At 41.0% G+C, this 144,179-nt stretch overlaps 4 protein-coding genes and 1 long non-coding RNA gene across 16 annotated transcripts; 4 read left to right on the forward strand and 1 right to left on the reverse strand.

Annotated features, from left to right (window-relative positions):
- The first annotated feature begins 11,319 nt into the window (after positions 1 to 11,319).
- On the forward strand, positions 11,320 to 33,016 carry PDCD4 (programmed cell death 4). Of its 4 annotated transcripts, XM_036438981.2 has the most exons (13): positions 11,364 to 11,495; positions 13,865 to 13,955; positions 15,692 to 15,797; positions 16,537 to 16,839; positions 19,178 to 19,272; positions 21,100 to 21,213; positions 22,161 to 22,382; positions 24,056 to 24,153; positions 25,395 to 25,509; positions 28,705 to 28,812; positions 29,307 to 29,417; positions 30,156 to 30,295; positions 32,293 to 33,016. In XM_036438981.2, exons 3-13 carry the CDS (start codon positions 15,755 to 15,757, stop codon positions 32,351 to 32,353), a joined length of 1,410 nt encoding a protein of 469 aa, XP_036294874.1. In that variant the 5' UTR covers positions 11,364 to 11,495; positions 13,865 to 13,955; positions 15,692 to 15,754; the 3' UTR covers positions 32,354 to 33,016. The 4 variants fall into 4 exon arrangements, with proteins under 4 accessions (XP_036294873.1, XP_045438033.1, XP_036294874.1 ...); XM_036438980.2 differs by lacking the exon at positions 13,865 to 13,955 and having other exon boundaries at positions 11,320 to 11,495; XM_045582076.1 differs by lacking the exon at positions 13,865 to 13,955 and having other exon boundaries at positions 11,426 to 11,449.
- On the reverse strand, positions 32,491 to 47,234 carry BBIP1 (BBSome interacting protein 1). Of its 6 annotated transcripts, none has more exons than XM_036438992.2 (4): positions 47,056 to 47,234; positions 46,009 to 46,087; positions 35,880 to 35,951; positions 32,491 to 34,606 (listed from the first exon to the last, which is right to left on the reverse strand). In XM_036438992.2, exons 3-4 carry the CDS (start codon positions 35,923 to 35,925, stop codon positions 34,440 to 34,442), a joined length of 213 nt encoding a protein of 70 aa, XP_036294885.1. In that variant the 5' UTR covers positions 35,926 to 35,951; positions 46,009 to 46,087; positions 47,056 to 47,234; the 3' UTR covers positions 32,491 to 34,439. The 6 variants fall into 6 exon arrangements, with proteins under 6 accessions (XP_036294885.1, XP_036294883.1, XP_045438036.1 ...); XM_036438990.2 differs by having other exon boundaries at positions 46,009 to 46,099; XM_045582080.1 differs by having other exon boundaries at positions 47,008 to 47,234.
- Positions 46,681 to 93,633, forward strand: SHOC2 (SHOC2 leucine rich repeat scaffold protein). Of its 3 annotated transcripts, none has more exons than XM_036438975.2 (9): positions 46,685 to 46,900; positions 68,858 to 69,792; positions 75,314 to 75,451; positions 77,618 to 77,748; positions 82,512 to 82,700; positions 86,700 to 86,822; positions 88,727 to 88,864; positions 89,732 to 89,849; positions 91,554 to 93,633. In XM_036438975.2, the coding sequence occupies exons 2-9, from the start codon at positions 69,090 to 69,092 to the stop codon at positions 91,760 to 91,762; spliced, it is 1,749 nt and encodes a 582-aa protein (XP_036294868.1). In that variant the 5' UTR covers positions 46,685 to 46,900; positions 68,858 to 69,089; the 3' UTR covers positions 91,763 to 93,633. The 3 variants fall into 3 exon arrangements, with proteins under 3 accessions (XP_045438031.1, XP_036294868.1, XP_036294867.1); XM_036438974.1 differs by lacking the exon at positions 46,685 to 46,900 and adding an exon at positions 47,561 to 47,669; XM_045582075.1 differs by lacking the exon at positions 86,700 to 86,822 and having other exon boundaries at positions 46,681 to 46,900.
- Positions 93,634 to 106,627: 12,994 nt separating this feature from the next.
- Positions 106,628 to 110,376, forward strand: ADRA2A (adrenoceptor alpha 2A). 2 transcript variants are annotated; one of them, XM_045582081.1, is made up of 2 exons: positions 106,628 to 107,031; positions 107,116 to 110,376. In XM_045582081.1, exon 2 carries the CDS (start codon positions 107,492 to 107,494, stop codon positions 108,923 to 108,925), a length of 1,434 nt encoding a protein of 477 aa, XP_045438037.1. In that variant the 5' UTR covers positions 106,628 to 107,031; positions 107,116 to 107,491; the 3' UTR covers positions 108,926 to 110,376. The 2 variants fall into 2 exon arrangements, with proteins under 2 accessions (XP_045438037.1, XP_036294872.1); XM_036438979.2 differs by having other exon boundaries at positions 107,171 to 110,376.
- Positions 110,377 to 138,911: 28,535 nt separating this feature from the next.
- On the forward strand, positions 138,912 to 143,020 carry LOC123652394. The gene is made up of 3 exons (XR_006741721.1): positions 138,912 to 140,357; positions 141,189 to 141,308; positions 142,207 to 143,020. It is a non-coding gene; the product is annotated as an uncharacterized LOC123652394 (long non-coding RNA).
- Positions 143,021 to 144,179: the final 1,159 nt, after the last annotated feature.

Consider the following 144,179-nt stretch of genomic DNA (forward strand, 5'->3'; position numbering starts at 1 on the left):
GCTTAAGTGTATGCTTTTTTGTGTAAGTCTCCCAAAGGCTCCCAGACAAGGAAAAATAAGGCTCAGAGAGGTCCGTTATCTACGCTTAACCATCTGGTTAATTTCAGAGGCCAACTCTAGACCCCCATCTGCCCTGACAGCAGAAGGTATTGTTGACTTGACTCTGAAAGAAGAAACCCCCAAATGCAAATAGGGTCCTGTTGTGGGGCTGACAGGCAGGCAGCCTGTCTTTGGTGTGGTGTGTCAGCCAGATACCTGTGCTCTGTTCTGGCTCCCAGACCTGCAACTTCCTGTGTGGCACCTCACCACTCTGGTTTTATTTTTGTCAGCTCTTCCTCCCAGCCAGCCCTGCCCCTAGGGGAGCAGGCTCTGTGAGAGCACAAATAGCTCAGGGGCTGTTGGGTCTGGCCCCTGAGCTGAGGCAGAAATATCAACCCTGCCTCCACAGGCGTGGCCGGAGTGTTCCTGAGGCAGCTGCAGTGTTATTCTGCCCGGGGTCTGGCACTGCTGTGGTCCTTGGAGAGCTCCCGCTTCCTGCCCTTCCGGAGGCCCCTGAACATGGCCACAGTCCCCCTTTTTGGTTCTTTCTCTGCAAAACCAGGCTTCAGCTGCAAGCACTGAAGCCCGCTTGTGGCGGATTATGCTCCTGTGCAACTCCCTGCAGACGCAGAAACTGACAGACAGGCAACTGCTGGGCTAAACCAGGAAGTGAAATCCCACTGACGCCCCAGACAAACGCCTGTACTGAAAATCAAAATAGTATCTGGTCCTTTATTCTTTCTCCAACTATTAGTGACAAGCGCCTACTGTGTGCCTCCTGCAGGGGTTGGATAGCTTTTTTTCTTTCCGGAGCCTATAATCCAGTGGGGAGCCAACATGAAAACAAAAAGCTGAGCCTGGGAGACCAGCATAAGCCCAGACAGGCCTATCATACTCTGCCCTGGATCAGGGAAAACATCTCACAGGAGGTGTTGTTTTATCCAAATCTGAAGGATCACAGAATCCAATAAGGAAAAAGAATACCAATAGCAACTGAAGTATTTTGATTAATTGGGTACTTATGTCAGACATTCTGCCTAGTACTTTACAGATCCAGGTGGTGGGACAAGTGAGGAAAATGAGGGTCAGAGAGGATGAAGTAAATTTGCTCAAAACTAGGAAACAGAAGAGCCAGTATTCAAACCCAGTCTTGCTGATTCCCAAGCCCAGTCTGTTATACGTTTGAGTAAATTAAAAATTACAATAACATAAACAGGTGTGTGCTGAGAAGTCCTTCCCCTCCTGGCCCCTGTATAGCCTGTGTCTCCACTGCCCTTATAGTTGTAAAAGTTACATTGGTTTCTTGTATACCCTTTCAATGTTTCTTTATGTAAATATAAACAAGCCTGAATAAATATTCTTTAAAAAATATTTTATTGATTTTTTACAGAGAGGAAGGGAGAGGGATAGAGAGCCAGAAACATCAATGAGAGAGAAACCTCAATCAGCTGCCCTCTGCACCCTCCCTCCACACTGGGGATATGCCTGCCACCAAGGTACATGACCTTGACCAGAATTGAAGGTGGGACCCCTCAGTCTGAAGGCCGACGCTCTATCCACTGAGCCAAATCGGTCAGGGCATAAATATACTTATATCTCCCCATTTCTTATAACACAAGATGACATATATTAATACTGACTTGTAGTTAATGTAGTCTTAGAGAATTTTCCATTGGAGTACATAAAGATTGTCCCTTTTCTTTTACCTAGCTGTATACCTCTCCATTTTTTTTTTAATATATTTTTATTGATTTCAGAAAGGAAGGGAGAGGGAGAGAAATAGAGAAATATCAATGATGAGAGAGAATCATTGATTAACTGTCTCCTGCATGTGCTCCACTGGGGACAGAACTGGCAACCCAGGTAGTGCCCTGACCGGGGATTGAACTGTGACCTCCTGGTTCATAGGTCGATGCTCATCCACCGAGCCACACCAGCCAGGCTCACCCTCCATTTGTTGATCTCCGCCTTTCAAACACAAGGCAGTTTGTCCTAGCTGGGGAGATGTGGGTATGCCTTACTAAACTGTTTACATTTCACAGGGCACCCAGGAGCAAAGGGGTGATGAAATAGCTTTACTAGCATTTTGGAAAGGTTGGAGAGGAAAGAAGCTGCACTCAGCATAGCTTGCCTCAACATGTGGCCACACCTGGATTCAAGGACACATATACTCCTACAGCGGTGGCTGGGGTAAGCCCTTCCGTGGAACAAGTCCCAACATATCTCTGGCCTTGCTGCCTGCAGTTCTGGGCCCCTGCTTTTTACGACACCTTCCTTACGTTATGCCTGCAAAATGTTTATAGCGCTTCCTCTGCCTTGGATGCAGAAAGTGCGTGTAATCTTCATGCGTCACCTTGGGCTACTTCCCCGCCGGTTGTGCAAGAGTTAAGACCTTCGCAGGGGGTACTTAAGGAGTTCCCAGGCCTCTGGTGTGCCCTGGGAAAGCTTGCTAGCCGGGCTGTTAGTGACTCAAACACCTTTGAAAGTGAGCTCGAGTCAGCACTTCTTTTCTCTGAGATACGGGGTTCTCCCAGAGGATAATAATGCCGGGGGGGATAATTTTGGTCTTTTAAAAAGAGGCATCTGCTCTTACAATATGTGATCATGCTTGATAAAACCTTGCTGCTTCAAAGGGGTTGTGCCATTTCCAAGAAACCAGGCCCATCAAGTGTGCATGGCCGCAGTCAAACTGTCTCTGTATGGACTCAGGTGTACGGCTTTGGGACGATCATATGTGAGCTCATCAGTAAACCACTGCCTAGATTCATTGCCCTGGAGAAGAACTTTCTAAAAACAAACGCACACATGCATGCACACATGTACAACACACAATATGGTGGTAAGACTTTACCCCCTCAGGAGCTATTCTCTTCTTTCTTTCGAATTCCTGGTTTCTTGGGGGGCACTTTGTTGCCTGCTAGTTCCTGTTTCGACGCTGGCTTTGTCAACTGTGTTGAAGCGCTGCCAATCATCTCGTTTTAAATGCAGAATTTGGGAAGTTGCTGGAGCTGCTTTAAAATGTCAGCCCCAGTGTGCTTTTTGTTTGTTTATTTTCTGGAGGCATCCCTATTTGGAGAGAGAGAGAGAGAGAGAGAGAGAGAGAGAGAGAGAGAGAGAGAGAGAGAGAGAGAGAGAGAGAGAGAAAGGAGGAGGAGGAGGAGGAGGAGGAGGAGGAGGAGAAAGAAAGAAAGAAAGAAAGAAAGAAAGAAAGAAAGAAAGAAAGAAGGAAAGGAGGAAAGGAAGAGAGAGACAGATGGGTGAGGGGAAGAAAGGGGCTGCAGGACAAGATGTGTTCAGAAAACCATATGGGAAAAGGAAGGCAGCTCTGCATAGTGGGCAGAAGTACAATAGTTGTCTGTAATTTGGCTGGAGCCAGGCCTCCTCCCCTCTCTGGACCTCAGTTTTTCATCTGAATTCCGAGCAACTTGGCCTCGCTCGGCCATGTCCTGGGACCTTCTTCAATCTCTGACCTTTCACAGGGCTAACTTCATTTTTATTATAAATATTTTATAATGAAAAACAGTATCTTTCTTGGCTTGCCCCTGTTTTCTCCTTATTTTCTACTACTTTTATTCCTTTTTACCCAAAATAAAGAGGTTTGATGAGTTCCCTTTATTAACTTCCTTTTCTTCCCTCTGCCCAGCTTTGACTTCTTGAGCCTGCCCTCCACCCCTGGTTGTGCTTCTTTGTAGCTCAGGCTCTTGAGCACGTGATCATTCGTTCCTCTTATTTTCCAGCTTGAAGGGTCCCTCATTTCCACACCGAGCTTCTTGGGCTCTACAACCTCGTTTTGGAGGCAAGCAGAAATTGCATCTTACGCAAGAGGAAGACACAGTGGCACCTTATGTTCATTCAGGGCTCATTGGAGAAAAGAGAATGAGCTCCGAGAAGCGTGTTGCCTAGCTGAGGACCCGGTGTTCCAGGAGAACGCAAATAAATCCTCCAGAGACACAATTGGAGGAGCTTTTCTCTAGCCTGGCTCCATACAATGATATAGACACAGGGTGTGGCGGAGTTAGTAAGCCCTGGAAAGCATCAGGGTCATTGAAAAATTTGGAGGAGCTGGAGTTTTTACAGGATTAAAATTCAGGCCAGGTGCAGGAAATGAGTTAAAATTTCTGGGCTTTGCAGGGAAAGATGATCTACTGGAGTTCCTCAATCCTAATTGAGCTTGTTTCTGAATCCTAAGAGATTTGGTGGAGGGGAAAACAGAAAGACGTACACAAGGAAAACCCTCAAAACTTGAATTGGGGAAGTAAAACCTTATTGGCCTTCCTTGGTGTGTACTATTTTAAAACACCACATTTCCTTCTTTGTGCTGGCCTCACTCTATGCTCTTTATTCTAGAAAAAGACATTCTTGAAAATGTCCCCATCAACAGCTTCTAAACATCATCTAACCCCCCTCCCTCCCCAACTCCCTCTTCTTCCTCACATCCAGGACCTTACAATGGACTCATCTGCTAGCCAGAGGCTCTGGAGACCAGGAATGAGCTCAGAAACATTTTTTTTTTTTTTTTTTTTTTTTTTTTTTTTTTTTTTTTTAATAAGCAAAAGACTTAAGGTTGAGTGGCAGAAAGAATAGAGTCCTGGTCTGGGTGTCAAGAAGTCTGGACTTCCACTATCAACATGGTCCCTACCATGTGCAATGCTGGGACACTGAAATCTCATTTGTATTCTGCCTCCACTTACTAACTAGTTGTGTGGCTTTGAGCAACTCAACCTCTCTGAGTCAGTGCTCCATTTGTAAAATGAAGGGTTTGGACCAGGGATTCCACATTTTCTTTTAGCCTAAAAGCCTTATGAACACCAATGACTTGCTCAAGCCTCATTTTCCTCCTCTTTGACTCAGAGAGTGATATCTGCTGCTCTTCTTCATAGGGAGCGGGTAAAGGGCTCAATAAGCCTTAAAACACAACACAACTGTCAGCTACCACCATGATTATTAGGATTCTTTATGCAGCTCTCTTTCTTCCGGACATGTTTCTTGTCTTTCACCATTTGGAAGATCAATTCAGAGCCCTACAGGAATTCCTACAATTCAGTCCTTGGTTTGATGAAATAGGAGGCAGGATGTCAGCTCAGATAGATGAAGTTGCTGCAAATGGCAGTAGCAGTTGAAAATTTTTTCAGCAGGAAGTGGGCTAAGGCCTCCCTTGGTATCGAGAGATGGCCTCTTCTTAACCTTTTTCAAGGGGCATGAACAGTGCTTACTAAGAAACTCATGTGCTTAAGTACAACTTAGCCTAAAGAATTGACAAGCTCTTGGCGATCTAATAGTAATTTAAGGTGTTTATCTTTTGCTGAGCACCTGTGGGTTTCCAAGTAATTTACCCATGTTACCTCATTAGCACTCCCAACCCTGCACCAGCCTTCACTCTTGCCTTTGGTATAGACTCTGCCATAGAGGGAGGTGATATTATCTGAGCTTCACATTCAGAGAAAGCCCCTGGATTGGGAGTAACAGTCACTTGGTCCACATCTGGTGGAATTCTTTCCTGCCACCAGTGGCAAGCTCGCTCATCTCTTGCCCCCCACCAAAGAACTCCAGGGGTGCTATCTTAGTGCCTTGCCCAGCATCACTGGGTGTCAGAACACGAATGGCTCCTTAAGGACTTCTTGCTGAGGCAAATCCTTCTACAGTGTAAGAAACTGAAGCGTTCAGTCAACCCAGAAGTGAAACGCCCAAAGCAGCACAACTAGCTAGGGACACAGTGAATAACTTAAGAGGCAAAAACTAGAAACTATCCTCACCTTCACCAAAATACTCCCTAACAACTAAACATTCTTGTGTCCCTCTAGGCATCTCAATAGAACTTGATTCTAAGGAGTATGGGGTACAGGGAAGTCATTATGTATTTAGGTCTAGTAATAATTAATGTCGTTTTCTAATACTTTTTAAAATCGAATTTATTTAAACAATACAACAAAATTTAATGAACAATATAGTTGCCGTTGTTTTCTACTACTTGTGCCCAACGCTCAGGAAGCATTTTAATCCCTCTGTTGTAAAATTCTTGTGATTTTGATGCAAAAAATTCGGTCAATGCATTTTTGAGGCATTCTTCATTATTAAATTTTTTTCCAAGAAGAAAGTTTTGCAAAGAACGAAACAAATGGTAATCGGAAGGGGCAATATCAGGAGAATATGCAGGTTGAGGGAGAACTTCCCATTCCAACTGGCGCAGTTTTTCAGCAGTGATTCTTGCAGTATGCGGTTGTGCGTTATCGTGGTGAAGAATTACGCCCTTCCGATTAATCAGTGCGGGTTCTTTTTCTCTTAAAGCTTGGGCTAACCTTTCCAATTGGGCACTATACACTGCACTTGTAATGGTTTGGTTAGATGGTAAAAGTTCATAATGAAGAATTCCTTTAAAATTCCACCAAACACACAACATCACTTTTTTCGCATGCAAGTCAGGTTTTGGCGTGGGCTGCGCAGCCTCATTTTTGTCCAACCATTGAGGCCGCCTTTTCAAATTAACATACAGCACCCATTTTTCATCTCCGGTAACAATTTGCTCTAAAAATGGCAAACGGTTTTGACGAGAGAGGAGCAAACTGCAAATTGTGACTCTTTGATTACGGTTGTTGTCAGTCAACTCATGAGGAACCCATTTTCCAAACTTTTGGACTTTGCCAAGTGCACGCAATTGATTGGAAATTGTTTTTTGTGAACAATTTAAAGTTGTCGCAAGCTCTTGTTGGGTAATTTGAGGATTTTGCACCAAAAGAGGTTGAAGAGCTTCTTGATCAAAATTGGACACACGGCCTGGACCACTCTTGTCATCTAACGAAAAATTTCCCTCACGAAATTTCTCAAACCAACGCTGGCATTTTCTGGCGCTAACTGCATCTTGACCAAGAGCACTACAGATGTTTTTTGCAGCCTCACTTGCTTTTCTTCCTAATTGGAACTCGTAAAGCATGCAGTGCCGAATATGCTCTTCATCCACCATCTTCTTAGCCCTAGTTTTGCAACAAAAACCAAACCAAACACAGACTTTTCAAGCAAAACTTGTTAATTGCACTTCACATGTTCTGTAGATACCACGTGTTTGAAGGTTATGTCAATACAAGTCAACACCAAGGAAGATTTTAAACGAATGTTTAAAAACGACATTAATTATTACTAGTCCCCTACGTCTATCTGATCACCCAGCTTCCATTGCTGCCTCAGAACAGTTGTCTTATCCAAGACAATGTCATGGCTCTGCCTTTCCAAAACCCAAAATGGGTCATTCTTAAGGGAAATGAAAATTATAATTCCATCATTCTGGGTAGAATGAGTTAAGGGAAAGAGCTCTCTCACTCAACAGCTAAATTAATACAAACCCCCAGGCACAGGCTTTAGGAAACTGAAAGTTAGTAAGCAGTTACAATGTGAAATGAAAGTGTACACTGTGGTCCAGAAGCCTGGGCAGTTTCATTTCAGTATTACCTACCCTAAGGTAGAATATAAATCCTTTGCTGAAAACACAGCTGGTCCACGTCCATCTTTTCCCAGAATAGGCACATAACAAATATTTGTGGATTGATTAGGTGGGCAAACATTCTTTGCACTTTTCCATTTTCCATCTTATTCTTTTTAATTTTTTGTTCTTGAATGTTTAGCAAAGGTGCAGGTGGTTAGTGTTCAGCACAGCTGGAAGGGATGTTGGTGATAATGGCTGTCATCTGTATTTCCCAAACTGATTTTTAAGTACCAATGTTTCTGGATATTTTGAAAGAAGAAGAAGAAAAAAAAGGTTCTGTGTTTAAATAAATTGGGGGAACATTATTTAACTTCCTACTCTGGTTCCCCAAGATTCTCAAGGCACATTAAATAGGCTGAGAAGAGTTTTGGGGGAAATAGGCCGTTCTAACTTAATTAAAATTATTTCTTTCCAAGTTGATTTGATTATGGAACATTTCCCTTCCCATCTTTTTTTTTGTCATATCTGTTAAAGTTCCACATATTTATGGTGTCTGGAAAATACCTTGGGAATCACTACTTGAACCCAATTTCTAAATTTTACTGGCAAAAAAACAGAGGTTCTAAAAGGGGTTGAACTTCTTATAGGTAGTTAGTAGGGGAGCTAGGACTAGAGCCCTATTTCTTGACTGCCTGGTTCAAACTGGTCAACCACACCCAACTAGGGGGCATTTCTTAAGGCGGGTTCTGGGATGCCAGGCATTATATGTAGCCCTTAAGATGGGTAAAAAGGATGAGAACATCTATTTCATAATGGGTTCTTCTGGGATACTTTATTAGAAGATAGAGGTTGTTTTAGGTGCTTTTAAAAATGGGTAATTGTGCCGAAACCAGTTTGGCTCAGTGGATAGAATGTCGGCCTGCAGACTGAAAGGTCCCAGGTTTGATTCCCATCAAAGGGCATGTACCTTGGTTGTGGGCACATCCCCAGTAGGGGGTATGCAGGAGGCAGTGGGTTGATGTTTCTTTCTCATTGACATTTCTATCCCTCTCCCTTCCTCTCTGTGGAAAATCAATACAATATGTATTTTTTAAAATGGGTAATTGTATCCCATTCTTTTGTGACTCCACAGTTCTTGAGGTGCCTTTATTGCAGCCTGGATATACCACTTATTTAATAAATGTTAAAGAACCTAGTAGGGTCAGAGGAGGTTGGTGGCAGGGAGGAAGAAGGAAAGGGTTGGAGCCTGAAAAGGAGAGAGAAAAGGGAAAAAGTGAATAAAGAGAGGCATAGATGAAAAATAGGAGCCAGCAGGCACTGATCAGTGGACAATAGTTGAGCCCTGGCAGAGGAAGGAAAGGAGACAATTGTAGGTGACTGAAAAACAAAACAAAACCGAGTGAACAGGAAGCTTTGCTTTTGAAAAGTAAAAGTGACTCATGAGGCGAATTTGGATTCTGGCCATGCCAGGAGGGCCCTGCCAGGAGATTGGGTTGAGCACCAACTGCCGAGAACCTTAGTGAACTCAGACCAAGGTGTGTTTATTGAATGAATACAATAAAAGTGCAAGGTGTCTTCTTAAGCACCACAATAACACGTGAGTAAGACACAGGCCTTACCCTCAGGGAAGTGACAGTCTAACAGGAGAAAAGCTAGGTCAGGGACTTGGGTAAGATATAGAAAGGTAGAATGTGATCAGTGCCCCTAGAGGTACAAGAAGCCAATTCTGCGAGGAATCAGGTGATAGGAGGATCATATCAAGGCTCTGAAAGGCCTATGTGGGAGGGCCATGAGGCATAGATAGGATTGCATCAGGCAATAGTGGGAGATAAGAGGAGAGGCATTGCAAGGCAGTATGATAAAGAATCTTCAGGAGGTAGGAAAGCATATGGATCAGTGAGAGTTTGCAGCCAAGTGGGTTGCTGCCAAGGGGGTATTTGGACTGGGAGGGGTGTAGAGAGAAAGTCTTAAAGTCACACTGGGGGGGTTTGAATGGCTCAGGTACTGATGTTCCAGGTAGTCAATGGGTATCTAGTGAAGTGTGTGTGTGTGTGTGTGTGTGTGTGTGTGTGTGTGTAGAGGAATAATAACATTAGAGATGATTCTCAGGCTGGGTGGGTTGACTGCACAGAAGGGGTAAGTCAGGGAAGGGACTCACCTAGTGAGGGAGGATGCACTTCAGTTTTGGAGACACCAAGGATCAATCCGAAAATCCAGCTAGAGATAGTGCCTGGGTCCTCTGACCACAGAGACACAGAAGGTTCTGGTCATTACCTCAGGGGTTAGGGAACAAGAAAGAATGAGAAGAAAAGAGCCAGGAGGAAAAGACACGAAGAACAGCCACAAGAGGTGGACATGTCTTTCTTTCTTTTTTAAATCGAATTTATTGGGATGACGTTAGTTAATAAAATTCTATAGGTTTCAAGTGCACAGTGCGTCCCTAACAATCATCTGTATATTGTATGGGGTGTTTACCACCCAAAGTCTCTTTCCATCACCATTTAATCCCTCTTTACCCTCTTTTACCCCCCAACTCCCCTCTTGTAATTACTATACTGTTGTGTCTAAGAGGGTTTTTAAAATTTTAATTCTTTTACCTTTTTCACCCAGCCTCCCGACTCCCTCCACTCTGACAGTCTGTTCTCTGTATCTATAAGTCTGTTTCTATTTTGTTTTTTAGTTTATTTTGTTCATTAGATTCTACATTTGAGATCATATGATACTTGTCTTTCTCTTTCTCTGGCTTATTTCATTTGGCATTCTTCAGATCCATCCATGCTGTTGCAAAGGTAAGATTTCCCCCCCGCCCCCCAGCCCAGCAGTATTCCATTCCATTGTGTAAATGTACCATGTCTTTTTTATCCACTCATCTACTGATGGGCACTTGGGCTGCTTCCAAATCTTGGCTATTGTAAATAACACTGCAGTGATCATAGGGATGCATACATTCTTTTGAATTAGTGCTTCAGTTTCTTCTGATATGTTTCCAGAAATGGAATCGCTGGGTCATAAATATTGAGATAGCAAGGAGTTTCCTCAAATTTTTTTAAAAAATAATTCCCCCCCCCCCCCAAAGAGGTGGAAGTTTCAATAAAGAAATTATAGCCTGAGCTTTGAAACCCACCTTGGAACTGAGAGCAGTGTGTTTCAATGCCAGTGGCCTGACTACTCATGAATAGCAAAGGGACTTCAAGGAGTTTCAATTTATTTTAATTCATTCTAGCCTAAGGATATGCTTTACTGATTTTAGAGAGAGGGGAAAGGAGGGAGGTGGGGAGGGGAGAGAGAAACATAGATGTAGGAGAGGCACACTGGTTGGTTGCCTCTCATAGGTGCTCCCACCAGGGACTGAATCGGGAATCCCATGGGCAACCTCTCCGTGTTTGGAAGAGTGTTTGAGTTTGTTTCCTCATTAATGGGAGTGATTTACATCTCAAAGGCTGAGAGCATTCACTGAGATAAATTCCTTAGCAAAGGGGTTTGCACACCTAGGGGTCTAGGGGGGCAGCTAGAGAAGGACCTGGAAAGATTAAGGGTATTCCCCTGAGGGCAATGAGGGCAGGGACCCTCAGGAAGCCCAAAACCTTTGCTTCAGCCGAATTTGTTGGCTGCCCTGTGACGGGGATGGGTGACCGGGCCAGGCAGCCTTAGCCTAGTGGTCCCCACTCCAAGGCCCTGCCCTGTCACCCAGGCTTCCATCTCGCTGCACCCCCTCCCCCATCCCCCTCCAGCAAGTTCTGGAAGGCAGACGCGCATGCGCCCTCCTGCGCCCCTGCCCAGCTTTCCACGTTTCACTTCCCTCCCTTTCCCTCCTCGGCGCCTGCTCCGCCGCTACGATTGGCCAGACGGCCTCCTCGCGTCGTCCAATGAACGCCGGCCTCTCGCCCCCGTGTTACTGGGTAGAACAAAACAAAAACAGAGCTGGAGCGGCCGGAGACGCTCCGAGGCAGCGGCAGAGGTGGAGGCGCGGGGGTCGGGGCAGCGGAGCGGGGACAGGTCAGCGGCCCGGGGACCTGGGCGAGCAGCGCCAGCGGCCCGAGGGGTCAGTACCGGCGCGGCTCGCACGCCCGGGGCAGGGTGGAGGGGAGAGGGGCGGGGGGCGCTGCGCCCTCTCCACAGCCCCGGTGTCCCCTCAGGTGCAGCCGCACGTTGGGAGGGGGAGGGGGCGTGGAGGCGGCCCCGGTCCGGGTCCGCGTCCGGGTCGGCGGGGTCGGGGTGTCCGGCCGCCTCTTCCGATCCCCGCCGGCCCCGCCGCGCCCGCCCCAACGCCCCGGGCAGCGGGGAGCCCCCCCGGCCCCCTCCTCCGGGCCGGAGCGCGGCGGCGCGGGCCCGCCCCTCCCGGACCTCAGCCCCGCCGGGCCGGGCGCGCGGGGCGCTCGCCGCCGGGGGGCTCCTTGGGGAGGCCGCGGCTTTGTTTTTATGGGGGTGAAGGGGGACGTGGGGGGGCGTTTCTGGCTGGACGGGAATCCTGAGGGAATCTGGCGTCCTCCTCGCCCCCCTGGCCTCCGGGGGAGCCGTCGGAAGAGGCGCCCCTCCGTGGCCCGGCCTCTCCAGGCCCGGCCCTGCGCCCCTCGCCCCGGCTCCGGGCGGGACCGGCGGCCGCGGGGGTCCGGGCCCGGCCGCCACCGAGGGGGCCGCGGGGAGCGCACACGTGCCCGCCGCCGGCCCTGGCTGCGCCTCCTGAGGCACGGGGTCGTGTTTGTTTATTATTATTATTTTTTTGGGGGGGGAGGAGGGGCGGTTATGTTTTTACCTTAAATGAGATCTGCCAGAGAAGACAGACAAAGGCAGGAAGGAGGCCCCCTTTCTGAGACAGGCGAGCTGTGCTGGTTGCACTGGCCGGTTCGGGGCTGCAGCGAGGGGAGTGCTCGTTGCGGGAGCTTCCGAGACCGTTTGCTGAGTGAGGTCCATGCCGCCCGGCTCCCGCGTCCTTGTGAGCCCCGCCTGCCTTGCCAGCGACGGAGCAGCATCTACAGATAAAACCTCTTAAAAATGCTGCTTCGTGTGGAAAAGGCAGCCACCGCCTGTGTTTACTTAGGTTTTACTGTTGAATGTTAGAGCTCTTGGCATTCTTGCTATTGTAAGGCTTTAAAAAAAAAAGGGGGGGGTGGGGTAGGGGGTGGACAGCACTGCCCGATGGGTTGCAAATTTAATTGTTGGTATCTATGCCCTTACCCTTCCTTCACTATGGGTTTGTTCAATTCCCTGATACCTCAGCAGGCGACTTCGTATTATATGACCATTGGGTTTCTTGTTGTAATAATAAGAAAAATAGTTGCTAGGAGTGCAAAAAGAAGTGACACTTGGATATTTTTCTGTGTGCTCACTTTTGCAGCATTGTGGCTAAATGCTTTAGCTGATTTTCTTTTAACTTGCTCATTAAGCAGTAATTGTAGCCCTGGAATGAATACAAATAAATTTCTAGCTTACCTATGGTCTGAGTTGAAAAAATGGTAGGATGGATTATCAGGTATATAGATTATCAGGAAACGGGTATTTTTGTGGGTGGTGGGTGGAGTCAGAAATGGAGGCTCTTATTTTTTTTAAAAATGTCTTGCTGGTTGAAGACTTATGAGTGGACTAGAGGTCTAATGCATGGAATTCATGCATGAGTAGTGTTCCTAGGCCTGGCCAGAGATCGGGGCCAATTTGGGGGGCGACTGGCAGGGTGAAGGGGGATAGGGGGGACCCCCACTGGCACCGGCCTTGGCTGCCTTGGGGCCTGTGGTGCTCCCTGGTGGTCAGTGCATGTCATAGAGACCGGTTGTTTCCTCCCCCTTTGGTCGATTTGCATACTAGGCTTTTATTATATAGGATATTTCTGTGAAACATTATAGAAATGAAAACAGTGTTTAATTACAGCCTTAGTTTTGTTTAACATGTATAGTTTTCTTGTTGAAGCTTAAATTTGTAGTTTAGTATGAAGGCTGTGGGTTTAAATTTATTGATTTACATTTTCTTAATTTTGGGGGCAAAAATGTTAAGTAAAGTGGGGGGAGGAGCCCACTGCTGTGAAGACAGTAAAAGCGGAACATATCTTTATCCTCCAAATGTCTGTGTGGCTATCAAGTATGACAGTGTTATGATTGCATTATCATTGCCTGAAGAAATAGGGCTGTTTTTTATGTTTACTTAATAAAAACAAACTTGGTACTATATAGATATCATTAATAATTTTCTTTGCCCAACTGAATGTGTTCTGTATACTAGTTTAAAATAAATATATTTATTGTTTGGAGAGCAGTATTTTAAAATTCGATATAACAGAAGTCTATGTTTTATTAAACTTCTCTCTCTTAACCCTAAAAAATAATCTTCCTGTAGTATATACTAAGATTTGGTATTGAACGTGTGCAGACAGTGCTGGATTTAGAAGATCTAGGTTTTAACTCTGGTTCTTTCACTATGCAGCCTTCTCTTTCTGTGGACAGATCACCAGCCTTCTTAGAATCTGTTTAATTATGTGCAAAGTGGAGTACCTATCTCAGGATTTTTCTGAGAGGTACATGAAATAATGCATGTAAAATAATTTTGAATTATAAAGGGCTTTTAAATACCAGTTATAATGGTTTCATTTCCTTTATTGGCTATATATATGTTCTGTAGAAAGTACTTTCTTAGATTATACTTGCATCAAATATGAAAAAGACTTTAATGTAACACTCGTGTAAAAATCTCATACATACCTCATATGACATTTTCACTTCACTGTGACATATTTATACACAGAAATGAAACAGGTCTTTTTCAGCCATGAAGGACACTAAGTGTTGAAATTTGCAAACTATTTTGTTCACATATTTTTATGTATCTCTTGTACATGTTTTTAAGGTTATTTTTACTCCTAAATCCAGAGTTTGTGGGAATTATGATATTAAAAGGTATTTATGTGAAATCATGTTTTTAAATTCAGAATGTAATTGGAATGATGTCATCATTTTGTTAATTTCTGAAGCAACATGATAGCATCTTAGTAGCCTAAGGATTATGTCATATTAAGAATTTATGATTTTAACAAAAGATATTTACTTCTGTTTTATAAACTAATACCCTTTTCTGGAGAAAAGGCTTTTAAACTTGAAAGATGTTAAAATAGCATATATATTGAAAAATTGAAAAATCAGATTCACCTTTAAGTCCAGGAGGCATCTATATATTTCTAAAATGACATATATTGTTGGTTAAGTTATATGAGAAAAATAGGCTTTTCTGTAGTTCATTAGTCATTTTCATTAATTTTATTAAATACCTTTCCTTTGAAATTCCATTTTATGTCTTAAAGGAAGAGCACACTGCTGGTGAAATTATTGTAAATGACTGGAAAGACTTATATGTAAACTATACTTAAGAATTATAAACCACTATTTGATAAATATTTACAGAGAGATATATTCTGAAATCATATTTGGTTACACCTGGCAATAGTTCTCATGACAATGTATTTTTTTTCTTTTTTTATGACATTGTATCTTGATAGTCTTTCATATAACATTGAATTTATATCACTAAATTAAATTGTCTAAATAAAAGATAACTTATTAAAACCTCCAGCATTAGTATTTTTAAGCCATTTTGAAATTAATAATGAGATACTAATGTAATTCTATTAATTACTTTTTTAAATAGATAAAATCCTTTTTTTCTAAAGTATTTTTCAGATTATAAGAATAATACCATTGTTATGGAAAACAATTTAAAAAATTTCTCCCAATCTTATAGTTGTATAGCAGTAATTATATATAGATACCTAGGTGATGAAATGGCAGATATATCTGCCTTTAGATATGTTTTAGAGTGAAAAATAAAACAGGCATATGTTATTAACCAAAATACTGTTGTTTGCATTTGTAGTAGTGCTCATAATTTATTGGTAGCATACTATCCAGTATTCATTTACATCAGATTAACTATGAGGCTTGTTTTCTTAAAATATTGTAAGTTTGTGTGTACTCCTTTAACTTGAAGTAAACATGTATAGCAATATCTTTTAATGCCAAGTTATAGGGGTAATTTGGCACACCCAGAAATATGGACTTTTTTTTGGTCACAGATATGTCAAGAATTGAAACCAATTATTATTTAGGGTAAACTATCTTTAAAAGTAAACAAAGCACATAGAAGTGTGTGTGTGTGTGTGTGTGTGTGTGTGTGTGTGTGTACAGTGTTAAGTACGTAAGTTGAATTTACCTTGATTATATCAGTTTGGAAGATATTGAAACATTTTTTTTCTTTTTAAAGAAATAGATCCCAAAGGAAGACTTCATTTGGTAATTTAATCAGTGCAAGTGAAATTAAGGAATAATGGATGTAGAAAATGAGCAGATACTGAATGTAAATTCTACAGGTAAGTATTCATATTTTGAACCTTGATTGTATTCTGAGCAAGTTTCAGGCCATACCAGATTTTATGAATACATGATATTAAAACTGTCCTTACTTTAAAAACCATCTTATTCATGCTCCAAGAAAATAGGTCATGTTATTTTTTAAATCAATTTGTGATTCTTATTTTCATAGAAATTAATCACATGTCCTTATTTTTCTGCCTATCCTTCCCATTCCATACTCTTATCCTATGCTATCCTATATAATAAAACCCTAATATGCAAATCAACCGAACGGTGGAACGACCAGTCCCTATTTGGTGTCTGTATTAAGATAGATGGTATAACATGAGATAGCATGCTTTTAGTAAACTTTGTTCATTTATATTCAATGCCTTACTTTACTTTTCTTGATAATGTAAAAAAGTAATCCTGTTTAGTTGTCATTTAGATTGAACCATAAGAAATTGCCAAGATTGACCTACAAAGGTAGTAATTTCATGTGATTCAACCTAACATAAGTTTTGACTATATTAATAAAAGTGTAATATGCTAATTAGACTGGATGCCCTTCTGGATTATTTTCCAGATGAAGCTGGGCTGTGAGGGAAGCCCAGGTCTCAGGTGCCAGAGGTAAGCCGGTGCCAGCAACCGGAGGAAGGAAGGCCTATCTTGCACGAATTTCAAGCATCGGCCGCTAGTAATTAGTATAACAGTAGATGGTTAAAATACTTACCTTTGTTCACTTTCCTCTTTAAGATCCTGGTAACTTAAGTGACTCCCTGTTTTCTGGAGATGAAGAAAATGCTGGGACCGAGGATGTAAAGAATGAGATAAATGGAAATTGGATTTCAGCAACCTCCATTAATGAAGCTAAAATTAATGCCAAGGCAAAAAGGCGCCTACGGAAAAACTCATCCCGGGACTCTGGCCGAGGCGATTCAGTTAGTGATAATGGAAGCGAAGCCATTAGAAGTGGAGTAACTGTACCAACCAGTCCAAAGGGAAGGTTGCTAGATAGGCGATCCAGATCTGGGAAAGGACGGGGACTACCAAAGAAAGGTTGGTATATACCACATCCAAAGACACAAGTGGAAAAAAATACTGCCCGGTTTTTGTACTACCATTTCCTTGTTCTAGAAATGAGAGAGATTTAAACAATGATAATATAAGATTTGGGTTTGTATATATTTCTTACATAGTACTAAACTGAGAGTCATACCACTTTTTAAGTTGAGGCATTTTCATTTTTCATGTTTGAATACATTTAGGTGTTTGTTTGTTTTTATCAGAACTTTATTATTTCCAGCAAATTACCCACTGACTTTTTCACAGTTATGAATTATGCATGTTCTCTCTAACTTTGCTTGAAAGTCAGGAATTCATCATACCTATTGTCTAAGGCAGATTGGGGAACCCTTTTTCTGCTAAGGGCCATTTGGATATTTACAAATTATCTACTTAAAAATTAGCCTGCTGTATTTGGTCAAACATTTAATTAACTCACCCCTAATGCTTTGGCAGGGCCAGACCAAATTATACAGCCTGAGGGCCGAGCATTCCCCACCCCTGGTCTAATGAATCAAATTATGGTCATTGTGAAGAATTGTCATTTGACCTGCACAGACATTTGAGAGCTAATACATATAAATTTGATTGATAATATTATTCACAGAATTTTAATGATTTCATTGATCTAGTTCCAAGTTCTCTTTAGCTCTATTTATCTTGGATACTGGAGTAGAATTATCTGTTTTTCTGCTGTATCTCTAGTGCTTGGAATAGTGACTAGCTACATAGATACTGTACTTAAATATTTGATTTGGGGGGAGGGTCTGTCATCTTTTGTCTATGGTAGGATTTTGATACAGTTTGGTGCTTTTACTAACTTCTGAATGGTGGGAACTTGAACTTAAAGCCTACGGTTCTTGCAAAATGTTTTTGTCATTTGTCCAAAATAGTTAATTTTGTTGAATGGCTCTATAACCATTGGTTGGATCAAAATAGAAACTAATTCTCAGATTCTGTTTTGCTCTGGTGACAAGGATTATAGTCTGGATATAAAATAAAAACCTCTAAAATATTGGTGATACTGTAAACTTTTTTAAAATTAATATATTGAGCCTTATAAAAACATTTCAGTAAGTTTATGTAGAAAAGCAACATTGAAAGTTGCATTTGTTAAATTTCTACTGATCTGCTTGTAAATAAAAGTAGAGAGAAATAATGACCAGTGCTCTGAATGCTTAAAAAGCAATTATTTGTAACATTACTAGTGCAACGTATAGTTTCATATGTACTTTTAATATATTTTTTATTGATTTTTTTTCTTAGAGGAAAGGAGAGGGATAGAGAGTTAGAAACATTGATGAGAGAGAATCATCGATCAGCTGCCTCTTGCACACCTCCTACTGGAGATGTGCCCGCAACCCAGGCACATGTCCTTGACCAGAATCGAACCTGGGACCGTTCAGTCCACAGGCTGACGCTCTATCCACTGAGCCAAACCGGTTTTGGTGTCATATATACTTTTATATCTAAAGAGTATTTGACTTTAAAACATGATGGCGGTCATGGTGTTTCTTCGTTAATTATTTTCTTCCTTATTGAGTTTTCTGTGCCACATTGTACTGGCTTAACATAATTTCTTTTTGTGTTGATCTCAAGAAATGCCAAATAAAATTTAGAGCTAAATTGAAATATCACCTTCTTTGAGGTCCCCAGTATAGCTATTTTTTTATAATCTTTTTATTTGTTTTGCTTTTATTTTAAAGCAGCTGCCTTTTTAGTTTTAACTTTATAAACTATTTCAACTTAATGTTTCTAAGTAGATTATAAAATATCTAATCTTTACTGACGAAGCTGGCCAACCTCCTGAGGTCCCTCCCCCAGCTGGCCGCTCCGATCTGCCCTGATCGCCTGCAAGGCTGAGGGACCCCACTCGTGCTTGAATTTGTATACCTGGCTTCTAGTGTATATATAATTTTCTTTTGGTTTCTGACGTGAATCAAAAATAGATCTTCACAAAGAATAAAAAGAGGTGTAAAGTATAAGTCTCAACTGGAAAAAAATAAATTAAAATAGTCTTTTTAGCTGTTACTTATTTATTTTAAAATATGTTTTATTTTATTTTTTTTAAGATAGAGAAAGGGAGTAGGGAGAGAGAGAGATAGAAACATCAACTAGTTGCCTCCTGCATGCCCTATACTGGGGATCGAGTCCCAACCTCGATGGTAATTGAACTAGCCCTGACTGGTAATTGAACTAGTGACCTCTTGGTGCATGGGTCAGTGTTCAACCACTGAGCACACTGGCCAGGCAGGTATTATTTTAAATTAACATCTGAACATCTAGAGTTCTTTCAAATTTCTCTTTGCTTCTTCAATTCAAAACTTTTCAGGTGGTGCAGGAGGCAAAGGTGTTTGGGGTACACCCGGGCAGGTATATGATGTGGAGGAAGTGGATGTGAAAGATCCTAACTATGATGATGACCAGGTATCTTTGTTTTTGCTTTTTTAATATATGTTTAAATCCTTATATACTTTTTGATCTCGTTTGTTGTATACTCATACGTTTGTCAAGTCATATGTTCTATGTCTGTGTTTATAATCTATAACTGTCAAGTCATATGTATATGATTATACTAATGTGTGTATGTGTAACTTATGACCATATATGTATATAGACACATTAATATATGCATGTAAGTCATTTATTTACTCAGTAACTTCAGACTGTTAGATTAATTTTGCATTAGGAAAAAAACAAAACAACTGATAGTAATACATATATATGCCTAAGTGACGGGTATGACCAGTTGACCGAATGACTGGTCATCCGGTTGCTATGATGACACACTGGCCACCAGAGGGCAGATGTTCAATGCAGGAGCTGCCTCTTGGTAGTCAGTGCACTCCTGCAGCTGGCCAACCTCCTGAGGTCCCTCCTCCAGCTGGCCACTCCAATCTGCCCTGATTGCCGGGTAGGCTGAGGGACCTCACTCGTGAATTTGTGTACCCGTCTTCTAATGTATACATAATTTTCTTTTGGTTTCTGACGTGAATCAAAAATATATCTTCACAAATTTACTTAAGATTATCAAATTGTTTTTCATAAATTCTTTTGACTTAATTTAGTTTCTTTAGTAATGAGAATTGAGAATAACTTAATTTTTTTAATATTAGCAAAAACATAAATATTAAGTGGCTTTTATATATTGCTGTTTGAGATGTCAAGTTTGATAATTTTGAAACATGGATCTTTTTTCTAGAGATAGTGCTGAGAATATAAAATTTTCTAGTGAATTTACATATATTTATCTTTTTGCTGGAAAGTTTCTAACTTATTCCATAGTAGAATAGTATAATGAACCTACTTGTACTCATCTCCTAGCTTTACTAACTTTAATAATAACTCATGGCCAATCTTTTTTCATCATCTACCTCCATTTACTCTTCCTTCTGTGTCTGTTCCTTCTCCCCAAACCCCTAGAGCTCTGGATGAAGATAAAATGTATAAGATAAGATGTGATGAAAATTTTAGACAGGAATTTATCAGGGTATATGTTAGATTGTTTTTGCTGTGTATTATTTACTAGTACATGTATGTACTTAACTATTTTAACTAACGGATGTAGAAATATTTCTAAGAGAACATGAAAAAAAATATTTTAAAACCAGTACAATTCAAATACTATAGAAACTTTGCTAAATATTCTAGGATTAATATGTTATCTTTCAAGTTTATATTGTTAGGTGGAAGCCAGTCACAAATTACATATAAACATTTCAGGGATTATTTTGCATAGCAGAAAGGGGCTACTTCTTTGTGCAATTTCAGTTTAATAGTGTTTTTCCCTTAGAAAATTTTTTGTCACTAAAACATAGATTTTTGTTATTAGGAACATTTATTGTGATAATACTAATCATGAAGGCTTTGGCTTCATTTTTTTAAAAAGTGAAGTTATAATGAAAATACTAGATAAGATAGGAAGCCATCTTAAAACTTTTTGGTCACCGAAGGATTGGTTTTGTGAGATATAAAGAGTTAACAGAAAATAATGGGGGTGAGGGAAAGGTTGGAAGCAAGTCATATTTGCTGTGGTTAATGCTTCTAATCTCTGTCTTGGTTATTATATTTAGATTTTGTAAAAGAACAGATTAACATTTTATGTAAGTGATAAATGATCAAAGTATATACCATGTCTTCTCTCCCAGAATTGGGATTACTAATCAGTTGAAATACAAAATTAGCAAACAATTTCAGTTTATCTGAATATTTTGTTCTTTAACTTATTCTTCTTTCTTCCCCTTCCCTTCCCAGGAAAACTGTGTTTATGAAACTGTAGTTTTGCCTTTGGATGAAGCAGCATTTGAGAAGACTTTAACACCAATCATACAGGAATATTTTGAGCATGGAGATACTAATGAAGTTGCGGTAGGCTTAAAGTTACAATTACAATTTATTTCATTTAGGAGAGAAAACACTATTAAAAGCAAAACATAACTAGAATAATCTTAGATCACAGAATAAATTTAAGAATTTTGAATAAATGGATTTTTGAGAAATAGAGTAAAATTTCATGAATTTAGATTAATTCTTAACCTATTTTGGATCTGATGAAAGCTATGTGCCATTTCCTTCCCTGAAAAATGACACAACACGATGTTTTTATAATTATAAAATATTGTTTAAATTGATAGTTTATAAAATATAATTTTAACTTTATTCCAACATTTAAAACAATAATCCCACTTAAAAACAATCCTTTAAGATCTCATCTTAAACTTTATATGATAGTATAAAGTAAATTTTTGTGCAAAAAGAAAACTTTGAAGAAAATTAGAGTATAAACAGTTTATTATGATAATGTGAAATTAATTTCTCCATAAATGCTTATAAAACAATATTCCTAGAAATAATGTTAATACAAGGGAGAGGATTAGTTAATTCCTAACACCAAACTTAGTAATATTATGTGGTTTAATAAACTATTTTAGATTTAATTCACTTTTTTTTATTTTATTGATTTTGAGTGAGAGAAAGGGAGAGAGAAAAACAACAATTTTTTGTTCTACTTAAGCACTCATTTGTTGGTTCTTGTATGTGCCCTGACCCAGGATAGAACCTGAAACCTTGGCATATCAGAATGAAGCTCTAACCTACTAACTACCTGGCCAGGCCTGTAATTCACATTCATGAGTTCATTGATGTTTAAATAGTTAAAGCTTGACAAAGTGGGTCAATATGTAATTTATATGCAGAATAATATATATGCATTCTGCTCTTCAAAATTTGACTGCCTCTGATTATTTCCACATGGGGAGAGGTAAGGATATATAAAGTCTTGATTTTTCAAATTTAAAATATTTTTTTTTTAATAGGAAATGCTAAGAGATTTAAATCTTGGTGAAATGAAAAGTGGAGTACCAGTGTTGGCAGTATCCTTGGCATTGGAGGGAAAGGCTAGTCATAGAGAAATGACATCTAAGCTTCTTTCTGACCTTTGTGGAACAGTAATGAGCACAAATGATGTAGAAAAATCATTTGATAAATTGTTGAAAGATCTACCTGAATTAGCATTGGATACTCCTAGAGCACCACAGGTTTGTATCATTTTTGTTGTTTATTCTCTTCCTCTACTATCCTTCCAGCTATAGAAATAATGCACACTGCTAGGAAATTTATTAGATGAAAGAGGAAAACGAAAATATGGCCCACATTTCCTGTCCACAAATAGCCCTTTAACATTTTAGTGTATTTTCTCTGAGCTATTCCCCGCCTCTCCCCTAACCCCCGTTTTCATCATACTATAATTTTATATCTTATTTTCCACGTAGTGCTCTGTGTTTTTAGTTCATACTTTTTTTTTCTTATCTGTAAATTCTCTATTATACGTAGTTAAGATGTGAGCTGGGATATTTCAAAGATGTAGATTATTATTAAGGATCAAATTTGGTTAACTAATGTTTATTATAAAATAATCATAAGGAAGATTGTCTCCTTTTGTAGCATTGTGGGAAATAATTAGAAAATACATGGTTTATGCTTCTGTTTATGTTTCTTTTCTCAAAGCCTTATACTTTTTAAAATATATTTTTATTGATTTCAGAGAAGAAGGGAGAGGGTAGATAGAAACATCAATAGTGAGAATCATTGATCGGTTGCCTCCTGCATGCCCCCTACTGGGGATCGAGCCTGCAACCCATGCATGTGCCCTGGACTCGTATATAACATGTATGTTTTAAGATATCAGTACTCATCCCTGGTTGGTTTGGCTCAGTGGATAGCATAGGCCTGTGGACTGAAGGGTCCCTGGTTCAGTTCTGGTCAAGGGCAAATGCCTGGGTTGTGGCTTAATCCCTTGTAGAGGGCATGCAGGAGGCAGCTGGTCAATGATTCTCTCTCATCATTGATGTTTCTCTCTTTCTCCTCCTCCCTTCCTGTCAAATAAAAATATTAAAAAAAATAAAGTATCACTACTCATACTTGGGAAAAATGATTATGTAAGTTCATATTCATTATGAAATTTAAAAAAAATAAAAAGCCAAAATGAAGAAAAATAATCACTGTTTATATTTTGATGCTAAATGTTCCATTTTACTTTCTGTGGGTATAAGTGTATGTATGTATTTTGTATATCCTTATATTTTTTTGTTTTAATAAAAAATGGAATCGTACATCATATGCTATTTATAAACTTGATTTCCTTTATAGCATAAAATATAAATATATTTCCATGTGGCCACATAGTGTATCATCATATATATATAACATATAAACATACCTTAATTTTTTGGACACTAAAGTTTCCAATTTTTATAAGAAATAATGCTATTAATTTCAAACAAATATTTTTACACAACTTTTCACCATAAGATAAATTCCTTTCTGAGACAGGTTTTTGAGAAAACCTAGTCCCATTTATTTTCCCATAAGAGAGGTTTCTCTTGACTTTAAGTCATTGACTTAACAAGTATTTTTAATCACACACTTTGTCTTAGGCATTGTGCAAGGTAAGGTGTTGGGGTAGTCAGTGATCAAAACAGATATGCTTCCCCCCCCCCCCATGTCATTTAACTTTAAGGTTAAGTTGTGTGCCAGACATAACTAGTTAAGTGCTGAATGAATGTGTGTTGTCTTTTTAACACTCTAAACAATACAATATAGGATTGTTGTTATTGACTGTAGTTCAAACAGTCTTTATCATTTATGTATTTAGAAATTGTAAAGGTTTATTTTAGATTTTTTAATATAGCTTTTTTTCCCCTTATTATAGTTGGTGGGCCAATTTATTGCAAGAGCTGTTGGAGATGGAATTTTATGTAATACCTATATTGATAGTTACAGAGGAACTGTAGATTGTGTACAGGCTAGGTAAGTAAATTAATTTTTCTATTTAGAATTTCAAATGAGTTTAAAGTTCCACAGGATTCTACTGAAATGATAGATGAATTAATCAGACATTGTAGACATCTATCATTTGTATTCTCCACTGTTAAAACAAAATTGAGAGATTGTTGGCCTAATATAATAGGAAGAGGACATTTCTCTAATGCAGAATTTCTGGGTTTTATTAAAAAAATGATTTCAGAGAGGGAGAAAGAAAGAGGGATGGAAACATCTATATAATAAAAGCATAATATGCTAATGAGATTGGACATCCTTCTGGACGTCTTTCCTTCCTGACAAAGCTGGGGCAGGCAGGAACTAAGGCAGAGGCAGCAGAGGCCCCCTGTTCCTGGCAGGTGGGGACCAAGGCATGAATTTTGTGCATCGGGCCTCTTGTCAATGATAAGAGAAAATCATTGATCAGCTGCCTCCTGTATGTCCCCTGTTGGGATTTGAGCCTGAAACTGAGGCATGTGCCCTGACCAGGAATCTAACAATGACCTCCTGGTTCATGGGTCAATGCTCAACCACTGAACCACACAAGCTAGGAGAAGTTCTGGGTTTTAAACCATTAGCTATCTTCATGTCAAGCCATTCTTCTCTGGACCTCAATTTCCTTATTTATAAAATGTAAGGATTGGACTTAGAGTTTTCTTTAAGGTCCCTTTAGGTTTAAACATTCTGTAATTAATACTAGAGGCCTGATGCATGAAATTTGTTCAAGGGGCTCTGCTGTAGCAGCAGCCCCAGCTGCCTTGTGGCCCTGCCCCCCGCCCACTGGTCTTTTCGGGATTCTGGAAGGTCGTTCTGCCATCTGGTCTCATTAGCATATTAGCTCTTTATTATATAGGATTCTAGTAAGATGAACAATATTAACCAAGGAACCCTATTTCAATTTTATTTTATATTTTTATCTGTCATAGAAATCTTAAGAAGTAACATTTTTCACTCTTATTTTTTGGTATAATTAATTATAAGCTAAATGTGATATTTGGGAGTTAGGATATATGATTTTTAAAAACTAGGTGGAAACTTATATTTGGATTTAGTTATGTCTTAGCTTTGCTTATGTGTAGATGTTAATTTTTGAGGATTACTACAGGTCATGGTGAATGGTCTCTCTGGTGGGAAAGAAGGCTTGAATTCTATCTTCCCGTCCCCCCCAACTTTACCATGATTTGGACCTGCTGAAGCATGTTCAAATGTCAAAAAAATTTTTTTTGTAGAGCTGCTCTGAACAAGGCTACTGTGCTCCTGAGTATGTCTAAAGGCGGAAAGCGCAAAGATAGCGTGTGGGGCTCTGGCGGTGGGCAGAAGCCTGTTAATCACCTTGTTAAAGAGGTAATATTGGTTTATTATCTTTAACTTAATTTATACATATTCTAGGAAAATAAACTATGCCCTCTAGTTGATATTTTTGTGGAGAAAAATTAATTTCAGTCTTATAGCTGCAAATGGAAAATTAAATAATCTTTGTATATTTGGCTTCATGTGGTTTTGCTATAAGTTGTCCAATAATTATATAATTGTTATTAAATTTGTATGGTTTCCTTGACTTAAAAATTAGACTGTGTTAAGTTAAAAGGGCTTTTATGATTAAGAAAGCTGTGGATGAACCTTAAAAGAATGCAAAAAATCTTTTTCTTATATCGGTATTTAAATTTTTTCAAATATTATTGCAATTTTGTAGTTATCCAAAAAAAATACCTTTTTTTATGTGAGCATTTTGAAACTGGATAGTCTCAGATTATAAGTTATGAATTATGACTAGATTAGATTAGAGTGGTACATTTTTGTAAGAAGATTCACTATCTTTGTTCATGCTTTAAACTATGTAACTAATTTACTACATTAAAATGCCAGATTTAGTCTCTGGATAATTTTTCCCTGGCAGTATGTCAAGAAACTAACAAAATTAATCTTATTTGTAGATTTTTAAGAAAATAGAATATTTAAAGTTTCATGTGCTTCTAAATTAGATTATAATCTTTATATGTGACTATAGTTTTGAAAATAAATTTTTCAGTGACATGTATACTTACTTGAGTGTTAAGGACCTTAAAATGTAGTTAGAGCTTTGACCAGTTTGCTTTCATGTGTGTTAAGATAGATGGGTTGGTGTTTGTATCATGTAATATCATAATTTCAATATCTTTTTTTAAATTAAAAAGTTATTAGAGCAATTGAGGTATAAAAACAGTTATGATACTAGGGCAGTTTGGAAAGAAAATGAAATAAAAGGCATCTTAGATTGTAAAGGAAGTATAAAGAAAACCAAATGAACCCACAAAAATACAAAAGCAAAGAGCCAAACTATTAATAAATGAATTCAGCAAGGTTGCGTTATGTAAGATAAATATAAAAAATTCAGTTTTCTGCACACTGAGTGATCTAAAATGAAGTTAAGAAAACAATTATATTTTCAGTAGCATAAAAAAAGATGAAAATAGAAATACACTTATCAGCCGAAACCGGTTTGTCTCAGTGGTAGAGCGTCGGTCTGCGGACTGAAAGGTCCCGGGTTCGATTCCAGTCAAGGGCATGTATGTTTGCTGTGGGCACATCCCCGGTACGGTTTGTGCAGGAGGCGGCTGGTCGATGTTTCTCTCTCATCGACGTTTCTGGCTCTCTATCCCTCTCCCCTCCTCTCTGTAAAAAATCAATAAAATATATTTTAAAAAAAGAAAAAAAAAGAAATACACTTATCAAAAGAAGCATCTTGTGCAGTGAAAACTGCAAAACATTGTTGAAAGAAATGAAAGAAGACCAAAGTAAATAGAAAGCTATCCCATGTTTATGTATTAGAAGACAATATTGATAAGATGGTAATACAGATGATTTGACTTGATGAATTTTTGACTTTGTGATGATGGGAAAGCTATATGCATTCAGTAGAAACTATACTTTGAATTTTTATCTTTTCCTGGGTTAGCGATATGCAGTATGATTCTTACTGGTGATGCTGGGCAGTGGAAGCAACATGATTTTGCCTAATTATAGGCTAGTGTAAGTTGTTCTGAGCATGTTTAAGATAGGGTAGGCTAACCTATGATGTTTGGTAGGTTATGCGTATCTAATGCATTTTTGACATGATATTTTCAATTTACGTGTTTATTAGAACATAATCCCATCATAAGTCAAGAACTATCTGTATTCTCCCACAAATTAATATTTTGAGAAACTCCCAAACTATTTTATGGTATGTGAATTACCTCAACAAAAAATGGTTAAAATAAAAATTAAAATAAAACTATGCAGTATTTTAGTTTAACATTATTTGGATGTTCATTTCCTTTTACATGGAAAGATGAGTTGGACAAAGAGGACTTTTTGAAATGTATACATGTATTCATAATTTATCATTCTCAAAAATTCATGGAACCTGATGGAAAACATGTAAACCTTCAGTTGCATAACAAAGTTTAAAAACTAAGTAACATTTAAATAATAAATTTATTATGGAGTGAAAATGTTACTCAAATGACATATAAATATTTACTTTCCTAAAGCATAATAGGAATTATCAGTATGTATTTTGTTAAATTGTATTTTACGTTTTATGAAATACGTTGTAGAAGTGTGAAATATGAAGCAGAGACACTGAATTACTTTATTCATTTAACCAGCATCAAGCATCTTCTAGGTGCAAAGGTGACTTTAACATGTACAGGAAAAAACATTTTTTTTTTCTTTTTAAAAATATTTTATTACAGAGAGGAAGAGAGAAGGATAGAGAGTTAGAAACATCGATCGATGTGAGAGAAACATCGATCAGCTGCCTCTTGCACACCCCCTACTGGAGATGTGCCCGCAACCAAGGTACATGCCCTTGACCGGAATCGAACCTGGGACCTTTCAGTCAGGCCGACGCTCTACCCACTGAGCCAAACCGGTTTCAGCGGAAAAAACATTCTTAATTGACATTCTCTTGTTCAGAAACTTTTCCTCATTTTCTTTAGGGCCATAGATGCTACTTGCCTCTTTAGCTATATATTATTGGAAGCTGAATTACTGATGAACCTTTTAGATAATGGTTTTCAAATCCTCATAGAAAAGTAAATGGAAATCTTTACCCTGTCTAGTAAAGCCCTAATATTTTGTTTTTTTTGGCTCCCAGTACAATATCAAGGTCATCTGATGAAAGGGAGAATTTGTGCCTCTTTAAAAGTTCATTTTGAGACTTTCAGTTAGTGCCCTCTAGTGGTATTTAAGATCCCTTGTTTTATAGGGAGCATTGAAGAATTATGGTCACAACTCAGGCTGTGAAAGTCTTAAGTCTATTCATAAATCTCAGTGATTATTAAGATACTCTGAATCACTTCATTTTCTTCATAATTAACCATTTAAAATTGAAGATTTACTTTTTAAGCATGAAAAAATTTTAATGATTGTGCCATGTCAAGTTTATATGTTCTTAGCTGTTTGTAACCTATTTCATCATGTAATATATTGAGATGAGGGTAAATAAATCATTTAGACAAAGCACAATTATTTAAAAAATAAATTCTGACACATCTCAATTTTTAAATTTAATAGATTGTTATGCTGCTGAAAGAGTATTTACTTTCTGGAGACATATCTGAAGCTGAACATTGCCTTAAGGAACTGGAAGTACCTCATTTTCACCACGAGCTTGTATATGAAGTAAGATTACTTTGATATCCCAAAGAGAATTATCGTGTTTCTTTTTTAAAAATTGATTGTAGAGAAGGAAGGGAAAGAGAAACATCAATGTGAGAGAGATACATTGATCAGTTGCTTCCTGTAGATGCCTTGACCGAGGATCAAACCTGCAACCTAGGTGTGTGCCCTGACCAGTAACTGAACCTGAGACATTCTGGTGCACATGGGACAACGCTCCAATGAACTGAGCCACACCAGCTAGGGCTATTGTGTTCCTTTTTTTGTACTACAGTGACATAGTACTTCTTTAATAATATACATCGGGTTTTTTTTAAGATCAATGAGAAACATTCTTGGGTGAATATTAAAAAGCAAGTTAATGTTAATGAAGAAAATTGTTTTTAAATTTTTATAAGAATTATAGTTACAGATTAAAGGAATCTATTACATTTAAGAGATGTTTCTTATATGAATTAATGACCAAAAATACATTCATGCATTCATTCAATTTTAAGGCCATTGTAATGGTTTTGGAGTCAACTGGAGAAAGTACATTTAAGATGATTTTGGATTTGTTAAAATCCCTTTGGAAATCTTCTACGATTACCGTAGACCAAATGAAAAGAGTAAGTATAACATTATTTTGAACATTTTGTAGGCTTATACCTTAAATATATGATTGAATAAAGATAATGAAATTTTCCTTTAGATATGGTTAGCAGTAGAATGTGTATAGTTCTTTGTTTTTAAATAGTAGTGTTTATGTTTGAATCTCTTGCAGTCATTTTTTGGAAAGTAACACTTCAATAGGTTTTTTTTAACCTGCATTTAAAAAAATGTGATTGTTTGTTCTTCGTCAAGAGTTCTATTTCTAAGATATAATTTCTATTTTATATTTAAGTAGAAACAAACATTTAGCAAATTATACTTTAAAGTAATTTATTTCTATTTAAAATTGTATGCATTGCTATTAAAGTTTTGGTGAGGTTCTTGCCCTTTTTTTTTTAAATGTAAATGTACAGGGGTGGGCAAAAGTAGGTTTACAGTTATACAAGAAACAGTTTATTCTTGTACTATTTATTAATTATTGTATTATTTGTACTACAACTGGAAATCTACTTTTGCCCATCCCTGTATATGGGAAAAAATGTGTCCTATATCACAGTCTGCCTCAAGATCATTTGAGAGAACAGTTTTAAATAAAACATCCTATAACAAATGTACCTGTTTCAAGGTTCAGACCTGACTTTAGTCTTATTATATAAACATTTGGCCTTAAATATAGCTTTATGACAGTGAAGAATTGTATGGCATTATGTATTTTGTATGGGCTAACAATTCTGTATACAATTTCATTGTTTTAGGGTTATGAGAGAATTTATAATGAAATTCCGGACATTAATCTGGATGTCCCATATTCATACTCCGTGCTTGAGAAATTTGTAGAAGAATGTTTTCAGGCTGGAATAATTTCCAAACAACTCAGAGATCTTTGTCCTTCAAGGTACTTTATTACTTTTTCAGCTTAAAATACTGAGGTGCTTGGAAGGCTAAGCTAATTTTCCATCATTCCAGTTCTGTCAGAAAAATAATACTATTAATAAATGGAGCTACTCAAGATTGAAAAATCATCTATTTTGTGTTTATGGAGAAACAAGGGTGAAGCTTATTTTGCCCCCTTGTGAATTTAAACTCATAAAACCACTGGCAGTCAAATTTTGTGGAGCAGTTCTGTTCTAAGTAGTATAAACACTATTTTAGTGTCAGTGTTAATCATCAATGAGAAAATTGAGTCTTAAGGAGGTATAATATACATTTTCTAAGGTCACAAATGGTAGAGGCCAAGGATTAATCCAGACTTTTTCTGGTTTCAAAGGTATTAGGATCATTCCTATACTCTTAAGTTGCTTGCTTTCTTTCTTTTTTTTTTTTTTTTTTTTTTTTTTTTTAATTTATTGATTCTTTACAGAGAGGAAGGGAGAGAGATAGAGAGCCAGAAACGTCAATGAGAGAGAAACATCGACCAGCTGCCTCCTGCACACCCCCTACTGGGGATGTGCCCGCAGCCAATGTACATGCCCTTGACCGGAATCGAACCTGGGACCTTTCAGAGCCCAGACCGACGCTCTACCATTGAGCCAAACCGGCTTCGGCTTAAGTTGCTTTCTTTTTGCTCCTTCATAGAATGGAGAATTGGAGCTAATTGGATGTTACTTTATATTTGTGCTATGTGGATCTAACTCTTTATAATACTCTTTGTGAGTCGATTTTACGTACATTTTAAGTTTTTATAATTTTCTTCAAAAAATTTTCAAAGTTTGGGTATTTTTATTTAAGGATATTATGAGTTGAATCTCAGAGAAATAATTTCTGGCAGTGTCCCTTGTTGTAGAAAATAGAAGCCATTAAGAGAGAAGGAAAAGATAACAGTGGAAGATATAATTTAGTGGCTTTGATAAAAATATTTGAAAATGTAGATCTCTACTTGGTGATGGCATTCTTTATGTACTGATGTGTCAAGTGGTATACATCAGTTAAACTGTCAACTTCGGCAAGACTGCTTCCAACTAACTGTTTTGTTCCGCACCTTGGCCTCCTAATATTACAGCCTTTGAAAATATAGCTAGTTTACAGTTAGACTTAGTGTGAAAAAGGGTCAACACCTTGGCACTGGCTTTTTAAAAGTTTCCGTCTCTGTTCAAAGGTCTAACCGGTTACTTCTGTTATGACCTTACTATCAAGTGTCATTTGAAGAGATACCTAAACTTTTGAGTATTTATCCTCTCTCCTTTTGCTTAGTTTGTGAAGTGCACATTTGTGTGTGGTCTCAAGTGCCAGTGCGTGTTGTTGTAGGGTCAGAGAATAAGGGCTAATTCTGCCCAAGCTCTGTTTTCTGCTTATTGCTTTAGGCTGCTGGTCACCTATTTCTCCTGGGCTATTGCTACCACAGATAGCTAGAATGTGGTTACAGTACAGAGCAAGGTTACTTGAAATAACATGAATCCCCAAAAGGGGCATGGACTGGAATTAATTTGATTTCTTTTTCCATATTCAGGTTATGGCTTTTCTACATCTGAAAAAAAATTTTTAAAGATATTTTAAACATGAATATTTTGATAGGTTGTATAGCTCTATTTTGCATAATTCCAGATTATATTGTTGTTTTCTATTTGGCTGTTTAGCTTTCAAATAATAACACAGTAGAATAAGTATTAAATTTCTAAGTAACAAATGTTTGTCCTATATTTTAACATTTTTTAACATGACTCTCTTTGAACAATGAATTTATTTTAATAAACTTTTATTCAATAGGATATTGAATTCTAGGAAAAATATAGCAGGAACAGGGTTTTACAAAAGCTTTAGAGCCATACTGACTTTTTAAAAAAAACAATAAAACCTTTTAAAAGTTAATAACCAGGAAATATCAAGTTTTAAGTTGTTTAAATTGACTGTAGTCAGAATTTGTTTGTCTTCATGTTTATGTTCTTTGCATTACAGGGGCAGAAAACGTTTTGTAAGTGAAGGAGATGGAGGTCGTCTTAAACCAGAGAGCTACTGAATATAAGAACTCTTGCAGTCTTAGATGTTATAAAATATATATATCTGAATTGTAAGAGTTGTTAGCACAGTTTTTTTTTTTTTTTTTTTTTTTAAACACTTGTTTTGGGTACAAGGCATTTCTGAAATTTTATAGACAAATTTAAGGGGAATTGTTAAAGGAAGTATTTCCTTTTTTTTTTTTTTTTTTTTTTTTTTTATGGTGTAAAGGAGGGACAGAAAAGTAACCACTTCTTAAGTGGAATGTTCTCATAAGCTACCTTTTGTAAGTGCCATGTTTATGACCTAATCATTCCAAGTTTTGCATTGATGTCAGATTGCTATTCCTTTTTTCCAAGGACAGTGTTTTTGTAGTAAAATCACTGGTTTATACAAAGCTTTATTTAGGGGGTAAAGTTAAGCTGCTAAAACCCCATTTTGGCTGCTGCTGTTGAAATACTGTGCTTTGGGAGTAAAAAAAAAAGTTATTTCTTTGTCTTAAAGAATTTAAAAAAAATGAGTTAGTCAGGGGACTTATTCATCTTTCCAGGGAACATATTGATTGGTCTTAAAGACTAGACAGTTAAGTAAATGGTGGCTGGAACATTTATTTTTCTACAAAACTGGAAAAATGAACCCGGTTCTAGAAGAATGTATGACAAAATAAAACATGTGAAACAGTGTTGATTTTTTATTGGGAGTACATTTATTTTAGGTTTTAAAAAATACTTTTATTCACTTAGCAAATAAAATCATATAAGGAGTGCATTTGAACCCAGTGAATTTAAACTTTCTTACAAACTTTTATATCAGAAGTACAATAGTAATAATTACTTAGGAAATGCATATTTCCTATTTGGCTGTTTAGCTTTCACACTTTTAAAAAGATTTTATCTTTAGCCTAATGAAATTTCTAAAATATATATTACCTTTCATCATTCTCTCTCTCTCCTTTTTTTTTTTTAATCTTCACCCAAGGATATTCTTTCCATTTATTTATTTATATATTTTTGAGGGAGTGGAAGGGATTAGGATTAGCAAAAGAGAGAAGAGAAACATCAATTGGTTGCCTCCCAAACACATCCCGACCTACTAGGTCTGGGGATTGAATTTGCAATCCCTTGACTGGGAATTGAACCTGAGACCTTCAGAGCCAAACCAGCCAGGGCTTTTAATTAAGTTCTATTACCAAATAATGTCTCAAAATATTATTCTTCAAGAGACTCAAAGTTTTGCATTTATTCCATGTCTGAGAAAATAATAGCTACAATAAATAATTATCTGAAGAATGATTACATTTCTAACTTCTTTTGCAGAGCCTTAATTTTATGTAGGAAGGTTTACGGTCTGCTAATTTAAATGGTCTATTATTGATTGCAGCCAACCAACCAAGAATTATATTCAGAATTTACAAAGGTATTTTTGGGAATATGTTACATTACAGGTTTCAGTACACTCTTTTAGGACTAACACTACAGATTGAATTTCATGTTTATCTCATGAGCTCTTTTAAATCCATGTTATTTTCCATTTCTAGGGTTTTGATATCTGGATGATAAAAATAGCCATTATTTCATTAAGTCCTTGAAATTAGTATTATTAAAAGCTCAGGTGAGGGCTTCTTAAGTTTATTTTAAGAAATAGAGTTTTGTCATGACTTGTAGGATCTGTTTAAGGCAAAATAGCCTTAAACATGATAGGTCACACCAAATTCATAACAAGTTTTAAAAATTAGGTAATATAAAAGCCCATCATGAGTACTTAATGCAAGATTAGAATATATCTCTAAATTCAGTTTTTAATAGACATTAAAAATTCTCTGAATATATAAGTTGTATTTAGTCACTTGTACCTAAGAATGTTATCAGCCGTGTAGTAGTAATGGTGAACACTAACTTAATTGGTATTTCTAAAAACTTGGGTAAAAAAACACACAAGATTTGGGTTAGTTTTAATGGCTTACATTCATTACAAACCATACACGTTTCATTAGTCTTGGGTATTTTATATTACCTATATGAATATAAGTTTTATTAACACATACTACTTTCAGCATACAGGTGGATTATTTTCTAGCTACTGTTAATAGCTAGAAAGTGCTAAGTTATTCAGCGAGTCATTTGCTTTTGGTCCTTTTCTGCCATTTCCTGTTGGCGAATTGTTTCTTGTGCTGCTTGCTGCATTTTCTCCAGTTTTTCCATAGTCAGAGATTTTAAGGGTAAAAGTTTGGGTTTACACAGCACCATTGTGGTTATATCTTCCACAGACAACTGCCCTAAGTTTAAAAATAAATAAGAATTTGATTGAGATAATCCAGTTGTTTGGCAGTTTGGATTTGCAGTTAGAATGAAGTTCTAAAAACTTAGAGATTCCATTATTAATGAAAATCTCTTATTCTCATAGTCTACCCCTATAACATTTCTAAATTTTATAAACATAAAAGCATTTAATGCTAGGGAGTTCATGAAGAAGACAAGTTTCAAACTTTATAGCTAAGGTTCTAAATTATATAAGACACAACTCATGTCAAATATTTAGTTGAAAAAAGTTGGGAGAAATGTATAGTGCCTAAAAATACATAGTTAAGTATGGTATTGATTTAACACCGATATTCAAATTTCTGAGTGTTTCACTGAAAACTTCAGCATTTCTTATTATTTAGGTTTTGTTTTTTGTTTTTTACCCAGATTCAGACCTTATTTAATACTAGAGGCCCAGTGCACAAATTTGTGCACAAAGGTGTGGGGGATAGATCGCGGGAGTTTGGCCCCTGGCTCTGAGGAGGGAGCCAGCCCTCGGCCCCCCTGGGAGAGGGGCCACATCTACCACAACCCATCCCCGGTTCCTTGTCCCAGCCTGGGGCCCAAAGGCCCCGGGTGGGGCCGGGAGAGGAGGCGACAGTTACCGGGCCAGGTGCGGGATACCACTGTCAGCACCCCGCCTTCCCACCTCTTTCCCTCCTCGCCTCTGCCATGGCAGGCAGGTGGTCCCTGGGGGAGGGAGAGGACGGGGAGTGAGACAAATTCTTGTGTCGAGGGCTGACTTCCAATAAATCGAGGAAGCTACTCTGCTACCTATGAAACCCTGACCCAGAAGAACGTCTCTAGGAATGGTTTAGCACCAGGGGTAGATGGGAGCCAGCCAGGCAGGGGGAGGGGCTGTGGGAAGTTGGCTGTTGGGAGTGCACTGTCCACCATGTGGCAGCTCCTGCATTGAGCGTCTGCCTCCTGGTGGTCAGTGTGTGTCATAGCGACTGGTCGACGGGTTCAAATCATTTGGTAGTAAGGGTTGCTTGGGCTTTTATAGATATAGATTATGGTACATTACAGTACTCTTAAGAATTTTGGTTGTAATCTGCAATCTTGAATATAGCAGGCTTTTCTAGGTTGTCATTTTACTGGGAAAAATAAAGCAATTGATGGACAGTAAAGGTGGGATACAGAACACAGTAGTTTCAGATTCTTAGCTATTGAGCCTACTATGTGATACTGCCTATTACTTTTTATGTTCCTATTATGTTCTGTCACTTAAGTAATTGTGTTAAATACCTTGTTTTGGAAGAACTTCCCGGAACATGGACTTCACTTCTGCCATATCTGAATTGCTGGATATAGTTTTTCCTTCAAGAAGAAATCAATTATTAGTATTATTCAAGAATGAATTCCCAACATATTGTTTGAGACATATCCAATGTAATGTAAGAAGTAAAATCAAATTCCTATAAATAAACTATCCTCGTATAATTTTCCCCATAATTTCCGGTGGATATTGTAAATGAAACAAGGTTGAACTATTTCATATAAGCATCTAGATCTTGTCAACTTTCACTGGTCAGTAGTGTTAATTGGAAGACTGCATATTCTAAACTTACCCCCTCCTAGTGAAAAATTGGCAGAAAAATTTGCGCTCGTTTAGACAAAGATAATTATCTAGTAGATGTCAGCTAGGAAAACAATGGCTTTTGTGTGTAGCCATCTTGGTTTACTGATAGCATCTTCCCTGAATGATGGGTGACGGTAAATAACATGACCATTTGGAAGGAGGTAAGAGGTAATTAGGGAAAGGATGAGGTAGGAGGTAGACATTTCTTAACATTCTCACTTCTCTCAATAGCTGGTTTCTACTTTAATCCTTTTGCTATAATGGTAAAAGGCATCCTAAGGATCAGTTACTGGCTACACACTTTCAAGTTGTAAGAAAGTAGCAAACAGGTGAAATCGGCTCTTGAAGAACAGAAATGAGGTATGCTTTTAGTTTATTATTTTCCTCAGTACAGAAATACTATATGCTAAATACCAGTGAATACACTTCTATGAGTATTTTGTTAATATCCTAGCATATATGCCGTCTCTGGCTGATGACTGTTGTTCCCCCTGTTACATCCCAGATTATTATGCTACATATTTAAGGTGTTCTGGACTTAATTTGTAGCCTAATCCCTTTCCAAACAGGTGATTCTCCAGACAGACCCACCCTTTTTGTGCTATTTCGCCATACCAATGCTGATGCAACCTTAGCCATGTGTCTTTCACAACATCAACACCACAGAGGATTTATTATTTATAAAGTGGTGATGCTGGCCTGCTGCCTGCCTTAACCGCCCACTGCAAATGAGTTGTAATCAAATGAAGCTGCTTAGTTATTCCCTCTCCACTACTACTTTGACATTCCTGATAAAAGCTTCCTACTCTTCATTCACCAAGCCTCTTCCCCTCATTCAAATTCCTATTCTAGAACATCTAAGCAGCAATCTTACCATTATGCTGCTCTTTCTGGGAGAGAAGATGAAATAGGGGATGGACTAAAGCAGTGTTTCCCAAAGTGTGGTACGCGTACCCCCAGGGGTACAGGAAGAGTTTGGTGGGGATATGCACTGCACCGTGCTTAGCTGCGCCTAATTCTACATTCTCACGAGTACGAGGAATATTCAGCGTTACGAAAATTATAGAAGGGGTACACATATGTCAAAAGTATGGGAAACACTGGACTAGAGAATAAAGCAAGCAACTTATCACTAACTGGAATCTGAGATAACTGCATATGCAATTTTCTTAGAATGCACAGCTCCTCCTGCCACATTCTTTCCTCCTCGCACTTCAGCCTGCCAGTGGTAGATGCCTAGTAATCATCCTTACTCTCTCCTCCCTGCCCCTGTGGGTTATGTTGAAGGCTAGTAACACTAGATACTTGATTAGCCTGAATATAACTAAAACATAGCGTCTCCGTTACAGATATCAATGAAAATATTCACTATGCCCTTTTTGGGCCTAATCTGACACATACTACTGAAAGGGAGAATATACTCTATAGAATTGATAAATGTGAAGGAAATACATAACAGCTAAACATTTTTTTGTCACCAAACTTTTATCAAAATGCTAAACTGGTTGGTGAACAATACTAAACTCTTATTAGCTGTTTTATAGATTAGCAATGCCAGCCACCCAAAATTCAATCACTGGCCTTTGCTTTCTTTGGTAAATTTCCTCCAAATTCTGGCTGGAGGAAAACAGTGAAACTTGGTGCTCCACCAAACCTTAGTTCTCAGCTTGACTAAGTGCCAATGTTATGGGAAAGGGTGTGGGACCAAAGGCCTGGTGTGGGGCAGATGGGTGCCATCCCTTACCCGGGTGGAATGCTTTACTAGGGCTGGTGGTTGTTCCTATGTCCCCTCAGGCATTGGCAGGAGAGAAACAGGAAGGGAAGGGCTAAAATAAGCGTGGTGGTGGCTGGATGGCCACATCGGCAAAGCTACACTGTCTTGATAGTCAACTGCCTGGGGAGTCAGAGCAGGAAGGAGCATTAATTTCCTCCAGATGGCCTGCTAATAGCCAAACCTGGGTGTTGTGTAGGTATAACATGGCCTGAGAAGCTGTGGCTGCTCTAAGGGTACTTTCTCATTGGGAAGATGTGTGTAACATCAGAGACAGATGGGCCAAAGAAGAAACATGCCAGCTATGGCTGAAATTCATGTTTATCATAAAATTGCCACGTCATTTAATTCTGTCTACCATGTGCCAGGCACTAGTAATTAGTGAACAAAAGAGAGAAAAAACAAAAACTTAGCCTTTTTGGAGTTTGCAGACTAGAATAAGGGGAGAGAAATAATACAATGCTAGGAAAATGGTACATGATACAGAAAAAATAATTTAAAGGGAATTGGGAATGCTGGGGGTCATGCATTGCAATTTAAATAGGAAAATCACTACAGCAGCATGAAGATAAAAATCATTCTCATTTTGGTGTGTATGTTAAGTCTTTTGCAAAAAAAGTCAAAAGCCTGATAGTATCTACAGTTAGATAAGAGAAATGGGTGCGCTCTGTTGTTTGGTGGGTTTGTTGGTAGGTTTCGTTTGGATATTTTATAGAAACTATCAATATTTTGTAGTATTTACAAAAACTTAATATGTGCATTTTCTTTGACCCAAACATTCTAAAAGTAATGAGTCCTAAGAAACAAAGCAGGGGTGGATAAAGATGTCAGAATAACAATGTTCATTAAAGCACTGCATTGATAAAATATTGAGCAATGGATAAATGTTCACCAATAAGTTAAAGGTTACACTATGGAATAGCCATACAATGGAATTATGGAATAAAATACCAGACTTTAACCCTTTGTATGCCATAAGCGTCTTTGGACGCCAGCCACATGCCACGCACATCTATAGCTGCAAACCTCGCATATCAACTCTGGTCACCCAATTTTAAAATCAGACTTGTTAGTGACATCTCTGGGTTTGTAAAGAAAATTATGGTAACTTAAATGCATAAATATTCCAGCACACATGGAAGAAATTCCAATATCATCCCATTTTGGACATGTAGTAGTTAACTGGTTAAAACTGATACAGATTGTCAAGGCATTTTAAAACAAAAAACTCTTATGCTAATAGAACCTAAATTTTTACTGCTTAGAGAGAATGCAGAGTCAATTATTTTTTGAAGCTCTTGGTCTGGATAATTAGAAAATGATCTGCTTCCTTTACCCCCATTGTTCTTTTAGTTTGTAATTTCTCCTAGAGAATGGGTAAGTTAAAAAATCTCTAGGGTGATTTAGTTTGGTGATCAAACTAAACTACAGGTGAGGGACTAGACAAGAGTACTAAAGCATGCTTCTGAAGCTTGAGACTATATATCAGTGGCCTTCAAGTTTTATGATTCCATAACCCCCACAGATTTTGAAAAACTAGTAGATAAATTACTCTTTTACATACTTCTAAATTGATATAAATTTGTTATAAGTTTAGCTCTAAAGGATATAATTTCCAGCATACTTAAAAATAACTTTTATATTAGTCTTTGAAAAGTATACCCAGTACAGTATAATATAAGTATTAGAGTAGTTTGATAGCTATCATCATCCATTAATTAAAAAAGGAAGAATTTATTCTCTAGTTAGATATTTTACATTGTTTTTTCCCTAGACCTCTATTTCCATTCCACTTAATTTTAAAATATTTTCACCCTTGAACATATTTTAATTATCATCCTATCATACTTCTACAAAAATGTTTATAAATGTAAATGAAAAACTTAAAAAATATTCTGGGTTGAGTTGTTACAATCAGTGAAAATTTGATCAAAACAAATTACTCATTAACAAAATAATTACTGAACATAAAAAAATAAAGTTAATGGCTTTATTATGAATTATGACTAAATCAGACTAATGTATGGCTCTAATGGACATGTGGTCTTTCCTTCTCACACACTCTCATTAATTTGAGGAGTCAGCTGTCCTGTTTGATACCACTCTAAAAGAAATTTAGCAGGAAAAAATACGACTTTTTATTTGTGGGCTTTGCTTATAACATTAGCATTATTTTTAAAAGATGCTACTGGAACTTTAAAATCGCAACCCTAATTAGAAATATGCACTTTCAAAGTTACAAATTTTATACTTTTCTCACAGACATATGAACATATGATAAGCCCAAAATCATGGGTTAAAGAGCTGGACATGACTATTAGCTTTAGATTGTAACCTAGTTTTACCTAGGCATCTGGAAAATGTAGGCTATAGTCATCTAGGGGGCAGACAGAGAAAGAGAATAGATTACTAAAATCCAAATTCAATTCTTGGTAACTCAAAGCATCATATACTGTGGATCAGAAATACCAAAATTAAAACATACTGTAGGTGACAAAGCCAAGTCCTGGTTTCTAAAAATTCTCAGGACAGAACATAAACTGTGCACCTATGGATGAGGAAAATGGGGGGTGGGGAAAGGGCAGAGGGTGGGGTGGGAACCTGGTGGAGGGGGGAAGAAATGAGGAACCTTCGAATTATATGAAAAATAAAGATTTATTTAAAAATAAATAAATAAATAAAAATTCTCAGGACAGTATTTAGATGTTTTTAAAACTGTCCTAAGTCACACTAGTCTCAATCCATTTTTAACCTTTATGAGGGGCCTCAAGGAGCCATTCTGTAGGTCAATGTAGTTATCCTCCATATGTGTCTACCAGTCCATCATAATTCTTCTCCATCCATTAATTTATCTAAAACCAGCTTATCCTAATTGTACAGAACCACATTTTAAATGTTTGAAGTTAAATGGTTCAGAGTTATCTAGGGTTCCAAGTACGTATTTTAAATAAACTACGATAGTAAATCCAATTTATCATTTAAAACAAGTTTGTACTGGAGATTGTTTCCTTTGTTTTCTAATCACATTTATACCTTAAATAGTGTACAGGATTGTATTCTGAATGCTCTAGTGCTGTGTGACCTTGAATACATTGTGTAACCAATTGGAGGTCTGATTTTCTCATAAAAAACATGTTTAGTATATGTCCTGGGTTTAAAAGTTTAAGTGAAAAGTGGATATAAAAGTGCTTAGAAATACTGTTTGACCCTTATTATTCCAGATCTAATTTTCATATTGCTATAAGAAAGTATTTGCTCTAGATTTCCAGTTAAGTATTTTTCAACACTTAACATTCTGATTCCTCATCAAGACCATGGTAACTATAAGACAATGTGAAGGTGTTTTCTGTTTAAAATCAGTTTTACTTATTTACTTTTCAAAAGCATGTGCTACCAAATGTGTTTTTAAATATACTTTTTGATATATATATTTTATTAGTTTGTACTAATATATTCTCATATTACAAAGGCAATTTAGTACAAGAATCTTTTTGATATTTGAATCTTAAATATATTCTTAAAAATATAATAAAGCAAACATTTCATAATATAATGCAAGGTAGAAAAAATATGGACAAGTTTTTAAGTTGGCGGCACAAGCTGAGTTGAAACCCTTTAAAACTATCATTACGGGAATAGAAGCTTGGTATATGTAAGAACCTATCTTGAATTTCTGATGAAGGTGACAAGTCACTGTTGCCTAACTAGGTAAGTAAATGCACCTGAAATATGACAAAAAGAAAACATTGCTTAAGTATTCTGAGATTCTCAACCAAAGTACCAATCATGTTTTCATGTGAGAGACACAGAGGTAACAAACTGGCAGCCCTTGATTCTATTTGTTCAACGTTTTGCTTGCTTGCTAAATGTTTAAAAATTATTTGAACCAATGTTTAAAAAGCAGGATATTTTACCTAAAGTCCAAATTTCCGCTCCTCGTGACACACATGGCAACATGAGGCCCATATTCCCACATGGCAAAAGGGCTGGGAAGTGATGCCCCATTTAGATGGGGAATTCTCTAGTTGTCACTATAGTGTATTTACCTCTTTATCTTAACTGCTAGCAGCTACAGGCATGTGACTTTGCAACTTCAGTAAAATACAGAGCCACTGCAACATATATGCCAAACTGTCCTGTTTTATAATTAATGTGTATTAAGAAGCAAAAAATAAAATCTGGGAACTGAGGGAGACATCAGAAGCAATCCTGTTTATGTAAAGGACAGGACATTTTTCTTTTGTGAATATTTAATGTTAGTTCCCTTTAAGTCGGGGGTGGGGAATCTTTTTTTCTGCCAAGAGCCATTTGGATATTCATAACATCATTCACTTAATATAATTCACTCACCATATATTTATGTTGCTATGAAAAAAGCTCCTAGATTTAATGAATTTGGAGTCCTGCCTGTGGTTGCCTTCACAGGGCCAGACTGAATGATTTCACAGGCCTTATTCAGCCCCACTCCTGCTTTAAGTAAATTCAATCTGGCTAGTCCAGGTTGTGGATGGGGGTAGCAGGACTGGTAGAAAAAAAGAGCAAAAATGCTTATCTTTTGTCTTACCCAAGACTTGTGGTTGACGTAATAGAAGGATTTTCAAAAGCGTATTTCTGAATGTGAACTAACATGAGAAAAAAATAAAAGGAGCCCCAAAAGGTGTTTTTCAGCAGACACAATGTAGTTATGCTCACTCTCACTGAATGGCTGCCCGCATGCTAGCTGGGTGCCTAATTTGGTTTGATAATGCTCATCTGGAGATGCCAAATAACCTCATATGTCATGCAGTTGGAAGCCATAGTAGATTCTAGTCTGTTCTGCTATCTGGCATCTGCTGGTAGAAAAATGTTGCAACATGTTTCAATTTGGCTAATGACTCCAGACTCATGGGAATAAAATGTGTGGTGTCTGGCTTCTGGAATGTGCCTAGGCCTAAGAACAGGAACTGCTCTTCTTGGGTGAACTTGGATGATGGTGTTGGTTCTGGTATACTCCAGTAGCAGACACTACTATTAAGTTGGTAGAAAATGACGCAACATCCTACTCATGCAAAATGTCTTTTTTCCTCATAATTTTTGCCATTTTAAAATTCAGGACTAGAAAGTGGCCCTAAAAATATTAATAACCTTTTAAAAAGGTAAAATATGCACACAGATAATAATTTAATAAAAAATGTAAAATAAATAAAGAAAAAATAAAGAAAAAGGTATTTGAAGAACTTTTTAGCCCTAACCAGTTTTACTCAGTAGATAGAGCATTGGCCTGCGGACTGAAGGGTCCCAGGTTCAATTCTGATCAAGGGAACATTCCCAGTAGGGGGTGTGGAGGAGGCAGTTGATCGATGTTTCTCTCACATTGATGTTTCTGACTTATCCCTCTCCCTTCCTCTCTGTAAAAAAAATCAATAAAGTATATTTTTTTAAAAACCAAACTTTTTACATTCCCAGATCTGAGATATCCAGCTATTTCAACAGTATGCAAGGAGAAAAATTGATAATTTTTTCAGTGTTTCTCAAAATCTGATCCTCAGATCACCTGCATCAAAATCCCCTAGATAATTATTAAAAATAGTTTTTTCTGGAGGTTTCCCCAAACTCTCTGAATCAGAATCTTTGCTTATTTTATTAAGAGCCCCACATTAAACTTGGAGAATCACTGTCTTAGATTATTAATATTTCATGCCCATATACCCAAATTAGACTGCTTTAGAAGTTATTAACTGCCACACATACAACATACCATGTTCTACACACTACGTAAAGCATTATTAGTTGAGTCATTCTGTTCAACAATCCTAAGGGGTTTTATAGCTACATTTAATAGGTGATTAATAGAATGAGTAAACTGTCCAAAGTCACTAGCTAGTGAATGGCCCTGTTCCAGACACCCAGATCTGATTCTAAAATCTGTGGTCTTAACTAGTATATTCTTTTACCTAACTTGAATATGAAGTCAACTTAAAAGTTATTTCACAATGCCACATGAGCAGAATTCCTTCTACACAAAAGAAGTGACTGATGGAGTACATTACTTAACTTTCAATTTCTGCCCGCCCAGAGCATTTCCTTCTGCTCCCGTAAGTGCATTTTCTTCCTTGCACTTATCTCTCATGATCAAAAATACGTCTAGGATATGAAAACTACTGAGCTTGGCACTTTTGGGAGTTTTTCTTATGATTATGAAGCAAATTCTGGAAGTACATCTCCATCCATTGGGCTAAGAATTTTTCTAATGTACTATTAAGTATAATCTTGATTTTGCAAATTTTAATAGGCTTCGATGAATGTTACCAAAACTCTATCATATCACAGAACACCAGGACCAATGAGGTCTTGCAAGAGAATTTCAGGGGGAGGGGGAAAAAATAACATTGTCTAAATTGAAATTTGGCTAAATGGCCAGCAGCTGCCTTGATATCTGCTTTAATAACATCTGTAGGTAAATTGCAGGGCCCACACATCTTTCATTAACAGTTCTTAGAGATGAAACTCAAAAACTATGCTGATATCAATAGATTTTCCTGCAGATTACATTGCATCAGCTCCAAGTGTAGGAAAAATAGGAACATTTAATAAAGGTAATTAGTCCAGGGCACTAATGCAAACCAGGCGTCCTCAAACTTTTTAAAGTGGGGGCCAGATCACGGTCCCTCAGAGAGCTGGAGGGCCGGACTATATGAACTACTAATTCCTACTGTAACACCTCGGCTGCGCTCACTGCCCAAAAAACCTGGCGGGCCAGATCAGACTCCTCTGCGGGCTGCATGTGGCCCGCGGGCCGTAGTTTGAAGACCCCTGCTCCACACATACAGGAGCATTAAATGCTAAACTGTAAGACACCACAGAAAGATGCATGTGCTGAGAAGTGGAATGAATTCAACTCATGGCACAGGTAGATGTAGCTGCAATTGAGAAGGCTTAATCATGATTGGAAAAGTATGAATATTATAAAGTATGCTAGAAAAAATGTTTAGTAGAATCTAATCAAATATGTAGACCAACTTCTGATTTATAAGAGACAAAGACCCTGGCCTGAACTCTTCAAAATGCCATTGTAACAAAGAAAAAATAAATAAAAAAGAATGAGGGAACTATTCTACATTAAGGCTAAAGAGTTACAATATCCAAGTACTATATAGGAACCTTGACTGGACCCTAATTCTTTCTTTGCCAGGGGAGTGGAGGAAAAGATATTCTTGGGCCAAATGGGAAAATTTACATAATAGATTTTAAATATCTATAGTACAGAATTATTGATTTCCTTAGTTGTGATAATGATACTGTGTTTTGCAGGAGAACTTTATAATTCTTGGGAAATACATACTGCAAATTTTAGGGCATCTAACTTAACATTAGGTGTCTGCAATCAATTCCCAAATGATTCAATGACAATGAAAATGTGTGTGAGAAGGGATGAAATAAATATGGCAAAATGTTAACAACTGTTTGGGTATAAGTGAAGGGTATATGAATGTTTATTATATTTTTTCAACTTTTTAAATTTTTGAATATTTATTTTAATAAAAAATTGGGTGAGTAAACTCATGTTGGCGAGTCTTCAGAGGGGGGAAGCCTACGAAAGGTTGAGTAGTACAGACTATGTTGAATTTCTGGTAAACTGAAGTTCTAAAACTCTTGGGCATCCAGGAGACATCTCAAAATTCAATCTTTCAGTAAATACTTACCAAAATACCACGTGCAGGATAAAACGACAAACCATTTTATTTAGGCATAGTAAAACTAAACATAAGCAAGTCACATATAAAATAGAGGTCACATAAGAGGTACTAAAAGTGCTAAGTAATCTCAGAGAAAATTACTTCCTGCTGGGGAGAATCTGGAAACACCTCCAACGATAACCAGTATGTTTATGCAGAATCACAAAAGGTAGGTGCTTCAGAGATTAATATAGGAAGAAACGAGTAGTTCATTTTGTCTGAGATATGAGTACTAAGGAAGTAGAAATTAAGAAGGTAGGTTTGCACCCTTGTTGTTGACTGGCTGGGTAAAACCGATTTTTAATTTACCTGAAAGTTCTGATCTTTTTCCTTTGCAGTTTTAGGCATCCAACCCGGTATCATCAAAATGACAATTCTTTATTCAAGCCTAGAGAAGGAACTACATGATAGTGAGTGACAACTCTTGAAAACGTCACATATACTAATACTGTAGTTATATATTCACAAGCATTAAATTCTTTAATAAACTGCAGACATGCAGAATTCAAATGCAAACCTTCATCCAGAACTGCAGTCAGTGCTTACAGATCCTCAAGAGAGGAGAGAAAAAAAAAGGGAGAAAATTCAAAATATTTGGGAGGCAGGGAAATAAGACTTAGAAGTGTTGCTGCCATGATGGGGACCATCCTTTTCCTTTTTAGCTGGGAATGGAAAACGATTTCGTCAAGCTCCCTAATTCTTCGTCCTCCTAAGGTCAGGAGGTGAAAGTACTCAATAGGAACTTTGCGGAGGCGTGGTCAGGAGCTCGGAGCGGGAGTGGAGGGCTCCGCCCTGAGGCCCGCGCCCTGGCCCCTCCGGAGCGGGCTGACCGGCCGCAGCGGGGCGAGGGGGCCGGCGGAGCGGCCTCGCCCCACGGAGAGGCGGAGGGAGGGAGTGAGGGAGAGAGGGCCGCCGCCGGGCCAGCCCGGAAAGAAAAGCGGCTTCCAGCGGAAGCAACTCAAGGCCCCGCTCGCCTCCGCGGCGCTTGGTCTCCCAGGGACCGTCGGGCCCAGGCCTGCATCTCAGGGGGAGGCCCAGGGACACCCACATCACTTGGCGACTCCAGTCGGAATGGGCACTCTCGGGGCCCCGGGGGCGCACGCGATTCCCACTCTTCCGCCTTGACCCCCATTCAGAAGTGCCAAACGCAACTTCCGGGCAGGACAGGGTTTCTCGGAGCCCCAAACTCTGGTCCACATAGGTAAGTGACCAGACGTCCCGCAGACCAAGGGCCAGGACCCCTGCTCCCTCCTCGCCCCCGCCCCCGCCCCAGGCAGCTAGTCCGGAATATTAAATTAACTTGCCTACCATGGGCTGTCTGGTCACCTTTGGTTCCATTTTGGGTCTACTACTTACAGACGACTCTCTTCCCAGACCGCTTATCTGTTGCCAGGGCAACGGAGGGAGACGAAGGGAAAACTACGTCATACAGGAGAAGGGAGGTCCGTCGACTCCCGTTGCCAGTATCAGTGATGGCTGCTTTGGCTTCAACGGTACCTTCCTATTGGGTGTTGTCTCTACCCCGCGGGAGGCTCACTTACTCTGTGCCCCGGCGAGCCCGCGGCGCCCCGCGGGCGGGAGAGGGCGTGGCGGAGCCGCGGAGAGGGAGAGGGCGGGGCGAGGGAAGCCGAAGCCGACGGCAGCTTCTCATTGGGCAGCGTCGCTGGCGCTAGTGCCTCGTTCTGATTGGGCAGCGTCGTTTTCCCTTGCCCCGCCTTACTTTCTTCCCCAGCCAGTGAGCGGCCGGCGCCGGAGGGGCGGGGCGGGACGGGGTGGTAGAAGCGAAAGTGTGGCGGGGCGAGCGGGGCGAACGGGGCGGGGCGAGTGGGGGAGGGGCGGGGCGGGGCGAGTGGGGGAGGGGCGGGCGGGGGGCGGCGGTTGGGCAGCGTCTCTTCTTAGGAGGAGGAGGAGGAGGAGGAAGGAGGGCGAGCGAGCGAGCGAGGAGGATGGCGGAGTCGGGGCTCCTGACGGTAACCTGGGGCGGCTGAGGCGGGAGGGTGTCCGTAGGTCGGGTCTTCCTGCCTCCCTTTCCTGCCCGTCGGGCGGCCGGGCTGTCGGGCTGTCGGTAGGGGGAGGCCCCGCGCGCCCTGACTGGCGCGAGCCGGCGGGGCCGGGGCGAGGCCCCAGGGGCCGGGGCCCTGGGAGGCGCCGCCGCCCGCCGCCGCCGCGGCTCTCCTGGGTGCTGTCGCCGGGAGGGCCGGGCCCTGGGACCGGGCTCTCCGTGCAGGGACCGCGGCCGGGCGCCGAGAGCGAGCCGGCGGGCTCTGACAGCGACCGGGGCCAGGCCTGCGGCGGCGGCGGCGGGCGGCCGGGACAGCGCCCGGCGAGGGCGAGGGCGAGGGCGAGGGCGAGGGCGCGGGCCGGGGGCGCCGGGAGAGCGAGCGGGCCGGGCCGGCTCCCCTCGGCTCCCGGAGCCGCCGGGTCGGGGCTGTAGGGACACTGTGGGCGCCCGGGAGGGCGTGTAACGCTTGGCGGGGTCCCCGGCGCGGCGGCGGCGGGACGGGGTGGGGGGGCTCCCCTCGCGCCCTCCTCGCCGCCTCTCCCTTCGGTGGGGCGCGGGGAGCAGGCTCTGGGTGCGCTGCCAGGTGAAGCGAGTTGTAGGCATTGAAGACTGCCCTGTCGGACATGCCTGATGGCAGGCAGTCTCTTGCACCGGAGCTTTTAGAGACGGAGGAAAAGTACTCCTCTTCCCCTCCCTCCCCCCTTTCCCCAACTCAACACTGGAGGTTTCAGGACCAAACGACCCCCCCCCCCCCACCCTCAGTATCCATTGTTTTGTATCGTCCTCCTCCCCCGCCCCACGTTTAGGTAGAAGAAGAAAAGACTCCAAACCATTAATTGACCCCCCCCCACCACCACCACCCCGCCATCAGCAGCGGGTTTGTGTGATTGTGTGAGTGTGGATTTACAAACAGGTGGAATGCATACGGATTCGGGAGCTGGAAAGGTTTTGAAGCTTTTCAGCCCCTTACCATTGCTGATTGGATTTTGTTGTGTGTTGTTGCTTTGTATCGTAATGGGGGTGATGAGAATAAAAGAGGAAGCAATGTTTTGCAACCTACCCCAAAGAAATGTTTTCTAAGTCTCTCTGGGGATGCTGAAGCCAAAGTGGGTTGCAGATGTGGACTGTATAGCATTTGCCTTCATCATAGCTGCCAGCGGTCTATAAGCTTATTTAGACTTGGGCAGTTCTGTACATTTCTTAAGTGTCAGCAGTTTCTAGTATCTACTCAGAGGGATCATTGTATCTAAAACTTACTTTTGTTATGTTTTTTCAGAGTCCCAGGGTACACTTGTGTAACCAGATATTTTTGTATCTAAATGAAGCATCAGTCCTGAAATGTTGTCTTTATTTTGAAGACCTCAGTTTATTAGTGTACTAATCTCTATACTTCCTTGCCATAATCCTTATAACTGTTACGCTGTATTTGAAGAAATTTAGCTATTGGGTACAATTTGTAACATTCACAAAGCTTACGTTTGTAGTTTGAATTTATCGTGTTAAGGTTTTTCTATGTGACAAGTGACAAGAATTTTGAGGAATTGAAGTATGTTAATGACCATTCCTACCTATGGAACTTAGATTGAATATAAATAAGCCTTTTAAATACTTGTTTGGACATAAGGTATACTGTACTTTTAATTCATTATGATCATACATTTGAAAAGTAGATCATAGGCAATGAAGGCTTTGTCTAAGGTTTGTAACTTTCAAATGGCTTAAATGTAATATAAAGCTAACATGTAAAAGTATAATAATAATTTTTTCAAATTTTATTGAGAAGTAATTGCCATACATCACTGTATAAGCTTAAAGCATATCACGTGCTGGTTTGGTTTGTATATATTGTGAGATGATTACCATAACAGGTTTGGGTAACATCCATCTCCTATAGATATAACAAAAAGAAAAGGGAATATTTCTCCTTGTGATGAGAACTCTGAGGGTTTGCTCTCCGCTTTCCTGTATATCATACATCGGTGTTAGCTACAGTCAGCATGTTGTACATTACATCCCCTAGTACTTACTTATTGTGTAACTGGAGGTTTGTACCTTTTGACTACCTTCCTCCTGTTCCCCTCCCCCCACCCTCCTCTGGTAACCACAAGTCTGATCTCTTTTTTTATGTTTTTGCTAGTATGTTTTGTGTTGTGTTTTTTGTTGTTTTTAGATTCCATATCTAAGATCATACAGTATTTGTCTTTCTCTGACTTGTTTGCCTTCAAGGTCAATTCATGTTGTCCCAAATAGTAGGAATTCCTCATAAAACTATATTCTTGAAATGCCAGTTTTGAGGTATGGACCTTGCCTGTATCTAAGGTTCCTTCCTTTCCCCCCAAGATGTTTGTTCAGTTTTTGAAGAAACAACTACACGTTGGTTGGCATTTGTTTTCTGATGTCATTGTTAATATAGTTTTCGAGTGTTTAAAATTTTCTTATTTTTTATAAATTGTTTTGCATTAAAGAGGGAAATTAAGGGCTACATTAATATCTTGTAGCTGGATAATTCTTTAGTTTTTAAACTACGATATTCAGAAATTTTATCAAAGCTGTGTTTTGATAATTGTAGCAAGTAAGAGTTATATTAATAACTTGTGATCTACAACCCAGTCAGAAATTTGAAACATTTCACTTTTCAAAAGAAACAGCAAAATTAACAATTCTTTTGTTAGACTTGCTGGAATTACGCTTTTTAAACAATACTATTTCTTCAGTGTCTTGGGTCAAGGCTTGTTCCACGTTCAAAGAACCATAAACTGGAATTCTCTGTAAATACTCCCAAAGACGGTTTCTGAATAGCTGCTGGTACATTATTTTGCCTTGGCTTACCAGTATGAATTATGGGGGAAGGGTGGATAAAATTGGAATTCTTTGTTATTTGGGCAATTAATTATGGTCATATTTGTTTTGAAAATATGCTAATTTAACAATATCTATAATGAAATTTAATATTTCTGTAGGACTTGTTCTTTAAACAATTTAAATTTTTAGATTTTTTTCCTAGTAAAAAGATATTTGAAATATGTAAAAATAACCTGTTGTGTTTTTTGACTAAAAAATATACTCTAACCTGTATTTGCAGATATGAGGATTGATATATTTTGGAGGTTGAAGATTAAATAAAAGAATATATCTTTGTAATTCAATTTACTATGTCATTCGTGTACGAAAAAGCATAAAATCAATACTTAGAACAACAAAACAAAGTCAAGACCAACACACATGCCCCTCCAAACAATAAAAAACAACCAAACAAGTTGACCCCCAAATCCTTTAGTTAGTCAAGTTTTTATAGCTTGGCCTTGGTGGAAGTATTTTTGAACTAGTTTATATTAGGAGAGGAAATTTAGATATAAAATAAGCACTTGGATATTTCCTAGTAAGACTAGGAGGAAATTGGAAAATATTTTGTGAGTAAATGAATTAGATAGAAATTGGCTATAGTTTAGCAGCAGAGTGATACATTAAGTATTTTATGTGATACTTGAGCAGTATTACAGGCATGAAATTGTTATTTTTTGTTTATTGTTAGGCTTACATTTATGCATTATATTATGCATGGGCATGTTATAATTTAAGGCTAAATCTTTCATATATATGTGTATGTATATTCTGTTATCTCTGCCTTCTGAATTTTGTTTACTTGTTACACTGCATCAAATTTATGCCCTAAAGATCTTATTTTCTCTGTTAATATAGTAGTTAAAATTTTGTATTTTTCCACCTGTCTACACTTTTAAAATCTGAAAAAAACGTGTGTTACAAGGTGACCTCTGGTGTGCTTGAACTTGATATAGAGTGTTCTGCAATATAATTGTCATCGGTGTAGGTTGAGAAGAACACGCATAAGTCTGAGAAACTGATTTATGTTCTAAAACATGTAGTTGAATTATTTTAGGGTAAACTAGTGTTTATTATACCTTTGTTGGGTATTTTCCCCTGGTTTGCAACTTTTTAGCAAATCAAAATTTCTTACACGTGAAAAGCATATTCTAATTACAAAGGGCTCTTCAGCTTTTCAGGTGTTGGCAACATATGTGCTTTTTGAGAAAATAAGAAGTTCCCATTATCAAGATTTAAAAGAACTAATTAGATTTCACACTATATATCTCATTGCAATTTCTCTATAAAGATCAGCACTGGTTGCAAAAAGTAGTGAATGCTGTTAAAAGGCAAAGGCTCTTTTGTCAGAAAGAATGAACATATTGCTTGAAGCTAAAACATTGCAAGAGACCTTTAAAAGGTATAATTGGTCCCTACCTGAAATGAACCTGAAAACCTTTTATGAAATATTTGGCATGTCTATCTTCTAATATTTACAGCACTGTGAACACTCACAATTTAAGCACTTTATTTGTCCTCAAATACTACTTGTAAATTCTACAATTTTAATTTAGTAATTTTACAGTTGACAAAGATAGATCTTTTTTTTTTTTTTTTTTTTTTTTTTTTAGTTTTTCTAATGCCTTGGAGGTAAAGTGGAAATGGATTGTTCTGACCTTGATAATGTCTTAGAATTTGGAGTGAATTTCATCAGTTAAATTTGAGCTTTCTCAGTTTTATGTTATACAGTACTTTTTTCTGCTTTTAAGACTTTCACAGTTTTGCATATAGTCTTTATGTTAACTTTCAAATTTTGTCCTATAAATATTTCTTACTAACTACAGTTTCATATTCACTAATGTCATAGACCTTCTGAGTGCCATGTATGGTTCACATTCTGAAGATGCAGAAATAAATATACTATGTTTCCTACGTTCAGCAAGTTCAGTTTGTTACCTGAGATGGAGAAATCAGTAGTTTAGAGTGACAAGTACTTTGATAGCACTATACACTGAAGATTTTAGATAAGTTAAGACTCAGACTACAAGTATAACTGGCACTGCTTACTGGAGGATTGGGCCTGAACTAAGTCTTGAGGAGTAAGTAGGATAAATAGAGGTTAAAAAAAGCATAGAAGTTAGAGACAATGTCCATTTGGAGAATTGCAGGTGAATAGCAATTTGGATTTCATGTATGACCTAATATTTTACGTGATACAGTAGGCTTTCATGAAAGCTCACATTTTGAGAGACTGTTATTTTTTGTGTGCCTAATATAATTTGGGCCTTGAACTGTAGATCTGCATTAATGTTGGGGAGCTGCTCAAAATTATTACTTAAAACTTAATAAAGTGTATATTTTATTAACATTTTAATTAAATACAAGAGAAGGTATTAGCCTGATAGGAAATAATTCCCAGGCTTAAAACTATGTTTCAAAATCAAAATTAAGTATCTTTTTCTCAGTATTTATGCATCATGTTACAAGTAACAAGAATTTTTTTAGAGCTCATGGTAGGTTTTTATTATACATTTAAAATTTGCTATTCTGAGAATTAAAAACAACTTCTTTGCAAACTTATTTAAAAACTAGTGGCCTGGTGCATGGATTTGTGCACATTGAAAGGAAATTAATTAGAAGAAAGCTTCCTGTGGTAATTACATTACTGCAAAAAAAATTGTATATATGACAGTATTGTAAAGTTAAAGAACAAAATATTTCAATATTGCTATTTGCCCTTTATAATAGAAGTGCCAGAGATGAAAGAAAATTAATAAAATGTATATGAAAATAATAAATTGATTAATAAACAATAACAGTAAGATATAACAACAATGAAGGCATGATATAAAAATAGCAAACATATAAAAGCAACATTGATTAAAAACAATGATTGATAAATTGATTAATAAGTAAACAACAACAACAACATGACATAACAACAAAGTGCCAATAGTTGATCTTAAGATACATTCAGGCATCGTGTGTGATTGGTGCCAGTGAGAGTTTTATATGTATTGTGCATATGCGAGTCAATGTTTATTTTTAAAATTGCTAGTGTGTGTCAATATGTACTGGCCAGTCAGTCGGTCGGACTATTGGATGGACTTGTAGTTGGTCATTTAGCCTTATATATATAGATGCCACTTTTTCAGGTAAGTAGTTATATCCTGCTAGAAGTTTTTTTAATGGTCTTACGTGATTTAGAAGTTTTCTGAACTTGAATATTAAATAATATTTCACATAGTACTTTTTCAAGGGTACAGTGAGGCCTTCTTTGCCATCCCAAACTCCATTTTCCACAAAGTGCAATACTGCCATAGTTTCCCATTTTAAAACATTTTCATATTGCTTTTCTTTTGGTTTTGATACTTTCATTTTCATTACAGAAATTTGAGAAATTTCTTTTTAAAATTCTCATATTTTACAGTTTCCTTATAAATGTTATAACATCTCCTTTATCTTAAGGCTATTTAATAGGAAACTGAAACTTTCTGCTACCTTCTTGAATAAAGCCAAATGTAATGTCCACCTGGCTAAGCTAAGCACTCTTCAGCCCTCAGTATTTCATCCTGGGGAAGACCTTCTTTGAGCCCTAGTTAGATTTTTCTGTTAAAGGTCCCTTAGCACCTGCACTTTTTTTTATTCCACTCATTGTTTTTGTAATGATGTGTTTAATGTCTGTCTTTTTTGCTATTCTTTTATTTTTTATTTTATTGATTTTTTACAGAGAGTAAGAGAGAGGGACAGAGAGTTAGAAACATCGATGAGAGAGAAACAGCGATCAGCTGCCTCCTGCACACCTCCTCCTGGAGATGTGCCCGCAACCAAGGTGCATGCCCTTTACCAGAATTGAACCTGGGACCTTTCAGTCTGCAGGCTGATACTCTATCCACTGAGCCAAACGGGTTTTGGCTCTTTTTGCTGTTTTGTAAGCGTTGTGATGAGCAGAGTCCCCCAAACAAACAGGCCACTTAAAAGGATAAAGAAGTGTCATTGCTCTTAAGCACATTTCTTGCTTTTAGAATCCCTCAGTACTCAATTCAGGGATATTTTGCGCTCTCATGATATACAATTTTGAGAAGTTTGGTAACCAAATGTAAAAAGACCTGGGGCACTCCTAGAGCCCATAAGAGAGTTGAAAATAAGAACAGAAGGAAAACAGTAAAAAGGAAATATAAAACTTGAAAAAATTTATCAGTTTAAGGCACCTTAATATTGTTATAAACACACTTAGAATCTCTCAAGACACTGTTTTATATGTAGCTATGTTTTGTATTTCAGAAAGGTTTCCATCTAAAGTGATACAATAAAAAAACATTTAATCCTCACAGGAGGAGGTGGTTTTTAAAAATTGATTTTAAAGAGAGAGAAAAACCACGTCGATGTGAAAGAGAAACATCTGCCTCCCGAGGGATCGAACCTACAACTTGGGCATGTTCTAGGAACAAAATCCAAGGTGCTCCAACCAACTGATCCTTACTGGTCAGGGGCCAGGGCTACAACTACAATTTTTTAATGTTACACTTTCGTTATTGAAAAGATGTGCTTAATGAGGTGAAATACAGTAGGCACTATAATAAGTATTTGAGTAAAATTAAGTAGAAGTAAATAATTACCTGATAATACAAAAATCAATGCAGTTTAATATTATGACCTTAAAATTTGCATGTGTTCTTTATTTACATATGTAAATATTTAGCTGTTTAATACGTACAGTTGAATAACATTTTTTAAATCAGTTTTGAATGAAAACATACCTGTTACAACGATATGACAAAATGATATATTTCTGCAACCTCTATTCTGTTAAAGAGAGTAAACTTAATCTCTTGGCATTTCCTAGCAACCTGGACTGGAAAAATTAGATTGGAGGTCATATAATAGCAGTATATGCAGGTAACAGATTGGGTGACCTGAAATAGATTATATTTAGTTTTGTTTTATATATCTTATAGTATAAAATTCACTTTAGTTCTGGTTCAGATAAAATGCATTTTATCTTAATATTCTAATTCTATAACTAAGGATAAGTACGTAGACGATTTAATTATTTTGTTGCTAAAATAAATACTGGTTTACCATGTGTTAATTACAGTTTTAAACTTATAGAAATAGGATACTTATATACTAGGCAGCTTAAATTAGTAAGGTTTTATGATTTAATCTTGAAGACATTTATTTCTGTACTTTGGAAGTAGTGATTTGGAATTCTTAATACTAGAAATATGTCCTAGTTTCAGAACACCCACTAAGCAACTGTGGGAACTCAGCATGCTAAATGGCTTGTAGTGCTGCAGTATTTTTTAATTTTTCCCACCTTCTGTTATGTAATAGCTTATTGTAGTACACACTGAAGATGAGTATTTGGGCCAAGAACAAAATTTATTGAAGCCCCCAAATATGTGAGACTATGGCAGGCTTTGTGTTGGGCTCTGATGATCTACAGATGGTCCTATATAATAAGTTAATATGCAAACCGACTGAACAGCAGAACTAACGGTCGCTATGATGTGCATTGACCACCAGGGGCAGACGCTCAATGCAAGAGCTGCCACCTGGTGGTCATTGCGCTCCCACAGGAGGAGTGCTCCTCAGCCAGAAGTCCTGAGCCTTCCTCACTGCTGGTGAGCGCAGTGGCAGTGGCAGAGCCTCTCCTGCCTCTGCCTCAGCGCTAAGGAAGTCTACTGCTGGCTTAGGAGTGACATCTCCCGAAGGCTCCCAGATTGTGAGAGGGCGCAGATCAGGCTGAGGTCCTCCATCTTTCCAAGTGCAGAATTTCATGCACCGGGCCTCTAGTCAAATGTGATGGCCAGTGAGTGAATGGTATAAATTAGGTGGTAATATTTTGGATTACAAATAAGGCTTAAAAAGCACTGTTTTGGGACTTAAGAGAAATAAGTGGAATAAAAATAATGAAGTCTGCTAGTTTACAGGCATTGTAATATGTAAAACTATGTTTGTAAAGGCATTTGATAAAACAAACTTCTCTCAGTTTATTTGGTTAATGAAAAAAGGGACTGTGCTGATCCACACTAATTGTAATACCTGCAAATGGATATTACAGTTAAATGTTTCGGTTTAAGGGTTTTCATGATATGAAAAAGGAAGGACTTAGCTTTGAAAATCAGCTATGTAATTCTTGTAGAGTTAGCTCTGAGAGTAATGCCTTAATTCAAGATTAATTATTCACATACAAAAATATAAAAAACAACAACTTATGGCCTTTTCTCAACTGGAACTCAATTATACCTGATAGTTTCATATATATGGATGTACTAGTATATATGTAATAGTTGATAGAATAATAAGGGTCCTGTGGTAAGATCTTGGAAGATTATTGTTTCATCAAAGATAGTTGAAATTAAATTTCTTATAATTGAAGTTTTGCTATATTATACTCAAATTCTTTGAAAATTGATAATCCACAATAGTAGGTTCATGTCCTAAAAATAAAAACAACTTGTTAATTAGTCTATCTCTTTCCTGACTATACTATTATCCAGTTTTTATAAACTAACAATATGATAATATTTAAATTGCTTCCTAGATGAATTAAAATTAAGTATTGCCAAATAATTTTTTTTTTTCTTTCTGGCATGGTTTAAGTGATTAATATATTAGTTGCTACCTTCAAATTAGTATGATTTATATCTTTGTATATAAGAATTTGTTTTTACATCAAAGCTTCTATAAACTATGTGGGAATCATATTTTGAGATTATAGTAATAAGATAGTAGATATTACTTACCAGTTGGGAACTGATTTGGTTTAATGTGTTAAATTATAAAAATAATAAAATGTCCTTTTATGTATATTAAAAAATATAAGGCCTGCCTTTCTTTATTTTCAAAGGAGAAATACTTTATTGATCTTGGTTAAATTGGGCCTGGCTGCTTAATGTATTTCTTTTGACCTTATATGAGAAAGGTTTTTTGCTATGGGATATTTAAAGAAATTAATACAGAGATAAATGAGAGATATTTTTAAAGCCCCAAATGTATTATGTAAATCTTATTTTAACAACTATAAAGGATAAGTAGATAAATAAAATAATTATTTGACCATATAGTCTTCATCTAAATAGTTTCAAGACGTGAAAAAGACTGTTTTATAGTAATGGGAACTTATTAAATACTGATTCTTAAATGTACAATACCTACCTTGAGACCACACACTCCTTTAATCTTATTACATATAGTACATTTATTTTTGTTTATATTTTTCTGACAGTTTCTGATAAATAGTTTATAGAGTAAGTAATGGAAAGGATTTATAATCAGATAAGACCTAGTAAAGGAATGTAAGGTTTATACTAACAAATGAAACAGTTAAATGTAATCTATTTAATTTTTAGTATAAAAGCACTGAAAATCATTTGTTTTTTTTAATTGAAAATACTTTATTGAGCATTACAGTCATCTTAATGTTAATAACCTAAAATAGCAATTACATTTTTTCTCTTTTGCTTTACACTGATAATTAAGTAACCAACTTACTGTAAGGTTTATTGCTAGTTTGCCCCCGATAAATGAAGAGTAAAGTATATTTTAGGAATACTTAGGGTCGTGTTTGACATGTTTTGAATTCCTTGGCAAGAAAGGCAATTTAAGCAATATTCAGAGGTAAATCTTTTGGGGAGTGTTTGTGTGGCATAAGTTTTTCAGACAATGTTTGGTCAAGGATATTTGATGTTTACTCTCATATCTTAAGTTATATTGAGACATTTAAATCTCCCTATACAACCTCTGCCTTTTATTTTGATACTTTTTTGGAGAATCTTGCAATTTATATATAAGTGAGTTGAAGTGCTGTACAAGAGAGCCGTAATCCCATTATGGTTTATGTTGTGGGTTGGATAAACAAGAATTTTCAGTTCTTTGCTCTAAACTTTTGTTTGCCCAAAATCAAAATTATGTAAGTTTTATTTTTTCTCATAAGGAGCACAGATTTCTTGAAAAACTCATCTATTTACTATTGTATAAAATAAATTAACCTTGTCCTCTCCATGTCCATTCAAACTCATCTTGCCTCCTTGCAAAGGGAAAAATAAGTTGAATGAATTTGAAGGTGCTATGACTTGTTCACAGACAGCTATTTATTTAGCCTTCATGAAAACTACTCTTACCTCAGGTTCACTCATACTGCTTAAGAATGTGGTTTTTGTTTTTCTTTTTAATTTCTCTATGATCAATAATGTTCCCATGAGCACATTAACTTGGGGTGCTTTTTTAATCTTAGGTCTTCCAGTTTTGAGGATTCCTTTTTTAACTCCTGAACAACAAAAATATATAGTTTTATGTGATTTGGAGGGAAAACAGTTTATTTTGTTCCTTTAAGCTACTTAATAAGTAGTGTTTCAGATCTTATAAAATAGGAAAGTACAAATGAAGTCTTGCCATTTTTAGGTATTCGTATCAAAATCAGAATAATTTCTAGTTAATTTTAAGTGGAATATAGGAAAACTATGAATGAAGCAACGTGTGTGTGTGTGTGTGTGTGTGTGTGTGTGTTTTGTTAATCCTCACTCAAGGATAGGTTCCCATTGGTTTTTAGAGAGAGAGTGGAAGAGTGGGGAAGAGAGAGAAACAACCAGTTGGTTGCTTCCTGCACGCATGCTTCCTGATCAGAGCCCTTGACCTGAATTGAACCCAGGACTCTTCAGTCTGAGGCTAATGCTCTAACCACTGAGCCAAAGAGCTAGGACGAGAAAACATTTTTATCTGTTTATTGTTCAATTATCTTCATTCAGTGTTTATTGAGTACTCACTGTGTGCTTAATAAAAATTCATAATATCTTTTAATTTGTAGAGCACTTTATAGAATAAAAATTGTTTCTTTATGTAAGGAGCCTGTCATCTATCTAGTAGGACAGATAAAACCGAGTTAACATTTATTTATAATCCTTTAATAAATATAACTGCTATTATGTGTTAGGCCTTATTTCTAAGTACTAGGATACAACTGTGAAAAAGAAGGATCCCTATTTTCCATTACTTTAAATGATGGAGTCAGACAACTAACCTAGTAAGTATAATCCAGTGTGGTGCATGTTCTGATGGGTAGTTTTAAGTGGAGAAAGGGCTATTCAGAAATGTTTCTGAGTAATAAAGAAAGGCTTCCCAGACCTCTGAGCTGAGATCTGAAGAAGACAAGAATTCGAACAGTGAAGAATTGTAAACCAATATTTCTGGCAGAAGAGAATATTTTGTATAAAGTCCCTGGGGGCAGAGATAGCAGGACCTGCTGTGACTAGAGTGCAAAGTGGGAAATACCAGAGTTGTGGCAGGAGAAGTAGGGGGGGGGGGGGGGGGGGGGGGGCACAGATCTTGAAAGACTTGGTAATTACTGCTAAGAAATTTGGATTTTATCCTGAGGGCTGTGTTTATGGAGGCCACCCACTCTTCCCTCGAGTGTTTTAAATTGTATATAGTAACCCGATTAGATGTGAGTATTTGAATGATCATTCTAATTACAGTGTAGTGATTAGGTTAGGAACAGGATGGGGGAGTGGTTGTGGTATGACCAGTTACAAAGCTATTGGAAGAAATTTGGTATTGCCTAGAGCAGGGTAGTGGCAGTGAGAATGAAGAGAAGTTGAAGTCAGGAGAAATTTGGGGAAAAGAATGGATAGGATTTGGTGATGGTTAAGATGTCAGAACTGAAGGAGAGGTAGGAGTCAGGATGACTCCAGGAATCTTGACCTCCCCTCCAACCCTTTTTAGTTGCTTTCTTTTAGCTGTTGTCTTTTTTAAATGATTTTTAAAAAAATGTAGAGGAAGAAAGAAAAACATTGGCTTCTTGTTCACTCATTTATGGATTCATTGGATGATTCTTGTATGTATCCTGACCGGGGATTGAACCCTCAGCCTTGGGGTATCTGCACAGTGCTTTAACCAACTGAGCTACCTGTTAAGAAGACTTTACTGATTCCCCGAATGTCCAAGACTGTTGAGGGTCTTTGTGCTGCAAAGATAAAGGCCCAGTGCAATCTTTACCACACAGTTCTTTGCCTTATCCACTTGTTTGTAAACTTACAGACAATAACTGTGACTTATTGTATACTTAGCATCTTGAACAATGCATGACACTTACTAGTATATATTATATTAAATAAAATGTTGACTGAATGAAAATAGAACTTTTATACTTAAATTTAAATATTTGTAATTAGAGAAAAGCTTTTTTCTGAACTGCCAGGGTCCAAAAATTGGTTTATAACTTCAGTGGATCAGATCACTCCATGAACTTTTGAGTATCTCTTGTACTATAATTCAGATCTGAAGTGCTGGATATATTTAGTTGTTCATGGGCCATCATGGACTAATTTAAATGGGCTTTGATATTATGTTGACCTCCTATATTATACATTTAGATTTTCTTTATAAATAAAATTTAATTACCTTTATCCTTTCTCAGTTTAAAAGTCAACGTAACCAAACTAGCACTGTTAGAATTTTTTCTTTTTCAAAATGAAAATAGATTTTTTTTTCTTCATCCTTGATTATGAAAAGAGTGAAGCTTATTATATACATTTAAAAAGTGATATATAGAAATAGAAAACCATCCTAATACATTACCATCCTAATACATTACCATCATTTGATGGATGTTTTTCTAGATTTTTAAGATTTTATATGTATTTATGAATGCCATAATTAAGTTAGAAGAAAAACTATCAACAGAAAGGAAACATATGACACCTATATTAATAGTCTCATTAATAGGCAAAAAATATTACTATCTTTCATATGAAGAATACTGATAACTAGTGTCTATAGATTGGGAAGTCACATATTCACAAAGTATACTATTAAAAGCACTGGTAATTTCTGCTGTAAAAACAGAGTTTAATTATGTTTGAAATACATCTTATCCTATACCTATTTGACCATGGAACAAAATGTTGTAGAAATAGATTTTGGGAAATTTGGAGAATGTATTACTAAACATTTTCAGGTTAGCATGTTGTTAGGTATTCCGAAACATGTGTTTGCATGACGGAATTATCTATAGCCATGGGGAGCTAATAAGGTTTTTAATATGGATAAACTAGAGGCCCGATGCACGAAACTTGTGCATGGATAGGGTCCGTAGGCTTGGCCAGCAATCAGGGCCGATCTGTGGGGCAACCAGAAGGGTGGTCAGGGGACCGCCTGCTGACACTCACCTTGGCTGGCTTGGGGCCTGTGGGCTGGAGCAGCTTCTGTGTTGAGCATCTGCCCCCTGGTGGTCAGTGCACATCATAGCAACGGGTCATTCCACTGTTTGGTTGATTTGCATATCTCTGTCATGGACTGCTCATAAGATTCCAGATGAAGAATCTTTGGCAGATTCCGAACTCTTTTAGCATTTGCTCTCAACCTCCATTTCTTTACCTTATTCTCGCCATTTCCTCTGCCAGTCTCTCATCACTGATAGCTCCCTGTCTTTTCAGAGAGAAGGGTAAGCACTTAAAAGTTTAAGGACACATTTTTTTATTTCTTCTGTGCTCTTACACAAATGTGTAACTCTAACATACATTTTAAACAAACAAATAAAAATACCTCAATTAATCATATTGTGAAGAAGCCACATCAAAAAGGATTTTCTGGATTGTATGCCCACCAGCAAACTGATTGTCCATTTCTCTGTATCCTCACCAGCCCTATTCTTTTTTTATGCTTTCATTGGTAGATATAACATTGTTTCTTATATTTTAAAATCAATATTATTCTCGTGAGTAGTGAAGATACCTTGCTAGGTCTTTCAAAATGCCAGGGGAGGGACCCAGAGTTCATTTGACCATTTACTTCAGAATGGAAACATAACTTTGGACTTTGTGATTCAACTCACTAAAGATTGGTTTGATATACTACCATACCTTGTTTTTTACCCTTAGCTAGAAATCATTATCCTAAATTTGATTAGATAGTATTTATCGAGTACTTACTACATGCCAGGCACTGTGTAAGTGCTTTCAGCTGCTTTCTTTGCATCTAATGCTTTTATTCTCAATGCTTTATTTGCATCTAATCTTTATATATATAAAGTACTCACAAACAATACACACACACACACAAACGTTTTAAAACTTTATACAAATAAGTTATTCTTTTTTTAAAAAAACAACAACTGTGGATCTTATTGGAGTGGCATTGGTTAGTAAAACTGTATAAGTTTCAGGTATGCAGTTCTAAAATACATTATTTGTATATTGTGTGTTCACCACCCCAAGTCAAGCCTCCCTCCATTACCATTTATCCCTCCTTTACTTTCTTTTACCTTCCCCTACCCCTCTTTCTAATAATCACCATAGTTGTTATCTGTGTTTATGAGGTTATTTTTGTTTTTATTTAATCCCTTCACCTTTTTGTCTCCTAACCCCCTCTCTCTCTTTTTTTTTATTTTTTATTTATTTATTGATTTTGTACAGAGAGGGAGAGAGAGAGAGAGAGTTAGAAACATCGATGAGAGAGAGTCATCGATCAGCTGCCTCTTGCACACCCCCTACTGGGGATATGCCCGCAACCAAGGTACATGCCCTTGACCAGAATCGAACCCGGGACCCTTCAGTCCCCAAGCCGACGCTCTATCCATTGAGCCAAACCGGTTTCGGCCTAACCCACTCTCTTTTGACAGCTGTCAGTCTGTTCTCTATGTCGATGAGTCTGTTTCTGTTTTGTAAGTTTATTTTGTTCATTAGATTCCACGTATAAGTGAAATCATATGGTACTTAACCTTTCTCTGACTGGCTTATTTCACTGAGCATAATATTGTCCAGGTCCATCCATGCTGTTGCAAAAGGTAAGATTTACTTTTTTATGGCCCAGTAATATTTCAATGTATATACCGTGTTTCCCCGAAAATAAGATATCCTCTGAAAATAAGACCTAGCGCAACTTTGGGAGAAAAAATTAATATAAGACACTGTCTTATTTTCGTGGAAACGGGGTATGTACCATGGTTTTTTTTATCCACTTATCTACTGATGGGCACCTTGGCTATTGTAAATAATACTGCAGTGAATATAGGGGTGCATACGTTTTTTCGAATCAGTGTTTTGGGTTTCTTCTGATACATTCCCAGTGGAATCTGTGGGTCATTTTTGAGGAAACTTCATACTGCTTTCCACAGTGGCTGCACCAGTCTGCATTCCCATCAACTGCGTGAGCATTCCCTTTTTTCCACATCCTTACCTACACTTATTTGTTGACTTATTGATGATAGCCATTCTGACAGGTGTGAGGTGATATCTCATAATCGTTTTTTTAAATTATTATTTTTTTTAAATTTTATTGGGGTGATATTAGTCTACATGAACATATAGGTTACATGTGTGGATTATTAATTTACAAAATCTGTATATAGGACTTTGTGCTCACCATCCAAAGCCAAATCTTCTCCTGTCACCTCATATTAGGACCCCTTTCTTCCCCCACCCTTCTCCCTCTGGCAACTACCACACTGCTGTTTGTGTTCATAAGTTTCAGTTTTTATATTCCACATGAGTTAAATCATATAGTCCTTAGCTTTCTCTGTTTGACTTATTCCACTTAGCATAATCTTCTTAAGGTCCATCCATGTTATAAATTGCGCTATTTCATCCTTTCTTATAGCTGTGTACAGTAGTATTCCATTGTGTACATAGACCACATTTTCTTTATCCAGTCCTCTATCGTATGGGACTTTGGCTGTTTCCAACTGTTGGCCACTGTGAATAATGCTAGAAAGAGCATGGAGGTGCATATGTCTTTGTGTATAAATTATTTCTAATTTTTCGGGTATATACCCAGGAGTGGGATTGTTGGGTCGTATGGTAGCTCTATTTTTAATTTTTTGAGGAATTGCCAGACTGCTTTTTATAGTGGTTGTACCAGTCTACATTCCCACCAGCATTCAATGAGGGGTCCCTTTTACCACAACCTCTCCAACACTTGTTGCTTGTCTTGTTGATAATGGCGACTCTAACTGGTGTAAGGTGCTATCTCATTGTATTATAGTTTTAATTTGCATTTCCCTGATTGCCAGTGAGGTTGAACATCTTTTCATATATCTATTGGCTGTTTGTATGTCTTCTTGGGAGAGGTGTATTTTCAGGTCTTCTGCCCACTGTTTGATTGGATTGTTTGTTTGTTTGGTGTTGAGTTTTATGAGTTCTTTATATATTTTGGAAGTTAAACCTTTGTCGGAGCTACTGTTTGGAAATATCATCTCCCATCTGGTTGGCTGCCTGTTTGTTTTGTTGTCCATTTCTTTTGCTGTGCAGAAGCTCTTCAGTTTGACATATTCCCATTTATTTATTTTTGCCTTTACCTCCCTTGCCTTTGGGGTCAAGTCCACAAAATGTTCTCTACCACGTAGATCCATAAGTTTGGCACCTATATTTTTTTCTATGTGACTTATAGTCTAGGGTAGGGGTGTCGAACTCAATCAGAGAAGGGGCCAAAATCTAAAATCCAGCCTAAATCGCGGGCCGAATGGTTTACTGAACAGTCATAAACTGTCATTGTGATGGAAACGCAGCGGAGTGCAGTGATGACAGCGCAGTGCGGGCCACATTGCAAGGCCTGGCGGGACGGATTTGGCCCGCGGGCCTTGTGTTTGACACATGTGGCTAGGGTCTTATGTCTAAGTCTTTGATCCATTTTGAATTAATTTTTGTACATGGGGATAAAATGCAATCTAGTTTCATTCATTTGCAGTGATATTGAGCATCTTTTTATGTCTCTTGGCCATCTGTATGTTTTCTTTGGAAAAGTGTCTATTCAGGTCCTTTGCCCATTTTAAAATTTGATTGTGTTTTTGGTTTTGAGTTCTTTATAAATTTTGGATATTAAATCCTGTATCGGATGTGCCATTGACGAATATGTTCACCCACAGAACCATTCTTTATATATTATTCTGCAATTTAATATGTTTCTGTTTTTGGAGGTGTTTACTCTTGTTTCTGAGATTTATCTGAGTTTCTATAGGTATACGTAGTGGTTTTTAACATGGTGAAGAGTGACTTTGCCATAGAGGCTCCATATGCAAGCGTGTAGAAGTTTTCATACTGTAAATCCTAGGAATAGAATTGATCGATCTAATGGGTAGATGTGGCATTTTCAAATTCATCAGGTTTTTACTAAATTGTTCACCAAAATTGTTTTAACAACGATATTTTACTAGCACAGAGTGGGTTTTTCAGCTCCATATTCTCTTAACAGTTGGTTTTATCAGACTTTTTACTTGCTAACCTGATGGCAGTAATATCTCTTAATAGTTGTCAAATTACTAGTGATATTGAGTAGTTTTGAAACAGTATTTATTGGTCATTTAAGTATTATTCTGTGAATTGCCTGCCCATTTTTTAGTGCTGTATTTATATAGAGGAGGCCCTCTTCACCTTGCTTGTATTCTTAACTCCCCATGCATGCACTTATCCCTTAACCACTCAGCTCTTCATGTAGACATCTTCCTTACTTACCCCTGTTATACTTCAGTGTCACACTCTGCTCCATCACTACCTGTGTACAGTTTTTCACTCCATTCGGTCTTCATGCTGAGCCACCCCCCTGTAAGGACACACATTCCCACATCCCTTGGCCTCTGACACCTCTTGTGAATTGCCAACATATGCTGATGTTCACTTTGTCTTGTTTGGGTTCTGATATTCCCCAAACTGAACTGCCGCCTTGTGGGATTGTCTTTCTCCTCTCACCTGGGCTCTGAAATCCAAGATGGGGGTAGGCTTTCAGTACTCTACCCTCTTTAGTTTTCTGCTGACATTATGCTATGGGACTTTTTGATTTTTCATTTTCTCCCATCACTGGAGTGGATGCCCACCTTGCTCTGCAAAACTGAGTTGCTTTAAGTTCTGACTTGACCAGGTTGGGGAATGGGTGTGTTTGACACTCAAAAATGTTGTTATAGTTTTATTAAAGAAATAAGAAAAATACAGATAGAAATTATTATATATGAAGGACAGATATTATATTGCTGTTGTGAAAGTTAACAAGAACTTGAAATGTGAAAAGATTTACGTAGGGACTAGAAATAAAACCAATAATTTTAAAAAAACTTACATAGTAATGGACATTCATGAGAGTCTCTTGGGAGGTACCTCCTGAGAACAGTGCAGGAAAGACTTTCTGGAAAAAGTGACCTCTAGAAGTCTTAAAAGATGTTTATGGGTTCATCTGGAAAAGGAAGAGGTATAAGGGATATAGTGGGGAAAGTATACAGGCAAAGGAGGAAACAAGAATATACGCATGGGTGGAGGAGACAGTACGGTATGTTCAAGGAACAGAGAATTGATGAGGGTAGTGTATGAATGGTGTCACAGGGGGACAAGGGAGTGGAGGTGAAGAGGAGGAAAGGATCATCCTAGCAGAGGGAACAAGCTGAATAAAGATAAGGTAGTGCAGAAAAAGCAATTTAAGCAAACTGTGTCAATAGTATTTAAGATAGGAATGGAGATTATATTGGTACAAATTGTAAACCTGAAAAAGATTGGAGCCTGACTAGAAAACCATGCACACACACACACACACACACACACACACACACAAGTATGTGTGTACTTTTAGTATGGGAGTGATTTCAAACCACTGATTTCTTAAAAGTGTTATATAGTATATTCCACTTATCTGAAGACTTAATAATATACTATATTTTCAATTAGGTGTCATATGTGAGTGTTTTGGCTGTTTAAACTGTAGCCTTGTTTGTATAAGGTAGAGCACACACCCTCTAATGCTAAAATTTTTAGCATAATCCTGTGCATTTAGACCAGTGATTTTTAACTGGTGTGCCAGGAGAATTTTTAAAACATGCAGTACCTGAATATTTTACTGACCTCATTTCTCTTAGTTTGTCAAATTAAAAAAAAAAAAAAAATGACAACAGCCAACACAACAATAGCCATCCAGTCTGAATGAATCAAAATTACACCTATTTTGGGTTTAGATTAGCAAAAAATATATTTTCTGATGTGCTGCAGAATTTCAGTAATTAGTTTATTATGTGTGCCATGAGATGAAAAAGGTTGAAAACAGCCCTGGCTGGGTGGCTCAGTTGGTTGGAGCATTATCCATCCTGTACACCAAAAGGTTGTGAGTTCGATCCCCAGTTGGGGCACATATGGGAGGCAATCGATTCATATTTCTCTCTTACATGGATGTTTTGTGTGCTCTTTCTCCCTCCTTACCCCCTCTCAAACCTCTGAAATCAATTTTTAAAAATCCTTGGGTGAGATTAAAAAAATATATATATTGAAATTTGCTGACTTAGACTATTATACTTTTTGTAGTTTAATAAAACTTTATTAACATCTTTTAATATCTTATGCTAATCAGGTAAGATGTTATAGTTTTAGCTTTAATCTTTAAGCCCTAGTACCAAATAAAGGCCAGTTAGTTAGAAAATTAATGCTAGAGCTACAAAACAAAAATTATATTTTACATTTTGAATTCTTTAGGGAGGACTAACTCCTTCAGAAAAATATTACTCATTTTTTAGCATTTGTGGATCCTTTTGATCATTTTACTAGTGAACTTTTTCTTCTTTTAAGAATAATTAAGAGTCCTAACTTTTCCAGTTCCTAGCATATAGATATCATTGGAGACTGTTTCAGAAAGATATCCCCCAGATCTACCTGCATCAGAGACATCTAGAGTGCTTGCTTGAGTGCAGATTCTTAATGCCCTTTTCCTGAACTATTTGGTGTTCTCTATACATTTCACTTTGCTTATTTTGTTCTTTTACCAGACTGCTCTCTGTTTTGTCATCATCACTTTTGAAATCATCGCTGTTACGTAGAGCTATCTGATACTAGTTGCAGATAGAGCAGTTTTAGTGTAGTGGTTAGGAACATAGGCTGTGGATACAAACTATCTTTGTTGGAATCTCATCTTTATCATTTTTCCAAGTTTAAAAGCTAGTTAAAAATATTTCTGTGCCTCATTGACTCTGTTAATGAAATAGGGATAACAAACTTATCTCATAGGACTGTTAAATATATTAAATTAATTAATATTTGTAAATTCCTTACAATAATGCTTGTACATGGAAAGCACTCAGACATTAGCTGCTTTGTGACTTCTCTTTTTCATCCCTTAACAGTTTTGTTCTATAGTAACTGGTATACTTATCTTACCTCTTCCTGTTCAGACTATAAATTATTTGAGGATAAGGTCTACCTTATTAATTTTCATAGTTTTTCTAAGGATTTTGCATAAGTGTTTGATAAATATTTACTGCATAAAATCGTAAGAAAATGCCAAAATTGTCAGTATAAATGTTTTTCAGAGCCTATTTGCTTAGAATAAATTATAATCTAAAATATTAATGTTATCTGTGTTTTATTTCAGGAATTCTAATGAATCATTGCTTGACCAGCACCATTTTACCAGTTGGAATGAGTTATCAGAAATGAGAATAGATCCAACATGTAATAGATGGCTGTTACTCCGTGTTGATTACTTCTTCAAGCCAGTACCTTTTTGATTCCATAGGATCTTTGTCTCTTCATCTTTGAATTCCAATTCCTATTGTTGGCAAATAAAAAGAGTTCATGTAGTTTTTGCTGAAGCTTGAGTCACCATGAGTAGTAGTTTAGGAAAAGAAAAAGACTCTAAAGAGAAAGATCCCAAAGTACCATCAGCCAAGGAAAGAGAAAAAGAGGCAAAAGCCTCTGGAGGTTTTGGGAAAGAGAGCAAAGAAAAAGAACCTAAGACCAAAGGGAAAGATGCCAAAGATGGAAAGAAGGACTCCAGTGCTGCCCAACCAGGGGTGGCTTTTTCAGTTGACAATACGATCAAACGGCCAAATCCAGCACCTGGGACTAGAAAAAAATCCAGCAATGCAGAGGTAATTAAAGAGCTCAACAAATGTCGGGAAGAGAACTCAATGCGTTTGGACTTATCCAAGAGATCTATACACATATTGCCATCATCAATCAAAGAGTTGACTCAATTAACAGAACTTTATTTATATAGCAACAAATTACAGTCCCTCCCAGCAGAAGTGGGCTGTCTAGTAAATCTCATGACACTGGCTCTAAGTGAAAACTCACTAACCAGTTTGCCTGACTCTCTTGATAACTTGAAGAAGCTGCGGATGCTTGATTTACGGCATAATAAACTGCGAGAAATTCCTTCAGTGGTGTATAGGCTAGATTCTCTCACCACTCTTTACCTTCGCTTTAATCGTATAACTACTGTGGAAAAGGACATAAAAAACCTGTCAAAACTCAGCATGCTTAGTATTCGAGAGAACAAAATCAAACAATTACCTGCTGAAATTGGTAAGAGCCTTGGTTTACTATTATTGTATGTAGCAATAATTGGAGTACTTTTCCATACCAGTAAATATTTGATACTTGCTTAAAAGAATATGGTTTCTAAATTCTATCTTATTTATGGTTTACTTTAATTACTTAGGTTTAGCAATATTAATAGTGCATGGTTTGAGATATTGTATAGACTCAAGAAAATGAATTTGAAAATAGATGCAATTAGGCCTTTTCCCCACAAACCCAATCTGCTTTCATTTTCTTTGAAGAAAAAGTGAATTTGAAGCAGAAAAAGATGCTTGCCTGATTTTTAAGTTGTTGCCCCTTATTTTTAAAGTATTTATATATGTAATTTTACTAGATTCATTAAGGCTACATTTTCCCATTTTCTGACTTTCCCTTCTTTACCTGAAAAGTGTTTGTTTAAATTCACATCCCTTTTCTACCTAAGTTACTACAAAAGATTGGCATATCAGGGCAGTGTCTGATGAAAATTGAGGAATTTTAAAAGTACTCACATGTTCATTAAAAACAATTCAAGAATACAGAAAAGTAGAAAAATGACATACTAAATGAAACACTGTTAGCAATTTGGTAGATTTCATTCCAGTTTTTTATATAAAGCTAAATTTTACTGAAACAAATGTTTTTAAAAGAATGGTAGTCTAAAAATAGGAAATATACATGTATAAACGAATCAGTAAAAAAATTTGTCTTGATAGTCTTAATTATGGAAAAAATTTTTAGAAACGTTTGAAATATAATAAACCTTTGACTTAATTTTGGGAAATTGATAAAGGTATTATCTTTGTGGACCCTTTTTATAAATTTTTAAAAATTGACGTAATTGATTATGCAACTTTTAAAGGAAAGTTTTCTTTTGTATGAAAGTCTAGTTTATTCTTAAAAAAAAGGTTGGATTAAATATTTTGTTGGTTTGAGCATTGGTCTTATAGTGAGCAATAAAGGAAATTTCCTCCTCTTAGGTTCTGCAGCTTCTAGAGATGAAATACTCTGTATTTTAAAATTTTTATCTAGTTTTGAAAAGGTGCAATGTAAATTTTAGTTATGGTGTAACTACATTTGACTCTAACCAGATATTTAAAATCATAATTTAATTTTGGTTTAATTAAATGTACTTAGAAAAACCCATGGAGTACTTTTCCATACCAGTAGTTACAAGATGTGGCTCACTTAATGAGATATTAAAGTATTCTCAGGCATTCTAAAGGAAATATTCCTTTCCATGTGTTCCGATGAGAATGTAGTTGTTGAACGACTTCTGATTTTATACCAGATTCAGTCAAAATTTGAGCTGTATATATGGTTCATAGTGGAATAGAAATTATAGGCTTTTGGAGAAAGAAATGGTTACTTTTTAATATGGGAAAAATGTTTTTGCTTATCTTTGTTCTTGTTGTTTTGCGTATGTTTTATTCTTCATTCTAAAACTTTGGCTTTAATTCATATGAAGTCTCTCTTTAAGGATTTTTTTTTTTCCAATAGAGAAATTATGAGATTACCTGGGAATTAAGAACACATTTTAAAAAATAATCGTTTTGGTTGATTTAGACCGAGAGAAAGGGGGAGAGAGAGGGAGAAAGAGAGAGAGCGAGCGCACGCGTGGAAGAGAAAGAAACATCGATATGTGTGAGGAAAATCGATGGGCCGCCTCCTGCACACCTCCTACCAGGGATCAAGCCTGAAACTGAGATGTGCCCTGACCAGGAATCAAACCATGACCTCTTTGTGCATAATATTTATTATGAGGAATTAGGATGTATAAGACTTAACTTAGATGCATGGATTTGGGGCTGTTCAGTACTTTACATATATTATTTCATTAAATTGTATAACCCAAGGAAATAGGTATTTCTCCTCTTATTGTGCCGAAGGAAGAACTGAAAATGTAGAGAGATTAGATAATTTACTCAATATCATGCAACTAGGAAGTTAGAATATAAACCTAGATCTTACACTACTGCCCCTTCTAGTCTAAAATAGTGGGTCCCACTCTCATAGATTATGATTTAGTGGTCTGGCCAGTCCATGGCATCTGTACTTTTAAAGAATAAGCTGGGTTATTCTATGTGTAGCTGCAGTTGAAAGCCATTGCATTAGATTTTTCTTTTTCTTTTTTGAAGTGGGGAGAATATCAGCAGCTTAAGATGTAATTCATATACATACAATTCACAAATTTAAAGTATATAATTTATTGTTTTTTAGCATGTTCACAGAACTGTGCAACCATCACAAACAATTTTTAGAACCTTTTCATCACACCAAAAGAAACCGTACCCTTTAGCATTCACCACTCCTATTTTCTCCCAACCCCTTAGCCCTAAGGTAAACATCGATCTACTTTCTGTTTCTATAGATTTTCTTGTTCTGTACATTTCATATAAATGCAATCATACAAAATATGGTCTTGATGATAGGCTTCTTTCACTTAGCATCTTGTTTTCTGCATTCATCCATGTTACAGTGTATATTAGTTCTTCATATTCCATAGCATGAATATATTCCATAGCATGAATATACCACATTTTATTTACCATTCATTACTTATGTTGAACATTTGGGTTGTTTCTACTTTCTAGATACTATGAATACAATTACTATAAACATTTTTGTACACATTTATGTTTGAACGTTGTTTTCATTTTTCTTAACATATGTACATAGAAATGGAATTACTGAGTCATATGGTAATTTTATGTTTAATTTGAGGAACTACTAGATTGTTTTCCTAAGTGAATGCACCATTTTACATTACCAAGAGCAATGTGTGAGGGTTCCAGTTTTTCTACATTTTCAATATGCTTGTTATTTTCTTTTTTATTATAGCCATTTATTATAAAGGAAAGATAGAAATAGACCATCCTTTATTGCTTGCTAAATAAAATCAGCTCTTTTAAGAATGTTTGCAAGATAAGGCCCAGGCACAAAGATGAAGTAAAATGAAAATTTGATATTTTTAAAAGTGTTATACTCGTTTTCATATTATTTGCCAAAACCCATAAGAGAATTTAGAACCCAGAATTTCTGCAAATTATCATTTTGTTAAACTTCCATTTATAAATACTAGCTTATTGATACATATTGGATTTATAGTATGCATATTAATGAATTTTCATTCTCTTGTTTAATTAAGTATACCACTTTCAATTATGCCATCCAGTTTGCATTCAGCCGTATATTTGAGGAATGTGAAGAATTAGAAGTTTTAGAAATATAGTGACATTTAGTCTAAATCATGTATTTGAAACTTAGCCATTATTTAAGGTTGTATTGTGCTACTGCCTTATAGGGAAATTATATTAAAACTAGAGGCCAGGTGCACGGATTCGTGCACTGGTGAGACCCCTTGGCCTGGCCTGCAGGGATTAAGCCAAAACCTGCTCTCCAACTTCCCTTGAGGGGTCCCAGATTGGAGAGGGCTCCAGGGCTTGTCCAGCCCATTTTGCCCAGTCCCAATCAGCTGGACCCTAGCAGCAAACTAACCTACCAGTTGGAACATCTGCCCCCTGGTGGTCAGTGCACGTCATAGCGAAGGTCTAACGGACGGTTGGACACTCAGCATATTAGGCTTTTATTCTATAGCAGTTGTTCTCAACCTTTCTAATGCTGCATTAGAAAGGTTGAGAACCACTGTTCTATAGGATCAGAATATTTAAGTATTAATAACATCTTTACTAATGCCCTGTGATTTGATACCAGGGATAAATATTTACATGGGTGAACATTGGCAGTAAACAGTAAAAGGATACTGAACAGACAGTACATGTAAGCATATGAAGAGCAGAGGTAATAGAGAGTAGCCAAGAAAACTCTGCATTTGGTAATGTTCATTTTTCTTTTGTGTAAGGCATATCTTTTTGTGTTAGATACATGGAAACCTTCGTTGTTGCTTTTTTTTTTGTAGATGAGTATTCCATTCTGCCTGTTACACCTCCTTTCACCATTTGCTACTTTGAAAGAGACTTCATGTACACCAAGAGAGTCAAGAAATCCTGTTTTCAGAGAGAAAACAGTATATAACCATTCCTTACTGTCCGCTCCTGCCCCAACTGGTTCCTTTGAGTTTCGTGTTAGATGATTTAGTAAAAAAAAAAAAAAAAAAAAAATTATTTTTTGGCCTGGATGGATTAGAATGAGGGCCATCAGATAGTTAGTTTTACTAATTCATCAGTTTAATTCAGGAGATTCTGGACAAGGAAGTTTTATAGAATTTTATTCTTCTAGGGAGGAAAGGTTACTTTTGAAACCAGAAATAAACCCCATCTTTGTCTCTTACTAAATATTCCTACAATTTATTGTCCTTCATTGAATTATGACTTAGTTTAAGATTTCTCCTCTTATTAAATACATTATTCTTTATAAGAGAGGAGAATGATCTGATATGTTAAAGCATACGCTTTTTGAGAACTGAGATTATTGTCTCTCATTTAAAAAATAACTCTCACAGCATTCAGATATATGAGAAAGTAGAATAAGCAATTTTTTTTGTACACACTTGACTCAGTAACATTTATTGAAATAAAAATAAATTTTCCACTATACTACAGTGTTACATTTTATAAGTCAAGTTAGATATACAATTAATATATAATAAATGCATATATAATTAATATCTGCAAAAATGCAAACAGAATGAGCAGTTCTTTTAAAAGTTGAAGGATCACAGAGATTTTAATTCCCAATTATGTAATTTTCTATGAACTATTATAGATAATAAATGTTAAGTTTTCAATAAATGTGGTTTGAAGTGAATTTAATGAAACCTAGTGTTACTAGTCATTTTTTAATATTAACTCAAATTGTAACCCTTAGTCCCTAAAATTTTAAAACTTTTCCCAGGACTTTCAGGGGTTATACAGTTGCTTTCATGGTCCAGGTAACATTATTTAATTATTTCATTTGAGTATTTTGTACCAGTGTTAATGACTAACTTAGTTTGGCATGAAAAATAAAACAGAAAAGGGAATTCAGAGTTGTTAATAAATAACTCCTTTTGACCAGGATTCAGTATGAAACCTTAGAGACTTAGAAATGAATTGTTGACTTAGTTTATTGTTATCAAATTGTTGGGTCTTTCACTGAACACCAAAAATCTGGAGAAGTTATTATTGATAATGGAGGTAGGAGGAGAACAGGGAAATGAGCACTTGTGCTGAGGAAAGATTTGATAGGCTATCATTGACTTCTGGTACTGCTGATGTGACAGCACGCTACACATTCAAAGCAATGTAGACACTGCTACCCATGTTGCTAAGTTGTAGGAGCAGTTAACTGAAAGACTAAGTCATTTTCTTTTTTAGGTATGTTTGAGATACAGCATATTAGTTTCAGGTCTACAATATAATGATTTAGTATTTGTAAGATGCCATTTTCAAATAACAGTTTTAGATTTTGTGTTTGACATTTTTTCTGAAAGAGTTTAATTATGATAATAGAAAATGAAGTTTTCCTTTAAATATTATTTAATATATTTAATAATTCTTATTAAATTTTTATGTTGACCTGTTTACAGGTGAATTATGTAACCTCATTACGCTGGATGTAGCTCACAATCAACTTGAACATCTTCCAAAGGAGATTGGAAACTGCACACAGATAACCAACCTTGACTTGCAGCACAATGAACTGCTAGACCTCCCAGATACTATAGGTATGGTATGAGAGGTGAAAGAAGATATTGATAGTTACTTATAGCAACTTGGACATTAAAATACTGTTTTTGATAATAAATATTAAAATATTAGAATTCAACATTGTTAGAGTAGTAAAACTTCTAAAAGATAGTATTTAAAAATCACTATTTCCATTTCCTGGCAGAAAATAATTATATTTTGAGAAATTAGCTCAACTGGATTATAAAGAAAATAGAATATTAAATCATATGTACTTCAATATATATTCTATAGCTCTGTGCTTAAATTGCAGAATGGGTGCATTTTCTGTTCTTGCTGATTTTACAGTCCATTGTATAGAGTATTGTTCCCTTTTCACTAAAGTAGACCCCCTGAAAAATAAAACCATTGCTGTTTAGTTTTTAAAACATGGTCAGTATAGTTTAAAGTGTGTTCATCTGTAATATTGAGGGACAAAGAAGAAATGAGCACCTAAAAGCTAAATGCCTGTGATTGGCAGTGAACAGCCTACATTAGGGGTGTCGAACTCAATCAGAGAAGGGGCCAAAATCTAAAATCCAGCCTAAATCGCGGGCCGAATGGTTTACTGAACAGTCATAAACTGTCATTGTGATGGAAACGCAGCGGAGTGCAGTGATGACAGCGCAGTGCGGGCCACATTGCAAGGCCTGGCGGGACAGATTTGGCCCGCGGGCCTTGTGTTTGACACATGTGGCCTACATTTATACACAGAATGTGTTCAGCAACATTGACTTTGTTGCAATGGCTCAACACTAAAGCAAGCTATGGCTTGATTTCTAGGTTGCAGTTTAGTTTGTGGTTTACTGCTCATTAAAAGAGGTTAGAGGTTGAAACCACTATAGGGGGTGAATCACACAGTAAGTGCCAGACTTCTGATGTCAGTTTTTTTCTGGTATAAAAGAGTTTTGATATATCATCCTTAGTTTTTTTTCCACCTCTTTTATTTTTCTGAGAGGAATAGATTTTGGCAAAACGTGGATGATTCTTTGAACATGCCACTTTCTCAAGAAAGTGATAACGCCTTTGCAAATGTGAATTCATCAGAATAGCATATTCTCATACATCACATTTTTAAAAGTTCAGGTTCTTCTACCATACATAATAGTGGAAAAATGTTTAGGAAAATTGAAGGTACTATTTTTGTTTAAATAACCACAAATTTTGGTATTATGTAATGTTATATGGCAATTTCACCATTTTCATTTTGTAATTTTTAAATTCTAGAAATCTATTCTGATTTTGAAAGTGAGAAACTTGTTATTTTGCCTTTGGAAGAGAAGTTTTAGGAATCTGGTTCTGTTTATTGGACTTTTGAGTTGTTAAGCATTTACTTTTAGGTTTCAATGACACTTAAAATGGTTAAAATTTTGTATTTGTCTACTATTTTACTGTAAACAGTGATTGAGACATAGCAGTTATTAGAACAGAATTGTGGGGACTTTTTACTATTAATAAGTCCTTTCCTTGTCTGGCAGATTTTAGAAACCCCTTAATGAATGCTCCAGCCATCTATAATAATGAAAGCATAATATGCTAATTAGACTGGGCAGCCCAATGGCCTTCCAGACGAAGCCGGGGCTGTGAGGTGCAGAGGGAAGCTGGTACCAGCAGCTAGGGGAAGGAAGGACCTACTCTTGCATGAATTTCGTGCATTAGGCCTCTAGTTATATTATAGTGGAACAGTTTTCTTCCATAGGAAAAGCATTGTTTATTTTATATAATACCATTAGAAATTTGAAAATTTTTTCTTCAAAATTAAATGTTCATTTTTACATATAATCACTTGTTCCATGTTGGATCATCATCACATAGATACAAAAGGGGTAACTATTATGAATTTCAAATGCATACTGCTTATGTTATACAATTAGGCCTTAGCTGAAGGTTAATTTATTATTAAAGTATGGCAATACTTTCTAATAATTTATTTTTATAATTGACTTATAGTGTATGTCATTATTTCTCTAAGACAAGTGGATACAAAAGTGCCTTCACCATTATCCTAATTGGTATAGTGTAGTGTGTTGTTCCTTGGTACTTAAAGTTAAGGATCTTGCTGAAATAATGCTTTATAGTAATTCATAAATATCTGGTTGATAGCCTAGGACAGTGAGAGGCTCATCATATATTTTCTTAAGTTCTCTTCTTGTGTATATTCATAGGAAACCTATCCAGTTTAAGTCGTCTTGGTCTGAGATATAACAGACTGTCAGCAATACCCAGATCACTGGCAAAATGCAGTGCACTTGAAGAATTAAATTTAGAGAACAATAACATTTCTACTTTACCAGAGGTAAGTAGAAACAACCTGCTAGATAATAAAGAAGAAACTAGTAAGCTTTTACAGCTGGGTAAATAATTTGATGATTGAGCTTGCCTAAAAAGTAGTATGCTATGAATATATAGCCACCACTAAGATAATAATTCCAAAAAAGAAAGAATAGGTATGATTGAAGGAACATATTATTGTAAAAAAAAATATTTTTTTGATGTGCAGAAAAGAGTAACCAAAGTGGTAAGTTAGTGTGCTACATTCCCCTTTAGCACCACGTAAATCTTTTTCATGTCATTTGAAACTAGCAATAAAAGCTATAACAAAGGAAAAGTCATATGGCTGGTTTTAAAACTCACTACCCCACGTAGTTCAGTTTTTTAAAAAGTTAATGAAGAAAGATGATAAAACAATGAACTGTATAGAACATACTATTTATTATTAAGATAAAATGGCTGCAACATCCCCATGACCCAAGTTATTACCTGCTTGTGCAATATTATTAAAGCCTATTTTGCATCTGGCAGTCACTAAAATGTGTTGTTGTTTTTTTTAACATATTAATTTTAATTTGGGTTTGGTTGATTGTATTAGAAAAATATTTTTACTTATTTTACTCAAATTAATTGGAAAAGATACTTTAAAAAATCCTTTTCAACTTGATAATATTTTTACTCTTGCCTTTCCTTCTTTTGCTACATACTATTTTAGCATACCCAGCAATTTGTATGTTTGCTTATGGTTATTCAGCATAAATTATAGTATTCTAACATAGAAAAGAATGGAATAGTGGACTAATTGATTGAGTAAGCTTTTGCAAAGTATTTTTTCTCAACAATTAAAAATATAAGTGGCCCTATTTTTCGACGATAGCTAGTTTTTCTGTGATGTTTGTGTATGTATATTTGAATTAAGAATAAAGATGCTTGGGTGAATATGTTTCAGATTTATGCTTTGATTTTGAAAGAAGAGTTTAGATGAAGCTATAGGTTTATAGCAGTTAGTTTACATAATAAATATATTAAATTTATTTGTTTCTTAGGGATATAGAAATAAAATAGCACCTATTAATTTAGCTCATTAATCTGGGTATTTGAGATTTCAGAAAGTGGCTTGGTCAGAGTACAGAAATGAGTTTCCCAGAATTGTTGTTTCTACTGTAGTGGGCCAGTGACCACTAAAACTATTATGATATCTCACCTGTGGCAAAGATTATCATTGTTAGCAGCAGTTAAAGTGGGATAAGGAATAGAATCCACAGATTGTAGATAGAGCTCTGACAACTAGACTGTCTGGACTTTTGTGTTTCTGATATATGGTAATTTAAAATGATCATAATGAGTGAGATTCTCCTGTTTAATGTCATCATCCCCTTTTCTAAAAGTGATTCATATCCATAATAAGACAAATAATTAGCACATTAATTAGACCTTGTTGGGATGCTTTTTGGGTGTGATTTATGAGTTTAAGTAAGATTGACTGCTTTTACAACTTCACTGTGCCTAAATATAAAGACTAGGTATATATCAAATTTCACAGTGAGAAATTAAAACATTTATTTATATATTTAGTCTTACTGTCAGTGAAGGGAAACTAATAATTATTGGGTTCCTCTTAGGATACAGAGATTGTGAAAAGTACTTTCATAAATAATATTTTGTGAGTGAAAAAAGCAATGATTTATTTTTGATAGAATTACAAAGAGAACAGCTCTCTTCTGTTGGGCTATGGAAGAAGGGCTGGCCTATTTTCAGGTGGAGAAGCTATGAGAGTTTTGATTGACGTCCAAATACGGGAAAGCATTGAATCTTATTTAAATACAGTACATGTGCTTTGTAAGAGCATATTTCTAATGCAAATATCTAATTAGTTGTGTTTATCATACATACAAAAAGGAAGACAAAATCTAGACATTTAAGCTGGGATAGGCAAGAAAATCAGGAAAGTGCTTTCTCATTGGGGGCTTTCATATTGCTGAAAGTAGAACTGACAAAATGATTATATATTTTGCTATTTGAAGACTGAAAATGGGCTAGTTTTAATGTGGACATAAGGAAGAGTAGTGTAATGCTTAAGGAATAAGGCTAGGTGCTCTATATGTATTAATGCATTTAAATCTATTATAATCTGAATTTTGGGGGTATTCTTATAAAATAGGTGGGGAAATAAGACAAGAGAAGTTATGTTTCTGGACAGATTTGTTACATATTTTTTTGGGAATATGGTGAGATATATATTGATTATTTAATTAACTTACCAAAGGTCACAAAACTGGTGATTATCTAAGATGGGAACTTAGATGTGTCAGACTCTAAAGCAATGATAACCCAAAAGCTTCACCATGTGATCTAAGAATGAAAGATTTGAGAGCTGCCTTCTTGCTGCCCCTTTTCAAATATTCTCAGATTTGAACATTTTAAAATAGAAGAATGCCAATTCAATAAAGTAATTAGCCTAACAAGAATAACATTTTTGCCATGGGACTCAATAAAACTCCTTTATTTTAAAAAAAGTATGATATAGACATTTTTCCTGAATGGACTGCTATACAAAACTCCCTCACCACTCTTATCTGTACTTTTCCTTTTATCTGTGTACACCAGTAGACAAATGTTGAGTAGCTTCTCAACGTTCAGTATAAAGAACAAGTTTCAGTTCACTATATAATTATACCCTTAATTATATAGTTATTTCATTCCTTCAGCTGGCCATGCAAAAAAACTCCCACCTCAAGTGCTGAGTCTTCAGTTTCCTCGTGGTGGACAGCTAACATTTGAGCATTATTTAAAGCACACATACCCATGCACATTTCACACTGCTTGTTTTATCCCTGCTTGGGCTTTTATTTCAGTGTTTTACTTCTCTAAATATTTAAATTTTTTTTCTTCCTATAAAATTTATGTCACTCTTAGTCTCCTTACTGATTTTCCAGTATTTCTCATCTTTTCTTTCAGTTTAAGTAGAGAAGGGACTTAAAATTTAAGTACTTACTACATGCTAGATGTTGTAAAATTACATATGTATTTTATTTCTTTAAAAAATCTTTACTACAACCTATAAAATAAGGCACCATCATTTGCAAATGACTAAAACTAAGGTTCAGAGTAATAACTTGTCCAAATCACAAGCTCCTAAAGGATAGAGTAGGATTCAAAAGTGTTTTATAGCCTATACCGGTGTTTCTCAGCATTAATGAACATACAGATCACCTGAGAATCTTAGGATTTATGATTCTGCAAGGGTGGGCTATAAGACTCTGCATTTTTAACAAGCTCCCAGGGGATGCTGATTTTCTTTTCCTTGAACCAGAATTTGAATAGCAAGAGCCTATCTATCTATCTATCTATGAGCCTAATGTGCTAATTGTCCGACCATTTGACGGGTTGCTATGACATGCACTGACCATTGGGGGCAGACCCTCTGGGGACTGGGGACCGAACATAACAGTCCCTCCCCAACCCCAATTATGTACCAGAAGGCTCCCTTAGCCTGGCCTTCACCCTCTCGCAATTTGGGACCCCTCGGGGGATGTCAGAGCCAGTTTGGTCCAATCTCAGCAGACCAGGCCAAGGAACCCCACCGGTGCATGAATCCATGCACTGGGCCTCTAGTTCTCAATGTGTTATTATATAGGGTTAGGGTTAGAGTGTGATTTATTTCTCTAAAAATGTCTCTAATTTATTTATTTCATTCTTAATAGCAGAAATTCTTTTGTAATACTTAAACATCTAACACTGGTTACATGGTAGAAGGCTGAAGTAAGGAGATAAGGGGATAGTGGGATTATGTGCTTAATAAATACATACTTGATAGGTGCATATTCCCTCAGAAATTTTACCATGTGGAGAAGCAATCTATACTAATAAAAGGGTAATATGCTAATTAGACCAAGAGTCCTTCTGGGAAAACTTCTGGACAAAGCATGGTGGTGGGGCTGAGGCAGAGGCAGTTGGGACGATCAGGCTGGCACAGGGAGGGGGTCAGTTGGGGGTGAGCAGGGCAGTGGGGGGGGGCAGTTGGGGGCAGGCCAGCCAGCAGGGGTTGGGGGGGGCAGTTGGGGGCATTTAGGGGTGATCAGGCCAGCAGGCAGAGTGTTTAGAGTGATCAGGCAGATAGGCCTGTGAATGGTTAGGTGCCAGCAGTCCTGGGTAGTGAGAAGGATGTCCCCCAAGGGAAGACATATTGGAGAGGGTGCAGGCTGGGCTGAGGGACACCCCCCTCCTTCCCCCATGCATGAATTTTGTGCACCACTAGTGTATTATATAATACCAGGAAGTATATTCATCTTCTGAATTTAATATTCCTAAAAGGAACCATTAAATTACTAAATAACTGGTTAGTCTATGCCAGGCATTATCTTAATAATATAGAGATAGGTACTTAACAAAGACCTGGAAAGGATTGATCTCAAGCAAATGGCAGGACTGGGACTGACTGATACCAAAGTTTCTGTTCTCTAGAGGTCTCAAACTGGCCACTCATGAAGCACCTCTACCCCACATAGGTATTTTCTTTATAGAGAAATTTAAATACATTGAGCCAAAGAATAAAAAACAGAAGATTTCCTATAAGTAAATGAATTTGCTGTTTCTTGCAAAATCTGAAAACCTGACTATATTCATTCCATATTTCTTCAAGGAACAGTTAGCTAAAATTGAGTAGTGACTGTCACTCTCCATGAGGCATCACAGAACAGACCAACTAGTCTCTATCATTTCTTTCCTGCAAGCCCTTTAATCTTTTTACAGTTCTAATTCTTATATTTTATTTTATTTTTTTTACAGAGTCTTTTATCAAGTCTTGTGAAACTGAATAGTTTGACCTTAGCTAGAAATTGCTTCCAGTTATATCCAGTAGGTGGTCCATCTCAGTTTTCCACCATTTATTCTCTCAACATGGAACACAATCGGATCAATAAAATTCCATTTGGAATTTTCTCCAGAGCAAAAGTATTAAGTAAGCTGAATATGAAGGTAAGCTTCTGTTTGTAATAGGGAAAAAAAGCTATGTGACTAGCACTTCTACTAATATTTGTTTTCTCTATCAGTGTAGAAATGGGTATTTGCTTCTTGCCATGGGGGCTAAACTGATAATAAGGATATTTCAGGGCAATTTGTATTAGATAACAAATATCTTAGAACCATGCATACCCTTAGCAGTTTGTCCTAAAGAAGATCCTATCAAGTGTTCATAAAAGTGTAACTGTAGGGATATTTATTGCAGAACTTTCTATTTAATTGGTAGCAACTTATAATATTATAGAGATTTCATTTTTTAAAAGTACTGTAGGCATATTTTATTTTATTGTACTTTGCTTCATTATACTTTTCAGATACTGTGTTTTTTGACAAATTGAAAGTTGTAGCAACCTTGCATTAAGCAAGTCTGTCCATGCCATTTTTCCAACATTATTTGCTTACTTCATGTCTCTGTATAAAATTTTGGAAATTCTTGCAATATTTCAAACTTTTAAATGATATTTGATATAGTAATCTGTGATGAGTAACCTTTGTTGTTACTGTTGTAGTTGTTTTGGGGTGCCACACATCACACTCATATAAAACGGCAAACTTAATTGATAAATGCTGTGTGTGTGTTCTGACTGCTTCACTGTCCTTCGTTCCCTCATCTCTTTCCCACTCCCTATTTCCTAAGAGACAACAATATTGAAATTAAGCCATTTAATAACCTTATAGTGGCCTCTAAGTGTTCAGGTAAAATGAGTTTCATGTTTCTCACTTTAAAATTAAACGCTGGAAAGGAATAAACCTAGTGAGGAAGGCATGTTGAAAGCTGAGATAAGCTGGAAGTTAGGCTCCTTGTGCCAGTTGAGTGTAACTAAAAATGAAAAGTTCTTGAAGGAAATTAAAAGTGCTACTCCAGTGAAAACATGAATGTTAAGAAAACAAAACAGCCTTATTGCTGATACAGAGAAAGTTTCAGTGGTCTGGATAGATCCAACCACCCACAACATTCCCTAGTAATAAACCAAAGCCAAACTCAGAGCAAGACCCTAACTCTTCAACTGTGAAGGCTGAGAGAGGTCGTAGGGAGGCTGCAGAAATTTATGTAATCAGTAAAAGCCTAAGCGACCCTTATGGTGGACCTGTCGCAATGATGCACACTGACCACCAGGGGGAGCCGCTCAACGCAGGAGCTGCCTCCTGGTGGTCAGTTTGCTCCCATAGGAGAGCGCAGCAGTGTTGGTGGGAGCCTCTCCTGCCTCCGTGCCAGTGCTAAGGAGCAGCGAGCATAAGGAGCGGCTAGCAGGCGGACTGTGAGAGGGCGCAGGCCGGGCTGAAACCCCTCCACCCTTGCCTCACGAATTTTGTGCCCGGGTTTCTAGTCCTTTATGAAAGGAAGAGTTCATTGATGTGGCAAACTTCATTGCTCTTATTTTAAGATATTGCCACAGCCACACCAAGCTTCAGCAGCCATCACCCTTACAGTGAACATTTAGGTAAGACCCTCTACCAGCAAAAAGACTATATCACTTGCTGAAGACCCAAATTATGCTTAGCATTTTTAATAGTAAAGTATTTTTAAATTAAGGTATGTACATTGTTTTTTAGACATAGTGCTATTACACACTTAATAGACTACAGTGTAGTGCAAACAATTTTGTGCACTGGGAAACAAAAAAAAAATACATGTAACTTATTAAAGCATTACTTGCTTTATTGTGGTAGTCTGGAACCAAACCTTCAATATCTCTCAGGTATGTCTCTGTATCTTCAATAGAATACTATGAAGCTATTAAAAAATAATACTTTGGTTTAATAGTAATTACCAGTTGAAGCATTCTCAATTTATTAAGTACAAAAAGTTAAAGCATACAGGACTTTCCATACATATATTTTTAAAAACTGTTTTTAATGTGCTTAATTATATATGAAATATCTATAGTTTTATATACATGTATAAGTTAGTGTAGATAACAAATATAGTGTTTATCTTTGAATATCAGAATTATTTTTGGGCATCTTTAGTTTCTTTTTGCTTATCCATATTCTACAGTGAATGAGTTTTACATTTGTAATAAGGAAAAAAGTTTATTATAAAAGGAGGAAAGAAATGAAAAATTAATTGTTTGGTGATTTAATTTGTAGTGAACAAACTTTAGGGCCAGAGGAGATAGATAAATTGGCCACATAACTAAATCATGGCTGAGGTGGGAATTCAGGAAACCTATATTTCAAGCTTAAGTAATAGTGTTCTTTCTTTTGTGTCATAATACATCCTTTTGTCTTTGATGAACCATTTCAACATAATTATGGTTTTTTCAACTGCAGTCTCAATTCTGTCTATGCTTTTTCATAAATATACTTATTCTTTATGATAATTCTTTGGAAGTATATAATAAATGAACTAGTGGAAATTCAAAATAATCTTACAGTCTTAAGCAGGTATAAAAGTTACTGTTATCCAGTCTGGTTATATGCGGTAATGGCTTTAATCTGATGTTCAGTTTGTAATAAGAGGTTTAGAACACAGTCTACGTAGGTGTTCATTAGTTTTTGCATTTGATTATACTTTTTATGGATATGATGTTAATATAATATGTTAGCTTGAAAAAGCCTGTGTGTATTTTTTTTTTTTCAGTAAAATTTTGCTTAGAGCTTTGTCTTAATTTTTCTTCAAAATTATAATGGTTAGCAAAAGTTTTTCTTGAAAGAAGGCAAATAAAGCCTGACATTTTCCTGTTCATATTAGCACAGTAATAGTTTTTAAAATGAAAATGTTTTTAGCATTCTATTAACTATCAGTAGTTTGGGTATCAATAGGTCATAAGTTTAAATGTTAAAATTAATAGGTAATGGTTATAATGTAATAAAAGAAAAACTTGGTTTTCAAATGAATGTTTGCTACTTGGGATTTCTCTTATAAATAGTTTTGTGTAAAATAATCATTGTATATTGCAAAAAAAGTTTTTAAATACAGATGAACAAAAAGGACATAAAATGATCCACTAATGAGAGGTAGGATCACTGGTAACATATTGGCATATATCATTGATACCCACCTGGGACTGATGGTCCGCTCTCAATACCAATACCCCCAACATAACGACAGTGTGGTAAGAGTTGTCATTGATGAAAATGTGTTCTATAAATGAATATGAGGAAGCAGAAAAAAATAATGAATCATTGGCATATATTTCACTTATCTTCTGTGTATAGCTATATCTAATTTTTAAAATTAGAATCACACTATTTCATCAGTTGTTTTCAGTGATAAATATTTTTTTGTCATCTTTTGGACTTTTAAAGTAAAATTGTGGATACTTAATATTTAATGGTTTAATTTGCTGCCTTATTAAGACTTTTTCCCTCTCGTACTTTATTGCTCAGCATTTCTAGAATTGCTGTGGTTATCTAGTTTCCTTATAGGCCCTTATTAGATGTTTATTCTTTCACTGTGTTCATGAGCATCCACCTTTTATTCAGTGATTTCTATACATTATTGTAAAATGGGGAAAACATCCACTGGGACCTTTGAAATCTCTTGTTGGTTTATTCAGGCGTCTTCAAACTACGCCCCGCGGGCCACATGCGGCCCGCAGAGGAGTCTGATCCGGCCCGCTAGGTTTTTTGGGCAGTGAGTGCAGCCGAGGTGTTACAGTAGGAATTAGTAGTTCATATAGTCCGGCCCTCCAGCTCTCTGAGGGACCGTGATCTGGCCCCCACTTTAAAAAGTTTGAGGACCCCTATATACCATACTATGGTATATTTTTTTCTATAGCCAATACAGATAATCACATAGAGAACAAACTTCCAGTTTTACCTCAAAACAAAAACCTAACTATTGTATGAAAAACTTTGAAGGTTTAGACTTTTTATTGCTTTTTGTTCTTTATTTGTTATCAAGAAAAGGGAATAAGTTTTCTGTTTCAGAATTCTCTTTCCATTGGATAGTATATGGAACTTTGTTTTTATGGTTATACTTTAGATGCTTCTTTTTGTCTTTGTTAGGACAATCAGTTGACATCACTTCCCTTGGATTTTGGAACTTGGACCAGTATGGTAGAATTGAATTTAGCCACTAATCAGCTCACAAAGATCCCTGAGGATGTGTCTGGTCTTGTTTCTCTTGAGGTGTGTATAAAAGAGCATTTAGAACTCCTTCAATCCTTCTGCATTACCTCACTTACAAAGTTTCCAATTAAAATAAGCAATTTCTATTTGAGTGAAGATCATAATTAGAAATGTTAGGGCTCTCTTAAACATACAAACCCATTAGGATGATGAAATGTTGACTTAGTCTGGTCAGTGCTACTGAATTACTCTTGCCCATTAAAAGTTGGTAGGTTTGAGTGCTGTAAAAGTTTTCTAAGACTTAGCATTTTTTAAAAAAAAAATAGCATTTTTTAGAATATATTTTCCCCCTTAATTGTATAAGAACTCTGCATCATTGTGTATCAAAATAATTATGGATTCCTCAGATTGGCATTTAGAACCTTTTATGCAATTCTGGCCTACTTTTCCATCCTAATTATCTACCTACTCTTTTATTTACTACTTACAATAGATTATTTTCTTTTTTGGATACACATGCATATTTCTAGCTCTGTATGTTTAGTCTTATTCTTCTCAATATCGAGGATGCCCTCTCCTTATTACCTTCTTTTTCCTTTTAAAATTCTTTTCTGGAATTAAAGGTCCATCTTATTGTCACCTCCTTAGTCAAGCATGATTTCACCTGCCTCTGAGACCCTATTATTTTCATTCTTTTCATGAGAAAGTTTACTAATAGTAAATACATATTTTAAAATTGTTTTTTTAATATCCTGGTTTTCTAAAAACATGATTTTTTCTTTTCATCATTATGATTATTTCTAAATATATTTTTATTGATTTCAGAGATAAAGGGCGAGGGAGAGAGGGATAGAAACATCAATGATGAGAGAGAATCATTGATTGGCTGCCTCTTGCATGCACCCTACTGGAGATTGAGCCCACAACCTAGGCACGTGTCCTTGACCAGAATTGAACTTGGGACTTTCAGTTTATAGGTCAGTGTTCTATCCACTGAGCCAAATTGGTTAGGGCTTATTTTATTTTATTTTTTTTTATTTAGTCAGGTGAAAGTATGATATAATGGTTAAAAGAATGAGCTTTTAAGCCAAACAGATCTGAGTACAATTTCACTTTTATTTCTATTTATGGATTTAAACTTCCCAAGTATCATTTTCCTCACCTGTGAAATGGAGATAATATGTAGTATTTTTCTTGTAAGGTTATAGTTGATACATTCAGTATAGTGCCCTGCAATTAGTAAACTCAGTAAATGATAACTGCTATTATTATTTTCTTGGTCTAATTGTATATGGTTATATTATTGTGGATAGTATAACTTTGAAGGAAATACATTTGCATAAAAAATTAACCAGAACCTTATGTAGATTTTTCCTATTAGTTTCCTTTTCACTATCCCCATACCCAGTGTTGTTTCTCTACATCTATTGTAATATCTCTGAGAACAAGGACTATCTTCTTCAACCTTTTTCCCCTCTTCAGTATATTGTTGGATATCTTGCAATGTAAATAAATATACCACAAATAATAACTGGTGGGTAAATGTAGGCAGTTTAAGAAGTCAGTTGTTACCTTCCTTAAATGATAGCTTGTAAGGGGTTTGAATAAATAACTGGTTTCCTAGTAGACATTTGTAACTATCAGAATACCATTAACTATATGAATCTTGCTATAAGTAGTTAGTAATTGTATGTATTTTTAAGTTAATAATTATATACATTTTCAATTGAAAGAAATTGTTTTGCTTACTTTAGTTTCGACTTAAATAAAATCCATTTTTCCAATAACTATGGTGATTTTTCTTTTTTAGAATAGTAAGTTATTTTTTGTATATTTATTTGAACATTAGTCTTACTACTCAGTGTTTAAAAAATTAGCATTGCTTAATAAATTTTAAGCCACATAGTGGTAATGTATGATTCCATTTTATGAGTTGCCAAATACTATCAATAATTTCTTCCTAGGTTCTGATATTATCAAACAATCTTCTAAAGAAGCTTCCCCATGGTCTTGGAAACCTTAGGAAGTTAAGAGAGCTGGATCTAGAGGAGAACAAATTGGAATCCTTGCCAAATGAAATTGCTTATCTTAAGGATTTACAGGTAAAACATTATCCTAATGATTTTATAGTTATACTAGAGGCCTGGTGCACAAAATTTGTGCATGGGGTGGTTTGGGGGGGCAGTGACCCTCAGTCCAGCCTGCACCTTCTCCAATCTGGGACATCCCTTCTCACAATCCAGAACTGCTGGCTCCCAAGTGCTCACCTGCCTGCCTTCCTGATTGCCACAAACCGGTTCTGCCTGTGAAGTCCTGGTCACCCCTTACTGCCCTCCCCTGTAGGCATGGTCATCCCTAACTGCTCTCCCCTGCAGGGCTGGTCCCCCCAACTGCTATCCCCTGCAGGCCTGCCGCGCCCCCCCCCCCCCCCAACTGCCCTTCCCTGCTGGCCCAGTTGCCCCCAACTTCTCTCCTCTGCTGGCTTGGCCTGGTCACCCCTAACTGCCCTCCCTTGCAGGCTTGTTTGCCCCCAACTGCCCTCCCTTGCAGGCCTGGTCCCTCCCAACTGCCCTCCCCTGCTGGCAATCTGTGGTGGCCATCTTGTGTCCACATGGAGTCAGCCACCTTGTGTGTGGGAGTGACAGTCAATTTGCATATTACACTTTTATTAGATAGGATAATTAAAGCTTTTAGATGCATTCCAAATTGCTCATTTTTCTTAAAAATTTGATCTTGGACCAGATAGATTTTCCTATTATAGCTTTAGAGCTGTGTTTTATGTTCATTTAATATGTTTTCTTTTGTCTTCCTAACAAATGATATTTTTTGAAAGAAAAACTTATTCTTATCCTGTCCACTCTAATTTCTCTGTTTGCTTATGCTATTGGTTTAGTAGATATTTAGTTCTAAATTTACATCAGTTGTTGGAAATATACATGTAACCATCTTTTCTTAAATTGATCTTTCAGAAATTAGTCTTGACAAACAACCAGTTGACCACTCTTCCCAGGGGCATTGGTCACCTTACCAATCTCACACATCTAGGCCTTGGAGAGAACCTGCTTACTCATCTTCCTGAGGAAATTGGTATGAAACCTTTGGATGCTTGATTCTGTACTAATAATTTGCTCCTTCAAGAAGTAGTTCAGATAATTATGTCAAATCTGTTTTTGTCAACCTCAAGCAGACTTAAGGTGTTTTTGTTTTTAGTTTGTGTTTTTTAATAAAGCGCTAGTAGTTAGTGGGTTGGTTGGTTTTGGTTAGGTTTCTTCATAGGGGGAATATTGTGTTTGAGAAAGTTTTAGCATACTTATGTTCTAATAGGTATAACCTTAATTTCAAAGAGTTATTTCATGTTTCTTCTAAATTTAAAAATTACACAGGCTTGCTTTAAACTAATAATATCTTATGCCCAAAGGACATTTCCTTATGAGGTTTTAGAATTAATAATAGTATTTTATTAATATTGATATTTGAGAATACTTTAGAATTTTCTAAGTTTTCTTTAAATATCTATTAACATAACCACCTTGAGTTTGAGGCAGTGCAAGTTGTATTCCCATTTTATGAAAAGAGTTGATTGAAGTCACAAAATAATTTTTAAATTAGTAATTTTATGTATTATGTCTTCCATCTATATCATGCTGTTCCATTGGCACTATAGATTAGTGGTGAAGAATGGTTTTGAAGTAAAATAGACAACTTGAAATTTGGCTTTATGGCTTTAAATAAAGCCATAAAGCCAAATTTCAGGTTTCCTGTCGTAAAATAAAGATAATAATAGTAACTTCTCATAGCATTCTCTGAATATTAAATAAACTATTAAGTGTAAACAGATCTATTACTCAGTAGCCATTATTTTTATTCTTCTACATACCACTATCAAATATCACAAATTTTGAAGTTGAAAAATTGGCAAAACATGAGGCAACTTTACACTTTTATTTCTAGTGTATTTATGCAGCTGGCCTCATGCAGTTGCTGGAAACATTTGCCTAGAAAGTATGAGTATCCTACGTCTAAGAAAAAAATTAAAAATACTGTATAAATTGATTTTTGGCTGGCTTTTAAATATGTGATGCCTGATTCTTGTGGTTCAGTGGTTGAGCATCAACCTATGAACCAGGAGATCAGTTTCATGCCCCTGGCACTGCCTCGGTTGCTGGCTCAGTCCCTAGGAGGGAGTGTGTAGGAGGCAGCCCATCAGTGATTCTCCCTAATCATTGATATATATATATATATATATATATATATATATATATATATATATCAATATATATATCCAATCACTCCCTCCTTCCTCCCTCCCTCCCTCCCCCTCTGAAATTAATAAAAATATTTAAAAAATAAATATGTGATGCCTTAGTGAAAGATTTATACCAACTAACAAAAACCTTTCCACATGAGAAATTGATACGAGAGATTGTCACATTGTTTACAACAGAAAAATGATTACAGGCACTGACTGTACAATAAACTTATCTCTGGAGTTAAGAAACACACACAAAAACCTCTCCAACCTTGAAAACCAGCCAAAAAGGAAGATTCTAATTTAACTGATGTGGAGTGTGACCTGGATATTGGCATTTTCCACATTTCTTCAGTTGATTTGAATATGCAATAAAGATTGAGACTCGCAGTTATAGAGTTTTAAAGTGAGGAGAAAAAAATAAGAGAAAATTGGTATTTCAGTACATACAATGCTCAGGACAGCATCATGCCATTGCATTTATTTTAGTAGTAACTAATTTTTTAAAAATAGTAATTTTTTTTGTTTTTTTTTTTAAACAGGTACACTGGAGAACCTAGAGGAACTGTATTTGAATGACAACCCCAACCTGCATAGCCTTCCCTTTGAGCTGGCTCTTTGCAGCAAGCTTTCAATCATGAGTATTGAGAACTGTCCACTCAGTCACCTTCCACCTCAGATTGTTGCTGGGGGTCCTTCTTTCATCATTCAGTTCTTAAAGATGCAGGGTCCATATCGTGCCATGGTCTGATACAAATCTGCTGGTCCCACACACTGTTCACAAATAGACTGCCATTAATGTTTCATATCTATACCTGTGTCTATTTATGTAGATATTGATATATTTGGCAGATTTATAAAGTCTGCATTACGTGTTTCTGCTAATAGAGGAATCATAGCCATTTAGATTTTTTTAAAAATTCTGTACAAAAGGCTTATATAAGTTTTCTTTGCTGAACTTGATGGATGTTTTCCTGTTGTGTAATATGCCAGTTTGCTCAAGACATTTGTATTGAATTTATTAAATTTAAGGGGCAGAGGTAGTACAGTTAGATATACTTTCTCTTAGCAAAAATTATGGGCAAATGATTTTGTTGCAACTTTTCATACACATTTTCCCCTTACCAGTTGTCAGATCTTTATAGTGTTATAGGCCCTGAAGGTAGAATTTTTCTTTAACTTATTTTGAAATTTGAGATTTAAATTTTATATATTGTTTACAGTCAGAGTAAATCACTGGATTTTTTGTTGTTATTGTTTTGATTTGCTCTGTTTTAATCAGTCAAATCTAGAGTTTATATTCTCTGCAAAGAATTTGCGTCAGCTGGTTTAAATATAAAAGATATTTGCTTTTTTGAAACAACTGGCAAAGTGAAAAGATAGTCAAAATTCTAGAATTCCTGTAATTGTGATTCTCTGATCAATTGTGAAGCAAAGTATTTGAATTGAGTCTTTTGGTTGGGGGGGAGGAGGGTATTGAGACCTTTTCTAGTATAAATATCTTTTCTTAAGTTTGGGGGAGCAGAAACTTGTACTGCAAAGGAGTTTTCATTCCTAAAAGTTGCAGGTCCACAAAAATAATAAAAATTTGGCAAAAAAAATATACACACACATTCTATATATGTATATACAATGCTATATAGATATGTATTTATTATATCATAAACTACAGTAGGTTTCTTTAAGGATTTCTCCCTAGCCTTGTACAATGAAAATGAATGTTTTTCTTTGAACACTGCAATATATGTTTCAAGGTTATTTAACAGTGTACTATGGTTTTATATCTTGACTTGCCTTGTACATCTTTCACTTCTGGAATATCTGCGTCTAAGCACAATATCTTCACACTGTGCTATATTGCTGCTGAACTAAATGCACTTTTCCCCACATGTGGGGCACTGGCTTCAAACAATTCAGTTCAGTACCATTGATTTTAATCTCATCTTTCTTGGTAGTTGTTAATATAGTTATGGAAAAGAGGCATATTGCATAGAAGCCATTGGTAGTTCAGTGGGAGTTCTGTAAGATGTGCCTGTGCTCTTTTTTTTTTTTTTTTTTTTTTTTTTTTTTTTTGCTTTACTGCTTTTAGTCTGGCAGTGTTGTAAATGCGTGCCCCTTATACAGTACTTTTACTTTTGATAGTGTCACTCTAAGTTGGTTTAATTTTTGAAGAGAGTCACAGAGCAAGTGCATTCTAGATGTCATTCTAAAAAACACATCCCATGTAATGAGTAACTATTATGTGTAATTACATATTGCTGCTTGGATTTCTTTTTTTATTTCCATTTAAATGGGCATTGTGTTTTAAAGAAAACCATTTTTGAATTAAGGCCATGATATTAAGATAGAAATTTGGGGCGTTGTTTTGCTTTCCCTGGTGCTCAAAATCAGGACTAAGTTTGAGGTGGAACCTATATTTGTAATTGGCAAATTTTTAAGGAGCAACTAAGAAATGGAAGGCAGGTGAAGATATAAAACCCTAGAATGCTTAAATGTGCTGTAAAATTATTGTAGATGTCACTGGATTTTACCAAGTAATATCCTTCTTTTCTCCCCAATCTACTGTGGCTTTTCAGTTAAAATTTTGTTTATAAAAGAAATTTGTTTATTACAGCTCTACCTGGAGCTTGTGTGTATGTGTGGTTTTTAAAAATGTTATATCCGGGGTGCTTATGTATTATGGTGGTGGAACTTGAACTTTAAAGGGAGTAATAACCTAATGTCTTTTTTGGGGGGGAGAGGGGAAGGGAGTATTGTTTCTTTACAATGAAAATAGATACTATTTTTTAAGCATTTTGATTACCCTACCTTAATTTACTAGTATATTGGTCTATAACAGATACAGAATGATCAAAATCTTACATGTAGAAGTGATGTTATAGGCAAATCATAGATAGCTGAGGAGTTATAAAATTTTTTAAGAAACATAAAATATATGTTCTGGGTATGGCTGCCACATTGTAAGAGTCCATGAATTTCATTACTTCTAACAAAAAACTAAAGTGGACTCTAATTGGGATATCCTTGTGAAATCAAAGTATTTAATATTCAAATTGAATGTAAGGGATATTGTTGACTACAGTGTGAGCTAATACTTTTCCTGTACTGCAGTAGGATTAACTAGCATATCCAAAATTTTTCTCTTAAAGAAAAGGTTTAGTCTTCTTATGAGGCGCAGTAAACTAAAAAAAAAAAAAAAGTCATAGAATGTTACATTGCTCTAAACTTTGCTTTTTTGTTGATATGTAGGGTAGAGCAAAAGTAGGTTTACAGTTTTTCATATGGAAGATAATACAATAATTAATAAATAATAATACAAGAATAAAATGTTTAATGTACTCACAACTGTAAACCTACCTTTGCCCCATCCTGTATAGTATCAAAACAGCGACTGTCAAACAGTCCTTTTGTGGTAGTTTAATACTTATAAAATTCCAAATGATTATTTCATACAGGAAGAAGTGGGGAGATGCTAACTAATTTATAAATTTGAAAGATAACAAATGAAAGCAGTAAAAAATAGAAATTCTTGAAGGAAAAAAACACATTTTATTTGTATTTGTATTAAAAGGTGGGTGATGCCATTGGAATGAGTTCTAAAAATGTGATTACATCTAATTTATCAAGTCTGAATCATTAAAAAAATGCACAAACTGTTATACATCACACTTTAGTCTTTCTCTGATAACACTTTTTATAACTTTTCATCTCAGTTATTGCTAAGCCATGTGTATTGAATCCAAATTTCAGCCTGCAGAATTTGTAATTGTTCATCAATAAGAGTAGGTAATGGCTTAAATGTATTAAATGGGACACTTTGAAATGGAAAGGGGGCACTACCAATCATTATATTGGGCTAACAACTGTACATCAGAACTGAATCTGGGAAATCAGGATATGTGGGTACTCTATTGCATGAGTAAGATTAAAGGAAAGCGAATGTCACAATCTAAAAATAAGCAGAAGAGTAAATTCCTGAAATTTTCAAATTTAAAATGAATAACTTGTAAGGAAAGGAAAGGTTTCCTTTTGCCTATAATAGAGGATAAAGTAGTATACCAATATCTAAAACTTTTTTCTTTATTCTTTTGGTTATTTTGGCCATTGAGAGCCAGTTGGGACAATTGGAAAATGTGACAATATTTTGAGAATTTGAATCTATAGAATTGTGACATTGATTTGGAATATTCTTAGATTAATAAAGTATGAGAATGTTTAATAAAATAGATACCAATATTTGGTTATTGAATAGAATGTCTTCTAAACCTGGTAACACTAACTCTAAGGAAACATTTGGTTTATTTTACACTTTAAAATATGTGTTTTTTTGGGGGAGGGGGGATTTTTAACTTTTAAAACTGAAGTTGTTGTTATAGAAACCTTATAGAACTTTATATACTTAATTATCCTGCTAACATTATACATTCTAAACATAAACTTTTTAATGTAAATACTTGTTAGTGTCAGGACTTTACCTTATCCAGATAGTAGTTTATCGTGTTTTACGTTGGGCTTTTCAAAGCTTGGGAGCAGGCAGTGTCCATTACTGAAAGCAGAACAGACAAGGCTGTCAGGTGCGGGTCTTGCAGGCTGTGCAGAGCTTATATTTGGGAGGGGCATAATTCAAACATGCATGCACAAAAACTGTCAAAAATATTACCTTCAAATTAGGCAATGTGAATGTCCAAATCTTTTTAAAAGTATCATGTGATTGAATATATGGTTACTTTAAATTTTCTTCTTGAGATTAGAGATAAGAATCTGAATGTTTGATTTTTTTTTTAATTTTTTTTTTTTTTTAGTTTTTATCAGTGATTTTGAAAAAACAATTAGAAAACTTAATCTTAATATATCTTAGGGAGTTTTGTGTAGTTTTAATCATTACCTGAGGATATTTTGTACATTTTTAGGGAGAGTGGAAAATAGGAAGGTTGGGGTAAAGAGAGAAACGTCAATGTGAGAGAGAGATGCTGATTGATTGCCTCCCGCATGAGCCCGACCAGGGCCAGGAATTGAACCTACAACTCAAATACATGCCCTTAAACAGGAATCAAACCCATGACCCAGTGTGCAGGCTGATGCTCTAACCATTTAGCAACACCGAGCAGGGCTATATCTTAGGGAATTTTAATACAGTGTTTAAGCATCTAAATGTCCAAATTTACTGTGACAGAAGTAACATTCAGAATGCTTGAAAATAGCCTTTTAGTTTCTGAAGTGTAGGCATACCATGTATGTGAGTACATATTTATGAATATGGGAGATAGTCAAAGCATAATGGAGAAAACAAATGAAGTGAACTTGTGTTTTAAATTAGGTGATTGATTTGTAATGAAGTTCCTTGTGTTGATTTTGGAGATCATTGTTTTGCTGAATTTTATTACAGATAATATGCCTTGTAAGTAGCACTATTTAGCATAAAATGTTTATCATATAGCTTGTCAAACATTTGCTATTGAGGTCACAGTCTAATGGATTTCACACATATTTGAGTAATCTATCGATACTTCTAAAAAATTAAGAACTGATTTCATTCAGAGCTCAATATTTCTAACCTCCAAACAAAGCACCTCCTGTTACTGCTTAATAAGGGCTATCCTGAGGCAATTGAGAATATGATTGCCTTTAAAAAAAATACTCATAGAATTTGGTTTATAGAAAATAAAATGTTAACATGAAGAGTTAGGGATGAACCTGGGTTTAGAATGTTTACCATTTTCCATTAAAATGATGACTTATTTTTTTACTTTTGTGAAACATCAGCTTATTTGCAAATAAGAAATCTATATGTTTTGGCCTTGTTATACACACTTCATGGAGATTGCATTTTCCAGCTTTTCTAATACATTTGAATGCCATGTAGTAAATGCCAGCTTTTAAAATACACAATTCTAAAATATACAAACAATTCTAAGTTAAAAGTTTGTTTATATCTAAGAACCTTGGAGGTTATTGAATAAATTTATATACTATTAGTGGCCCGGTGCATGAAATTCGTGCAGAGGGGGGAAATTTGTGTGTCCCTTAGCCCGGCCTTCACCCTCTCCAATCTGGGACTGCTGGCTCCCAACTGTTTGCCTGCTTGCCTTCCTGATTGCCCCTAACCTCTTCTGCTTGCCAGCCTGTTCACCCCCTAACTACTCCCCTGCCAGCCTGGTTACCCCTAACTGCCCTCCCTTGCTTGCCTGGTTGCCCCCAACTGCCCTCCCCAGCAGGCCTGGTTCCCCCAACTGCCCTCCCCTGCTGACCTGGTCACTCCCAACTGCCCTCTCCTGCAGGCCTGGTTCCCCTGCAACTGCCCTCTCCTGCTGGCCTAGTCACCCTAAACTGTACTCCTCTCTGGCGTGGTCATCCCTAATTGCTCTCCCTTGTAGGCCTGGTTGCCCCCAACTTCCTGCAGGCCATCTTTTGGCGCCCATCTTGTGTCCACATGGGTGTAGCCATCTTTGACCATATGGGATTGGCCATCTTGTGCACTGGAGTGACGATCAATTTGCATATTAGTCTTTTATTATATAGGATTATTTGTTCCAGAGTGAATTTTAGGACACTTTGAATTATTGAAATTGGCATGGGCTGTGCATTTTATTGAGGATTGTTAAGGACTCAGGTTACTTGTGAACCTTAAAAATTTGACAATCTTAGTATCTCTTTGGTTTTGGTTATATTTAGTTGTTTTTAAGGATCAGTTGTGTATTATTTTAAGTAAGTAAGCTAACTTCATTTTCCCGGCTGTTCCTTTGGTTTTTATATAATTCTGGCTTCATTATCTTTATTTTCAAGATGAGAGGATTTCCAGGATAATTGAATGAGTTATAATCTGATGCAGTATCATAAAATACAAGCCACAAACTGTAAGACTTAAGTCTAATGTATAATTTATATGCTTAGCTGCTATATTTTTGTGTAATCTTTCGTGTTGATTATAGGTGAAATATTTAATATAATTTTTGTTTGGGACACAGTTAAGGGTTGATGACTTTAGAGTCAGGGATCCAAAGACATCACATGGACCATTTGTCAGAGATTTGAAGTTACAGGGCAAACTGCTGCTTCCAAAATCGGAGCGTGTCAGATACAGAGAATCACAACTATCAGAGCATAAACCTCCATGGAAACCAGTGCTGGGATAGGAAAGCCTAAGTCATAATTGATGAATTGCTGATGGCTCAGTGTGACCCAGTCTGAGAATTAAAAACAAGGCCCAGTCTGAGAATTAAAAACAAGGCCCAGTCTGAAGGAGCCCCACACTTTTTTTTTTTTTAGTTTTTACCTCCAGGAGCCCTAGCAGGTTCTCACAGTGAAGACTGTGGAACAATCTCTTTGTTTCCAGCATGGAAAGGGGAAAATAGCCATTTTGAAATATAGTGAGAGCATTTCTGTTCTTAAGCTCTATCAAGAGAAACTATTTTGCCAGAGCTTAACCCGTTGGGGTTGTATCAGAGTCTGACTGACTTGAGGGAAGAGAAATACCCAACTCTAGTCTTCCTATCCCCTGAAGAGGTGAAGACTAAGAAGTATTCATTTTTTGGTCACAGCCCAGGAGCACCAGCTCACTAAAAGACACACCAACTCACTGGGCAGTGGAACATATCACATCACATCACATCATTAAAGGCCTATGTCAGTTCCTTTTAACCAATATATCATGACTAGCCTTCAATAAAAAGTTACAAGGTACATTAAAGGAATGGGGGAGAAGAGCTTGAAGAGACAGCACTATCAGAACCAGATTCAAATATCACAGGGATGCTGGAATTATCAGACCAGGAAGTTAATCACTAATATGCTAAGGGCTCCAAAGCAAAAAACAAAACAAACAAACAAAAAAAAACATGCAAAAATACAGAGGTAATACAGATAGATGGAAATTCTAAGAAGGAAAAAAACATTAAAGGTAAACGAAACGAAAATGAAGAATGCCTTTGATGAGCTCATTAGTAGGTGACACGATTGAGGAAAGAATCAGTGAGTTTGATATGTCGGCAAAAACTTTCCAAATGAAAATAAAATGGGGGAAGGGTGAGCAATACCCCAGAATTACTAGACAACCATAAAGGATCTATGTATAATAGTAATACCTGAAGGAGAAGAGTTCTTTCAATATTTGAAAATGATATTTGAACAATAATGATAGAAAATTTCCCAAATTTAATGCTAGGCATAGAACTACAGATCCAGGGAACTCAGAGAACACCAAGAAGGATAAATCTATACCTATACATATATCCAAATGGCAGAAAAGATATAGAAAAAACGATTTAAAAATCTTGAAGGAAGCAAGTGGGAAAACAAAACAAAACAAAAAAAAACCTTACCTAATGAAAAATCAAGAAGAGCCATATCAGAATTGCTTTTGAAACCATGCAAGAAGGGATTAGAGTGAAATATTTTGTGTTGAGAGAAGGAAACCCACCAACCTAGAGTTCTGTACCCTGTGAAATTACCATTCAAAAGAAGAAATACATTCCTATTCAAACTAAAATGTAGGGAATTTGTCTCAAGTGGACCTGACCTGTCTTGCAATAATTTCTAAAAAGTTCTTAAGAAAGGGAAAATGATGTAAGAAACAATTTACATAAAGGAAGAGCATTGAGGAACAAATGAAGGTAATTTTTTTCTTTTTACTTAACTGATCTAACAAGTGCAAAATAATAGCAACAATGTATTTGGTGGTTACAGATTATGGTGATTATTAGCATCAGTATTAGGTGCTAAGTCTGGTTCATTGTAGATGATTAATAATTTTTGTGAAGTTAAAGCTCTTCATTCTGGTCAAGCATTCTGTTTGCACAGAATAGAAACCTACTGAAACAGATTGAAGTAAAAAGGGGAGGTGGTTCTGTGAGTTCTGGACTCTTGTGAAATCTGAGAACCGAAACAAGAGGTCCATCTCAGCTTCCTAGCAATAAAGTCTGGAAAAACCAAGGCAGCTTCTTATATGTGTTTTGGAGGGCTCCATTGTTTCTCATATCTACTGCTCGCTGTGCATTTGCTTAATTTGTTTAATCTTCTTTATCTTTTCCACTGGTAGAGAGATGAAAAGAAATCAGGTTGTTAATGAAAACATTCAGCCACTGCAGCAACCTTCCCAAAGCCAACTCTGTCCCTAGCTTGAACTGAATTTCATTTATGTGAAGTAATCCATTTTCTGTTGTCTTTTTAACCAGTTTCAGTTGGGCTTTCTATTGCAAAAGAAAGCACCCCAAACAGCATTCCCCTATTTACCGTTTACCTGAAGTGTCATCAGCTTTGAGGTTCCATGGCTCTCTTCTCTTGGCTCTTTCTACTTCCAGTCTGGTCCACATCTGACTCAAAATCAACAGACATAAATACTGCTTTTAAAGTATCCAGAGAAGGCAATCCCCAGTTTTCATTTCTCACAAACTTTAGTATTTAATGACTCTGTTGGTGGGTTTCTCTTATTAAGTCCAATTTGAACTTCAGTGATGATTGTGCCTCTTCTTGGGTAGCTACTAATGTAACTATAATAACTTCATGTGTATCATTACATATTATGAACTGTTCCAAAACCTTTCATCTCCACTCCCTCCTTTGCTTTTCACACAAAGAAATAGCTATTAAAACCCATTAAAGTCCTATTTTCCCACTTTCATTGTTTTTAATTATTTCTCATGTTAATTATTAATTAGCTGTCAAACTTTAACTTTGACAATCTTAGGATTTATTTGCATGTCTGAGGAAATCTCAATAAAGGAGAAAGTGTTGCCAACTAAACAAATGCTCTCAATGCATAATGGGCACTTATTAAATACCAAACACTATGTTATGTATTTCAAAATATTTGCTCATTTAATCTTTAAGAATGTGCATGAGGTGCGTACAAATATTTCCCCCATTTCCATGTGAGGAAACAGGTCCAGAAAGTTAATACAATGCTTAAGTGACAGAAACTGGACCAGAATCCAGGTTTGCTTTGCTCCAAAACTCAACTCATGACTTGAATGCCTCCCCAGGCAGGGTTCCCTTTGGGATGGAAGACCTTGAGCTTTGTCATTAACTAAGGAGGATGGAAAAAAGAAACAATTTCTAGGGAGCAGTGATAGTCAGACCACCTCTTAAAGTGTGTGTGTTGGGAACCCTGTCTCCTTAGTTTCTTTGAGTAAATGTGAGGGGTGATTCACCTTACCTAATCAGATTAATGGGATGCTAGTAACGTTGGTGACAATTAATAGGGCCAGTGGATCTGGCTCACCTGTTATGCCTATGAATATCACTCGCCATGACTGTTTCAAGCTTTGCTTTTCCTTAAGCTTCTGGACACAGCAGGCAAGGTAATTCACCTGGAGTTGAGGGAAAGGGACACTATTTGTGAGGACCCGCCTGGAGGCCTGCAGGAGGGGATGGCACATTCATGTGTGCGCACAGTCCTCACATTTCAGTGGAAACACAAATTTGTCCTGCGGGGTTGGGCAGCAGCAGAGTCAGATGGGAGCCCAAACTTTGTTGGCATCCTGAAGGTAGCCATGATCCTGGCACAGACTGCTGACTTCCTGGTCTTGCCCAGAGACCCTTGCAGAGACAGAAAAACCTGGCTTCATCTTCCAGGATGGGGCAGGACACCCTAGCACTTCAGAACCTCATCAGTGAGTGGTGGCAGGACTTCATTGTGCGTTTAGTATGGCAGGATTGGCCTGGCAGCAAGTGATGAGAAATGGATGGTGGTACTTAAGTCAGTTCCCACAACAACACTCTTGTAGTCCATGCTTTGCCTTTGGCTTACATTTGCCTTCAGTGACAGTGTGATTCCAAAAGGGCTTCAGCACAGGTACAAGAAAGTGGAGGAATTGAATAGCTCAATGGAAGCAATAGATTTTTTTCCTAGTTACTGCCCCTCCCCTCCCGCCCCCTGCCTTTGTGTCAGCAATACAGCCACTTGACAGATGTTTAGTTCCAGCTGTGCACACGGCATGGACGGCAGTGGGAACATCGTGTTCCCCGCCTGCCCATTGTTCAGCTGGCTGAGAGGGTGTGTTTAAGGTCTCTCTGTGTGGGTGTGTAGCCTGATTATGTGTGTATGTGTCCAAACTACTGTTTGTGAGGGTTATATCACAGCCTAGGAGTCCAAGCTAATAAGGCACATAGCTTTTTCTTAGTCAAGTCTTAAAACACACACATGCACACACTAAAAAAAAACACAAAAAAACAAAACAAAGCAAAAGTAAGCTATTAATACCACCTCTCTCCAGTTCCTCACTCCCTTTACATGAAGTCAGGTTGTATTTTGGTGTCCCGACCCGCGGGACAACAACGGGGGTACACAGGAACCACCTAAGAGACTGAAACAAACAACGAACGCGGAAGAATGGAGGCAAGACAAGGTTCTGATCAAGCCTCAACTTTATTCTTTGAAATAGTCGTATATATACAGCAGAAACAAAGGGGGCAAGGTTGCCTATGCAGAGGGGTCTTTGGCAGTGTATAATTGGTTTAGGCACTGAGTGGCAAGGTGGTAAGGTATCTGGCAACACAGGATTGGCTAACTGCCAGGGCAGCGTAACATTCCAAGGTGTAACATTCCAAGGCTGGGCTATCTAGGGGAGAGGATCAGGAAGGGGAAGTTGCAAAGATGCTAAGCGGCAGGTTAATCTTATCTTCTGGCCAAACCCTCAGGGCACCACATAACTTCTGCTAGAAGGAACTTAATTCTATTTTCTTAAGACTGAGTTGCTTGTCTCAACTCTGATGGCTCCCAACATAGCATGACTCTATAATTACAGATGTAATAGGGGTAGGTTCCAGAAATTTGATTGTGATCTTTTTACCTTTAAAAAAAAACAAACTTATTTGACCATATTGTTAACTTTCTTTTAATATAGTTTTATTGATTTTAGAGAGAGAGAGGAAGAGAGGGGAATAGAGAGCTAGAAACATTGATGAGAGAAACATTGATCATCTGCCTCCTGCATGCCTCCTACTGGGGATCAAGCCCACAATCTGGGCATGTGCCCTGACCAGGAACTGATCCCATGACCTCCTGGTTCATGAGTCAATGCTCAACCACTGAGCCACACCAACCAGGAGGAAATGTGCTTTTTAATAGACCTGTTTTATGTATGCTCTGGGAATACAAAGGTGGTCAGGACAGTCCTTTCCCCTTACTAGATGATCATACAAATGAACAGATAAGCTAGTGCAATAGGGTTCACCCAAGCTATGGACAGAACACTTACAGGCACCCAGGAGAGGGAGTGGCTGCTCCCACTGAGGAAGGCTAGCGATCCTGGGGTTGTACAACCAGTTAGTGTAGTGCTTGCTGTCCAGCAGGTAGGCCGCTGGAAAGTGTTGCATCTGCTGCTTCCTCCAATGCAGCAGGCATCATGTGTGGAATGAAAGAACGCATCGTCCTCTACTGTCCTGCCCTCGGAGCCACACACGGATGAGGAACTCAGGGATGCAGGGAGGACTGGCCAGCTGGTCACTGCTCTCATTCCTGACGGACCTCTTGCAGGTCCCCCTGTCATGTGGCAGAGGGAGTTAGAAATTTTGTTTGGCTTATAAACAGGAAACGGATACAGGCTTTACCCAGCTGCTTATTATCTGGGCAGGCTAAAGCTAGTCTCCCAGATCCTTGCAAAGGCAGATGATAACAGCTACATATTAGGGTTGTTTGGGGAATAACATTAAATATCTGATACATAAACTGCTCAGCATTGTGCCTGACAGGAGTCAGTGCTAATACGTAGTATTTATTTTTATTAATGGACCTCTATTTGTGTACCCAGAGCTGACTCATCCTCAGGCCATCAAAGCCAACCTCCATATTTACAATGGCTCTTAACTGTTCTGCCCAGATCCCTGGAGGGCTAGGACACCCTCCGAGCTGACCCACCAGGCTCTGATTCTCAATCTGGGGCCCATTCTTCCTAGCTCAGGTTGGCTTGAGAAAAGTCTGCAGGTTATTTGAACCCCTTCCTGGCCCCCACTGAAACTTTTTGCTTAGGGCAGTGAGTCTTAAGCAGGGTGCCTGTTAGCATCCCCCACGGAGCTCTGTTAAAATACACAAACTGCGTCCCACTATGACTCACTGGACTTGCATTATGGTGGAGCACTGACTGGGAAGTGCGCGTTACCTTTCCTGGCAATCTGATAAACAGGCCTGGTTAAGGGATACTGTCTTGTGGATGTCTCTCTGCTCAATGTTGTCTTACTAAGCTAGCATAGCACTGAATCTTCCAGCAAAAAGTAGTGGTGGCCAGTTAAGTTTTCAAAGCTCAGAGAAACTGGCCCTAGGCCTATATCAATTTTAGGATAAAAGACTCCAAACCCAGAAATTAAGAAACCAGTTGGCTATTGGGGAAGCATTTAGAAAATGTGATGAGAGGTGTCATGCACAGGCTAATGGCAGAGATTTCAAGGAAGAAAAACACTGTGGTCTCTGTTTCCATTTCGCCCTTTGCTTCTGAAATGAGAAAAGAAGGCGAGTGTGTTCGCAGCTGGTGCAGAGATGGGCAGCGAAGGCCCTCAATACTCAGCCCTATGCTCTGCGAACAACACGGCGAACCCCCGATTGCCACGGGCTTTGGTTTTTGTCTCGGCCTTCATTCTTGCCGTTTGGGGCTCCTGGTTGCTGTGCTAAGATGAGTGTCAACACAATTCCAACGGAGCCTCGTGCAAAGTTTCTGCTCCTGCCAAGAGACTCAGCTGAGTTCTGAGTAAAGATGGGAAATGATGGGCCAACGAAGGAGGAAACTCTGCCTTTTCAGTCTTGAGGTGATCCAGAAAAGGGGATGAGAGAGACTCCTCAGAATTAAGACAGGAAGGGGAGTTCAGCCCCTGACCACCCACCCCATCCCTCCAAGCAAAGACTGGGAGATAAAGGCACTGCAGTCAAATGAGATACCTGTGAAGTACTTTAGCTGGACTCCGTGACTATTTACATCGAGAGCAGCAGCATCAATAACTTTTATCATTGATGCTCAAGGTCCCGAATTAGTCTCCCCACCCCCACCTGAGCCTGCATCCTGCTGGGCAGAGGGGATCTGTTCAATCCTTGGAACTTCCGGCTAAGGTGACTGCATAAGCTTTTGCTGTAAGAACTTTCCCTGAGGTCTAATCTCTTTTTTGCTGACAGTTCCTATCCTCCTGAGCCTTCCTCTTAAACGGCCTACTGCTTATTGGAACAGGGCAAATAGCCCCATACAGACCCGTGCTCTAGAAACCGTTACAATTTATTAAAGGACATCAAGCATGCGGAGGAGAAAAACAAGCCACTCGCCTCAGCTCTGTGCTATTCCCATCGCAGAGGACATGGAAAACCCCTCTTCTCTTGGCCAGCACCCTCCCTCCCCTACATGGGGTCTGTGCATCTGTAAACTGGGGGTAGGGGGGTGGGGTGGGGGGGGTGTGGATTCTAGCTTTCTTGCCGCAATTAAGACACGGTGGTTCACAGCTGTCCAGAGCTGGGTATCCAGCGAGGCAGGGTCCAGGCCTGTTGGATCGCGAGAAGGGTGGGCTCTGCCAGTCCAGGGTGGGTGTCAGTCCTGGGCTCTGATGCAGGACGCGCCTTTCCTTTGTCTGACCTTATCAGACAAATCCCCGCTCCCGCTGGGGGCAGTCACATGAAGCATATATGCTTTAGAAAGATGTTTGCAAACATGACGGTGCAATTTAAAATCTGGGTCCTACTTTCCTGAGCTCGGACCCAAACCTGTCCTGAGAGAGGAGAAGGCGCTTTCGGCAAAGGACTGCAGGGGCGGGAGGAGGCGCCGGGGCAGGCGGGTGGCTCCCCTGCGGTGCCCACAGGCGGCCAGCAGGTGTCAGTGCGCCCTCGCTCCGGCGCCGCGCGGGCCTCCGCCTCCGGGACCCCTCCCTGCCGCGGTGTCAGGGGGTGCGGTCCAGACCCGGCGTCGCTGGGGTCTCACGGACAGCTCTGCTGCGGGGAACATACGCGGTCACCCTCCCTCCATTGCAGCTCTGAACTCTGCCTGAGGCTGCTCCCCCGGAGGCGATCCCCCTTCCGCCCCAGGGGGGTCGATCGGCACCTGTGCCTCCTTTCTCCCCGGGACTCCCCTCGCCGCGGCCGCCGGGAGCACTTACGGTGGAGGGCAGCCCGGCGGCCCAGGGTGGGACTGCTCCGGGTGCATCCCGTCCCGGTGGGGTGGCCGCCTTTCCAGATTCGGGTCACAAGCATCTCCAACCCCTTTCCTCCCAAGACCCAGCTGGATGGGGCACTCCCGGTGCCCGCTGCTTCCTCCGGGGCCGGCGGTAGCCGGTCTGCCGATCCCCAGCAGGGGCCGCTCCCCGCACCCCGGGCGCTCCTAAGCCCGGGGCTCAGGGCGCCCGCCTTCCCCAAGGGCAGGTCCCGCCGCCGCCGGGGAGACAGGGCTCCCCCGGGTCAGGCGCGGGGCACCGGCTCCGGACCCGCGCGGAGGGGAGGCGCCAGGGGCGGGGGAGGGTCGGCTTCCCACGTGGGGGCTGACGCCGGCTGCTCGGCAACGCCGGCCTGATCCCGGGGCTATAAAACCAGTCCGCGGCGAGCGGGCGCGGCGAGCAGCAGCGGCAGCAGCTCGGCTTCCGTGCAGGCGCCGCGGCCCGGCCACCCGGCACTGTCCGCCCGGCCCGGCCCGGCGCGCCCGCCTCCATCCCCGCTGCCTTCGCACCGGCCGCTCCGGCCGCGCTCAAGCGCCCCAGGACCCCTCTGCCCGGACCGCGGCTCCCGGAGGGTCCACTGCCCACCCGCCCGGGGGCGCCCGAGCACGGGGGGCGCCTTAATGCGGCCCCCACACCTCTCGCCCGCCGCCGCCGCCGCCGCGGAGCCCCGCGCGCCGCGCCCCGGCCCCGGCCGGGCACCCAACTTAGGAAGGCGCGCGGCGCGCCCCGAGACGGCAGAGTCCGCGCCCGGGCCCCGGCCCTGGCCCCGCCGGCCCCGCCGCGTCTGGGGGCAGCAGGGGAGCCGGTGATCGCTGCGGGGATGTGAGGAGCCGGACGTAGGACCCGAAGCCCGCCATCCGCACCCCCTCGGCTGCCTCCCGGCGTGGGGGCGGCCCCCCGCACACGGTAAGACCTCTCTCGCTTTTTGTTCTGGCTCAAGAGTCAAGAGATAGATTTAATATATTTTTAATTTCCTGTTATCTTTCCAAGTGACCAGGCCGGCGGTGATTTTTTGTTCTCTCTCTCTCTCTCTCTCTCCGTGAAGAATACATCTCTTTTCCCATCGCTCGGCTCGACCTACTCTCCCGCCGCCGCCTAGAAATAAAAGTTGGCTGCTTGCAGGAGCTGCGAGCCACCAGGCGATCGCCCACCCCGGGCGGCGCCCGGAGCGCGGACAGGGGGCGCCGTTGGCTGGAGGCAGGGCCCCCCATGGGCCCCAGCTAGCGGCCCCCCAGCTCCAGCCGGACGTCCCCGCGGCCCCCACCCCATGTGAGGCGGGAGGAAGAGGAGGACCCCACGGGCTCCGCGAGCCGGAAGGCTGCTGGCACCGGGCCCAGGCGAGCGGAGCGGGCACCTCGCCGCGTCCATGTTCCGCCAGGAGCAGCCGCTGGCCGAGGGCAGCTCCGGGCCCATGGGCTCCCTGCAGCCGGACGCCGCCGCCGCCGCCAACGCGAGCTGGAACGGGACCGAGGCGCCCGGGGGCGGCGGCGCCTGGGCCGTCCCGTACTCCCTGCAGGTGACGCTGACGCTCGTGTGCCTGGCCGGGCTGCTCATGCTGCTCACCGTGTTCGGCAACGTGCTGGTCATCATCGCCGTGTTCACCAGCCGCGCGCTCAAGGCGCCCCAGAACCTCTTCCTGGTGTCGCTGGCCTCGGCCGACATCCTGGTGGCCACGCTCGTCATCCCCTTCTCGCTGGCCAACGAGGTCATGGGCTACTGGTACTTCGGCAAGGCGTGGTGCGAGATCTACCTGGCGCTCGACGTGCTCTTCTGCACCTCGTCCATCGTGCACCTGTGCGCCATCAGCCTGGACCGCTACTGGTCCATCACGCAGGCCATCGAGTACAACCTGAAGCGCACGCCGCGCCGCATCAAGGCCATCATTGTCACCGTGTGGGTCATTTCGGCCGTCATCTCCTTCCCGCCGCTCATCTCCATCGAGAAGAAGGGCGGCGGCGGGCAGCAGCGGGACGAGCCGCGCTGCGAGATCAACGACCAGAAGTGGTACGTCATCGCGTCCTGCATCGGCTCCTTCTTCGCGCCCTGCCTCATCATGATCCTGGTCTACGTGCGCATCTACCAGATCGCCAAGCGCCGCACCCGCGTGCCGCCCAGCCGCCGCGGCCCCGCGGACAGCGCGCCGCCGCCGCCGGGGGGCGCCGCCGAGCGCAGGCCCAACGGCCTGGGCCCCGAGCGCCGCCTGGGCCCCGGGGGCGCCGACGCCGAGGCCGAGACGCTGCCCGCCCAGCTCAACGGCGCCCCCCCGGGGGAGCCCACGCCCGCGGCGGCCGCCGGGCCCCGCGACACCGACGTGCTGGACCTGGAGGAGAGCTCGTCGTCCGAGCACGGGGAGCGGCCCCGGGGCTCCCGCCGGTCCGATCGCGGCGGCCGCGCCAAGGGCCAGGCGGCCCGGGGGAGCCCGGCGCGGCCCGGGGACAGCCTGCCGCGGCGCGGGCCGGGCGCGGGGCCCGGGGCGCCGGGGAGCGGCCCCGAGGAGGAGCGGGGAAGCGGGGGCGCCAAAGCGTCGCGCTGGCGCGGGCGGCAGAACCGCGAGAAGCGCTTCACGTTCGTGCTGGCCGTGGTCATCGGCGTGTTCGTGGTGTGCTGGTTCCCCTTCTTCTTCACCTACACGCTCACGGCCGTCGGCTGCGCCGTGCCGCGCACGCTCTTCAAGTTCTTCTTCTGGTTCGGCTACTGCAACAGCTCGCTCAACCCCGTCATCTACACCATCTTCAACCACGACTTCCGCCGCGCCTTCAAGAAGATCCTCTGCCGCGGGGACAGGAAGCGGATCGTGTGAGCGAGGGGTCCGCCCCCGACGACCCCCCGATTCCCCAGCAAAGGACGCGCGCGGACCCCGGGCGGCGGGTCCAGGGGCGCGGGTCCACCCAGCCCGCCGGCTCCGCGCGCCCCAGCCTGGGGCTGCTCTGCGGCCTCCTTGGGACACCTGCTCTTCCCCACCGAGGAAGAAGACTGGCTGGGAGGGCCACACGCCTACCCTCCCCTTACATCCTCCCACCCCCATTTTGTTAGGGCCGCTCCGGACTCTTCCAGGAGCGATCTTCCAGGGCCCTGGGGCCGCCCCTAATCAGTATTGTTTCCTGAAGGCATTTTCACCTCCCCGGAGCCCAGACAGAGCAATTCAGAGCCATCACTGAAGCCCAGAGGACATGGCTCTCCAAGGGTTAACGACAGGGGTTACCTGGCCTTGGCCCCTTGCTCTCCCCTCCCCCTTCCCCCATCTCTATTTTTAAACACAACTCAGGGCAGCCCAGCCCGCCCTCCCATCCCCATCCTCCCCTGTAAATAGACACTATTTTTGATAGGACCTGCGGGGCAGGGCGGGGGTCCCAATGTCGCTTGGCTTTTGTCTTTGGAATCCTGGCTGTGGGAGATGCCCTCGAGGCAGACACGTTGTGTCTGGGGCAGGGCAAGCCTCTGGGCAAATGCAAGCCCTTTTCCAGTGCCATGACTGACTTCCCTCCGTGTCCTTTTCCACCAGCAACTGGTGACTGTCCCTTGGGGCCTGGCCCTGCTCTGAGATGCCCCGAGGGGGAAAAGATTTGTCCATTTTCTTTCCTGTGCCTCACAGCATAATTGCCTTTTCCTATGTAAATAGTGCCATGATGGACCAAGACAGAAGCAACGAGCCTTTCTGGCTTGCATCAGCCCCGTGTACAAAGCCATCACCCCCTCCATGCACCTTTTAACTCACTTTGAAACCTCCTTCGGATGTCCCCCCCCCCCCCCTCCTTTTCTCCGGGGCCACTGCTTGAAGAATATGTATGTTTCTATTCTGTGTGTACGTGTGCGCCTCCCTGTCTCCCAGAGTGCTGACTGTGGGGAAATCATCGAGCTGCTGTTTTTAGACACAGAGAAGTGTAAATTATGTGGAAGAGGCAAACCTGATACAATTTGCCCAAGGTAAACAGCTCGAAAAGACAGATGGGCCTGCCAAACTGTACAGTTCCTGCCCCAAGAGCTCTGAGGTATCAAAGTGTTGTCCTTCCCCCCAACCTCTGTGTTTCTGGTTGAGATCCTGTCACTGATGAATTCCCAAAGTCAACGGAGGAGGGCGGAGACCTCGTGTTTACAGGAGTTTCTACACGTTTCGGACAGAGACTCTTCAAGGCTTGCACTCTCACTTTACTAAAGAAAAAATTAATGTCAGCACATGTTGCTAATGACAGTGGATTTTTTTAAATAAAAAAGTTTACAGATCAAATGTGAAATAAACATGAATTAAATGCTCTTGCCTGTTATCTGAGTTTCCAAAAGCTTTAAGACTCCGAGAACATCTTTAAATGGAAAAATACATGCACTTTATAAAACACGTTTACAAGTGCAAGCAACAACAAAGGTACTATTTACTAAGGTTTGTTGTTGTTGTTGTTTTTTTTTTTTTTTTTTTTTTTTTTTTTTTTTAATGTGCTGGACACAATGAGGTGCCCATTATAGGTTTCCCTTCATTTAATCTTCCCATGAATTAAGCACTATTATTATGCCCATTTTACAGGTGAAGAAACTGAGTCTCAGAGGGCAAGTGATTAGCCCAAGGTTAACAAGAGGTGGAAATGCTTCGTATCCAGCGTTGTCTGGTTCCAGGGTCTGTATTCTTAGCCCCAGAGCTTGCCAGAGTTGCAGGGTTACCACTCTGCAGAATGCTGCCAGCAGTGAGGTCTCTACACAAAGTGGTGCCATGTACACAAAGTATGGGCTATATCCCAGGTGTGTGGATATACACGGAGTGTGCACATATCGCAGGGTGCCTATATGTCCTAAAGTGTGTACCTACTCCAAAGGGCATGTGTGCCTCTGAAGTATGGCACATGCACCAAGTGTGGAATATACTCCAAAATGTGTATCGCACCTTGCAGTATGATAATGTACAGCATATGGCGTGTAGCCCGTGGTGTGGTATAAAGACCTAAACAGAAGCATGTCTTGGTTGGTGGCTTGAAATCTCTCTGGCCCAAAGCGGTGAGACTGTGTCACCTCACAGCTTCCTGTCCGTCCTGCTGCGTTGCTGTAATGCCAAGTTCTGCCCTGCTGTCCAGGGGAGCTTAAGATCCTCACTGCAGGGTGATGGTTATACACTCTGATGGTTATGCACAGGCCCTTAGAAATCCAAGAATCCGACCCCTCGTTTTCCAAGGGGAGTGGCTTGCACAGCGTCCCACAGCTCTGGGCCTCGGGACCCACGCTGCTTCCTGCAGCTGGAGGCAGCTGGAGCCACTCTGTCGAATCACACACACAGATGGTGGAGAGCTATTCATCTGGGAGCTGGACTTGTGGGGCCATCACCAGCCACAGGCCATGGTTTGGGGAAGGATGGCCTTTGTAAGGACGGACTTTGTAAGGTCCTGGAGCACCCTCTGGGCAACACTTGTCTCCTTTAACTGTTTTAGTGGGGGACAGGGGGGTGTCAGAATGGAGAGCTCTGAGAAGTCATCTGGGTCCTGAGGGGTCTTGGGGTGAGGGAAGGCATCATTCCCAGAGGTTTTTAGAGAGGTGGGAACAGCTGAGTCTGCAGACAGGAGGGTGGGCAGGCTGCTGCTTCCAGTGCCCTTTGCCTGGGGGCTTCATACATGGCCTTTGCTGCCAAGTCTGGCTGCGTGGTCTGGTGCTGAGCCCTGCTCCCTGCCCCCACTCCCGCCGCTTTCTCCCTCCCCCTCAAGACACCCATCGCCCCAAAGGCAAACAGTGCCAGATACTAAGCCAGCCTGGCAGGCCCCCAGGAACTAGGCTGTGTGTCTCAGACGCAGGGCAGATACAAACAGTGCTTGCTGTTGACTCTTCTGCTCTGTCTGCGGGTCTGTGTTTGTCTTGCCTTCACCCCCAGAGGCCCTGCTCCCGGGGAAGGGGGAAGTGTGGGTAATGGCGTCCTATAGGGCAGGCCTCACCCCCACTTTTCCAGCTGCAGAGATGCCTCAGAGTTGGAGGAGTCCTGGGCAACATGGGGAGAGAGGGCCGGAGTTGGCAGGGGCATGACTGTTCATAGCAGAGGGCTCAGACAAGTCTGCAAAGGTGAGGGGTGGGAGCGGGTTGGAGGAGGAGAGATGGCCCTTCTGGGGGTCTTACCGAGAGATCAGGAGCTGAGACTGTCACCTCACGGCTTCCTGTCCACATCTGTCCGGATTACCAGCCCAAGAGGACCTGTCTTCACGATGGAATCTCCTATGTTATATGACTTTGGATAGTGTATCAAAAGCCACTGGCCTTTGGATCTAAAGCAGGTTTGGCCAGATTTATTCCTGCAAGGAATAAATGGTTGGTGGCTTGAAATCCTGAGTTGGAGGAGGGGTAGTGCCCTCGCTTGAGCCTGGGTGCAAGACTTTATTCAGGCCAAGAGCGGTTTGGCTCAGTGGATAGAGCATCTGCTTGGGGACTGAAGGGTCCCAGGTTCGATTCTGGTCAAGGGCATGTACCTTGGTTGCGGGCATATCCCCAGTGGGGGGTGTGCAAGAGGCAGCTGATCAATGATTCTCTCATCGATGTTTCTAACTCTCTCTCTCTCTCTCCTTTCCTCTCTGTACAAAGTCAATAAAAAAAAAAATACTTAAAAAAAAAGACTTTATTCAGTATCTTCTGTGCCTTGGGGCTGGAAAGGAGGGTGACAAAAAAGTGCCTTTGGTTCCCCCTCTTTATGACTCGATAAGCAAATCAGGGTTTTAGAGCCAGAAGTTCCCACACACGTGCTCTACTCCGCTATTGTGCTGCTGAGGGACCAGAGACCTAGAAAGGGTGCCTGGTTATGGGACCTTGAGGGGAACCTCAGCCCACTGCTCCCTGACTCTGTCTGATGCCATCGATATCCCTCAGGAATCCTGTTTTGCTGTTGGATCGGTGAGCTGCTGATCAATCCCAGAGGAGCCCTCTATGCTGGTTCTGTGCCAAGCACCATGCCAGGCCCTGTGAGGCAGCTCTCTCCCCTCCATGCCTGTGTCCCGCAGAGCCCAGCGTTGGCCCCTAAGTGATTATTAGGGCTGCCCCGTGCTCTGGAAGCATTAAGGCTGCCGGTGTGTGTGTGTGTGTGTGTGTGTGTGTGTGTGTGCTCGCAGGATATGCCGGTGTGAAGCACTCGGTAGCCATACAGCAGTGACAGCATGGCGGGGGTCAGTGGATGCTGAGTGCCCTGAAGGTCATGGCATCTCTCTGTACTGTGGTGTGTGCAGTGGGGAGAGGTCGCTGCAGCTGGGAGCTCAGGGAGTACCATGTGGGAGGTGGGGTGCCAGGACTATAACCAAGGAAGGCGGGGAGGTGGGGGGGGCAGGGAAGGCAGCTCTGGTTCCAGCAGCTGAGCCCTGTGGAAGCCCTGCACGGCCTGGGGCAGGCCTCAGCTTTCATTTCTCCAGCCTGATCCCCCTTCGAGGACACCCATTGCCCCAGGAAACCTAGCCCCTGACTCAAATCGAGCAGCAGGATCCAAGCACCCAGGTTCCTGCCCTTATCAGCGCCAGCGCCCACTATCAGGCGGGAGTGCAGGCGTCTGCCCTGGGGCCTGAGAGTCTGTGATGCTGGGAAGGGCGCCTCCCTCGGTGGAGGGCGGGCCTGCCAGGGCAGCCATGCGGAGTCACGCAGCACCATCACGGACACCAGGATTTGTTTTGAAAATAGCATCGATCTCTTCGATTACCAGAAACCCTAGGGCTTGGAGTTAAATATACAAAGGGAACAAGGCCTGCTGGAAGGAGCCTGGGCCTGGGAGTGAGGAGGCCTGGGTGCTAGTCCCAGCTTTGCCTTCTACCAGCGGTGTAACCTCAGGCTAAGCCCTTTCTGAGCCCAGTTACTCCATTTATTAAATGAAAATGGCTAGTCTAGACCAGTGTGATTTCAAAGTGTGTTCCGCAGGGTTTAATGAACTACAAAATCAACCTCAATCTCTCTCACACACACAAGTGTTTATCATCTATCACCTGCCTATTGACTTCCTCTAGCGGGAGAATTGCCGGGCTAAGTGTCGGTAACAGGTACTTTTCTTCAGGGCACCTCAGAGCCGCGACTATGCCTATGTGGTTGTGATTCTGAGAGAGGCGGACAGGGAGAGCTGTGTCTCTCAAACTGCCCGGAGCACAGACTTTCATTCCTGACAGGGCACCGCGGTGAGTCATGTGGCAGGAACGCGTGTTGGGCCATCCTGGGCTAAGGCATCTCAGTGGCCTTCCTCTCGGTCAGTTCTTAGATTCTGTGACATGTCAGCTCTGCTCTCTCCTCTGCGGCTCCCTCCCCAAGGCAAGGCACACCGGGCAGGGCCAAGCTATGTGTTCTTGGGCACAGCTGACTCTAAGAGTCATTGCCCTCATTGCGACTAGGGGTTGTGTTGGGTTTGTGACGAGTATGGCCAGACTTCCCCCACACACAGGCAAATGGGCACACGCAGACATGTAGATATAGACAGACAGGTGTACACCATACTCCCCGTCAGCTGGTGAGTCAGGTGAGAGACAGCTCCAGGGAGTCATGTGACTAGCTCTTGGCCAAGGCTGTCTAGGCTGTCCTCAGTTCTGTGGCTCAGGTCCAGCCTGGAGGCTAAGAAGCAGACCCAGCGCTGCTCCGCAGTGATGACCAATGAGGCTGGGTCTGGGTGCGAGGTGGTGGTGATGGTAGTGGGGAGACGGGGAATGGTGCACGTCAATGACCCTACTGTCCCCTTGCCCTGGTACACGAGTCTGCTGCCACTCCCTCAGCACCTGTGGGCATCCCTTAGCCTTCTGTATTAGCAGCTACACAGGTTAAGGTTAAGGATTCTTTTTTTATGCCCCTGTCTTAGAGGAGGCACTAAGAGTATTAACAAATGATAAATTCTTTTATTCATTCATTCATTCAACAGTGTTTTTTTTGTTTGTTTGTTTTTTTTGAGCTGCTCCCAAAGCAATATTGCTCGCTGATCCTGCACTCTTTGTGCTGGGGGTGGAGTGGTGAACAAGATAATTAGGATTTTCACCCACGGAACTTTTGTCGGGAGACAGATATTAAGTGGGCACCGGGGGGTGGTAAGCAGGCTGATGCGGTGGTACAGTGGGAAAACTGTTACAGCAAAGTGGAAGGGAAGGTCTAGAAATATACCTCACAATATGGACATTCCTGCTGAGAGAAGGAAGCAGACATAGGAGCACATGCTATGGGAATCTCTCTACCTAAAGTACACAAGTAAGGCGTCTATGATGCTGGTCAGGGACTCATGTTGTTGAGCCTGCCTGGCCTAAGGCAGCAGAGGGAGTCCCCGGAGAAGTTCCAGCTAGAGGGGAGCTGAGGGATGGGCAGGGAGGGGTCCGGAAAAGAAACTGGGGTGAAACAGGAGCATCATATGTTCAAGCAACGAAGTGAAGTCCACTTTAGTTGGACCGTGAGAGGCAGAGAGGAGATAGGACAGGCTGAGAGGGGGTGGGGTCAGAGCCTGCAGCCACCTGGAAGGAATTATCATGAAGGCAATGGGAGGCATGGGGAGTTAGTGTGTGTGTGTGTGGGCGGGGAGGGTAAGGGGCGTGTGGGGGTCCTGGGGACAGTTTAGGCAGGTGATTAACATGGTTAGGTTTTTTGCTGCTGCGTGGAGACTGATGATGGGGCGGGGTGTGCTGGGAACAGATGACAGTGGCCTGATTAGCATGCTGACATGTCATTCAGGGAAGCTCAGGCCCCTACCTCCCCCAAAGTCACCCAAAAGCAGGGCAGACAATGTGCAGACCCAGATACTGGGATTTCAGTGATGCCCTTGCTTGCAAAATACTGCATACCCTGCCCCCCTTCCTCCCCCCCCCCCCCACACACACATACACCCTCAGTGATTGTCCATCTTCAGACAGGGAGAGAGGGGTTCCTGTGCTCAGAGCGCACGGCTACATGCAGTCACCTTGGCCGGCCTTGGTGGTGAGAAACTGACAGGCTGTAGGAGCTGCTCTGACCTGCTGCTTTTTCTGAACCTCGGCTGCCTTATCCGCACAGCAGGTCAGGGAGGACGAAAGGCGACCACGGAGAGCACGCCTGTGCATGGCTGTGTGCTCCCCTGAGCTGCCCAAAGCCTCACTGACCGTGCAGGGCAACCGAGAGCGCTCAGCTCCCCGGGATTCCATTTGGGATTAGGAGATCTGATAAGCCCCCAACCTAGCACTCATCTCGCCTAATCCCGTACCAGGCCCCTGAGGAGAAACACCCTCTGTTTGCAAGGAGCTCAGGAAACCTGTGACTTGACACAGCTGTCTGCTCTAGGCAGCAATCTGCTGCTGGGCAGGGCCTTTCCCCGGGACTCTCTGCGCTTCACTGCCTGAAACCCAAATCCCTGCACTTTCAACACTTGCTGGCTTGCAAGGGAGCTCCCAGAGACAGTGCCCAGGTCTCAGGAATGGCTCGTGTTCTGAGAAGGGCACTTTAAAGCGGAGACTCCGGCATCAGAAGACCCGATTACAACCCTGGGCCCATCCCGGGGCTTTGATTTTAACCCTGCCCAGCTGGCCCGCCTCCGCCCCCACCTGCAAGGCGGACGCGACGGCCCCAGCGTTCCTGTGAGTGCCCAGGTCAGTGCAGAGGGCAGACCTGTGCTCCTCGGGCTTGGGGGCGGGAGGCTTGGCTTTGCTCAGAAGCTGCTGTGGGATGAGCCGGGCAGGGCGGCCACTTTGGACAGGGCCAGCCCCACGCCCCTCGAACCGGTGTTTCAGAGTGATTGTGACAGAAATTTGACCTCTTAGGCTCTTGCTTTCTCCCTTCCAGCCCGCTGACAGAAAGGCCTCGTGTTTTTCAGTAGAGCAAGAGGGTGGAGTTGGACATACTCCTGGTCCCATACAGGACCCAGAATGCCCGCGATGGTTTCCCGGGGGCAGCCCCACGCCAAGGCCGCCTGAAGCCCAGATTAGGGCTCCGTAGCCTCCTTGCGCCCCAGGCTGGTTTTCCTCTCCTGACGGTAACTCTTGTTTCTGCCTCCACAGCTCTGCTCAAGCTGTTCTGTCCTCCGTGTGGGATGCCACATGACTCCCCCTGCCTCCAACATCACACCCAGACTCTACAGCCAAACTGCAGCACAACGTATCTTAAAATCCGCACTCGAGGATATTTTCATTGAGAGAGAGAGAGAGAGAGAGAGAGAGAGAGAGAGAGAGGGAGAGAAATATGCCAATGTGAGAGAGAAACATCAATCGGTTGCCTCCCATAGGTGCCCCAAACAGGGATTGAACCTGACTAGGAATTGAACCCACAGCCTTTAGGTGTGCAGGATGACACTCCAAACAACCGAGCCACTGGCATGGCACAGCCCTTTTTAATGTTAATAGTGGAAAGAACCTGAGTTTGGCATCAGCTATTCCAGGGCTTGAACCTTGGGTCTGACTCCTTCCCTGTCAACTTCCTTCCCTGTCCCTGAAAGTGGCAAATGCCCGGTGAGTGCTGCTGGTGGGCTGGTCCCCCAATGACCCCGTCTTCCCGGCTCCCAAGGGGGTCTTTTCCTTCTCTTTTTAAATATATATATATATATATATATATATATATATATATATATATATATATATATTTTTTTTTTATTTATTTTTTTTTATTAATTTCTTTTAGAGAGGAAGGGAGAGAGATAAAGTTAGAAACATCAGCTGCAATCAAGAGAGGAAGGGAGAGAGATAAAGTTAGAAACATCAGCCTGCAATCAAGGTACATGCCCTTGACTGGAATTGAACCTGGGACCTTTCAGTCTGCAGGCTGATGCTCTGTCCACTGAGTCAAACCGGTTTCAGCAAGGCAGGGGAGAGGGGGTTTCTTTTCACCACACTTTTTCTTGCTCAAATGGCTCGGGGCCAGGAATTGGTCTTTACCAGTCCGCTGTGCCTGCTTTGTGGTTAGAAGAGTTTCAGACGTAAGCCCAGGGGAAAGCATGAGAAAGGCAGACGTTTTGCTTTGGACAGATTCTCCCCTGTCAGCCACCCCTAGCCCACACGTTCTCCCAAGCTCTTCAGCACCTGGGTCAGGCGAGCTTGGCTTTTGGTGTCAGTACCGACGTGCACTTGCACTGTGGCTCCATCTCTGACCTGGGACAAGTTGGGTCATTTTCCAGAGCCTCCATGTCCTTATCTGACAAATGGGTCAACAGTTAACCTCTTCCACCACGTCGTGGCCACATGGTTATCTTGTCATATCCATATGTTTATCATGTTTCATTCCTGGGAGTGTTAGTTCCACAAGGTGGGGGTGGGGCGTGGTTTCCTGCTGATTACCAGGCCACCCACAGTAGGTGCCCAAGAAATTTTTATCTTATGAATGTGAGAATGATGCTAATGTGATGGCATACACCCAAGTCAGTAAACGGGCTCATTGAGAACCATGTTCACACCGGAATGTGACTACATAGTGTCAAGTGGGAAAAGGAAAGCTGAAACAGGCACACACACTGTGTGACTCTCCCCACGTGCATACCCTGGACAGAGGGGGCTACGTTCCTTTTTTGTTTTGTTTTGTTTTGTTTTGTTTATCCCCACCAGAGGATATTTTTCCATTGATATTTTTAGAGAGAGTGGAAGAAAGAGGGAAAGACAGAAAGAAACATCGATGTGAGAGAAACACATCAATTAGCTGCCTCCTGTATGAGCCCCAACCAGGGCCTGGGCCAGGGAGGAGCCTGCAACCAAGGTAGGTGCCCTTGACCAGAATCGACCAAACTGGCTAGGGTGGGATTGCATTCTTGAAGAACAGGGTGTGCTGTCTGTCCTGGGAGAGCTGTGCCAGGTGGGTGAAGTCCCCTCTCCTTCAGGTGTTTAAGCGAGGATGATTTGGTGAAATAGTTTCTCTCTGGGCTAAGGTAGAAACCATAGAAACCTGCAAGAGCTGCTGTGCTCCTGGGCTTTGGGGCCCGGATGCAGGGATAGGTGTTTAGCCTTCCAAATTTTGCAGCCGTGATTGGCATGCATCCTGTAAGGGTCCACAGTGCCTGTAAACCAACCGCGTGTGAGCGGGGTCCTGTGAAAAAGGAAGGAGAACTGGGGTCCAGAGCGTGTGTCAGGGTCGCATACCTCTGCTCCGTTTAAGCTGTGTGATTCCAGGAAGAGAGGAATGTCTGGGGACCACATTTCTCTTGTCTTTCCAAGACCAGCTGGTGTGTTACCAACTTCCCAACTTCCTCTATGTTCTTTCCCCCTTAAGATCTTTCTGGCTGCTTAATTCCATTATGTGGGTGGATTTTTGACTTTCCTTATTATTTGATTTGGGGAGGGAAGAAGAGGGGAGGAGGGAGGAAGGAAGTCTATGTGAGCCTTTCTTGTCTAACTACCGGGAAACTACTGGGTGGGCCAAGACTGTGCTTTATCTGCACAGACCAACGCCCCCACTCCCCACCATGCGTCTAGGATGGGGCCTGCATACAGGCGGTGTTTGGTGTGGTCTTGCTGACCCTGAGGCTTTTGTTGTCACAGGCGTGGGGTAGCCAGTGGGTGTGAGGAAAGTCTGAGGGCAGAAGGTAGGTTTGGGAAGGAAGGTGCGGGCAGGGTGGCCAGAAGAGCAAAGAAGTGGCCATCGAAAGGAGGAGGCTAAACCCACAATCTGTTGTCCATGCTGTGTCCATGTGTCCCATTGGCTGTATTGAGCCCTCAATAGAGCGAGCCTGGATTCATGGCTTGGATGGAGACATGGAAGAAAGAGTGACCATTGCTCTGGCACCTGGGACCCGGGCTTCCCTCGCAGCCCCGGAAGGTCATCCGGAAGGATGTCCAGTCCAATTAGCATATTATGCTTTCATTATTATAGATATATTTTAAAAGGTTGAATAGGAACAGGAGATAGAGGTCAGAGACAAGTGGAAAGTTAGAGAAAGCACTTCCTGTTTTTCTTCCTTCCCACGCCATCCCTAGCCCTGTGGATGGTGACTGTGTCCTGGCACTGGCGGCTGCAGTGGGAGGGAAGCACAGAGGTACAGAGGGCTGAGGCACTTGCAGGGACTCCCAGCAGTGAGCAGTGAGCAGTGAGCCTGGGGGAGAGGAAGCCCTGAGCAATGGCCCTCCTTGGTGACCATGTGTGTGGATTTAAATGGGTTGCAGCTGAGCCTGGCTCCTGATCCTCTCACTTTCTATCTCTATGACTTAGACACATCATCTTCCCTTTCACTGCCTCAACTTCCTCATCTGTAGAATGGGTATCCTACCACCGTGCCTATAGGCAAGTCAAATGACACTACCACGAGACAGCACTTTGATGCTGAACTCGGCAGAGACAGAGCATGGGAGCCCCCCGTTTCCAGCCCCCGCTGTGCTGGGGGTCTCCCAGGGACAAGGGGGACTAGAGTCTTGGGTCTTTTGTACTGGCCACAAGAAACCGGGAACTCAGAGGGGTTGGGGAGATGAGAATTGGAGAAGTGGGGGAGGTGAGTACAAGAGGAGCGGATGGGAAATCAGGCAGAGGAACCATGCCCTCGCTGCCTCTGATTTATCTGGTCACTCATGCCTGGTTTGGAGCTGGTTCCCTCCCTGAGGCAGCAGAGAACACAGGCTTGGGTCCTCAGGCATGATATTTTATGGAGGTGGTGTTCAGGGACTCAGGAGGAAAGCGGCCCTCTGGCACCGTCTCAGTCTTGGCCGTCCCTAAAAATACGATGTGATGCGGCTAATGAGAAAGCACAACAGGCCTGGCTTGGCATGACCTAATATAGCCTGGCATTCAAACGGAGCCAGGATGTGAATGGGGACTTGTAATTGAAAACACAAGATGTCTCCGATGGGATGGCAGGCAGCCTGCTGGGCTCCCTACGGGGGTGCCGGGAGGATCTGAGCGGAGGACCTGGGGGTTCTCCTGGATGTACCCCTGTGGGTGGGGTTGAGGCCTGGCTGAGAGCCCCACTTGCCCACCTTTCGGCTAGAGGGTTGTCATCAAACTGACCAGCACCATTCACTCTTGTGGGGAAGAGCAGTGGGCTCAGGGTCATAATTCCATCACCCCCACTTTATGGAGAGAAGCACAGACCATCCTGCCCCATGGACACCCCACTAGCCTGGGTTTGGTCCTGAATGGAATGTCTGAGAGTCTGGCCAGCCCTCCCACCTCACACAGTGGATTGAGGCCAGCCTCCCTGTGGAAAAGTCACGGCAATGCCATCGGGTTGCTCTTCCTCTTCCTCCCCCTCCTGTATCCATCTGGTCCCAGGTATCAGCTACGAAGCGGAAGGACTCGGAAGCTGTCCCAGGAATCAGCTACGAAGCGGAAGGACTCGGAAGCTGCTCTGTGCTGACTGTGACTCAGGTCTGGGCAGGAGGAGGGGCAGAACATAGAGGAGAGAAGCAGGTCGGCCAGTGCCCACTCACCCTATTGGCTGACACTTGCTTGGTTTGGGCACTGAAAGTCCTAAATCCGAGGATACCTCTCACTCCTGAACCATCGCGATGCTTGGTCACCCTGTATCAACACCCCCAAACCTGCCCATCCTGGGGCCAGTGTGCTCAGGACGTGTCCTGGGCGACACAGCCAAGTCACAGGGCTGTTAGCCAGCAGAGCGAGGACCCACGAGCTGGTCACAAGTTCAGGGTTCTTTGCCCCTGTGCATTTCTCGGCTGCTCCATGAGGCAGAACCTGGCTCTCTCCAGTGATGTGGCCAAGGCCTGTCCTCGGGATGGAAGTGATGGTGATATAGCAGAAAGAGGGAGCAGTGGAGGACTTGGTCAACCTTGGGGGAGTAAAGGCTCAGGGCGATGGGACCCCAAGAGAGGACTCAATCTCTGCCTTAAGAAGTTGACACTCTAGTTGGACATATGCCTGCGGGTGCCTGGTCAGGTGCCACCTATGCAGGTACCTGGGAAAACAGGGAGAGAGGCGTGGCCTATAGGGATAGCCTTACTCTCACTGCCCTTGAATTTATCCAACAAATAGTGATTGCATATTTGCTCCTAAATGTGTTGTTCTCTCTGTGTGGGACACACTCATCTCCTCTCCCCGCCTCCCCTCCTTCACCTCTGCCTCACCTCTGCATCCCAGTTCCATCCATCCTTCAGGTCTCAGCTTAATATATAATATTTATTGAACACTTAGCACTCTGTAACTCCTTTAATCCCCTGAAAACCGTATGAAGCTATTAGACCCATTTTGCAGATGAGGAAACTGAGTGGTTAATTGGCTCATCCAAGGACACAGGAACTTAACCGTTAGGCTGGAGTGCAGCCCGGCCTGTGCCTACCCTGGAAGGAAGGCTTCCCTGAGGCCCACGTCCCTGCTCCCAGAGCCTCGGGGGTCATTCCCAGTCGGAACAGCTGTCACAGAGTCATGTAACACTGGCCTTTTTTCTTTAATGGGTTGATTTCAGAGAGAGAAAGTGAAAAACATTGGTTTGTTGTTCCACTTATTTATGCATTCATTTGTTGATTCTTACATGTTCCCTGACCCAGGATTGAACCTGCAACCTTGGCATATTGGGGCAGCGCTCTAACCAATTGAGCTACCCGGCCAGGGTAACAGCCATCCTTGTTTCTCCTCCATGAAAACAGTCCCTGGAGGCTGGGATGCACCGGGTGCATGGGTGACTTGACTCAGTGTGGGGACAAGGGGCATTGCTCCAGCAAATGATGGAGATGGTAACCGCCTCAGCTCTCTGCTGGCTCCAGGCAGCTGGGTGAGCAGTCGGTCACCATGAATGGCTTTAGCTCTGAGTGCGCCAATAGCTGTTGAAATAAATGCTTTATAGCCACATCCCGAAGTACCACGATAGCCTCTCAGAAAACCTCATGCTATTTTTAATCCCTGTGGCTCAAGAAAATGCCATCTCTTTTCCTTCCCCACAAGCCAATTCATTGTTGATCTTGCTAGGGTCTTAAAACCCTGCTCTCCTTTTTAGCTCAGCAAGACCAATCAGCGGTGGGGTGGAGACCCTCGTCCATTTCTGTTTTCATATCTTGTGTCACTTGTTCACATGGGAAAAATCAAGCTTTCCCCACATGTTGGGCCCCTGCGTAGCCTCGCTTTTAGTTGTAGCTTTGCTTTGCTCTAAATCAAGGGGTGAGTGTGTGTGTGTGTGTGTGTGTGTGTGTGGCGGGCGAGACTGGAATAAAAGAACGTAGGGACTTAAGGTTCGAGATGCCTGGAGTTGGCATGCCTGGCGCTAGACACTGACCTTGTTTATTTCAGGAGTGTTGCCAAGGAGAAGCAGTGCCTCCCGGGCGGAGAAGCCGAGAGGGTGGCTTTCATTGGAGCCATTCACGCTAATCCAATAAGGGACACGGGAGACGCTCGGCGGGCACAGTCCTGCGCCGTTTACAAAACGCTTTTCCTGCGCGGTCTGTTCTGTGTCCACTCGCACAACAGGATGGAGGGGTCGATTCTGACTGGGAGGGTCAGGGAAGACTTCCCAGAGGAAGTGACGTGTTAGCTGGGACTTAAAGGCAAAGGGAACAGCGTGTGCAAATGCAAAGAGGTATAAAAGGGCACTGTGAGCCCCAGCAGGTCTGGCTCAGTGGATAGAGCATCGGCCTGAGACCGAAGGGTCCCAGGTTTGATTCAGGTCAAGGGCGTGCATCCCAGTTGCAGGCTCCTCCCCGGCCTGGACCCTGGTCGGGGCTCGTGCAGGAAGCAACCAACGGATGTGTTTCCCTCACATCGATATTTCTCTCTGTCTTTCCCTCTCTCTTCCACACGCTCTAAAAATCAATGGAAAAATATCTTTGGGTGAGGATTAAAAACAAAACAAAAGGGAGCACTGTGAATTCAGGATGCAGGAGGAGAAAGCTCAACATACTGCGCTGGAAGGTGCCTGTGGAGGAGTATCATTGGTGAGGGAGCTGTGGGTGTCCACTCTGCAAAAAGTTCGCTCTGAACTTTGATGGAAGCTAGACCATTCTGGTGTGTGCCTGGGTGCTGTGCTGGGCATAGCATATTGGACCCCTGATATAAGAGGACTGACCTTTTACTTAAAAGGTGTGGTGAGTACAGATAGGGGAGGGAACACTTAATGTAATGTCACCACACATGTAATGTCACCCCCTACAGAGGTGCCACCACTCCTCTCTCTCATGTCCATTGCAGACATTGCTAATCAACCACTGCACGATTTCCTGCTGCCTCTGGTCATGGCCACAGATGTGTCCCCAAGGCAGAGCTCCAGGTAGCCACAGTCATTCGGCTGAGCTGGCACATGCAATGAGGTGCATTTGCCATTCTTGTCTCGGGAAAATAAAATCTAACATTGACATCAGCGCAAGCCAAGCAGCACCAGTGAGGAGAGCTTCGTAAAGGTCTCTGAGACGTAGCCTTCAAAATTGATACCGGGCGTCTGTGGGGAAGCATTGAGTTCACAACCCGGAGAAAGGACCATTTAAAAAAAGAAAGTACTTTGGGATTAATTTTCCTTCAAAGTGGCAGAATCACACAGTCATCGTCATAAACCTGTCACTCTCTCTGCCACACACGTGGAAATTGTAGGCAATTTTCAAGGCCTTGCTGCCACAGGTTTTGCCTTCCAATTTCCGCTTTCACCGGCAGAACGAGAAGGGAGTTGCAAATTTGGATGTAAACAAGGAATGGGCTAGTTGGGGTCCCCAAGGGGAGAGGGGGCAGAGGGCAGGGCAGACACAGGCCTTATCTGGCCCAAGAAGGCCAGCTGTGCTCCTGGTCAGGAAAGAGGTGAGACTCCCTCCCCTCCGCCCCACTGTTCCCAGTGAGAATTCCAGGATGACCGCGGGCTCCAGCTTATTGGAATACCTGGGCTTTGTGCTCTGGCTGCCAGTCAACTTCCCTCTGGCCTTTGGCAAGCAACTGGGACAAGCAAATACCGTGCTGGACTTTTGATCCTCCCTTCTCTGTACTTGACCCTTGTCCAGGACCTGCCTTTTCTTCCATGCTTCTCAAGCCCCACCCCAAGAAGCAGAAGGAAAGTGATTCAGGCCCCCAGTGTCCACACCGCCACCCCCCCAAAGCCCCAGCTGCAAGGTGCTGTGAAAGGTCCCACCCATCCCTCTGAGCATGCCCTGCCCCTTCCCTCACTGTAAACAAACCCATTTGCCTCCCATTCACCTCAGTGCACAAAGCCTGGCTGGTTTCTAACAGGCTGAGAGCCCAACCCCTGGCTGGGCTTGGGGATCCAGCACACCACACTTAACACCAGCCAGCATCTGTGAGTACCTGCCCCTCCATCCTCCCACCCCAAGTCTCTCGAACCATGGAGGAATGAACCACTGCACACCCCACCAGGACCCCGCACAGAGTAGACACCTCATTCATTATTGCCTTCGGAGCTGCAGGAACACCCACGAGGGGCTCCTTCCAGTCCAGGCCAGGGTCCCCGGCCAGCTCAGGACTGAATCCTTAACTGGAGCCTCCGTGTCCCCCTCCGTAAAATGGGGACTCTCACCCTGACTTTGCAGGCTTGTCGGGGCAAAGGCTGTGTGCATCAGGAGCCAGCTGCAATGGTTCTTGGCACAGGGCAGGGAATCAGCACGGCTGGCTGACCGCGGGGCCTCAGCTCCAGTCTCCAGGGCCTGTCCCGCTGGAGGGAGCTGACGTCCAGCTTGACAGCCCCCTGGCCCACGGGGAAGGCAAGAGGCCTGGAGGCGTCGCTCACTCTTATCGGGGGGGCAGGGAGGTTGCTGCTGTCACTGAGGAGTAGATGGGAAGTTTTTGCACGTGAAGGGTTGGTGCTGTGTCAGCCCTTCAGCCCACGGTCACCCCGAAGGCCCGAGAAGTCACAGCAGATCCCACAGGACGGTGATGCGAGGAACTTGGCCTTCCTCCGGCCTTTGCCTCTGGGTCCTGTCAGGGGCTTTCATGACGCACACGCACTGTCCACCCTCCAAACCCAGGCCACCTGAACTCCTGACGGGTCTGTTTTCCTATCAGTGTGACCCATGTCCCAGCAGCTGGGCACCCACTCGGAGTTGCTGTGGCATCTGTTCATCCGTACTCCTATGGAACCCAGTCTGCGCCAGGGCTCTCCCCGGTGCCCACAGCAGCAGCCCTTCCCACAGGGGCCTGTGAGATTGGGCCGCTAACTCTCCTAGAAGGCTCCCAGCCACATAACAAAACCCAGAGTGGGTGGGCGGGCCAGTGAGGAAGTTTGTTCTTGCTCATGATGAGCCCAGAGGCAGGGAGGTGCCCTGAGCTCCTGCTCCACCTGCTCCACCTGCTCCGAGGTCCTTGCAGTGCTGCCTCCAGGATGGCAGCCCTCAGTTGTAAATGGATGCCATGTCTCCAGGTGCCACGCACATGTCACTGCCATCGGCTGGCCACCTGGCTCGCATCCCATTGTCCTGGCAACATGGCAGCCCTAGTCTGGGAGGTACGGGAGCCCAGGCCAGTGCTTTCCTGAGGGGCAGGCTGCTTGGCCACGGCTGCTTCTCTGGCCGGCGACATGCACTGATTTTCTTTCCCAATTTGGCTCCCAAAGGGCCTGGTAATGGAATTGAAGAAATCTGAATAAATTGTCTGATGCGTCATGAATAAGTTTGCAATGTGCCAAGCGTCCCCCAGGAGGCCCGGGACAGCAGGGCTGCCATGCCAGGCTGCACGCTGGAGACCATTCCCGGGGATGGGCACCCTGTAAGCTGCTCCGAGTTCTAGAAGGACTTGGAAGGTCTGGGGAATTGTGACATCCATTTGCGGCACCAGCCTCCTGGCCTGTGACTAAAGGGTGGTGGCACAACCTGTTGGCTTGGCCTGGTGGCTGGTGGATAACTCAGCCACGCAGCCTGCGCCCCTGGCAGCTTCCATCACTCCAAGTCCTGTTGGTGACCCCACTCGGACTGGCCGGAAACTGTGCATGTCAGTCTTGGCTAATTTATGGAGCCTCGCAGAATAGTTCTCGTTTCATTTCCAGAAACACTCTATGTCAAGCACACCCAGAGAGCCCTTCATCTTTTCTTTTCCTGCCTCCTCGCTCCCTCTGCCTCCTTCCTACATCTATTCTCCAGGGAAAATGTCCTCAATTTTATTAACTCTTCTTCCTGTGGTTTTTATGTCTTGGCCCGTTCACCATGCTGACCGGTGGATGTCAGATTTATTGATCTCATACTTGACACGGACTCTTTTAGAAATCTGGTGTGCATATTAATGGTGGTAGCCAAGAGCTTTTATTGCTCTTGAACCCTATGCCACCCTACTTCATGCCCATCTTCTCTCTAACTTCATAGTGACCTTCTGAAGCTGATGTAGTTATTACCCACCCTCTTTATAGATGGGACACTGAGATTCCCTTCCTCAGTGTTCTGTAGCAAGTGACAGGGGTGGGACTGGGTCTGAGCCTGGGACTCTAACCCCAGGCCTGTGCTCCTAAGCCCTCCACCTGCTAATGAAAGCATGGCCTGTGGGAAATGCCAAGCCTGGTGGTTCACAGGCACACGGACATCAATGAAGCTCTGGTCCGTCCTCCTGGAAGGAACTGTGCCTCTGGACTCGTCTGATGCTGCCTATGGTCACAGTCAAGGCCGGCAGCCACAGCCCCACCCTGTCTCATTCACCCTGTCCTCAGGCTCGTCTCTGTCATACACAGGTCCTTCCCTCAGGAGGCAGTGTGTCAGAATGGCAGTGTGATAGTTAAGGCTAGGCCTTGGGGCCCAGCTATTTGGTCCAACATTATTCTAGATATTTCTATGAAGGTTTTATTTACTAATTTTTTAGATGAGATTAGCACTTAAATCAATAAACTTTGAGTAAAGCAGATTGCCCTTCACAATGTGGTGGGCCTCATCTTATTAGTTGAAGGCCTTAATAAAATGACCGACCTCCTTCATAGAAAATGATGGGTTTCTGCCTTCAGACTCTGCAGCAACAGCTCTTCTTTGGGTCTCCAGCCTGCCTGCATACCCTGCAGATTTTGGACTTTCCATACTCGACAATTGTATGAGCCAATTCCATAACATCTCTAGGTGTCAGCCACTCTGATTCTCTCCCTCCCACCCCACCATCTCCCCTTTTGCTCCCTCCCTTCCACTCTCTCTAAAAATCAATGGAAAAAATATCCTAAGGTGAAGATTAACAACAACAACAACAAAACAAAAAAAAAAAAGAAAAGATCTGGTTATCCATTTAGCTACACAAGACATTTGCTACTACAAGGCAATCTATTAATTCCTACTGGGTACCTGAGTGCCAAGCACAGTGGGTACAAAGAGCAACATGGCACATTTGCAGCTGGCTAGGCTCTGGGCTGGTTCAGACAGAAAGAAAAAGGTAACTGTCTTGCCTTCATTTGCTCTCAACCCAGCGGGGCAGGATCTCATGCTGCTGTGATGTGGGCGATTGGGGGACGGCAGAGTGTTCCCCTGGCCCACACAGAAGGAGGTGAGAGCACAGGCCATTGACTTAGAGCCTTGGCTGAGCACTCACACCTGCGTTCTTGTCCGGGCCCCACCCCTGGCTGGTGCAGAGCCACATCTGTTAGACACAGCACAGTGGCTGGTGGTGAGGCTGAGGGAGGGCATCACCATGGATGGATTATTGGAAGCTTGCAAAAGAGGGTATTAGGGGGAAGCGGCATTACCTTTGGAGAATTTGATTTATGAGCTGGGAAGCGAGTTCCCAGGGCCCCAGAGCCAGCTGGTGGCAGAGCTGGCTCCAGCTCCCAGACCTCTGGTCTCTTTCTGCCTCGGCTGGGCACTTGCCCCATTTTCCCAGCTGGGCTGTTTCTTCTTGTTGTTTTAATGTGGAAATGTGGCTGCAGAGGGGCTGGATGCGGCACAGAGGCTCCTGCAGGACCCTCACCAATCCCTTCCCACAGGTACATGGTGCCTGGCCCTTGGGCAGAGAAACAAATTAAGAGAGAGACGGTCCCAGCCCCTTTTACCTCTCACCCTTCTCTGACAGAGTCATTTTGGAAAGTGACAGGAGGCTCAATGGAATCACCTAATTTCCTAATAATAGATCACCTCCGAGTGCAATCATTAAATGTTTTACAACAAACGGTTTCCTTCAGCATGACTGTCTTCCTCCCTCCCCCTGTCCTGGCTCCTGCTCTGCTCTGAGCTGACCTGGCCTCTCCGGTGAGTCCCCTTTTCATTCCTGGGCTTTGGTGTTCCAACCCAGGTTCTGGGAATTACAGGAGGACCCTATGGGATTGCAAGAAAGGAAAGAAAGTGTAATGAGAGAAGCAACCAGATTGGGGTTTGAATCCTGGCTCGGCCACTTCCCCGCCATGTGACTTAGAAAAGTCACTTAATTTCCATTTGCTCTGGTGTCTTCGGCTGCAGATGGGGATCATGCTGCCACCCGGCTTGCCCAGTGCTTACGCGGCTTAGCGCGGTGCCTGCCAAGTCCCTGGCACATCAGGCCGTGAGCAAAGGGGAAATGCTGCAATCTTAAAAAAAAAAAAAAAAAGAATATTGTGAGGCTAATTCTTCCTAACATGCTCTGCCTTGAACCCTTGGAAAGGAGATAAGAGAGAGAGAGAGACAGAGAGAGAGAGAGAGAGGAGGGACAGAGACTGAAAGGAACTAGAGGGAGGAGGAAAAGGGTGAGAGAGCCCGTGGCAGGGCTGGAGGGAGTGAACAGTTGTCAATGGTGCTTCAACCCTTATATAATCACACACTCACAGCCAAGGGACTCACGTTTGCCAATCTTTCTGGCCAGATGTCTGAGGGTTTAGAGAAGGGCCAGCTGGAATTTGGAGGTTGTTTCGGTGCCACAGCAGCTCAGGAGCTGGGTGTTAGCAGATTTGGAAGCAATGGTGGCACTTTCCCCCGTGATGCGTGATTAATGTACAGCTGGCTGTGGCATGCACAGCTGTTGGATATTTTCAAGGCAAATGTCTCCCTAAGACCAAGAAAATACACGGGGCTAATCCCCTGCCAGGCCTGGCCTTGGGGTTTGTGAGAGGCAGCAGGTAAGAGTCAGCCCTGCTGTCCTTTGGCCCTGGAGCATGGGGACAGGGTGTCTGCTGGTCTTTTCAATGTCAGCATCGCTGGGAAGGAACCCACTGTGAACATCCCACATGGTCTTACGGTTTCCTTTTGTGTCATCCCGCACGGCATCATGGGTGTCCAGCTCCAGCAGCGGGCTCAGCTCAGCTGGGATCTCCAGTGAACAAGGCAATGTCTGACACCCTGTGTGCTGGCAGGTCTGGGGGCAGCAAGAGCGTTTGCATAGGTTTGAAGCAGGGCAGAGGCAGGGGAGAGTGCTGTCCTAGGTTAGGGGACCATGAGGAGGCGTCTACCCTAATTGGGGAATGAGGAATGCTTCCAGGACAGTGGCCAAAGGCATTTCTTGAGTCAAGGCTTTTAAAAACATTCGTTTTGTCCGGCCAGTGTAGCTCAGTGCTTGAGTATCAACTTATGAGTCAGTGGGTCACAATTCGATTCCTGGTCAGGGCACATGCCTAGCTTGTGGGCTCAATTCCCAGTAGGGGGCATGCAAGAGGCAGCTGATTAATGATTCTCCTCATTGATGTTTCTCTCTTCCTTCCTCTCTAAAATCAATAAAAATATATTTAAAAACTTTTTCTTGTTAATTTCAAGGGGAACCAAGAGGAGCTGCAAATTGGCTTTGGTGCATGGTCTATGTCCTTGAGTCCCAGTCCCACCTATAAAGAGATACTAGTTTTGCTGCCATTGGAAATGTAAATGAGAGAATGCCCATGCAGCAATCAGTGCATGCTGGGCCCATTGTAAGTGCTGAAGGGTGGGCAGCCGCTCTTCTGCTCTCGGTGGACTTATTCCATCGTGGACTTATTCCATCCTTTGCCCCAGGATCCCCTTCAGCCCTTTCTCCCAGGAGTCTTCTAGAGAATCTTACCCACTCCTGCAAGCATTTTGTGAAAGAATTTCGAAGCCACTCGAAGAGCTGGGAAAAGGAGGGGAGGGTTGCTATGGCCCCTCCTTCTCATGGAAACCCTGTTCTTTCCTGTCGCCTTCAGGGGTGCTAAACTATGAACGGTGAGCCCCTTGGACCAAAAGCCATTTTGTGGTGCTCATACTGCCTTCTTTTGGCCAGAAAAAAATAAGGTGTCTTGAGGGCCCTGTCCCAGTTCATTTGGGAATGAGTTTCAGTCCGTTTCAAAAGCCCAGCTTCTAGCGGAGGAATGTAGCTGGCGACGTGGGGGGTAATCTAATAACCACAAGTCCTGAGGGTGTGCGCTGCCCTGGCCTGGCCTCGGCCCAGGTGACCTATGGGATTAGCTGGGTGGGAAGGCGGTGTTACTTCCTTACCAAGCCCTCTGTGTGCAACGTGGCTCCAGTGTGTAACCCGAGAGGCTCCCATGGCTGGCGCTGAGCTGGCAAATGTAATGTAGCCTGATCATTACGACTGAGAACTGAAAAGACCTCCAGAGAGAATGCAGACTAGTCTCCTTTATAGGCCAGCGGCCTGCCACTTAGCCCTGCCTGTGAGTTTTTTTCCTTATCATGCAAGTGCCTACTTTAAGCTTTGAATGCCCGGGCATCCAATTCAAAGATGGCCAGCTCCAATAAACATTGCCCACCCAATGAGATAAAAACCAATCACAATAAACACATTGCCACCCATAAAAGCCAGGCCCACCTCACCCCTCTGCTCATCCTCAGCTCCTTTGTTTTGGAGATCTTTGGTTGATTTATTTTATTTTTTAAAAATATGTTTTTTGTAAATAATAATAATAATAATAATTATTATTATTATATTTTTATGGAGAAAGAGATAGAAACATCCATGAGAGAGAAACTAATCTGTTGGTCATTTTCCCTCCTTTTTCTTCCTAGGCTTTCAAGCCAGCTCTTCAGTTTGAAACTGATCAATTAGGAGTGAACTTGTGTTACCCTGCACTCCCACCCTTAATCCCAAAAAAAGCAGAACCCATCCCCCTGCCCCCACCCCCACCCTAATTGTGACCTCACTGTTTGCTCTGTTCCTTTTAGGACTTCTGAGTGATAAGCCTTGTCTTTTAAAGGCTCCTAATGGTTGTTGCTGAGGGTGTCTTGCAACCATAAGCGGGTCCTGCTACAACTTTGGTTCTGAAAGGGAGACCCAGGCCCAGGTAGAGTGGCCCCAGACATTTCCATCCCATAGTATCACCATCTATGGGCCAAGACAGACACAAACAGAGAGGTGCCTTAGGCTCGCTGCGGCTGACCAGCATCTGCTCTTCCCACTGGGACAGGTTAAATCAAGCCTAAGTGCAGCCACCTGCAACAGGCAAGGTTTGGAAGGAATAAATTCTGCAGTTCTGTGTCCCACAAGAAACAAATATTTGTTGAGAGAATGGATTTCTCTTTGCTCCTTCGATGTAAACGATTGTCTTTAGAAAGCACAGTGAAAATGCAAATACGTTTTCTGGGAGAGGCAGCTTTTTAAGCTATTAAATCCACAACACCATGTATTAAACCAGTCCTGGTTACCTAACTGGGTCCTGAGGGGCCCTGCAGGTCATTTTGGGGGACGAGACAGGACTACAGGGTGGGGTTGTTTGCAGTGCCGGGCCTGCCAGGGAGTCCCAGACTCTGGAGGGAGAGTGGCCTAGTTCCACAGTTTGCCAACCCTGTTGGCAGGTTTTTGGACAGTCAAGGGGAGGAATTAAAAATTGTGTCCCTTTAAGATCTTTCCAAGTGCAAGTCCCCAGAGAGGAACTGAAGTTGGCCAGCTTGGGACGGTTTCCCCATTGTCAGGGTGCCAGCTATTATACTGAAACAATTAAGGAGAAATTGAGAACCCTTGCAATCACCACATCACACAAATGTATTTCATATACCTAGTATAAAGTTTCTGAAAAAGGTGATAACATTTACACAGTTTAAAATTCACAGTCCTAACCACCTTTACGTGTGGAATTCAATGGTATTATGTACGTTCTCAATGTTGTGCAATCAGCATCACTATCAGCTCCAGCATTTTTCATCATCCCCAAAAGAAATTCTGTATCCATTAAACAATCACCCTCCTCCTACTCCCTCCCCTTAGCCCCTGGTAACCAGCGTTCTAATTTTTGTCTGTATGAATTTGCCTATTCCAGTTACCTCATGTAAGTAGAATCATACGATCTTTGTCCTTTAATGCCTGGCTTATTTCACTTAGTGTAATCTATTCAAGGTTCATCTATGTTGTAGCATTATAACAGAGTTTCCTTCCTTTTTAAAAAAGGTTGAGTATTGTACGTAAATACCACATATTGTTTATCCATTCATCTTTTGATAGATATTTGGGTTGTTTTCATCTTTTGGCTATTGTGCATAATGCTGCTATGAACGTTGGTGTACAAATAATCTGTTTCTGTATTTTCTTTTTCTTTTTTTGTTAACCTTCACGGAAGGATATCTTTTCCATTGATTTTATTTTTTAGAGAGAGTAGAAGGGAGGGAGGAGGGAAGAGAGAAGAGAGAAAGAGAGAGAGAGAGACATCGATTGGCTGCCTCCTGCACTCATTTCCACTGGGGCCAGGTATGGAACCTGCAACTCAGGTACATGCCCTTCCTTGACCAGGAATCAAACCTGAGACCCTTCGGTTCGAGGGCTGTTGTTCTAACCACTGAGAACCACTGGCCAGGGCTCTGTTTCTGCTTTTAATTCTTTTGAATATCTATGTAGCAGTGGAATTGCTGGGTTATATGGTATTTCCGTTTAACTTTTTGAAGGGCTGCCATACTGGTTTTTACAATGGTTGTACCATTTAAAAGTCCCATTAGCAATGCACAGGATTTCAATTTCCCCATATCCCCACCCACACTTATTTTTCCATATTTTTATTAATATTTTTCCTAATGGGTACATCCACATATTTTTTAAGTTGCTTTCTCCTTGGTCACAAATATCAACAAGAGCAAGAGCCAACCTAACCTTTCATTTTTAAAAATGGTAACTGTATGACTCCAACAAATACGCAACATGTTATGAAGATGCAGCACTGACAAAGCCCAGCGAAGCCAGCTTACACTTAATAATGTGCATGGGCATAACACTGGGTACAAATGTTCCCATGAACGAGAGAACTTTGTTAAATTTTGTATGACCAAAGTAAACTGAGTTTTCTCTTAATTTGTATCTAGTATCATGCCATATATATATATATATATATATATATATATATATATATATATATATATAGAGAGAGAGAGAGAGAGAGAGAGAGAGAGAGAGAGAGAAGAGAGAGGGTTTTTCCCCAGTACTGTCTCTAAGCCTCATCTTCGGTCCAATTGGATAAGGCATCTTTTGTTACTGACTAACACTTCAAGCCTGTGATATTAGATACTTTCTCATGTATTGATTTTGTGGATTCCCAATGACAAGGCAAGAAAAATTATCCCTATTTTACAGATGAGGAAATTGCTCCCCAGAGAGGCAAGGGATTTTCCCAAAGTCACCCAGCTGCTAAGTAACAGAGGTAACACTGACCTCTCCCTGCAGAAATCAATGAAGGATCTACTTAAGCCTGGGTCTTCACACTGAAAGCTTGTCTTCCTTGCATCACCACCTGTCCCTTCATAACTGAGATAGTTGAATCAGATGTGTGTGGACAGGTAACTTCCACACTGTCCCCATGGGAGAACTGCCTCACACCATGCACACTCATTAATCTGCAAATATTTACCAGGATGCCTACAGTGTGCCTTCTCCATGAACATAGGCTTCCATATTCCTGCAAGAGCAGTAAATCAACCTTTGAATCGTCCTATGCTTTTGCCATTTCATAGATAGCAGATTGACTCTATGAGGAAGGTAGTTATATCTGAGACCTTAAGAAAGCCTTTTGACTAACATTGATGACTTAGGAGAATAATGCAAGAAAATCCTTCACCAGTTTCACAGGCTGTAGTGCTGGAATCATAAGGATCTTGATAATGACAATGATGAAGGAGCTGCTATTTATTAAGCTTAAACACAGTTCTCATTTAGCTGGAGTGATTGTTTTTCACTAACATTGAAAGTTATTTATTAATTTATGCATGCACTCAAAAACATTTACTTGGTACTTGATATGTGCCAGGTACAAAGATGAAAAACGACCAGGACATGTGACCCAACCTTTGACCAGCTCACTATTCGTGACTAACAGTGGAGGCAGACACATAAACCTTTAACTAGAACACAATGTAAGAAGTGCTGCAGTAGAGAGAATGGCAACAGGATGTGGCAAAAGGATGTGGCAACGGGGTGAGGTAACACTGACCTCTCCCTGTAGAAATCAATGAAGGATCTACTGAGCATGGGACCTTAGAGTTGGGTATTGAAATATGAGTAGAAGCTTGCAATGAGCAGAAATCAAATATTAGTTGGTGGGGTGAAAAGACTGGCAACTTGACCTGGGACTAGCTTGGTAAGTTTCATGTAGGGCAGGCTCAGGCATTTGAACTTTTACATTAGGATCTGTTGAAGGAAGGATTTCAAATGAGCTATCAAAAGGACAGGGCATGCTTCTGATCCCCATGCCCTAATAAACGTTTCCCAGGTTGCCAGGAGAATTGGTAAATGCCATGCCTCTGAAAATGTGCTCATCATACGCATTTTGTAAACCATAAAATGACTTCCAAATTACCTATGAGATACTTTTGGATTGATTGATTGATTGATTGATTGATTTCTGAGGGATCTTCTAAGTTGTGATGTTGCAAAACTCTTTCCAGCCCTTCACCTCATAAGCTTCCCTGCCAAGTTGATTATGCCTTTCTCATCAGGCTGTTCTGAGGGATTAATGAGCTCATGGCCCTGATGAGCTTGGCACATGAAACTGGGATCGCTGGGCTTCCATCGAGCCAGCCAGCCTGCCATTTCACGGATGAGGAGCCTTAGCCGTGAGGAAGACGAGTGCCTTGAACAAGGTCTCAGCTGGTAGGCAGTGGAGCCAGGGCTTGAACCCGGCGTGCCTGGCTGCAGAATCCTATTCTTAATCACGACACCGTTCTCCCGGCCACAAGTACATCTCAGTAATTCACAGTCTGCAGGAAAGAGTCTTAAAAGTTTACCAGCAAACACTGATTAGTGGGGAGAACGGGAATATGGGGTTAGATCTTGGCTATCAATCTGGACCGACTTTACAAATTTTGAGTAATTACATCTTTTTGGCAAGTCACTGTACCTTGCAGTGGCTTAATTTTCCCATTTCTAACGGGGCTTGGGACCTACATGTGACATCGTTGTGGTCATTAGCAACAGAATACCCAGAGCATGGAACAGAACCTGGTTCATAGCAGCTGCAAAGTACATGAAAGAGATTAATTAATAATCATTACAGTTGTAATTACAGTGAGTTGGATGAGTTTCTTTTGTAAAATAGAGAGCTTTTCCTAACCTCAGACTTCAGAATGTTCAGTAAGTATTTCTGTAAGAATGGTTGTTGGGAATGATAAATCCTTTTTGTTCCCCCTCAGAAAATCAAAGCAGAAAGAACTTCAGCCCATGAATACCAAGCCCCTGCACATGGTTCTACGCTGTGTGCAAAGCCTAAAGGAGCAGGAGGTGGTGGCCTTCCTCTCTGTGGGAACCAACATCTCCCTGACAACCCCCATCTCTCTACCACCCTGACCCTTGCAGGGAAAGTGCCAGGAAGAAAGATAAGACACTGCTCTGTGAGCATCTGGGCATGGTCCTAATTCTGGCTAATGACAGCCGAGAAGACTTCAGGAGAAGGTGGCCTCAGACCCTCATGGACAGGAAGGACAGGTAGGTAGGCTGGGGAGCAGGGAACATTTTGGTTGGAGGGGAGGTAAGCACGAGGCATTGGAGGATGAGGGCAGAGCCAGCAGGTGGGAGCCCTCTGCATCATGCCAGGGGTTGTGGCCCCCCGGGGATGAGAGAGGCAGGTGGCCCAGAAGAGTCCTGGGAGAGAAGGGAAGGAAGATTGACAGGGGCTGCGATGAGGCCACATGATGGTGAGTCATGGAGACCGACTGTGGTTCTGGGGATGAGTAATGAGGGCATCAGTGCGGAGCCAGCGCAGGGGTTTCCAGGGCAAACACGCGGAGGTGCATCACGGAGGCCACCAGAACCTGCCCCTAATGCATCCATCCAGGGGACGCTAAGCGCTTTAGAATATCCCCTGATGAATAATTTCTCCAACTCTAATCGCATTAGGGACACACGGGGCCATGGCCGGTGCTCTGTCTGTCAGATGTCGTTGCCACTTAAGTGAGTGATGCAGAGTGGGCCGGCCACAGGCAGAGCCGGGTCTGCAGGCGAGGCAGGCGGCCAGGAGAGCTGGCCCCAGAGGTTTTATTTCTTTGGCTCCGTAATCAGATTGGAGGCAGAATGCTTTGCTGCGGCTGCTCCTTGTAGTCAGTCTCTCTGGGTTGATACCATTTCCTCTCTCCGTGGGTCCTGAGGGCGGAAGGGTAACTGCTCTACCTCTCACCCCTCCAGGTCCACCACCCACGCAGGACTAGACAGGGGAAATGACCCCACAGCGCCCTGCCTCAATTCTGTACCCCCAGGGAGGGAAAATGTGCTTATTACATTCCCTGGAGGTACAGATCCAGGAAGCTAAGGTGTCCTTCACAGAAACAGGCATCAAAAGCGAGCTGGAAGTCAGGGTCAAAGCCAGAATGATGACATTCTGTAGGGATCAGTGCATGACTTGGCATTCATGTTTTAAGACAGCTATATAAGACCAGGGAAAAAGTCCCCCGGCTTTATCTTTTTATGAAAGATTTAGCCTGGAATAATTGCATGGTAGAGCTTCTTAAAATGCTGCATGCAATCTGAGTTTACATATAAAATTTTACTATTTTGAATTAAATTCATATTCATTGTAAAACAATATAAAATTATAAAGGAGAGAGAGATAGAGAGATAGAGATAGATAGATAGATAGATAGAGAGAGAGAGAGAGAGAGAGAGAGAGAGAGAGAGAGAGAGAGATTAAGAGAGAGAGATGTGCCGAAACCGGTTTGGCTCAGTGGATAGAGCGTCGGTCTGCGGACTGAAAGGTCCCAGGTTCAATTTTGGTCAAGGGCATTTACATTGGTTGCAGGCACATCCCCAATAGGGGGTGTGCAGGAGGCAGCTGGTCGATGTTTCTCTCTCATCGATGTTTCTAGCTGTCTATCCTTCTCCTTTCCTCTCTGTAAAAAATCAATAAAATATATTTTTTAAAAAGAGAGAGAGAGAGAGATGGTTGGCTTGGTGGAGGGATTACTTAATCCCATCGCCCATGATTGTCTATTAACCCATTGATTACAACCTATTTTTCCCTCTAGGCGAACCTATATAGTATATAGAATGTGATTCAATTTTTGAAAGAATATATTTTGAAAACTGGGTTTTAAAAATAACTAGATATTATAAACAGCTTTCAATTTAATATTTGTACCTGGCAAGAATATTTTTCTGCCACCAAATTTTTTCAAAAGGAAACTATTTTAGGGATTTCCCATAATTTTTTGTACAAAGTGCTATTTTGCACATAAATTAATTTTTCTCTAGGTAAGTCAGTGCTGGATGAACCACCAGCATTATTGTGCATACTCTTTTTTTTATTTATTGATTTTTTTACAGAGAGGAAGAGAGAGGGATAGAGAGTTAGAAAGTCTCGGCTGACCAGCATGCAGGAGGCAGAGGATGATGTCTGCATTAGGGTGCTGACTCAGGTAGCAATTACGTCTGCCCAGGGTGCCAGCAATTTTAGTTTTAATGACTCTGTTACTTTACCTGGCATTGCCAAGGTTCTCATGAGTCTTTGGGGACTGGGCTGGGAGGTGGTTTGATGGTGGCTGTAGGCAGAGCTCCTTCCCCTTCCTGGCTTACTGTTCTATGATAGAGAACATAGATTTACTGCCTCTTGCACACCCCCTGCTTCCCCTTCCTGGCTTACTGTTCTATGATAGAGAACATAGATTAGCTGCCTCTTGCACACCCCCTATTGGGGATGTGCCTGCAACCAAGGTACATGCCCTTGACCGGAATAGAACCCAGGACCTTTCAGTCCGCAGGCCGACACTCTATCCACTGAGCCAAACCGGTTTTGGCTATTGTGCATACTCTTGAGTATTTCCTTAATATTGAAGCCCTGAAAGTAGAAGTTCTAGGATTGAAAGATTTTGATTTTGTGTTTGATGTATGTGGCTGTACCACCAATGTGGGCTCTAGTGTCCTCACATGTTTCCTCACATTCTCCCTCGTGCTGGATGTTAAAATTTTTAAAATATCTTGCCAGATTGATAAGTGAAATGTGGTATCTCATTTTTTATGTTTTAGATTATTAGTAAGGTTAAATATTTTTTCCTCTCATATTTGGTCTTTTTAATCTCTTCTGAATTGCCTATTTGTGTCTTTTGCTTATTTTTTCCAATAGTATTAGCATTTCCTTATTGACTGTAAAATAATTAGTTAAGAATGTTAGCCTTTTGCCCTCTAGTTTGCAAATATTTCTTTTCAGTTTTGCCCCTTGCCTTAATGTAGGCATATTTCAGATTTTTATGTTGTCAAATCCATCAAAATTTTTTATTTAACTTTTAATATATCAAAATTATATTTAATGTTCCCTTTGGTATCCATATCTAGAAAAAGTTGTATGGTCACCTACATTTCCCCCAATATATTTTTGGTTTTATTTTTACATTTAAATCCCCACAGTTTTCATTGCAATGCAGTTTTGACTAATATCCGAGTCAAAGAAGATAAGTTATGGGAAGGGAGATTTTGATTCAATATGTGCATGAAATTTCTAATGATTTAGAGATGAGATTGACAACCGAGGAAATAAGCTAATCTCATTGCTTGACCTTCTATCAGGGTTTAAGAATTGCTTGGCCTTCCGTAAGTGCTCAATTAACATTTGCTCAAAGAATGATGGAGTAAGAGACCTCCACGCTTCTTTTCAATGCTGTTTTCCTGACTTGGCTCGGGTTTTCAGTTCATTCCATCTCCAGAGATCATTCTAGAAATGGAGATGGTGGCTCTCAGGGGTGAAGCAGGCAAGAGGACAGGATGGTAGGGAGGGAACTGATGCCAGGGGAGCTACTTCTCAAATCTCACCTCCCACATGGTCTGTGAGGGTTTGCAAGGCTCCTTGCTGTTTGCTGGGCTCTGGGCTGGGAGAGAAATAAGTAGGCGGGCCAGTTGTTAGCCAAAAGGACTTAAAGCCGGATGGGAGGTTAGACAGGTGCCTCTGAAGATGGAAGGCTCAGAATGTGTGGCGCTGAGGAAGCGGCTGTGGAAATGCAGGGCTGGTGGTGGTCGTGGTGCTGTTGTGGGTCCTTAATCAGGCACGGTGACTTTTAGGAGCTGAGTCCCGGAGGTTTACTCCGAGTGGTTCTCTCCTGAAAGGCTCTTCCATGAGGTTGTCCATTCGGGTGCACTAAAGAAAGGCCACAATAGCTAAGAGTTTCTTCTGTACTTTTCAAATAACTCAGTGACTCAGGAAAGAAGAAAATGCCCACATGCATTAAACTCATAAACAAAGAGACAAAACTCAGGTGTGTGTGTTCTTATGCATGCTTACCTGTATGACATATGATTTATTTATTTATTTATTTATTTTTTCTTTCTGGATAAATATCACATACTTCCTAGATTACATCAGCCTGAGGTAAAAATAGGGTCTTTATGATAGAGACAAATAAGAATTTCTTGCCGAAACTGGTTTGGCTCAGTGGATAGAGCATCATCCTGCAGACTGAAAGGTCCCAGGTTTGATTCTGGTCAAGGGCATGTACATTGGCAGCTGGTCAATGTTTCTCTCTCATCGACGTTTCTAGCTCCCTATCCCTCTCCCTTCCTCTCTGTGGAAAATCAATAAAACACACACACACACACACACACACACACACACACACACACACACACACATATATATATATATAAAGAATTTCTCCCTCCCGACCTCGTGCATTCTATGGGAACGCCAGCCCTCCTTAAAGGACTCATGCACTTGTCCGCTCTCCTCTTGGTATCCTCACTCATCTCAGCCACTCCGGTTCTCCTGTGTCAGGGATGCCACCAGCCATAGTTCTGCCTCCAGTTCTGTCTGGCTCCTGCTGCCCTCTGTGCCTGGCTGACCAGCATGCAGGAGGCAGAGGACGATGTCTGCATTAGAGTGCTGACTTAGGTAGCAATTACGTCTGCCCAGGGTGCCAGCAATTTTAGTTTTAATGACTCTGTTACTTCACCTGGCATTGCCAAGGTTCTCATGAGTCTTTGAGGACTGGGCTGGGAGGTGGTTTGATGGTGGCTGTAGGCAGAGCTCCTTCCCCTTCCTGGCTTACTGTGCCATCTCTTCTCCTTTCCTGGACTCCTTGTGTCTTCAGGCAAAATTCTCTGGTCCAGATGTGCCTGAAGTCTAGGATGAACATAGTATACGAAACATGCTTACCTATCAGGGACTAATGTGGTGGATTCCCTCATGGACTCCGGAGTCACCTATTTTGGTTTGTATTGTTTATCAGCTGGGTGATCCTGGCTACAGGGCTTCACTTCTCTGGGTCTTAGGACTCATTTGTAATGACAACAGTACCTACTTCATAGCATTGCTATAGGGAGTCTATGAGTTAATATAAATAAAATGATTAAAAGAGTGCCAGGCAGATAGTAAGCACATAGGTAAGAAAATGTTAGCCATTATTATTGTAACTTCAAGTTCATCCTCCTGTTTCTTTCATCTTGCTTGATTGGAAAGTTCTCATTGGCATGGACCCTCTCACGGGCTCCAAACATTTGAAAGAAGAAAAGAGAGGAAAACCATGGAAATAGTGGTTATCATAATTTCCATCCCCGTTTTCAGCTCCTTTAGAGGACCTGTGGCCTGGTTAGACCAGCCTTCCTTCTCTCTTTCCTATGTCCTCCCTTCCCTCAAATAGTTTTTGAAAAGGAAATAATCCGTTTTTATAGATAGAGAATAAAAGGAGAGACAAAGAATTAGAAGAGGAGGAGATAAAAGAAAGAGTTGCAGGGTGGTAGTACTGTTTGGCATACAAGTTTTGGAGTCTGTCAGACTGCCCTTGTCATTTCTATTGTGATGTTCAGTACATTGCTTAACCATTTTGCACTCAATATCTGTACAGTGGGTTTATTAATTACTTATCTCATGGGATGGGCATGAAGATTAAAGGAGAGAACTTATACGGCATCGACTCAATAAGTGTTAATTTTTTACCTTCCTTCTGCCCTTGTCCTAATAAGATGAAACCCATGTCACAGGTTGCCTGCCCATTTCATAGGCCTTGGGAGAATTCTGAAGCGGTCCAGAGATGATTTTTAAAAAATTTCCCTAGCAACATTCATTCTGTAGTGTGTTCTCTCATCAGATTTTATTCTTTTTTCTTTTAGAGGATGGAGCTTTCTGCAGCAGGTACACGTGAAATCTGCAAGCGGTGGCTGGATCCAAAGATGGCAGCTCGATCACTTGCTGGCTGACTTCTCCTGGCTGCTGGTGAAGTCACGTGGGCAATTGACGCACTGTGTCACTTTCCATCTGCTCCCACTCTCCCCCTTCCCGGGTATTTTTGGAAGAGTGGTTTAGTACATCAACCTTTAAAGAAAAGTAATTATTAAATCTTTCTGTCATCAGGATGTCATGGGGTTGTGTGTCACGCATAGCTCTTGGCAGCATCTAAATTGGGATTTTCAAAACAAGATGAAGTTTCTCCTTGGCCCTTTTGTTTGCCTCTTGAAAAAGTTCAGCTTCTGCAGCAGCTGATTTGGTTACTCGTTAAGAGTTTTCTCTGACTTAACCAATAACGAAACGATTTTTCCCATTTGAATAGCTCTGCCGAGGTCCACTCAGCCACCCAGAGCCGAGTGGTGGCTACAATGTAAGCTTTGTTCCTTACAAAAAAATCATTTCGGGTTTATGAATGTTTCACCTCTGGAACCCGAAATGTGGGGCTTCAGCCATTGAGCCTGCTGGCTGGTTGGGCTGCTGGCTGAATGAGCTGGAGCTTAAGATGGCTCCTATGGAGGAGCAACAGCTATGATGAGTTGAATAAGCGCCCATCCCATGGAAGCAGCTGGAGAAGCACGTCAGGTGCATTATTTCAGCGGAGCCTCCTAAAATGACAGCCAGGTTTTATTGAGCACTGACTATGTACCACATGGGCTCCGTGACTTTTACAGCATTCTCATTGGATCCTCAACTCACCTGCTAAGGTATAGTTACCTGGTGAGGGTATGGTGACAGTCACCTGACTCAGCTCTCCTTGATGTCCACCCAGTTTTATTGGATAAGGATACTGAAAAAAGTCCCTGGGATAAACCTTGATTGCTTTAGCCTGGCTAGATCCAGGGGCCCAAATGATGTGCTTGAATTCTCTCTTTCTCTTCATACTGCTTTACCTTCCTTTGTATTGACTTTGCTCTGAGCAGAAATGCTCTATAAGTTTTCCCCAAACTTCTCTCATGATGAGAATCACCTGGTATAGTTGTTAAACTACAGACTCCTGAATTCCAACTAAGAAGTGCTAAACTAGAATTTTGGGGAACATATAGGTAAAATTGTATACTTAACTAGTGCTTTCCTTCCATTATGGCAAGTGGTACCAGTCTTCTACTGATGGTAGGGATATAAATTTGGTGAACAAAGTAAATGTGTTTTAGTAAAAAAAAAAAAAAAAAAGTGAGTGAATTGAAAGAAAACACTCTAAATTCTATGTATCTTCTATACATCAGTCAGGGTCCAACCAAGTAAACAGGCAGTAGGATGTATGTATTAAGAAGTTGTTTGGAAGGAACTGGCTCACATGTTGTATGGTCTGGCTAGGTGGGTGAAATCTACAGGGTAGGTGGGTGGCGGGTGTGTGTGTGTGTGTGTGTGTGTGTGTGTGTGTGTGTGTGGAGGGCGCAGGCTGGAACTCTTCTGCTTCTGGGAAAGCTCACCTCTGCTCTTAAGGTCTTTCATCTGCTTGCACCAGGCCCATCCAGATCATCTAGATTCTAGAATAATACCCCTTTCGTAGCAACTCATTATGGGTTATAATCACATCTACAGAATACCTTCACAACAGCACCTAGGTTAATGTTTGAATAATCGGGGACTGTGCATGAGGTTGTGAAGGAGGTAAGCAAATGATGGGCAGCTGGCAAACCTGAGCCACGCAGGTGGGGCCAATAGCTAGTATATTAGGCCCTGCGCAAAGGCGCTGGGGATTGGTGGTCAGGGAACGACGGGTATTTTAGCGATCAGCGCTTGGCAGGAGGGTGCTGTAAGCAGGCTGGGGAAAGCAAAACACAGGAGCCCCCTTTCCTGCTGTCTCCTCTTAGGCTCCTTTTCTAAGGGACTAGCTTCTGTTTGCCTCGGTCTCCCT

This window comes from Pipistrellus kuhlii, unplaced genomic scaffold (genome assembly GCF_014108245.1).
Source record: "Pipistrellus kuhlii isolate mPipKuh1 unplaced genomic scaffold, mPipKuh1.p scaffold_m20_p_15, whole genome shotgun sequence".
NCBI classification, from domain to species: Eukaryota; Metazoa; Chordata; class Mammalia; order Chiroptera; family Vespertilionidae; genus Pipistrellus; species Pipistrellus kuhlii.

Coding starts and splice junctions, on each gene's coding strand:
- PDCD4 (XM_036438980.2), top strand. CDS start 15,755: ATGGATGTAGAAAATGAGCAGATACTGAATGTAAATTCTACAG. Junction 19,273..21,099: donor CTAACTATGATGATGACCAG/GTATCTTTGTTT, acceptor TTCCCTTCCCAG/GAAAACTGTGTTTATGAAAC. Junction 30,296..32,292: donor AGAGATCTTTGTCCTTCAAG/GTACTTTATTAC, acceptor TTTGCATTACAG/GGGCAGAAAACGTTTTGTAA.
- BBIP1 (XM_045582078.1), bottom strand. CDS start 47,037: ATGGAACCAAAGGTGACCAGACAGCCCATGGTAG. Junction 35,952..47,003: donor GACCAGACAGCCCATGGTAG/GCAAGTTAATTT, acceptor TTCTTCTTGAAG/GAAAAACTATATCCAGCAAT. Junction 34,607..35,879: donor GGAAGTTCTTCCAAAACAAG/GTATTTAACACA, acceptor TTTTAAACTTAG/GGCAGTTGTCTGTGGAAGAT.
- SHOC2 (XM_036438975.2), top strand. CDS start 69,090: ATGAGTAGTAGTTTAGGAAAAGAAAAAGACTCTAAAGAGAAAGATCCC. Junction 69,793..75,313: donor ACAATTACCTGCTGAAATTG/GTAAGAGCCTTG, acceptor ACCTGTTTACAG/GTGAATTATGTAACCTCATT. Junction 88,865..89,731: donor CTTATCTTAAGGATTTACAG/GTAAAACATTAT, acceptor TTGATCTTTCAG/AAATTAGTCTTGACAAACAA.
- ADRA2A (XM_045582081.1), top strand. CDS start 107,492: ATGTTCCGCCAGGAGCAGCCGCTGGCCGAGGGCAGCTCCGGGCCCATG.